The 121,896-nt window shown below is 33.2% G+C and overlaps 16 protein-coding genes across 22 annotated transcripts; 11 read left to right on the top strand and 5 right to left on the bottom strand.

Annotated features, from left to right (window-relative positions):
- Positions 1-4,858: 4,858 nt before the first annotated feature.
- LOC105770587 (ethylene-responsive transcription factor TINY) lies at positions 4,859-6,359 on the top strand. Its single transcript, XM_012591858.2, has one exon. It carries the CDS (start codon positions 5,300-5,302, stop codon positions 6,092-6,094), a length of 795 nt encoding a protein of 264 aa, XP_012447312.1. The 5' UTR covers positions 4,859-5,299; the 3' UTR covers positions 6,095-6,359.
- A 13,921-nt stretch (positions 6,360-20,280) lies between these two features.
- Positions 20,281-21,204, top strand: LOC128041330 (U-box domain-containing protein 12-like). Its single transcript, XM_052631421.1, has one exon. It carries the CDS (start codon positions 20,281-20,283, stop codon positions 21,202-21,204), a length of 924 nt encoding a protein of 307 aa, XP_052487381.1.
- Positions 21,205-25,288: 4,084 nt separating this feature from the next.
- Positions 25,289-26,943, top strand: LOC105770586 (GDSL lipase). The gene is made up of 5 exons (XM_012591857.2): positions 25,289-25,632; positions 25,712-25,833; positions 25,917-26,126; positions 26,228-26,474; positions 26,572-26,943. The coding sequence occupies exons 1-5, from the start codon at positions 25,377-25,379 to the stop codon at positions 26,820-26,822; spliced, it is 1,086 nt and encodes a 361-aa protein (XP_012447311.1). The 5' UTR covers positions 25,289-25,376; the 3' UTR covers positions 26,823-26,943.
- A 662-nt stretch (positions 26,944-27,605) lies between these two features.
- Positions 27,606-30,544, bottom strand: LOC105770259 (probable transcriptional regulatory protein At2g25830). Its single transcript, XM_012591377.2, has 6 exons — positions 29,970-30,544; positions 29,601-29,662; positions 29,257-29,413; positions 28,884-29,161; positions 28,222-28,342; positions 27,606-28,038 (listed from the first exon to the last, which is right to left on the bottom strand). The coding sequence occupies exons 1-6, from the start codon at positions 30,234-30,236 to the stop codon at positions 27,946-27,948; spliced, it is 978 nt and encodes a 325-aa protein (XP_012446831.1). The 5' UTR covers positions 30,237-30,544; the 3' UTR covers positions 27,606-27,945.
- Positions 30,545-30,721: 177 nt separating this feature from the next.
- Positions 30,722-32,412, bottom strand: LOC105770258 (uncharacterized). Its single transcript, XM_012591376.2, has 2 exons — positions 31,108-32,412; positions 30,722-30,997 (listed from the first exon to the last, which is right to left on the bottom strand). The coding sequence occupies exon 1, from the start codon at positions 32,255-32,257 to the stop codon at positions 31,169-31,171; it is 1,089 nt and encodes a 362-aa protein (XP_012446830.1). The 5' UTR covers positions 32,258-32,412; the 3' UTR covers positions 30,722-30,997; positions 31,108-31,168.
- Positions 32,413-38,201: 5,789 nt separating this feature from the next.
- LOC105769126 (protein unc-13 homolog) lies at positions 38,202-43,421 on the top strand. The gene is made up of 5 exons (XM_012589572.2): positions 38,202-38,850; positions 39,320-40,186; positions 40,436-40,891; positions 41,710-41,899; positions 41,991-43,421. Exons 1-5 carry the CDS (start codon positions 38,320-38,322, stop codon positions 42,923-42,925), a joined length of 2,979 nt encoding a protein of 992 aa, XP_012445026.1. The 5' UTR covers positions 38,202-38,319; the 3' UTR covers positions 42,926-43,421.
- A 2,298-nt stretch (positions 43,422-45,719) lies between these two features.
- LOC105769742 (uncharacterized) lies at positions 45,720-48,263 on the top strand. Its single transcript, XM_012590581.2, has 8 exons — positions 45,720-45,926; positions 46,021-46,227; positions 46,641-46,701; positions 46,791-46,827; positions 46,986-47,063; positions 47,160-47,232; positions 47,510-47,549; positions 47,818-48,263. Exons 1-8 carry the CDS (start codon positions 45,885-45,887, stop codon positions 47,865-47,867), a joined length of 588 nt encoding a protein of 195 aa, XP_012446035.1. The 5' UTR covers positions 45,720-45,884; the 3' UTR covers positions 47,868-48,263.
- Positions 48,264-48,517: 254 nt separating this feature from the next.
- LOC105769743 (hypothetical protein) lies at positions 48,518-50,927 on the top strand. 5 transcript variants are annotated; one of them, XR_001126081.2, is made up of 4 exons: positions 48,518-48,865; positions 49,021-49,202; positions 49,734-49,791; positions 50,633-50,927. XR_001126081.2 is itself a non-coding variant. In XM_012590583.2 (3 exons), exons 1-2 carry the CDS (start codon positions 48,735-48,737, stop codon positions 49,169-49,171), a joined length of 282 nt encoding a protein of 93 aa, XP_012446037.1. In that variant the 5' UTR covers positions 48,519-48,734; the 3' UTR covers positions 49,172-49,202; positions 50,633-50,927. The 5 variants fall into 5 exon arrangements, 3 of the variants coding, with proteins under 3 accessions (XP_012446037.1, XP_012446038.1, XP_012446036.1); XR_001126080.2 differs by having other exon boundaries at positions 48,519-48,865; positions 49,021-49,184; XM_012590583.2 differs by lacking the exon at positions 49,734-49,791 and having other exon boundaries at positions 48,519-48,865.
- Positions 50,928-53,694: 2,767 nt separating this feature from the next.
- LOC105771099 (GATA transcription factor 12) lies at positions 53,695-55,536 on the bottom strand. The gene is made up of 2 exons (XM_012592502.2): positions 55,064-55,536; positions 53,695-54,692 (listed from the first exon to the last, which is right to left on the bottom strand). Exons 1-2 carry the CDS (start codon positions 55,355-55,357, stop codon positions 53,904-53,906), a joined length of 1,083 nt encoding a protein of 360 aa, XP_012447956.1. The 5' UTR covers positions 55,358-55,536; the 3' UTR covers positions 53,695-53,903.
- A 5,340-nt stretch (positions 55,537-60,876) lies between these two features.
- LOC105770684 (uncharacterized) lies at positions 60,877-63,233 on the top strand. The gene is made up of 10 exons (XM_012591999.2): positions 60,877-61,197; positions 61,296-61,340; positions 61,417-61,473; positions 61,556-61,625; positions 61,745-61,786; positions 61,892-61,965; positions 62,259-62,329; positions 62,413-62,498; positions 62,597-62,703; positions 62,882-63,233. Exons 1-10 carry the CDS (start codon positions 61,039-61,041, stop codon positions 62,942-62,944), a joined length of 774 nt encoding a protein of 257 aa, XP_012447453.1. The 5' UTR covers positions 60,877-61,038; the 3' UTR covers positions 62,945-63,233.
- Positions 63,234-67,155: 3,922 nt separating this feature from the next.
- On the top strand, positions 67,156-72,990 carry LOC105769695 (homeobox-leucine zipper protein ATHB-8). The gene is made up of 19 exons (XM_012590491.2): positions 67,156-67,579; positions 67,689-67,911; positions 68,045-68,204; positions 68,389-68,489; positions 68,636-68,726; positions 69,354-69,449; positions 69,544-69,657; positions 69,766-69,849; positions 69,950-70,105; positions 70,204-70,278; positions 70,370-70,476; positions 70,570-70,762; positions 70,993-71,178; positions 71,263-71,343; positions 71,449-71,583; positions 71,682-72,007; positions 72,136-72,235; positions 72,416-72,565; positions 72,666-72,990. The coding sequence occupies exons 2-19, from the start codon at positions 67,694-67,696 to the stop codon at positions 72,810-72,812; spliced, it is 2,520 nt and encodes an 839-aa protein (XP_012445945.1). The 5' UTR covers positions 67,156-67,579; positions 67,689-67,693; the 3' UTR covers positions 72,813-72,990.
- A 3,719-nt stretch (positions 72,991-76,709) lies between these two features.
- On the bottom strand, positions 76,710-80,692 carry LOC105769877 (leucine-rich repeat receptor-like serine/threonine-protein kinase SKM1). The gene is made up of 3 exons (XM_012590820.2): positions 80,547-80,692; positions 77,735-80,338; positions 76,710-77,298 (listed from the first exon to the last, which is right to left on the bottom strand). Exons 2-3 carry the CDS (start codon positions 80,280-80,282, stop codon positions 76,928-76,930), a joined length of 2,919 nt encoding a protein of 972 aa, XP_012446274.1. The 5' UTR covers positions 80,283-80,338; positions 80,547-80,692; the 3' UTR covers positions 76,710-76,927.
- An 11,409-nt stretch (positions 80,693-92,101) lies between these two features.
- LOC105769771 (uncharacterized) lies at positions 92,102-95,425 on the top strand. Its single transcript, XM_012590630.2, has 7 exons — positions 92,102-92,870; positions 93,273-93,311; positions 93,416-93,486; positions 93,594-93,658; positions 93,914-94,003; positions 94,078-94,170; positions 94,800-95,425. The coding sequence occupies exons 1-7, from the start codon at positions 92,467-92,469 to the stop codon at positions 95,232-95,234; spliced, it is 1,197 nt and encodes a 398-aa protein (XP_012446084.1). The 5' UTR covers positions 92,102-92,466; the 3' UTR covers positions 95,235-95,425.
- Positions 95,426-97,402: 1,977 nt separating this feature from the next.
- Positions 97,403-104,102, top strand: LOC105769296 (casein kinase 1-like protein HD16). 2 transcript variants are annotated; one of them, XR_008195999.1, is made up of 18 exons: positions 97,403-98,140; positions 98,431-98,541; positions 98,620-98,693; positions 98,807-98,876; positions 98,963-99,018; positions 99,102-99,173; positions 99,375-99,469; positions 99,559-99,625; positions 99,790-99,919; positions 99,999-100,217; positions 101,013-101,155; positions 101,237-101,411; positions 101,590-101,680; positions 101,775-101,932; positions 102,029-102,217; positions 102,299-102,497; positions 103,387-103,481; positions 103,609-104,102. XR_008195999.1 is itself a non-coding variant. In XM_052630921.1 (16 exons), the coding sequence occupies exons 1-16, from the start codon at positions 98,054-98,056 to the stop codon at positions 102,356-102,358; spliced, it is 1,797 nt and encodes a 598-aa protein (XP_052486881.1). In that variant the 5' UTR covers positions 97,403-98,053; the 3' UTR covers positions 102,359-104,028. The 2 variants fall into 2 exon arrangements, 1 of the variants encoding a protein (XP_052486881.1); XM_052630921.1 differs by having other exon boundaries at positions 102,299-104,028.
- A 1,540-nt stretch (positions 104,103-105,642) lies between these two features.
- LOC105771162 (protein SAWADEE HOMEODOMAIN HOMOLOG 1) lies at positions 105,643-108,833 on the bottom strand. Its single transcript, XM_012592572.2, has 9 exons — positions 108,417-108,833; positions 107,807-107,892; positions 107,634-107,679; positions 107,390-107,528; positions 106,799-106,868; positions 106,590-106,641; positions 106,217-106,360; positions 106,006-106,125; positions 105,643-105,880 (listed from the first exon to the last, which is right to left on the bottom strand). The coding sequence occupies exons 1-9, from the start codon at positions 108,477-108,479 to the stop codon at positions 105,827-105,829; spliced, it is 774 nt and encodes a 257-aa protein (XP_012448026.1). The 5' UTR covers positions 108,480-108,833; the 3' UTR covers positions 105,643-105,826.
- Positions 108,834-113,837: 5,004 nt separating this feature from the next.
- LOC105770329 (NADP-dependent malic enzyme) lies at positions 113,838-118,031 on the top strand. 2 transcript variants are annotated; one of them, XM_052630891.1, is made up of 18 exons: positions 113,838-114,293; positions 114,542-114,725; positions 114,844-114,995; positions 115,083-115,188; positions 115,285-115,350; positions 115,532-115,627; positions 115,724-115,795; positions 115,883-115,966; positions 116,056-116,154; positions 116,262-116,309; positions 116,385-116,438; positions 116,556-116,654; positions 116,754-116,843; positions 116,925-117,002; positions 117,096-117,170; positions 117,277-117,367; positions 117,469-117,597; positions 117,710-118,031. In XM_052630891.1, the coding sequence occupies exons 1-18, from the start codon at positions 114,169-114,171 to the stop codon at positions 117,796-117,798; spliced, it is 1,737 nt and encodes a 578-aa protein (XP_052486851.1). In that variant the 5' UTR covers positions 113,838-114,168; the 3' UTR covers positions 117,799-118,031. The 2 variants fall into 2 exon arrangements, with proteins under 2 accessions (XP_052486851.1, XP_012446935.1); XM_012591481.2 differs by having other exon boundaries at positions 113,840-114,293; positions 114,542-114,737.
- The last annotated feature ends 3,865 nt before the right edge of the window (positions 118,032-121,896 follow it).

Here is a 121,896-nt window from a genome sequence, read left to right as displayed (position 1 = left end):
GGGTGAGTTTGGATGGGCAGTGCGTTTACCTGCGGTTAGTGTAAAAACAGCGGTGGCGGTGAGATTAGACACTGTAGTAATACTGTACCCAATCGCTAATCCAAACCCACCCTTAATCAATCAAATATTACATCACCGTAATTAAGAAGACTTTTATTGTGTGGGGTTAATTAGGCTATGTCTACATACGTTTCAAACTATGAGTATCATTTTAATTAAGCTTTCAATAGAATGTAATTTTTAGGAATATCATTGTCAGCAAAAATTATTTTATATATAAAAAAATATTTATTAAAATTTCAGAAAGGTAGATTCCACAATTTTTTTTAATATAATATTATTTTACAAAATTATACTTATTAAATAAAATTAATATTTATTATTTTAATGCTTTTATTATTAACAAATACTTAAATTATGCCTATAGAATCTTAACTCAATTCACAATATTGTTGTTATTATAACAACCAAGAGGACATGAGTTAAAGCACGTTTAGGATCATTTTTCTTTCGATTTAAAGGTTGAGAAGGGATTATTGATAGAAATATGCATTGCATAAAAATAAATAATTGAATTAAATATTTAATAATAATACTTTTAATCTGTTACATGAATACATTCAAAAACTAACTTACATTTTAACTCAAGACTGTGAAGTCGTACAATTTACAATTTTGTTTTTCATTAGATTGTAGGTATAAATTAAAGTGTATTAATATATTTGTACATATGACTTGAAATTATCTTAACACTAAAGTTTAATATGGATAATAAAATACATTTTTAAAATATATATTTACCTAGTGATACCTCGACCAGTTAAAAAGTGAAAAGAACTATGTACTGTAGAAGCATATTGATATTAAAGTTTATACTCTAAACACAAATAAAACAAATATATATATAATTTTAATTTCCAGATAAGAGTAAGGAAATGTTATATATATTTTTAAAATTACGTATCAAATTAATTTTCAACTAATTAATTTTTTTGAAACTGTATGCCCATAAACATTCTACAATCTAATTATAGATTCTGATGATATCTGCTCTTTTTGACACCATAGCTTAAAATTACCTATAGTCTCTCCTCAACCCATAAATAAAAAGATAATATATTTTAGCGCATTATAACCCACGTCTTCCTGCATTGACAACAATGCTCATGCCAGTCGAGCTAAGACTCAATCCACATTAAATAATCATTTATGTTATAATTAAAGTATTTTAGTTTGAAATGATTATATTGTTTATTTGGATTAATTTTACAAAAAAAAATATTCCTTCATTTATATAAATACATAAAATAAACAATAATTTTTAATTTTTAATAAATATTTTATTAAAGTATATAATAGTTTTTCTTTTTCTTTTTCTTTTCATTTTTTCTTTCTATAAAAACTACTTGTGTACAAAATAAATTATTTATAAAATGTAACATTATTACTTACATCACGTAATTAAGAATCTATTTTAATTTACTTATTTCTCATAATTATTTTAGTTCAAATAAAATTTATATTAACTAATATTACCTATTTTCTTTATTATTTATAAACAAATGAAAATAAATATAAGAAATATATATAACTTGAGAATTTTATAAGAAAAGATATCGGGAAAAAAGAAAGAAAGAAGAATGTGGAGAAAGAAAAATTAATATTAAAATATAAAGATGAATTATTTACTTTTTTTGTAAATGAATTTTATTAAAATATCAATTTAAAATAAGTTATTATTTTATGCATTTATTTGCAAAAAAATTAAATTAATTTTTTATAAAATGTTAAAATTAAATAAATTTATAATTCATTATAAATCTAAAATTGTTTTAATTATAAAATAAATTTATAACATTAATGTAAGTAGTTGCAACTTTTTGGGGTTCGTATCTAAGTGGTAAGTCAAATATAGCAGTCGATGGCATCAAATCATGCATCAATGGTTGAAAACTTTTATTTTTTTGGCTTAATTCTACTTAAGCTAACTTTTATATGATTTTCTAGTAAAAATATTAATATTTTTTTATCTTTATTTTTAATATAGTTTCGATAAAATTTAGTTTACTTTTGCATTCTTTGATGTAGGATTTGCCTATCACCAGTACCACCTTGAATTGGTAATAGTTAAAAGACCCAAATTGAAGCAATTTGTTGGGCCTTATAATCTAATGGACATCCGACGAAAACCGAAGAGAGTTGCCTTGAGAGTGGGAAAGCCGGAGATTTCAGGCAAAAACTGATTGAAACACATCTCATAAATACCTGTAATGATAATAAAATTTGTAATAAACTCAAACAAACCGTCTTTAATGGAATCTAGAAAGGTTGTTCATCAATCGAAGATCAACATTTCAGCTCTTAGAATCTAAAGAAGCACTGAGATTCTTAATGACAGCCCACACTGTCACAGCTTGTAGGACAGAAAATTAAGTGGAGCTTTCAAATAGATAAATCAAAGATTGTAATGAATACAACCACCACATGAACTGAAAAAGGAAATCTCAGAATTATAAATGAAGAAAGACCTAGATCAGGTCTCAGGCTTGCTGTATTTATGATGAATATATCGATTTCAAGCTTTGCGCATACCCTCCATGTATGGGGCTGTATGAATTCATAAACACCAGAAGCAGTGCAGCATGTGAAGCATAACAGGTTTGTTTGATTTGAAGATTACCAAGGAGAAATATGGCTGATCTAAATCAGGTCCCACTTATTACTATATATATGTGCATGAAATTAATGAATCCAAAACAATGATATATTGATATATAACTTTAATCAACTCTGCATGCATGGGCAATGCATGTGACAAACAATCGGTGAATTGTGGCATTATGATTCAGTTGTCTTCTCTTCTGACTCCCTACTGCAGTGCCCACCCGCCATTAAAAAGGATTAAGCTTTTTTTTTTCTTTCTTAATGTTGGATATATCGAAGCTTGGTGTATAAAACTCAAGTTACTGATTATGAAGGGAATGCGGCTTCCTTCGTAAAAGCCAGGATTCGACACTCGAGCGGCTGCTAGGCTAGCTGGTTGAGTGGTTATAAACCCCGAATGAATAATGTTTATTACAATATGTGTGATGCAGAAAGCATCAGAGTAATAAAATGCGTGATGGTGATAATAAGTGTTCAGTAAGTGGCTGTGGGAAAGCTGATTAAACAAATGGTCCTGATATGACGGTCCAAAACACCAACTCACGGGGCCGGACAGCAATGGCTGCAAAATACCTGAGTTATGGACAACAAAATCTTTTTGTCGTCATATTATCTGATTATGGCCCAAAATTTAATACAACTGCATAGGTAAATGCTGCTGTTATTTCTTGCATGCAATTTGGCACCCCCCCCCCCCCCCACTTCTTACCTCTTCACTTCATCTTAACCAATACTATCCATGATTGCTGTCTTCTTTTCTACATATGAACGCTCAGGATATATATATTATGTAATTAATCATTTACAAGCAGCTATGTAAAAAAAACTTAAACAGTAAAAATGGTAAACGTACATGAAATCATTTACACATCTAGTGTACAAATCATAATATGATTTTGTTGTGTAAAAACTGAAGTGAAATTTGACCCTATCTTACAAATACAACGAAAACAAGATAATTAAATATGAGATGGACATCGGACACAGTCCACATCGGTATTTATATATGCTGTCCTTTGTGGGTAATTAAGGTTTTACAAACTCTTGCTGTCTGAACAACCCATAATCTTTCGTATCATCTTTGATTTATCGATGTCTGTGGTACAACATACAAAGCCTGTCCATCATTAATTAATAAAATCTCAATGCATAAAGTAGTTTCAGCTGTGGCTGTTGACGATGGCAGCGGGTGAAAATAATTTCACCTTATGATCAAAACTTTCGAATCACATTTAAATTATACCAATTTCTTTTTTCTTAATATTATAATAGTAAAAAATTGTTAAATAAAATAACTTCACCCTCATGTCTCTTTTCAGTGTGGCAACTGATACTTGCATTGAAAGTTTGGTTAGCTGGGGTAGCAATCAATGAACATCACCAAGAAGCAAAATATGGAAATTTCAGCACCATGATCGTAACTTGGTAGATGCGAACAACATATATCTAGAAACCATAACATAAATTTAACAATTTTAGTGTTTTGATATCTTAACTAAAGATCATTCATCCAAACCCTAATTCTGTAATGGGTTAAATTAAACAAGGGGTTGTGAAAGTAAAGTCTTTAAAATATCAGGAGCAGCATTTATTCTTACAGTGGCAGATCAGACCCATTGAAAATATCAGTTTGGGGTTGCTTCCAACTTGTGACCCCAATTAAATGTAGGCCTCAAGTTGTATTTATTTATTTCCTTTTAAAAATACAAGTTGATTTTAAAAACATAGTTTAGTTACCATATCAAGAATCAATCATCAAAGGCAAAAAAAATCTACATGATATTATAATGTAATACAATCAATCTTTAAGAACTGACAGCACTTTACACCCTAGAAATGGCTACCTCGCAAAACAAATTTATAAGTTTATATTAAGACAATAGTTTCATATATATCATTATATGTTCGTAGCAAACTGAAAACAAAATCTAAAGAGAAATGGGTGAAAATGGTGACAAAAAAGGAACAATGAAATTGAGTTGGAGATGGAGAAGAAGATAAGGAAGAGGGATAAATGAACAGTGGCGAAAGTAGTAAAAGAAACAAAGAAGCAGAGAAAAAGGAAGAAATTAATGGAGGTTGCGTGGTACTAGAGAAAAGGACCCCATCGAACCATAGGGTGTAAGCAGGGTGACCCGTTTCTTTGGTGGGTCATATAGACCCTTTCAGCTTCCTCTCTCAATGCTTATAAGTGTTGTATGAGTCATTGGGAAATGATGGAGAAAAAAAGGCAAATTTAGCTTAAATAAAACTCTCTCATCGTGTCTGTTTGTGTATGACCCCTACCATCCCTTCGTCCCGTTTTCTTTGCTCGCCTAAGTGCTCTCTGCTCTGCTTTCCTTCTCTCACATGTCTGAAAGCTTCAAAAGCTAACACTTTCTCGGTTCAATAATATTAGTTCCTCAACATTTCTCTAAAACAACAACAACTTCCCCGCTCATCACTGTCACTTCAAGTTTACTCTGTTTTGGCAGCAAACAACTACAAGGACCTCCCTGTTTTTTGCCTGCCTCTGGGTTATACTGTACTTTTCCTTTGTACGTTAAAAGAAAAGAAAAAAAAAGAAAAGGAAAATCTGTTGTCAAGTTAGTTGCAGTTTTAGTGGATCCAAGTCACCACTTAGAGAGGGGGGAAAATGACTGAGCAGCAAAATTCAGAAACAGAGTGCAGTTCCAACTCATTGTCTTGGCCTCCACGATCACCTACATCGCCTGCGTCAACTCATTCACCTCATCCTAACTCGCTCCCTGGCTCAACCACGACTCTAAATGGTAAACCTGAAACCACCTGTGATACTAATAGAAAGATGAAGAGAATGAGGGATTCAAGCAAGCACCCAGTTTACCGTGGCGTCCGAATGAGGAGCTGGGGCAAATGGGTGTCAGAAATCCGCGAGCCACGCAAGAAATCCCGCATTTGGCTCGGTACTTTCCCTACTCCAGAAATGGCAGCTCGGGCACACGACGTGGCCGCTTTAAGTATCAAAGGCAACTCAGCCATTCTCAACTTCCCTGAACTCGCCAACTCTTTACCTCGACCCGTGTCATTAGCACCCCGCGACGTCCAAGCTGCGGCAGCCAAAGCTGCCCAAATGGGAAACTTGGACTCCCCATCACCATCCACTACATCATCATCTTCCACTTCAACATTGTCATCATCGTCATCCCTATCCTCTCTGGTTTCTCACTTGGACTTATCTTCAGCGTCAGACGAATTAACCGAGATAGTGGAGCTCCCAAGTCTAGGGACAAGTTACGAGTCGGTGGAGTTGGGGAGTGAGTTTATATTCGCAGACTCGATGGACGGATGGTTTTACCCTCCACCATGGCTTGAAAGCATGGAAGACTGTGAGTACGTTTGTAATCAGTTAGTAGTACCCGAGAGCGTTTTACAAAACGGCTTCAAACAAGGTTTGCTATGGGATTATTAGTACTTTTTTTCTTTTTTCCTTTGGTGGTTTGTGAATGTGATGTGTGTGTGTGTGTGTTTTAAGCCCTTTTGCTTTTTCTTTGAAGGGCCAAAACTCTAGTCATTTTCTTTCTCTCTGTTTATGTGATCTCTTTCAATGAATTCACAATGTACAGTGCTTATAATGGGGAAGTCATAAGATTTATTCCCTTTTTGAGGATCTGAAATAAAAAGCCTCTCTTCCCTCTTTCTCTCCTGAGAGAGATCATTAAGTTCAACAATGAAAACTCTCTGTTTCTGGTTTTTTTTTTTTTTTTTTGGTTCAAGGGAGAGACAAACAGACCATCTAATCTTGTTTCACATCAACAGCTGGAAAAAGGGAAATTATACATAAAACAATTTAATCAAATCAAATCAAGGAAAGAAAAAGGAATTATGCTAAAAAATGCTTTTCAAATTCAATCAAACATGTAGTAAAAACAGGGGCCTGCCACCAAATTCCCCTTGCCAGATGTCAGATGGTTGTAAAGGTATTTTAAAATTGAATTTATTTTACTATATTTGAATATTATTTTTAATGAATTCCCTCGTGCATATAAACGCTTCATTATTTTGTGAGAAAAAGAAATAAAATATCAAACCAAATTATGTGTTCATCCAATACTGATTGATGAATTAAAGCTAAAAAGAAAGTTCCTAATAATCAAAGGGCAGTCCCTTAAAAAGAAAAGATGCAATGGATACGTCAGAACCTGATTCAATAATGTTGATCTCCAAAACGACACTGTCTCTTCTTTAGCATTACCACAACTCCTTTTTTTCCTCTCTTTTGTTCATAATATTTCACAGATAAATTATTTTATATTTAACAAAAAAGGAGTATGGAATATTTTTTAAATACAATGATGGATCCCTCAATAGTTTATTTACGTGTTTCATGGTTGACCTCAATAGTTGAGATGGATAGCATTATTGCCGTATATATTCACCACTGCATTTAAGCCAGATCACGCCCACGTACGTTCCCCCACGATATTTTGCTTTTCTTGTATATAATCATGAGATTATGATATTAGATTTTCTTAGCCCTATGCTTGCCATTTGTTCCCACTAGAGGTGTGCATGGCTGGGCCCAGGCCAGGTTTAAAAAATAGGTCTAAAATTTTGCCTAAGTTCGACCTAGATAATAATGTTAAAATTTGAGTCCGACCCAGCCTATATTAATTTTTATATAATTTTAATATATATAATACATTAAAAATACTAAAAATATCAAAATAAATATTTCCTATCAGATTGAAAATAAATTTTAAAAAATATGTATACTTAAATAACACTAAGATAGATTCAACTTAACAAGTAAATGCCTCTAAAATAATAACAAAATTAACAATAAAATAATTTTTATACAATATCCAAACAATAGCAACAAAATAGTAGCAACATAATAGTAAAATGGTAGCAAAATATGGAGAAAACAATAAGAAAATAATATTTAAAAAATAGATTTTTTTTCATTTAGTGAATTCGGGCCGAGCCCGGGCCAAAAATACTTTACCCGATGCCCGGCCCATTTTTTAAACGGACCTTATTTTTTTGTCCAAGCCCATTTTCGGACATATATTTTTCTCCAAACTCTCATATTTCGGATGGGCCTTCGAGTCGGGTCAAGTGACCCGAGCCATGAACGGTTGTAGCTTCATTTTCTGTTATTTATTAAAAGAAAGTTTGGATCTCTTTTAATTTCCTTTTACCCACAAGATTATCTTCTTTTGGGGGCTATGAATATGATACAGTCATTTTCTGTTAATCTGATTAATGACAGCAACACATGTTATGCATGGTGTTTTTCTATGAAAAAAGAATAACAACAAACACAAAATCAAACAATGTGATATGTTCATCAAAGTTAGATAAAATAAATAAATTCCAAAGGTTGGGTTTTTATTTATTTTTAATTCTCGTAAGATTATATATCATCGTCAAAGTGGATGGCCAACTTTTGATTTACAAAACGATTTCTAAATTTATATGTAATGGAGTATATATTTTTTTGTTTAATCAAGATCTGCTTATTTATTTATACATGATAAATATATATATGTATTTACAATTTTATCCACGTACTTTTAAATATGTTTCATATCATTTCTAAACTATCATTTACGTTCAAGTTAATGGCTACGCCGATGAAAGGATCGACAATTTGAAGTTTGGAAATGTAATTCAAGTAAAAATTTTCATTATTTTTAGAATATATTTGGTGTGATGAAAAATTATTATTTTTTAAAAATTAATTAGTTATTATATGATTTTAACATTTAGTATGCAATATATAAATAGGAATGACTTTATTATATAATAATGTAATGAGAAAAATTGACAAATTATATACATCTTTGCAATTAAGTTACTTTTTTTAATGTCTTCATATGTATCTACAAAATGTAAAAATATATACGTTGTGAACTAATTTAAATATTTGTTAGTAATTAAATATTTAATTCAAATATTTATTAATATTAAATATTACTGAAAACTTAAAATATATTAATATTAATTTTTCATTTAATAAAGATAAATTTGTAAGGTAATACGTGTTATAAATGTTTAAAATTTTATTAGTATTTTTGCCAAACATTATAAAATAATTTTCTCACATCCGTTAAAATTATAACATGAAAAAACATGCGCCTCAACTTAGTATAAAAAATATTTGCATTAAAGAAGAAAGAAAAGATTCTGGCTTTCAAGACAAAACACACTTTATCTCTTTCTCTTTAAAATATGTAGCCAAAATCGCGAACCCACTAAAAGAAAAAAGGGGAAAAAGATCTCAATTGGGATATATTAACATTTCTTGCACCTCATGTAACAGTTTTGTACGTATTTCTACTTAGAGAAAAAAAAAACCTGAAAAGCAAGATGTATAAGATGGGAAATTTTTGTTCATTTTCGAAGTAGACAATTAACTTTTGAAAGACACTTGATAATTGGTAAAATCAGAAAATAAAAATAAAAAATTATTATTTTTGTTACTGTAAATACATGGATGATCTATGAATCTAAAACCAACTTTTAATTTGCTATCACTTTAAAGGCATATCAGACAACATAGTCTAGTATGCCACTTCCAACCTCAATTTTGCAGTAACTATTTATATCCTTTCTTCACCCAAAATTTGTCAACATTGGACATGCTTTCTAGTACAAAAATATAGTACAAATCAAGAACGGGATTAATCTGAAAAGAACTCGTATATCACAATTGCAGATAGTAAAAATGCTATTTAATTTATTTATCTAAAAGAATAAAATCTAAATCATGTTTCTTTTGGTGGGTGAAGCATAAGGAGTTATGGTGTATTTTGACCATATATACGAGTAGGTTTTTTTTGTGTATGCTTTCCTCTTAAGGAATTCATGATATTATACTAGTGTCTTGATTTAGAAGGGTCTTGTTTTGGGAAATAAACATAAGGATGAAAGAGAGTTTGATATAAGTCAAACCCATCACTTAATCATTCTCTTGGACAAGTTATCAGTATTATGGAAGCCATTACATCACAAATAGGTGGGCTCTATTGCTTTACTAAACAACAAACAAATCAAATCCAACCAACTTTTTCTTTTTCTTTTAATTTTAATTTTAATTTTAATTTTAATTAATGATACTAGCTAGATTCCTGCTGCCGGGCATTTCCAATTTTTTTATTACCATTATTTGGTGATTATAGAATAATAATTGGACAAATTAATAAAGCAATGATGTAATGGATTTTTAAACATGCATGTTTCTTCTTTTCTTAGAATCTGACCATAATCTGGAATTAGCAAGCATGGGGTATCCTCAACTGCAACTTGAAAATAAGATAATATATTTTTGTAGAAAGAAACAAGAATTATATTATGAATTTATAAAGGTTATGATTCCACGTACCCAAGAAGCACAACTTAATTTCTCTCCACTTTTTTCTAAGATTTACTTCTTCAACAAGGTTATGACTTACAACATGCAAATGAAACAGTCAATAAAGCAACAAATAGCCTTTTTCACCAGCTTTTAGCCCTGCTTCCAAAGCTACACATATTGCAAGACTGATTTCTATTAAACCACAATAATTAATCAAATTCAATTTTATGGATTCCTAAACTTGTTACGAAAATTGAAAACTTTAATCCTACTTTGATTAGATTTATTTTCATTTTTCGTGAATTTTTAATTTTTTTAGATAAAATTGGTAATTAAATCACTAATTGCCTGCCAATGCAATAAAAACTGAAACATGGACATTCTTTTGGATGCCTAGGTGGGTTGGCATCGAAAATAAGGCAAGGCAAATGCACGATCCGTAGTCTGGACCATAGATTACATACTCACAACTATTTGATAGCGATACCTCACACTTTGAAGGCTCTTTTGCCTTATTATACAAAACTTCCTCTTACAAATCCATTTGCCTCCCCGCATGATGTGTTGTCCATATTTCACTGCTTTGGCTGCATTACATCCTCCACGTGGGGATGCAAATTTGATAATGTAATAACATATCATATATGTATGTATGCATGCATATAATTATATTATCCAACTTATTTAAGTGCCCTAAAAGCCTGCAGATACATAGATAAAATGAGTCCCCACAAGGGCTTATCAATAAAAAGATCTATGACTACGTACAAGCTGTGGATATGGTCCCCCCCCCCTCTCTATGTATTCGATTTTGGGGAGGCTTAAATTTTTAGGTTTCCCTTTGATTTTTAATTTTAGTTGGAAGAAATATGTATATTGGCGCCACCTTTTTTATCATTTCAATGTAGGATTGAAGATAGAATGGGCAGGCAAGGCAACTTGTCGAAATTAAACTCACATAAAATAAAATGCTATTATTTATCCATTTACAATTTATAATGCATGCATCAAAGTCAAAAAGGGGAAAGACATGGAAGATCAGTTGGCAAACGTTAATTATTTCTCCACTCAAATTTATTGTTTACTTTTGATCATATGCAGCAAATATTGAACCGACTATTCTCAGTCATTAATCAAAAAAACATATCAAATTGGATCCTAAACTTTAGGGACATAGTCATTACATCCTTGGAAATATATTAGTTTACCTTCTCTCAATATTTCGCTATCGAGAAAAGTCACTTTCTTCCATATGTATATGTACAAGTGCAGCACGTTGAAATGATTGTCCAATTTCACTATCTTGGCAGGCAACTATATGTTGTCCGTTGTCAGTTTTTCCAACTCCATATAATTAATGCGTAACCGAACAATATTGTGTATTATTTCCAGCTGATTATCATCAAAGAGTTGACGATTGAGGAGCAAAAAAAAAGATGCATGCTTACATCGATCCATTCAGCCACTGCTGCCCGCATAACCACACAATCACATGACAATGAATTTTTACTGATGTTTTGAGAAATAAAGCCTCCTCTGAATTATTGAGATGACAGCAAAGATTACTGCATGAAGATTTCAATTTTTAATGTCGGGAACTGTGGAATTAATGTGGTGAGATAACAAGGTTGATGTAATAATGATGAAGGGTGTTGAAAAAGGTTTGAAATGGTGTAAACCCAGAGTCATTATCTAACATCGGATAACAAAAGTTTTTCTAAAAACGATTGATTTCTGACACTAATTTATCATCTTTTTTGTAAGACAATTTCAAGCTCTGAAACATAGCTTTATATCAACTGGATGATCAGGTGGCTGGCTACCTCTGCCAAGTCTCTTTCTATTACACAGTACACACCCATACCCACTTTTTTTTTTCCCCCAATTTCTTATTATTATTTGTTTCTGATGTACCTTAAAATTTGTCTTTGAAACAAAGGCCAAGGCAGAAAATTTTTGTTTGACTTGTGTGTCCTTTCTGCAAACAATAAACTTTGGTCCACTTAAAAGTGGAACAATAGCAAAGAACAATCTACTGTAGCACCAAAGGGTTTCTTTTCCTTTTTTGGCTTAGAAGCTTAAAATTTTGGCCAATGGCCATCGTCTCTTTTCTTTTCTTTTTTCCCTTAACGCAGAGTTATCAATATCATAAATTCATATTTATGCAAAGCTTTGTCCCAACTTTAGTAAGAATTTTGTTATTATGATTGACTGTCAACTTCACACTCAAAACAATAATTGTCATCCACTGCTGAAATTTGTAGCCATCATCTTTTTCTTCTTCTGAGTATATATTATTGTGGTCCTTCAAAGTACTGACTTACCCAAGGGAAATTTCGGAGTTAACCAAAAAGCAAATCATACACCCAAGCTTATATCTACAAAAATAAATTTGGATTTAAATTTTGGTAAAATACACTATTCTAATTTATAAAATACCCATTTTCTCTCAAATTCAAAGAAAATTATATAAAATTGCTTGAAATTTACTTACTAAAAAATTATAAATCGTCAAGAATGGAGTATATTTATTATAAATCTCACGTTACCAAGATAATACGAGATTACCCTTATGTTATTAATCCGCACAATGTAATCCAAACATATTAACATGTAATTGTTAGGTTTTTGTTGCATGACTAATAAGTGAGTATTTTTTTAATTTAAAATATCACATCAACAATTTTAATAAAAAAGTTTTAATCAGATTAACAATTGAACTTAAATTTTAAAATATAAAAAGTATAAAGACTAAATTCCAAATGTAGAAAAATACAAAGACTTAGAGCAGATTTTAACCATATATTTTTTATTTGAATACTTTTCCTTTAAATTTTAATTATGGAGAAATATTTTTATCTAATTATTTACAATTACAATTAGACAGTAACCTCACTGTGCAAAAACAGAATATATTAAATTTCAACAAATTCTAGCAAATATAAGTAATTAATTAATTGACGTTCTTATATATTTATGCTTCATGGGTTGTCAAGCTCAATAAAAACAGTATCAGAACCAAAAATAGGTAGCGTTTGAGAAATTTATATTTTAAAAATATTGTAAGTTGTGCAAAACATTTCAATATACAATTCATATTAATTATAAATTTAATACATCACAGTTTACATCTAAACTTATGATTAACATATTTTATTATGTGTTCCTAAAATCGAAACAACACAAACATTAATATTTTCTTATAAGATATTCAAAGAATGAAAGAGTTAAAATATTTACACTTTTTTTTTCTAATTTGGTACCTAAATTTATTAAATGTTGTACAAATTATGCAAAATACTAAACGTGTTAGTTTTTTTGTGCTACAAAAATATTGTCAAGATCAGATAAAATTCAAGTTAAAAAGAGTATTGAGCCACGCTTAACTAATTAGTGTTAAATAAGGAAAAAATTTAAACCCCAAATTAAAATAAATTCATTATTTTCAACAAATCAAATAACTAACTAAATAAATAAAACTAAAAGTAATTGAACATATAAAATACAAAAATATTATATCATCTGTCACATGTCGGTCATACATTGATTAATTTTGCTACCTCGTAAAAAATGATGAATTTACTAAATTAAGAATCAATGAAAATAGTTATTCAGAATATATAAAAAAGAAACCATTAAATGATCACTGAATATACAAATTCTTTATTTCTAATAACAAATATTCTAACAGTATCTAAATAAATTTAGTCGCAATTCCATAAAAGAAGAACACCAAATATATAGCAGTTCATGCTATATAAAATAGAAAACAAAATGGTTACATATTATCTTCATCTGGAAACAGGTAAATTCCTATTACAAAGGGAATATATGGCATCGCTGCATTAAATAGAAGGCCCTCACATTATCACCCAAAGCAAGAGAGTGCCCCAAAACCATCAACACTCAAGAATTTATTACATGTTTAAATATTTATTACTTCAAACCATTTCCAGCTTGCTCAATTTTCATTTTATATAATAAAATGTTAAATACTCCTATTAGTCTCTGTGTTATGTTTAACTTGTGAATTCAGTCCTTGTATGTTAAATTTTGATTTTTCTAGTCTTCACCAAATGGTAGTTGTTAAATTTATTAAATTTTAGTTTAATTCATTTTTCTTGTTGTTACCATGTATTACTTGTAAAACAATCCATTAATAAATTTAAAGGTTGTCGTCAATATTAAAATTTTAAAATTCAAAAAATATAGAAATTAATAATATTTAATTTAGGAAATGAATTAAATTTGTAATTTTATGCATTGTATAAGATCAACAAGAAAACTTAACCAAACATATTTAATCTGTTACCTTTTAGATCAAAATTTAAATTTTGAATTTTGAAAATGCAATGAATAAAATTGTTCGATTCAAAAGTATAGGGACCGTTATTGACCAAGTTAAAATACAATTATATGAAACCTAAATATACAACCTCATGTACAATATACGGACTAATAGCATAAATTAACCTTTTAAGTAATAGTAGATTAGGTTTAGTTATCCAATTTTATCAAAATTTCGATTTTTAAAATGTTAATCTTAACCCAAATAATATCAGTTAAATGTGTTTAGTTAATTTTTGTAGATTTGGTCTATATAAATCTTTATACTTTTCAAATTGTGAAATTTTAAATTTTCGTAAAACAATAGTAGTTAAAATAGTAACTCAATTTTAATGAGTAATTTATAGAAATAACACATGACATTACACATATGACCATATGTTTTAACACATCAGATTTTGAAAATAGAGTAACTTAATAAATTTATTGTTTATCGTTTGGTGAGGACTGAAATTTTAAAATTTAAAAAGCACAAGATCTAAAAACAATCAAATTAAAGTACAGGAATTAAACTCATAGCTTTCATAAAGTATGAGGACTAAAAACAGAATTTAACCATATATTTAAACATGGAAACCAGGGCAGCATAGAAAAGAGTGCACCATTGACAGTACCACCGGCGAGGAAACCGTCTTCTAGTCACATTCTGTCTCTCTCACTCCCAGTCACCCCATCCCCCAGCTTTACTTTACTTTTTTAAGTAGCACAATCAAACCCTCACCCTTAGATAACTGACTGTCGGCATCCGCTTTTTCTGCCACGTGTATTCATCCTTCATTATTTAATTGGATTAATTTGACTTTTAATCCTCAACTTGACAATTAAATTTGCTTTAGTAATGTAAAAGTTTAATAAGGTAAAACCTCATGTTCATTTACTTCCCCTTGGTATATAATTTTATATATTATCATCAATTACTAATAATTCATCATGAAATTTTTAATATGAAATTAATTTAATTTCATTATTCTTATTAATATTTTAACATTTAATTAAATGACAATGTATAAATTTATAATTTGTCAGAGTATATTAAATATTATTGTTACTCATTGATTCCATTGATCCATTGCAACAAAATAAAATGGACACTTTTAGTAGACTCTTCCTCCAACAAAGCTACCAACGTTATCCATTACGTCTAAGGTCTACTTGGAAAAAGTGAAAGGATACAATAGGATGAAAAGAATGGTAAATAAGTAAGTCAAAGAAATAAAAATATTTTATTTGTGATATTTTTTCAATTCTTTTCTCTGAATATTTTTCATTGGTTGATGAAAGATGATTTTCAACAATGGCGGCTGTCGGAAAAGAAATTACTGACAATAATATTAAGGGTGGATTTAGATTGACGACTGAATGCGGTGCGTTTATCTTATTTTTTTGTCTTACGTTACAGTATCTAATTTCACTACCACCGCTGTTTTTACACTAACCGTAGGTAAACACACCGCCAATCCAAACCCACCCTAATTGCCTAATTGATACACAAATCTTATTCAGTTGGTAAAAATTTGTGGTCTATCCAAAAAGAAAAACATTAATAATTTTTTTCTCTGTCCCTAATTTTTTCGCGAATGAATTTTCTTGTAGAACATTTATATTTTTACATTTTTATTATTTTACGATCCTTCTATCATCCGTTTATAACAGGTATTTTATTGAACTTTAAACTAATTAAGATGTATAAATTGAATAAAAAAATAAAATGGGAAGATTTAATAATATCATCTTAAAGTGGCATTTCTATATATAGTTATTGTAGAATGGGATAGAAGAATCTAAGGTTTCAATTTAGTTAATGGGACATAATAATTATTAATCATGACGATATAAAATAATGATAGCTGTTGATAATAATTAAAACAAATATGTGGAGGTGGAGATAATCCATACTCTATATTGCTTAAGTGGACAGCTGATAGATAGCGACCTTCATTTAATTTTATATATCTATGTGTATTTTCTAGTTTAAAAGACATTTTCATAATTGTATAAGAATCCAGAGACATATGCTTTAAAGTTTATGCAAGAAGAGGTCCAAACATGATAATAAAAATAACCTCCGCTAAATTAATAATTATTTCATTTACCAACTATTAATTAATAATAATACGAAACAAACACATCATAATAAATACATAGTTAAGTATTAATTATAAATATTAACTAATATTTATTTTAAATAATATCTTATTATTAGCCGATGCTACACTAACAATATATATCAAATATTCTCCTAATAATTAAAAACAATTTACGATGTGGTTAGATTAAATCAATATAAATCATCTTATAAAATATGTAAAAATTAGATCCTACTTGTTGTTATATATAGAATACGAAGGAAGTAATATATACACTGCATCTTATAAGGTTATTTCGTGCATTCACATAACAGAAATAACAAAATAAAATAAATACACTAGACAAGCATATTGATTTTGATTTTCTCTTTCTCTGCTTCTGTCTAATTTTTATTAATTAAAAGTGCCAACACATTTATATGGGTTCCACGGTTGAAGCCTTTGGAAGGTCAACAGAGGGCCCTGAACGGCGGTGGCTTGAATAGGGTTTGACGACGGTGATGATGAACGACGATGCTGGTGGTGAATGGAGGTGTTGGGAGGAGAAGCAACCACGCGAAAAGAAGAAATCTGATAGTGATGATAAAAAGATAATTAATTAATTGAATATGGAATACAACACTTAATCGACAAAAGAGTTTTTCAGATTTCAGTTCTTCTCATGTCGGCATTTTAGGGTAAGAAATGGTTAAAAAACCGCAGCTAGGATTTATCCTTTACATAACTAGCTAGTTTGCTCATAGTTTCGTCACTTGGAAAAGGAAAGAAAATAGTTCTAAGTATGCATATAGTTAATTAGCTTTTTTACCCTGTGACGGTTATATAATTAATATCTTTTAAGTATTTTTATAACATTTTACAAATGTTTAATTTTAAAGTCTTAATAATTAATAATTGATATTATAATGATTTTCATCATCTTAAATTTTATTTTTTTTACACGAGATTTATTTTTTATCTTTTGTTTTGCTAGTGCCAGCCTCCGGACTAGCTACTGCCTGCCTTTTTTCTCTCCCATCAACCCTTTATTTCTTTTTTCTTCTCATTCACTACACGTGTCTTCTCCCTTTTCAATTTATAAATCTATTTTGTGCGTATTTTTGTTATCTTCACAAGTTGTGATGGACAAAATACGGTGCTTGCCGTTCGCTGAAACTCCGCAGCAAATAGTAGTTTTTCTTGGAAAGTGGGTGGCTCTTCGTCAATTTCTTAATCTATTTCTGATTTGAGAGTATTTTAGAATAATAAACGATTTCACGTGTCGATTTGAACCTGTGTTGTCTTACGTTTTATACGTTTTTTGTTTGTTTTTCCACTGGTTAATAAGTTTTTAGTTTTAGAAGTTTTTGTCTGCTTTTGTAGCACGTTTTTTAATCTTGCTTATACATGTAATCTTAGTTTTACAAGTGATTTTAGGGATGATTTTGTTGTCGTCCTCTCTAGTTTGGTGAATACTTGACTATTTTGTCGATTTTTGCTCGCCGCTTTGGACTATCCAAGATTGATTTTTTTATTGTATTAAGTACTTGCAATCACTTCAGATATGTCGTGCTTGAATTGTGACAAAGTCAATTGTCAACGTGTCATAATGTTCTATTGATGTTGAGGCTAAAGCTTTTGTTGTGTTGGTGGGGCTTGTCCTTCATCATCTACGACAAGTGCTTGCTATTATTTTCTCCGAATTGTATGATTCCATTCATTGAATAAATTGTGAATTAAACTTTCAAAAAAAATATTTTACCAAAGCAAAAAAACTAGACGAAAAATAGAATAATGTATTAAATATTAAAAACCTACACACTACAAAAATAGAACATCCATTTATAATAGTTTAAAATATATGTACTTAATAGAATTAATTGCAATAAGGAATTGGTTTCAAAATTAAATAAATTTTAAAAATAAATGAAGATATTATTTATTGATACTAAAATGTTGATTGATGAAGTCCGACACTTCTCACACTATAACTTCTTTCGTCTAAAATTGTTAGTTTTTTATTTATTTAAATATTATTACTTAAATAATATGTATTTAAAATTATTTACTAAAATGGATAACATTTTAATAAGAATTTCGAGATAGCAATTTGAGATCACACGTCAAACATCAGTCTGAAGAGAATCGCTCTCATCTTGAATCCCAAATAGCAATGGCAATTTAGGTATAAAAATATAAAAATTCAAGTTAGTGTTCTAAACATATTATTGTGATAAATAATAATAATTTTTTATAATATTTGATAATAAAAGTCTAAAATTGTTGCTCCTTTGTCATGAAAAACTTCCTTTTAGATAATATATTATTTATACGAGAGCAGCTTGTAAATAAATTTAATAATAAAGTCCCAACTAATTAATTAATTATTATGTGTCATCATTTTCACTTGACTTTTGTTACATAGGGTATGCATTTCTTGTTGATTTTAAAATTTAAACTCGATTCAATTTAGTTTCAACAACTAAATACTAAATTATAGTTTTCATTCTTTTATCGAGTGGTGGAGTTAAAATTTTTTTGGTGGAATTAAATTGTAAATTTTTATGATAGTAAAAATATAATTTTACAATTTAATAGTCTATATCTTTATAAGTTTTAAAGAATTAAATCAACTTTTATTATTTTTGAGGTTAAAAGTGTAATTTTATCATTATTAATTTAAAATTCTATAAATTTTAAGATAATCAGTGTCGTGCCAACCCCTGGCCCCACCACTGCTTCTACTTTATTCAATCATTCAAAATTACTTTTCTATGATCTTATTAATAGCATTATTATCAAACACGCCTTAAATATTTTTGAAGGTAATTATCTGTATATATATATATGAAGTCTTACACTAGAAAAAATGAAGGTGCTTGGGGTTGGTCTCTACTTCAATTTTAAAAATTTATCATCAAATTATTGTTTAAAAAGGAAGAAGATGGAGATTTTATGGATGGGCCCTTGGGCTATCCATGTCCATTCTCCAATTTATTGGGCTTAAGACCCTACCCATGTTAAAAATAGAAAAAAAAGGTTTTTTTTGTATAAGTTTTAAATTTATAATTTACATTTAAACATATTCTTAAATTCCAATTTTTATTACAAATTTTTTTAAAAGTAAAAAAAATATTAAAACTGAAACAATTACCTAAATGTAAATGAAAATATAATTTTTCATAAAAAAACAAAGCAAGACAAAATCATTAAGGAGTGAGGAGTGGGCATCGTCGATTTCCAGAACGTAGCAAATTGGGGCCCTGATGATACATAGATAAAGACGTTTTGACTTCCAGCTAACCAAAACAAAAGGGCTTTTTGAATTTCACGTCCACCTGATTTAAATTTTCTCGGCCCCATGTCTATGTGGGCCCCTGTAGGCCCAACAATATCGTAAGATTGGATATTCTGTTTGTATTTTCCCACCAACTGCGTGCTGCCACGCGTAGGTATAGTGAATGATTAGCCGTCAGGTCGTAACAATCACATCTTCTTCAGCTTCTTGTTGATGTTGATGTGTCTCCTTCTCAATGGGTTGCCGTACCGGTGTGGGACCCCATATGCTTTAACTCCACATCTCATTTTTTATAAAAGGATAAATATGCCGTTAATCCCTATGGTTCAATGAAATTTTAGGTTTATTTAAAAGTCCTATTTCAGTCATTAACATCATCGTTTAATAGTTATAAAAGATGTTTACTTGCTGATTTGATTTGGGTGGAGACAAGATTATTAAAAAACTATCAAAACAATGCTTAAAAATTTCCCAATGATGTTTTGCATTGAATTCATCTACATCTCTGTTCTTTCTTCTACAAAATCATCTTAAAGCATGACCTTCGAAACATTTGTTACCATTTCCATAACTTAATTCAAACCATGTCAACAGCTAAACTTCGAGAAACCATTCATGAATATCTATCTGAAGCACAATCAGATTCTCATGAAGTTCAGCAAAAAGCACTACAAACCCTAGCTTCCATTACCAGAGTTAGTCCCCAAAACAGAAGTTTACTGGCTCAATCTTATGGAGCAATCCCTGCCCTCCTTGCCCTATCTAAATCCATCTCTCCCATTATCCAAACTCTCTCATTATCTGTACTCTTTAACCTCTCTTTAAACCCAAACCTTAAACAGTCTCTTGCGGATATGGAAACCATCAACCATCTCAACTCCATAATCCTCTCCCCAACCTCCCCACCTGAGTCCACCAAGTTGGCTTCTTCCCTCATTTGTAGCCTAGCCATGCTTGACAAAAACAAGGCCAAGTTCGGCGTGGCTGGAACCATCCCTTTGTTAATCCATGCAATTTCAGACCCGTGCAACGCAGCAGCTCATCACCTGCTTAGCACTTTAGCTGAGCTAGTGCAGTTCCATGGAAACTGCACCCTAGCTGTCCGAGCCGGAGCTATCCCCGTATTAATCCATGTGGTGGAAAGCAGCGATGGAGAAGACCTTTCCGGGACTTCCCTAGCTGTCCTGGGCCTCCTTTCTAAGTTCGATGAAGGGTTGAACGCTTTGAAAAAGACGGAGCAGATTGTTAGTTCGATGTTGGAGGTGCTAAAAGGGAGATGCATGTTGAGCAAGGAAGGCGCGGCCGAAATCCTTGTTCGACTGTTCGATGAAAACGAGGGCTGCCTTGCAGATGCTTTGAACCTCCCGGAGTTCTTAACTGTGCTGGCTGATATCTCGGTCAGAGGATCCGCGAAAGCTCGAGAGATGACTGCTCAGTTGCTAAAGAAGACGATGGATGCTAATTTGGTTTCCTACAGTGACGGAAGTCATATGTTGCTCCAGTGGTAGTAATAATAATATAGTATTAATTAAGATTTTATTCTATAATAATAGTATTTGTTTTATATAAATTTAGAATTCATGGAGTTTGATTTGTTATTTAATAAATATTTAAATTTAAATTGAGATGTTATATATTTTGATATGTGCTTACATGTTTATGGATTGTACTTTAACGTTACTAAATTTGGAGATCCGAGAGTTCATAAGAATTTCAGGTTGCATGGGTTAAATGGTTTAAATATGAATGTAGTTAAAAGAATAGGGTTTAACCCGAAAATTTTAATTTTTTTTATTCAAGTTGATATGGATAACTCAATTAACTTAGATTATTTAATTCAAAATTTAAATTTTTTATTAAATTTTTCGAATCAAATCAATTTTTGCTCAGAATATTTTTTTTTCTTTTCGTACCCATTTCGTTTTTGCATAATCAGTACACTTGCACATAAACACTTTTCTTGCCAAAATGTTTCAAGTGTTTTCCTACTACCCGCTATTATCTTCCATTTTCAGTAGTTCAAGTAATTTCTCTTATTTCTACTACTCACATTCTTACTTCTCGTTTTAACCATCTTTTAATAACTTTTTACCTAAGTCTTACAATTAAGGGTAAACTATTAAAATAGTCACTTTTGTTTGCCTTAGATTACATTTTAGTCACTTATGTTTGAAATGTTACGTTTTAGTCACTTACGTTATCGTGTTGTAACATTTTAGTCACTGAGTCGTTAATTGTTGACAATGGTGTAACGGTAAGTTGATGTGGCATGTTAAATCATCATTTCAAACGAAAATTTTAGGTTAAATTCTACAATTGGTCCCTATATTTTTTCATTTTCAATGATTTAAAAATCTTCTAACTTTTTTTTTCCATTCTCTTATGCTTCTCCCTCTATTTTCCTCCATTCTTCATTTCTTTTAACATAGTTTTTCTATGCTTTCCATTTTTAACTAGTTCACAAGCTCGCCTCACTCAAAAAAATTAAATTGTTCAAAAAAATAAAACATAGAAAAACTAAGTTGAAAGAAATGGAGAAGGGAGGAAAACAAAGGGAGAAGCATAAGAGAATGGAAAAGAAAGAAAGTTTAAAAAACATAAAAGAAAAAAATTAAATTGCTCCAAACGAAAAAATATGGGGACCGATTGTATAAATTAACCTAGAATTTTTGTTTGAAATGATTATTTAACGTGCCATATCAGTTTACTGTTACACCATTAACAGAAACTAACGGCTCAGTGACTAAAATGTTACAACGTGATAACATAAGTGACTAAAACGTAATATGAGCCAAACAAAAGTGACTATTTTGGTAGTTTACCCTACAATTAAATAGGAGGTTTGAATGTTTCATTCGGAGATTTTTTTTATTTTTTACCAAATTTAAGTATTCTAAAATTTTCTCCACAATTTTCTTTTTAAAATTACAATAACCGTCGTAGCTCATCTTTTTCAATTCCTTGTTTCCATCACCAACGCCTGCAAATGCACTTATTTTCTAAAATTTGCTCTGATTTTTCTCTCCATTATCTCTCAATCACATCTCATTTTGTTATTATTAAGAACCCCTTGCACCTTCGCTACTTCTTTAAAGAACGATGGCATGAAACTTACAAAAATATCCATATTTTAACTTCAATTTTCCCATCAAGTTTTATGAACACAAACTTGTCTTCCACTTAATTTTAATTAATCTCACAAAAAATTTTAAAATTCATTTAAACTTTTTTTCAATTTTCATTAAAATTTTAAAATCTTTAAGAGTTTTAATTAGCACCTAAACTTATATATAGAGATATATTATCCCTCAAAAAAGATATATTAATCTTTGCTTTCAAATATGAATTTATATATTAATCTTCATTAATCAGTGTTTTCCTACTTACACAGTAGTTTATGTATGTGTTGTTTTTTGTACCAGTCATCTAACTACGTGATGATAAAACTTGATCGTTTTTATGTCTAAGTTGAAACAAAAGAGACAGAATTCCAATAACTGCAAGCAATAAAATAGATAATAGAACATGAAAGTAGACAAAAACTGATGATGAGCAAAGGGTCCCATTTTCCATACGAAACAACTTGTCAATGTATTGCTGGTAACCAAAAAAAGAAAAAGAAAAAAAAAAGAAGCTTTAATCAAATGAGGAACACAACTTGTAACACCAAACTACTGGTTTAAGCTTTCACCATTAATGTCATTATTCAAAGCTTAAAATTGTTTCTGTTGAGAGCCAACAACAGTTCACTCTCAACAAAGAAATACAGTTACATGTTCCAATATAATTCTCAGACAAATTTTGAGGTTGTTGGTTGAATTTTTCATGGACTTAAGTCATCCATATGTAATCCATACTAAACAGTTCTTTTTATAGAAAAAAAACTATATGAAGTATGAAAGTGAGAAAAAACATATGCAAGAAAAACATTTCCCTGACCCCAGCAAACCGCCCAAAAATTTCAAAGATAGCTATTGAATATCGATGTATGCGGTCCTTTGTCGGATTGACCTTTCTATTATTTTCACCCCAGCAAACACCAGATGGAGATGAGAAGACCCAGAAAGTGAAAAACTCGAGGACGACAATGAAATTTCACCAAATTACTGTACAGTAATAAATTCCAAAATAACCCTCAATGATCCCCCTTGCAGCAAACAGGCAGCTGCTGCCTAGCTGCAGGCTGAGAGCTACCACCATATCTGTATCATACATATCTGGTGTTTGTTATCTTGTGGCATATATGAGCAAAAAATTATGAAGAACATGTACAAAATACAATGGGAAATGTTACTACTGCAAGAAGTGAAGTAATAATGGAATGAGCAGAGAGTTGTCAGCATCTACGCCCCTAGAAGATATAATGTAGCTCTCATTTCTCCTGCTGTCGGATTGGTGTTCCATAGGATAGGAGACAAGACAAAATTAGACCCATGTGAATGCCAGTTAAACGACCTTTGCTGCAATAAAAGACTCGATTTTTCAAAGAGCTGGTACTGGGATTGTCATGACTGCTACAGAGGGTTGGTTGTTTGTTTTTTTGGACCACTAGTGAACATGTTCTTAGACGTATCAAAATAATTTCATTATCAAAGTCCTATTTCTCTTATGTTCATTAAAACTTGTTTGGTCTGTTTTCATACAAGAAGAAAGAACATATGGATATAAATGTAGATAGGCTCCTTATGTTTGGTAATAAGTCTTGTACCTAATAAGAGAATTTAAAACAGTGTCTCTTTCTTTTTTGGAAGTGTTGGTTTGAGCCACATATTTTGTAATCTTTTGACAGCTCAAAGGAACTGAGATATGTGTAGAGATCTCAATAAAAAGAACATGTACGGAATCACAGATTTGAACTCCACGTCTACTGCTGTGATCATCAGTTTGTTGATCCAAAGGAAAAATAACAAGTGAAAACAGGGCATCAATATTCAATGGTAGTAAGTTAATAATGGCATAAACAAGAAAAGAAAAGCAGAAAAGCCTATTAAATCAACTGATGTTAAGTGAAGGCAGCTCAGAAGTCAGAACAAAGTGAAGGCCACACCCAGAAAAGATTTTATCAAGAAATGGAAGGTCAAGGGCCTGCTTATTATGTAAGTCGCTACGTCCATTTTGTCTTTTGAGGCTACTGACTGGAATAATAATCTAAGTCCAAAGCTGAGTTTCATACTTCGGGTGAGCCCAATTTCATGAATGTGGTCTAGCCCAATAACTAGAAAATATTCTTATAAATCCAACTTAAATAACTACAGCTGAAAATCCAGATATTGAATTCGGGCTTGATTTATGATTTGTGTACACTCTGATTCTGTAAAAAACAAGTTAAAAATGGTAAAAATACAAGGGAAGCCCCTGTACTTAGGGCAAATTATATTTCAACTCTTCTACTTAAAAAATAGACAAATTAACTCTTATTCATTTCCGAACCTATAAATTAATCCAGCTCTTACGTCCAGTTAACGTGACACCAATAGTATAATATAGATAATTTTATAGGTGCTAGCTAACACTTAAATTACGTACCTTTAATGACATTCCTTATTTGTCTTCACCCACTATTTGCTAATATTTAATTCAGCAGCGTTCACAAGGATTTGCTCAGATTTTCAGTATCTTATATATAAGACGATTACAGGAGCGTAATTAAAAGCATATATCAGTTTTATTTGTTCACATAATGGCGAACCTAAGGGCTTCCTGTATTAGTTTCTTGCTTTGTTTTACAACATGTATCAACCTGATTAGCTCCCATTATCTGCCTGAAAACCATGTTGCTTTGTTCATCTTTGGTGATTCACTTTTTGATCCTGGAAACAACAACTATATCAACACCACCGCCGATTTTCGGGCTAATTTCTATCCTTACGGCGAGACCTTCTTCAAATGCCCTACTGGCAGATTCTCAGATGGTCGACTCATCCCAGATTTTATTGGTAAATTCACTTCAAACACTTCAAATTCTCATTATAATCAAATTCATCGCCCTTTGATTCTTTACCCTTTTTTTAACAGCCCAGTTTGCTGGATTACCAATAATCCCAACATATTTACAGCCTGGAAAGCGTAAGTTTACAGATGGCGTGAACTTTGCTTCAGGTGGAGCCGGTGCTCTCGTTGAATCCCATCAAGGATTTGTATGTAATATCGGTTTATCATCTTCATCTTTTATTTTTTGGGGGGGTTCATATTTAGATGATTTGTTGTCTATGAAAACCAGGTTGTGGACTTAGAAACTCAAATAAAATACTTCAACAAAGTTGAGAAATCATTGAGACAAGAACTAGGAGATGCAGGTGCCAAGAAATTGATGTCCAAAGCTGTCTACTTGATTAGCATTGGAGGCAATGATTACTTCACCAAAAACTCAAGTGTTTCAGATGAAGAGTTTGTTTCCATGGTGCTTGGCAACCTCACTGTTGCTCTCAAAGTAATTTATAGTTTTCTTTAGAAAAAACCCAGAAAATTTATCATTTTCTACCCTTCATGTGCAAAGGTTGCTTAATTTTTTTTTACTTTAAATTGGTTCAGGAAATATACAAGAAAGGAGGGAGGAAATTTGGGTTCCCAAATCTGTTACCACTGGGTTGTTTACCCTACATGAAAGCACAATCAGGGGGTTCTTGCATTGATGAACTGACAGCAATAGCTAAACTTCACAGTGCTGAACTTCTCAAAACCCTGGTTAAGTTACAGAACCAGCTTGAAGGGTTCAAATATGCTTATTACAATTTGTATCAGTCTTTTACTGAAAGGTTGAACAACCCTTCAAAATATGGTAATTCTGAAAATGGCTTATTACTTTTGCATGAAAGGTTTAAATAAGAAGGGTGTTATTTTAGGTGACCGTTTTTTGTGTGGTATATGGTGTGAAGGTTTCAAAGATGCAACGACAGCATGTTGCGGCTCTGGTCCGTACGGAGGAGTTTATAGCTGTGGAGGGAAAAGAGGGATAGAGGTGTATGAACTATGTGATAAACCTGGTGATTATTTCTTCTTTGATTCATATCATCCCTCGGAAAAGGCCTACCGGCAATTGGCGGAGTTAATGTGGGCTGGCAATACTGATATCGTTTGGCCTTACAATCTTAAAATGCTATTTCAAGACAATGCATTTTACCCGTAGAATAACTTTTTTTTTATTTCGTATTAATTCCAAAAATAAGATATCGTGTATTCGTATAATTATATGATATAAAATTTCTTACTTCAATATTTTAATAATATCATCTTTTATTATGTTTAAATGTCGCATTCATAAGATCCTGTATCTAAAATCTCGACGTCAGGACGAAGAAACATTAGGAAAGTCCAAGGAGCACATCTTCAATAAAGGATGGTAAGGTAGGCCATTTTAGGTTATCCTTATCCAGGAAAGGCTTTTGATAAGAACAAGTTGTTAAGGCTTTTTTTTGTCAAACTTTCTTGTTTTAGCAACGAAAAGTGGCCGATATGAGCAATTATGTTTGTCGTTTTTATCCTTGTTGTAGAAGGTTGTTTTGTTGCTGTGAGGAAATAAAAAGAATAAAAGAAAAGGAAAAGAACTTGTAACTAATACGTTATATTTTTTGTAGTAGTCACACATATTACTTCTATATTTTTTATTAATCAAAAAAGTACTTGTATGTCACGGAAATGTTAAGAAATGTATTCCGTAATAAAGTCCGTATTTAAAATCTTTTAAGTCATGCTCTTCAACGCATCTTAATAGGGAAGCAACTCAATAAACTTACCAACCTTCCAAGGTTAGCTCCAAAACATTCCCAACATAATATCGTTCCCAAGGTCAAATGTTCTTTAAGATTACTTCCACGGCTTTTTTTAGTATGGAAAACTATTCCCAAGAGATGATTCTACAAAAAATGATATTTCCTGAAACAAGCATCTACACTTGTTAGTTAAAGCAGAGTGACATTGCCAATTAATCCTTTATTCAAGACCAAGACATGGTTTAGGATTGAAAAGAGTGGTTTCAGCCATGGCAGCTCTTCAGAATTTGTAAAAAAGAATTTTGAGAGATTATCTAAACTGTGATACAAGTTAATACCGCTCAACCCTTTCTTCTTCCTTCCATTCTCAGAGGGTTAAAACTTGAAAATCAAATGATGAATATAAAGGTCCTCTAGGAAATCCCTAGCTAAAATGAGCAACAATGCAGCCAAGATTGTGATTTTTAAGCACCAACAACAGGTTAACTGACTCGCGGCATCAGAATATCAGTACCATCACTGAAATGGTCTAGATATAAATCACTTTTGGTCCGTATAAACAGCATCGACATCATCAAGTTCAAGTAATTGAGACGTAAGTTCCTTGTTCAAGTCCATAGCCTCATCATCCACCTGAAACCAATCGAAAAGTAAATGATGTCACTGCCAAGAGAAGCAAGATGGTGAAACAATAAAACACTGGCTTAGGCAGTTCAATGTATGCCAAGCATTCTGCAAAACTTAAGGTCAGCATCAGCCATATAGAAGGCAAAAGAACCTGGTTTAGCAGAAATTATCAACATTACAGAAAAATACCTCAATGGTGGTTAGTGGAAGTAGCTCAGAACCATTATCTGTCTCGAAATTTATCCCTTCATCACGTAGCTTTGAAAGAATTGTTGCATAGTTTTCTGCCGAACTTACAATCTTATAATAGCTGCAAGGAGGGATCAGGTTAGACTTTCCCCAGTCCAAGTGGCAAAACAACTTGCATTATTTGAAAAAGGAAAAAAAAAAAAAAGATAGGTTTGTAACGTATTATTGACAACCATACATGTGGACTTACTAAAGCATACAGATATCATAACATATAACGAGATAAAATCATGCCTATCATATTTGTAGAACCATAATACTGTCATTATATGTCCAAATATTTTCTTGTCTGGAACAGTTGAACAATCTCCAGTCAGAAAAGAAAACAAGTCATTCAAGTCTTGTATGCAAACAGTAAAATTGCATAGTTTGGAACTTCATGTACACCACAAGAAGGTTTGACTAGACGTACTTGCAAATTTTAGGTTACATGTTTTACGGCATAGCCAGTGATAGCCTTAACCTACGTAAAAGAGAGATGCTCAGAAAAGATAACTACAATTAATTCCTCTATATTTCTGTAGAAATTAAACATATTCAAAATGAAAAGAAGTACGGAAATATAATAGAAAAGATTGAGTTTGAAACAGAAAGAGCATTACCTCTCTGACCTATCCTCATCAGTATCGTCTTCATATGTTGGAGGCTCAATAACATCCTCAGCACCAGCATCTAATGCAATGTTAAGGAGCTGGTCTTTGTCAGCATCAGTGACTTTTATATTAACAACTCGAACACGCCTGAACTTGAACATAACAGAACCAGGATCTGCCATCTTTCCTCCACAGTCCTTGACAACCTCCCTAACAGCTGCCACTGACCGAGTTATTTTATCTGTTAAGACCTCCACTACCATGCTAACTCCACCATAACCATATACCTGAAAGAAGAGGTATACTTGAAGAGCCAATCTTACTGACTATCACTATAGCAACAAGTCTATAAATAAAATTAAGACAGTATTGATACACTGACCTCGTAAACTTTCTCAATGTAAGCTTCTTGCCCTTTCTCCGAAGCTCTCTTTATATTACGCTCCAATATTTCCTTGGGTACATCAAGCTCCTTGGCCTTATCAAGTACGGCAGCAAGAACGGTATTTGATGACGGATTTGGACCGCTTTTCTTTACACTGCCGCGCATAAAGCATCAATTTAAGACATTTTCGTCTCCATACAAAAATGTAGGGAAGTTGTACAAACTAGTAGAAATAATACATGATAGAACTTCCTGCAGTTAACTAATAAAAAAGCAATATGCAAAACTCTTTTTCGCATTAATATAGCTAATCAAGGAGGGACTATGAGCTACCAACTTACGCAGATACAACTTCTTTTCCAATCCTTGAATAGAGTTTGGCCTTCTTTGCATCTTGAGCACCCTGGATTTAATTAGAACAGTAGTATAAAATTATTTCATTGATTTTGAGTTTTTTTACCGCATATATAAGAGATGAAAACATATTTCAGTTCCACGCTAAAAGAAGATTAAACATAAGATAAACCATTTCCATTCATAAATTACAATTGGGTTTATCTTCTGTTGGGATTTTCATCAAACAGGTGGCAGCTAAACCATAAAACAGCTATATTTATTCGGGGAGGGGGGTCATGTCTCTTTTCTTTGAAATAAGGATCTTTCTAAGTTCATCAAAATGCGGGCATCTAAGAAAATAAGACAAAAGAGACCTTTCTGCCGGCAATCTTGGAAGAGCGCCTGCCCATGCAGAGAGGAGGGAAAGTGGATATACTTCGGAATTGATGCTCATTGCTGTCAGTGTTAACTTGATATAATACTGAAGGAGACGATGATATTGAGGATGCTGATGATAATAATAATTGCCTACTGCTTTTCAACAGATCATTTCGAGAAACAATCAAGGAAGTCGTGGGAACCCCATGTGTAAATCTGTGTAGTATAGCACCAACAGCTCTCGTTAGTGAAGATGATCCCATCTTTTATTTGCTTTACTTGGGATGTGGGTTTTTCTCTAAAATGGGAGACAACGACGGTTTTGCTTTGCGCTTTCTCGGACAACGAAACGGATAGCTTGGACCCTGGTCTCATATATTAGGTCTTGAAGTCTTGGTTCCCATCAATTGCAGTATTACATATAAAATGGGCCAAAGATTCCAACTTTCTTTTTTCAGTAATCACATGGAAAATTAACGTAAGAAATTCAGTAAAACGTTATTAAACTGTTCTGTTTAAACGTTATTAGACGTAATAGCTTGCCAAATTGATCAATGAGATTGGTGCTTCAATACTTTGATTCATGCAATTATCTTTCAAATTTTAAAGAATGAATTTTTCCCTCAGCTCCAGAGGCTTTATAATGGAGAAACCATATGGCCTAGGGATGAAAGTGACTCATACCATTGTCAAGTACAAGTGTACAACCATTAACTCGTATTTGTTAATTGGTTCCATGAACAAGGAAGAAAAAAAGAAGAAGAGGAATATGCCTTAAGATTGATGAATGTGTCATAAACCTCAAATGAAAAGCAAGAAAAAGGCTTTACAACCACAACATTAAGAAACAACAACAAAAAAAAAAAAAGAAAAAAGATTGAAACTTCAATAAGAAATCTTGGCTGCTAATACTTTATTTCCAATCAGAAAATACCCTTACTTTTGCTTTCCCATCAAACAAACAATGTTTTCTGAGCTTCCTTCATCAATAATCTTGAACAAGCATCAATACCCTCGCTTTTAACTTCACAGTCCAAAGAGAGAATGCAATTATTAACATTCATGAACAAGAGATTTGATGTTTGTATAAATTCTTTTCCGAAAGGGTACTTGACAAAATCAAGAAGCACTAACCTTTTGATTTTATCCAAATTTCTATCCTAGAAATCGACTGTTTTGTGTGTGTGTTAATCCTTCAACGCCAATGCAATTGACAAAACTTGCTGATATGCACTTGCATTGGCATTGGAATCCACATCCTCAGTCCTTTATCAAGCACAATGTTCCTCAGTGACTGGCATCTAACCACGATGCTCAAATCATTCATGCAAATATTGTAACAAGAAGCCAACACAAGGCATTCTAGAGAACCATGGTTACCAAATGTTCTGACACCAACTCCAGTCACTAACTCACAGCCTGTTAAATCAATCGACACCAACTTCACACAATTGTTGGCGATGGCAATAACCGTGACATCCGATAAGTTGATCAGCCAACCCAAATTCAATTTCTTGAGACTTGAAAGTGAAGAAACGGCGAGGCCACCGGAGTCTGTTATCTTCGGCCCGCATTCAGCTAAATTTAACTCTTCCAAACAACAAATGTGCTTCAACATTGACACCCCAGAATCAGTGATTCGATCACATTCTGCGAGAACCAGTTTTTTCAGCGTTTTGGAGATATACCCAGTTGCTAAAACAGCCAAACCGTGGTCAGTAATCAACGAACAAGCTTCAAAATTCAAAACCCGTATCGAATTCGAACACCCAATTGCTTCGACAGCTCGGTCATCCACCAAATTGCACCTTCCTAAATCCAAAGTTGTTAAGTTCCTGCACAATTTAGCGAGGGAAATAACAGCAAAATTCGCTACGTTTTTCCTCTTTCTCAACAGGACTTTGGATAGATTTGGACACCCATTAGCCAAAGCGCTAATCCCATCATTCCCAACATCTTCAAAACCGGAATTCTCGTCAAGTTCTTCGAATTCTTCAAGTGTTTTCTTAAGATTAAGGTTGAGGACTTGGATTTTTGGGCATGTTTTAGCCACGAATTCAAGGTGGGGATTGGAGATAAAAACCTGGGCTTCAAAGAAAAGCAGATTTGGGAATCTGGGCAAGAAAACGGGGATGAGATCGGGCTCAAGAACCCGAATGGATAATCGGGTTAAACCTTCAACTCGCAGCCATTGTTTGCAGACTTGAGAGAAGGATTTCCTGTCATTTTGATCATAAACCCATTTGAGAACTAAGCTTAACTCGTCGTCACCCAGTGCCGACATGAAGATTAAAATCAAAACTCTTACCTTTTGCTATGAATTGAAAAGGGTATATAACCCATAAAATAAATAAATAAATAAAGCAAAACTACTCCAAGACAAAAGCTAAGTAGATTGCAAGACTGAGGATAGGGAATGGCACCATGTAATTTCAAATCTGATGGCTTATATGGGGACAACCATTTCCAAAATTCATAATTTCTTTAATCAGATACGAAATCTTTAAAATATTTTAAAAAGGAAAATCAAATTTGATGTGCATATCTGATAAAGCAATTTGAACTCGCTTTAACACTATTTTCTATTTTAATCTCTTTTTCACACCCTTTTTTTCGCTTTCATCTTTTAATTAGAAAAAGTCCAAGCACTCAAAACATGCTACAAGATTATTAAAATATAAGGTATTTCCACAAATATTTTAAAATCTTATTTTACATTTATTTTTTAAAATACATTAGTTTTAAATTTTAATAAATATTTGTTTAAGATTGTTGATTTTTCCGGGAGAAGTTTTTAAAATTTTGTTTGTTAAAAGCTAACCAATCCTTTAACAGGTCATTATTGTCTCCGAATCGAGTTGAGATTTTATCTTTCGATTTTGTAGAAGAATCGAGTGCTTTGAGAGGCCACTTGGTATGCAAGTATACAAAGTGAGAACTCCTCATACGGGTTAAGTCGTGCATGACACACAGTCACCTTCTAAAAAAGACTCGCTTGAGGGTGTGAACCCCCAACCACGCCCCAAGCTACTTCTTTAAGCATTTGAATTCTTCGCAAACTTAAAAAAAGAAAACTAAACATAATAACTTCATTTGCTTTGTAAAATTTTCAAAAAATTCGAGTTTCATTCAGCAATATTAATTTATTAAATATCAATACATATTAACTAATACATCCATGAAAATGATGCCTGGTTAGTTGGCAAAAGAAGAAGAAGCATGAGCAAATGCATGTGGCATGTTGTCCTTTGGTAACCATATTACTTCTTTTTTAATATTGGAGCTCTGACTCAGCTACATCAAATTATTGGCGAACTATGATGTGTAAATTAATACAAATCTACCTTTTCTTTTAAATAACGTGTGTGTGGTATTAATAAAATCCTTTTTATACTCATTTTGTGCTATGCTATGGATTATCTATTCTTCTTCATGCAATAATACACAACGCACTAAAAAATGCAGGAGGAGAGAGTTGGGCACTAAATTCAATTGTTTGATTTTTTATTAAATTTACATGTGTTTATTATTTAAGAATTTAATTGAGTTTATATTACTTATTAATTAGATTATAATTTAGTTGTAAAATTAATAAAATTTATTATTTTATAAGTTTAAATCACAAAATGCTACGAAAATTATACTCATATTATCTCTTAGTTAAAGTGATACCTTAATTATATTCTCGTACACAAATTACCTCAATTGATAAAAAAATTTAGTCAATTATTTTGTGACATGTGATCATTTTTAACTAAAAATTCAAATAACGTTAAATATGTATATATTTTAAATTTATAAACGTATTTATCTCTTTTGTCTTTTAAAACTCATCCGAAGCCAATTTTCGACAACAAAATTCATATTCCAATTCTAATGAATTTATACCCTACAAGATATATGTAGCACCTGTGACTCGTACGCAAAATTTCATAAGAGTGTGTGAGATAAATTTTCTTAAAAACTTTCAATTCTTTTACGCTATTTTCTTCCTCACAGTACTTTCCTCTCTTTTAATGTGCTTTACAATCTTCTTACCATATTATTTATTCAATTTTTTTATTTAGATTTCATGTTTTATCTGGATCTTTTATTAGAAAAATTTGAGATAAATATCATAATTATCCATTAACTTCTATCTAATGTGCAATGTTATACATCACATTTGTTTGTGTGATTTTATACATAAAAATTTTATTTAATTTAGTTTTTACAAATCATTAACAATATTATTGAATTAACACCATTTTATATTGATGATTACATACAAAAAATTTATATTAATCTAGTATGAAAATAATTGTATGTATTCATGTATCAAATTGCACATTGAACTAAAGTTTATGGATAAATTTGATATTCATCCCTAAAGGTTCACCCAACATCAACTAATATGTGCAAAGTATATAGAAAATAATAGAAAAGTTGTTTTAACAAAAATAATATATAGATTTTGAATTAGAGTGAAAAATGAATCAGAATCAAAGTTTAAAAAGGAAAAAACCTCGTCGGAATTTGGGTTTGTATGAGTTGTTCAATGGGTTCTTGTAACAGCCCAATTTTCAGTAGTGTTAAAACAGTGATTTGAGATCACTAAATTTGATGAAAAAGTTAGAAAAATTTATTAATTAATAATAATAAGTTAAGCATGATTTTAGAAATATTTTTGAATTAGTGAATTTTGTGATTTAAAAGAAATTATTAGGTAAATTGGGTCGAAAACGAGGTATCGAGACCTCGATATTATAAATTAAGCCGTAAATATTTTTATAAATATTTTCGGAGTGTCATTAAGGTAGTAGTAAAGTTTCGTTAAGAAATTTTAACGTTTCGTGGTTAATTGATTAAAAAGATTAAATTGCAATAGAGATAAAAGTTTAATTAAGGATTAAAGAAAAGTTAAAAGGACCAAATAAGCAATTATGCCTTTTTCTAAAGTTGAGGCCCCATAAGTAGATTTTTTTTTAAATCTAAAGTTAAAATATATTATTATTATAATATTACTTTAAAGTTAAGTTATATATTATATATATTATATTATATTATATTATAAAAGAGATAAAAGATAGAAAAAGTTTGAAACATAATTGAAAAACGAAAACAGGGAGAAAGAAATAAAGAAAAGGAAAATTTGGGGTTTCAAAGTTCAAAGTTAATTTGGCAAGTCAATTTAATCTCTTTTCTTGTAATTTTTGAGTTTTGGAGTTCTAGAACAAAATATTTCATGGTTTATGTTGAATTTTGAAAGATAGTTGATTTTAGACATGAGTTATGTTGAATTAATTGACTAATTAGGGTTAAATTGATTGAATTTCAAGTTAGAAGTTAGTAAAGGGTTGATTTGTAAAATAAATTATAGGTTTTGAATTAATAAGGACTAAATTGAGAGAATTTTGAAATTAAGGATTTATGGTGAAATTAGAGAGTTAAATTAGTTTAAAGTGGGAATGGAATGAAAATATGAAATTAGTTTTGAGAATAAAAGTTAGTCTCAATTCAGGACTAAATTAGAATTTAGGCAAATATTGAGTAAAAATTGAAATATTTAATGTGAGATTGAATGGTGTTGTATTGATGATTTTTAATTGTTTTAATTCCGTAGCAATCGTCGTACCGAAATTCTCGACTAAAAAGGGGAAAAATATAGTCGATGAGAAATAGCTCGGAATTCCTGGTTTGTATTTCTATAATCTGAATCTAATTTTTAATTATTGTATTTTTAATTAAATGTTATGGTAAGTGATTGAGGTGAGAATTATTGTTTTTTTTTTTTTTTTACAATTGAAATGGATTGTCTTGATATGTGATGAAATTATATTGGTTGAATTAAAGTGTAATACATATTATGAATATATATGTGTAAATGTGAAATTGTGCAAATATGATAATTGAATTGTTTTTTATATGTATAAAATTCAGCCTTAATGCCCAAGTAGATGAAATTTAGAACTACTGGGATATTATTATTTTTTGAATGAAAGAACTACTGGGATATTAGTGGCATGCCATTAAGGAACTTTAGCGCGCTCTCTGATTATTAGCACGTTGGTGCTCTCTGTTTAGCACATCTGTGCTCTCTGTATAGCACTTCAGTGCTCTCTGTTCATTAGTGCATAATAATGCACCTTTGTATTTGTTCCGTATATCCGATGTGTTCTATAAAATCTACTTTGGGTTAAGAATAAGAATATGAGATAGTAAACTGAAAATAGAATGTGAAATATGTTGTAAACACTTGGAATACACGAGTTATATACTCATAAATTGATTGTGGAATGGATAGTGTCATTGTTTAAATGATACGTGGATAAATTATGGAAATGTATTATATATAGCAAGTGATGAAAATTGAGTATTGTGTGATTTTAAATGTTCAATTGTGCTTAACATTTTATTATACATATTTTATTGTTTTATTTTTAAATATTCGGATTATAAAAATACCACTGAGTTTTTACTCAGTGTACGGTTTTGTTTTCCGTGCGCAGGTTAAGTACTTAAGTTTGATCGCTGATTCAGCATCCAACAACGATCTTGAACTCAAATATGGTGATGTTTATTTCTTTGTGTCGGCATGTACCTACAGTGTCTAAATATTAGTTATTTTATGGTTTGATTGTAAATGAAGTTATAAGATCTATTTTTGAGAGTTTATAATTTAGATTAAAACGATGCTTGATGACTTGTTTTGATGATATAAAATGTTTGAGATTTTTGCCTGTTTGATCTGTAATCTCCAGTAATGCTCCATAACCTGGTTCCGGCGAGGGATACGAGTTGGGGGTGTTACAGTTCTTGAATTTTTCATCGAAGTTCTTAGGTGAAGAATAAAAGAGATAAATATTTTTATAAGTTCTTAAAAAAAAAACTCAAGGACCTAAAACAATAACGAAATTTAATCGTAGAGTGATCACTTCGTAACAAAACGATAACGTAAGTGACTAAAATGTAACATTTCAAACATAAGTGACTAAAATGTAATATAAGACAAACAAAAGTAATTATTTTTATAGTTTACCCTTTTATTTTATAAATTTATTACATTTTAACATTTTTTGGATATCGATTAGTACTTTTCATAGAAACATCTTAATCTCACCTAATCATTGGAGGTTACCACTTGGTATTCGTTGCTGCCGACATTCAATATATTCCAAACTTCAACATTAATTTTCCTACTTTCGCCTTCATTCGCTCTTCTTTCAGCTAATTTTTGGATTTCTTTTCTTCATATATTTCTAACAACAAATGTTACTTAGGGATATAGATGCAATTTAACATTATTTAGTAAATTACGTCAAAAATATATTGAAAATGTTGTGGGGGTACATTTTGTAATGATAATTTAATGAATGCGTTAGAAAAATCACTGAGTGCTGCTCATCTCTTTTCTTGTTTCAAACATACTAAATTAATAAATAATGATATTGACATACTATTTTAATATTTAATTTTTTATTTAGGTAAAAAATAGCCCCTAAATTAAATTTTTTTTGTTGGTGGGTTAACGAGTCTGGAAGTGCGCGTGGTCCCTATCCAGCCCCACAGCTTCCTACCAATCAAGGATCCCGCCGTTTCTCACAAATTATCCAGCTTTCATTGGTTTTTTATTCGCTCTCCTTTTTCTTTTTTTTTTTCCTTTACACTTCCCAATTGCACGAAAACAGTTGGTAGTTCCTTACGCGTTTTACTCTCTCTTTATGCGCTCTCACGCCCTTATCACTGTTTGTCTTATTCACTCTCCGGTTTATGCCCAAAGATGAAAAGAAATCGTGAAATTATAATTAATTATTATGTTAATCATTTTTCTTTTTCTTTTTAATCCAATTTTTAAATTGTGCACCAAAGTCAAAATTATGACTAACATATGCTAATCACTACATAAATCGCTTTCGTTCAACTATTTTTTCTTGTTTAAAATTTATAGTTACTATATTTGATTAGGTATAATTTTATACCAAATTAATAGGTCAATGAATTAAATAAATAATTTTAATATATAATCGTAAAAAATAGTGTTGTATGACTTGTATAAACGTAAAATAAATTAAAATTTTATAAATGATTAATTATTGATATATTAAAACTATGTAAAAGCAAAAGTTTAATATGACATAATTATTAAATCTGCTTTTGAAGTTTGTTTAAATAATAATGCCAGAATTTTTCTTTTTGAAGTTAGAAAAGAATTTTAGAATATAAAATGAAATTGAAAAAACAAAAATGCCAAACAGCTCCTATCTATTTTCTCTTTCCCATTTGGTTTTACACATTTACTCCCTCAAATAGTCCAATGGTGTAACTCGTTCGGTCGTTTCTCTTTCATTCTCTCTCCGAGTTAACACAATGGCGCATCTCTTCAGAGACCTTTCGCTTGGCCACTCAAAGAGAGAGTCAACTCCACCGCCATTGCAAACGAAACCTCGAATGCCACCGAGCAAGCTTACCTCAACCGATCTCCAATCTCCACTCGGACAACTCGCTTCTCAACTCACCGACTCCGACCTCCGACTCACTGCTTATGACGTCTTCCTCGCCGTATGCCGTACTTCCTCTTCGAAACCTCTCTCCTCTTCCGCTTCCGCTTCCAATTCTGATTCGCTGGGTTATAACTCGCCTAGTCAAAACAACAACCACTCACCTAATTCGCCCGCGTTGCAACGCTCGCTTACGTCAGCCGCCGCTAGTAAGATGAAGAAGGCTTTAGGATTGAAGTCGCCAGGATCGAAAAAGAGTCCGGGTTCCGGGCCAGGCTCCGGCGAGGGCAAATCCAAGCGGCCTACGACTGTAGGGGAGCTTATGAGGATTCAAATGCGGATACCTGAGACCGTTGATTCACGAGTTAGAAGAGCGCTTTTGAGAATCGGCGGCGGCCTGGTTAGTTAAAATTTGAGTTTTCATTTTCTATCGAGTTTTGGTTGATCCGCAATTTTGCTTTTTTTCTTTTAATTGCAATTTACTTGATCCAGATAATGCGGCCTCTGATACGAGTAAATTGAGTTTTAATTATTTAGTATGAAAGTTGAAGCAACAAGATCCGATGATCACAATGTTGAAAAGTAGATTATGTTTTAATGTACAAACAAATTTGATTCTAGAATTTAATCATGAATAATGGAGTAATAATATAAATCCAACAAGATTATCAACTTAAAGACAAAAATGTATTAGAATTCTGATGAATTTCTATCGTGTTTATCTTTCTTTTTTTTTAAATATCTGCTGCATGTTTTCTTTCTTGTTGGGATGACTTTAGGGTGGGGTGGAGGCTTGCATGAGGACTTTACCATGTTTATACTGGGTTTATTAGCTTTGATAATATCTACCATAAATATATGAGTCACAGGTCGGAAGACGAATTGAGTCGGTTGTTCTGCCATTGGAGCTATTACAACAGCTCAAGCAATCAGATTTTACCGATCAACAAGAATATGATGCATGGCAGAAAAGAAACCTCAAGGTTCTTGAGGCTGGGTTACTTTTGCATCCTCGCGTTTCACTTGATAAATCAAATAATGCATCACAACGGCTGCGGCAGATCATTCATGCAGCCTTGGATAGACCAATAGAAACTGGAAAGAACAATGAGTCGATGCAAGTTCTTCGCAGTGCTGTTATGTCTCTTGCTTCCAGATCTGATGGGTCTTTCTCTGATTCATGCCACTGGGCTGATGGCATTCCACTGAATCTTAGACTCTATGAAATGCTTTTAGAGACGTGCTTTGATATTAATGATGAGACGTCTATTGTTGAGGAAGTTGATGAGCTTATGGAGCACATAAAGAAGACGTGGGTGGTTCTTGGTATTAACCAAATGCTCCATAATCTCTGCTTTACGTGGGTCCTGTTTCACCGTTTTGTTGCCACTGGGCAAGTTGAAATGGACTTACTATATGCTGCTGATGGTCAGCTAGCAGAAGTAGCAAAAGATGCCAAAGCGACCAAGGATCCTGACTACTCCAAGATCTTAAGTTCTACATTGACTTCAGTACTAGGCTGGGCAGAGAAAAGACTCCTTGCATACCATGACACTTTCGATAGTGGAAATATATATACCATGCAGGGCATTGTTTCTTTGGGTGTATCTGCAGCTAAGATTTTGGTTGAGGATGTATCTACAGAGTATCGGAGAAAGAGGAAAGGAGAGGTTGATGTAGCTCGAAATAGGATTGACACTTATATCAGGTCATCGTTGCGCACTGCTTTTGCTCAGGCAAGTCTTTAATATTTGCTATTGTCCATTTTACTGAGAATGAAGGAAAGCCAAGTTTCTGTGGCACTTGTTTTGTATCCGCGTCTTCATTCCACATGTACGAGATCCTTATATGCATGGGCTTGAATGCAACAAGTGTTTGCTGCCTTTGGATGCTCTCTGTCTTGTCCCTTTTCTCCTTTTTAGTTGGTTTAATGACTAGGCATATGCTCTCTTTTTTTTTTTTTTTTTTTCCATATTATTGTATAGAGAATGGAGAAAGCAGACTCGAGCAGGAGAGCTTCGAAAAACCAGCCAAATCCTCTTCCTGTACTTGCAATCCTTGCTAAGGATGTTGGTGAGCTAGCAGTCCATGAGACGAAGGTTTTCAGTCCAATACTGAAGGGTTGGCATCCTTTGGCAGCTGGTGTAGCCGTGGCCACCCTTCATTCTTGTTATGCAAATGAGATAAAACAGTTCATCTCAGGTATTATGGAGTTAACTCCTGATGCTGTTCAAGTCCTGAGAGCTGCAGATAAACTTGAGAAAGATCTTGTTCAGATTGCAGTTGAGGATGCAGTAGACAGTGAAGATGGTGGGAAGGCCATAATCCGTGAGATGCCTCCTTATGAGGCTGAAACTGCAATTGCCAATCTGGTTAAAGGTTGGATCAAGACAAGATTAGACAGACTTAAGGAATGGGTTGACAGGAATTTGCAACAAGAGGTACGGACTTGCTATTCTTTTCATCTGGATGACAATTTTATCTGAAATTTAAATCCATCAAAATCCTAGTTCTTCAACTCACAGTTTCATTAATGTAATTTTATTGTCTTTGTGAATAAGTGTTCTCTTCTTGCTGCTGGAATAATATTATCGACACGCATGCATATATTATATATATATGCATATGTATATACATATATAATATTTATGTATGTACACATGTACATATATGCATGGGTGCAAAGGCAATTATATTTTCCTAATGTATCACTCTCTTTAGGGATAAATCAGTTATACTCTGGTTGTTGCACTTCGACTACAGGTAAGTAACGCCTAAACCGAGAAGGCAAAGGAATTACGTTTAACTATTAAATCTAAACATTTGGATTACGTGCTAAGGCCTATAATTATAAGTAATTAGGAATTTTGAAGGAATGAAGAGTGTAGAAATCAGCTTCAAGATGTCGGATTAGTGGTTTGGTTTTCGTAAATATGATTACATCCCTTATCATTTATTAAAATTATAGTTGTTTGCTTTGCAACCCTAAAACTGCTTCGGTGCCTATGATCTTTTTCACCTATTGCATACGTTAGTGGGAGATGATTTCTTTATATGTACAGAATTTTATTTTGCACATTCTATGTTACCTATCAAGCAGTATCTTCTTAGGAAGTGGTTAATATTCCTGTCAAAATTTGCTTGTTTGTTCCTGCAACCGACTTGAATATGAAGTAGTGATTGCAATATGCTTATAATTGGACTTTGTTGTTACTATTTTATTTTTCATTTTGCTAACCAACACTTTCCATTATGTTAGGTCTGGAATCCACAGGCAAATCAAGAAGGATATGCTCCCTCTGCAGTTGAAATATTGAGAATCATTGATGAGACTTTAGATGCATTTTTCCAGTTGCCAATACCTACACATCCTGCATTGCTTCCTGATTTGATGGCTGGCCTTGATAAATGTCTTCAGTATTACGTAATGAAGGCAAAATCTGGATGTGGTAAATTCCTGCAAATCATATAAATTATCTAAATATGATGTCTAAGGTTTTTAGAATTGCCAACATTTTGTCCTTTTAACCTGACACATAGGTACACGAAATACATATATCCCCACAATGCCTGCATTGACCAGATGTGAGATAGGATCAAAGTTCCAAGGTGTGTGGAAGAAGAAAGAAAAGTCACAAAATTCTCAGAAGAGAAATTCTCAGGTTGCAACAATGAATGGAGATAATTCATTTGGGATACCACAGCTTTGTGTTCGTATTAATACTTTCCACCGCATCCGATCTGAGATGGATGTTTTAGAGAAGAGGATCATAACCCACTTGAGGAACTGTGAGTCTGCTCATGTGGAAGATTTTTCGAATGGTTTGAGCAAGAAATTTGAACTAACACCATCTGCTTGTGTGGAAGGGGTTCAGCTACTCTCTGAGGCTGTAGCTTACAAAATCGTATTCCATGACCTAAGTCATGTTTTATGGGATGGTTTGTATGTAGGAGAGCCATCATCTTCTAGGATTGACCCTCTATTACAGGAACTGGAGCGGAACTTGTTGATCATCTCAGAAACTGTACACGAAAGAGTTCGTACAAGGATTATAACTGATACCATGAAAGCTTCCTGTGATGGATTCTTGCTTGTTTTACTTGCTGGAGGTCCTTCTCGTGCTTTCTCTCGACAGGATTCTCAAATTATAGAGGATGATTTCAAATCCCTTAAAGATCTGTTCTGGGCCAACGGAGATGGTTTGCCTGCTGACCTCATAGATAAGTTTTCATATACTGTGAGAGGTGTCCTTCCCCTCTTCAGAACCGATTCTGAGAGCTTAATTGAGCGGTTCAGACGTGTGACCTTGGAGACATATGGCTCATCCGCAAGGTCCAGGCTTCCACTACCTCCAACATCAGGGCAGTGGAATCCTACTGAACCAAACACTCTTCTGCGAGTGTTATGTTACCGGAATGACGAGACAGCTTCAAAGTTCCTTAAGAAGACTTATAATTTACCTAAGAAACTTTAATAACCTGGAGTCGGGAGTAAAGCAAACCAAGGCAGGCTGCATCCTATATAACATTGTTTGCTAGCAATGTTATTATAATTTCTATATACTTCGTATTTGGCCTGCACAAGTTCCTAAAGATGTGGCACTAATTGTGTTACTCTTGTATAGCATATCGGCCATGTTCAGGTGAAATCCAGCTGATGATATTCACCAAGATATGGAGTGGTGAGAAGAGGGAACTAGAGAAAGGCAGAGGACCTTCAAGGGCTTACTTGTGAGGAAAGGTGGGTTGGATACACTCATTGTAAGATTCAATTATTATATGATTATGAGATTTCGTCATATCTAATTTGTGTATTCTCTACAGCATGTAGGAGAATTTTTTTGCTTTCTGAGGTTCTTTTGTTCATTATTTGTTTTTAACTATCATTGCTTGTTCATTTTGCCTTATGTATCATAAATCAGGCTTCATTCATTGAGGAAATTATTATTATTTTCTTTTACAGATTTCAAATATTCTGTTCTGTTTCGTTGTCTTTGTCTGTATTTGAACTAGATTGCTTTGAGTATTCCATCTGCGACGTATACATTTACAGTTTCTATGGTTGTATGTACACATTTGCACTTCCAACCCAAAGAAAGAACGTGACAATATATCCAGTACATTGGCCAGCACCACCAGTTCTGCTGCTTCGTGCTGGCTAAGACAAGCAGCCAACTTCAGATCCTTGTCTTGATCAGTGATCCTTCTGGCTCGACGAATTACACAATTAGCCAACCTACTTCCTTTGCTTCTCTTCCATCTCATCAAGCATTTTTCATGAATCAGGTTTCAACATGTTGAACACCTGATCCTGACCCACCTTCCTTCTTTGCCTGACATGAGAGCTCATGGGACCTCACGCATGGGCTAGCTCTTGCAAGTGCTTCAGGCAAAGTAGGCAATCCTAGAAGGCGGCTCAACTGGCACAGCCTAAGAGTCCTCTAGCAACACATATCATCCATGTTGTGACACCCAATACTCCGATTAGGACAAATAGTATATGTTTGCATATGGTTGTACGGTCAGAGCAGATGCATGAAGGGGCCGCACATAATGTAACAGTGTCAACATTTCCTGCACCAAGTATAAAGAAGTCTGAACCATATCCGTAAAGAGCCGTTGATGGAATGCTCGGACCATCAGGTTGGCTATGGATTGGGTTGTTTTGAACTAATAGTGTAGCATGTCGTGGTCATAATTTGGTGTGGTCGAACTTAACATGAATCCATAATGTCGGTAACACAAAATGCACGTACGTGGCTTGTGTTGTATACGAATATTTTACACAAAATATAAATTCAAAACTTAAATTAAATTCAGTAGAGGTCACCTCTTATTATATATGGTGGTATTGTATTGTATTATTACTTAAGGCTTTAGGGTAAAAAATGCCTTCAGTAATAAATAAATAAATAATCAGTTGACCCATTACAAAAAATATATATTTACTTGAGCTTTCAGTGATCCAAAAAAAACAATTGATCCTTTACGTTAACAGAAACCGTTAGTTTAACTATTAACTTCGTTGACATGACTTTTAAAAATTACCATGTGTTAGTATGCTGACATGGATGGCCACATCAGCAAAAAAATATTTTTTTTCAAAATTTTTTTTAAGAAAATAATTTTTTTTCAAAAATAATTAAAATGTCCATATGAAGTTATATGAAAAATGGATGTCCAGATACAAATAAATCTGGTCAATCATTTGTCTAGATTCATTTTGGAAGAGTGCAAAACTAAAAACTTCAAAAATTATAAAAAAAATCTAAAATGTATATAAAAATTAAAATGTGAAAAATTATAAAAATATTTTATATATACAAATTTTTTGTAAAGATTAATTTAGCAACCAATAGCTAAAAGATTAGAGCTTCCAGAAGAGGAAACTGGTGGTTGTTTAAGAAAGTCAAAATTCTTGGAATTATTTGATCTCAACAGCCAATGCTACACTGACATTGAATCGGGTCCAGAAGTAATAGATTTGAACTGCAGGGAATAGATGAGTTGAATGCCACGAGGACATCGAATCAAGTCCAAAAGCAATAGACTTGAACTGCAGGGAATGGATCAACTCAATGGGCATGGTTTGGAACTTTTTTAATAGTAATATGGTGTAAATAGCCAACTTGATTATATTTAGAGCCAATCTTCTGTTCATAAACCATGTACATTGTTATTTGTATTCGACTTCAACAACTTTTGAAATCAAAGGATGGCATGATGTTTTTTAGTAAGTAATTTTTTTTTTGAGTTTTTGTACACATTTCATATTTTTTTTAATTTTACATTCATTCAAAATAATTTTAGATAAATTGTTGTTTATATTCATTTCTATTTGCTCATATTTATTTATATACAAATTTTAATTAACTTTTTAAAAAAAATAGTTTTTGAAAGAATATTTTTGCTGATGTGATATATCATGGTAATTTTGATGGTTTCCATCAATCATATTAGTGAGGTTAATAGTCAAATTGATTAACTAACAATTTTATTAACAAAAGTTAAGGGTTTAATTGAGTGTATTTTTTCATAAGAGTTAAATTTATTTTTATTGAGGCCTTACAGTAATATATCAAATAAAAATATAGAAAAACTTTGTTTTACATTAAAATAAAAATTTTGGAATTGACATTTTAGGAGTGAAAATTAGAAACCCGAAATATAAATAGTAAATCAGACATAAAAAAATATATAAAAAAACCCATATCATACAAAAACAGGATAATTATATTTCAAAGTATATTATCCTGAACGACTACGTTTTACAGTAACCCTGTATTCATTCAGCGAATTCCAACACGACGACAAATCATTTTATCTCTAGCCCTTCTTCTACAACTAGCGTCTTCTTTCACCCAGTATTCCTGGCTGTTCCATTTCCCACATACAACCAGTTTACGCCCAATTCAATCTATTTTCTCAAAGATCATGTGGGCTCCCACTCGAAACTCTTCTCAACCTTCAAACAAGGTACTTCTCAGTCACTTCTTTCATTTTTGGCTGTTATTTTTCTCACTTTTTTATTTTTAATTTGTACTAATTGATAGTGGTTATACAATATCAGAAGCTGCAGAAACAGGGAAGTGCATTGTTAGGAGTAAGTTTCAAACCTGAAAACTTCATTCCAGGCCTTGTTATTGGTTTCATATTGGGGTTATTTCTGGATTTGTCGAAACCCACTAAAACCCTTTCCAAGAAGAAGAATTTCCTATCTGGAAAGCTTCGAGAACTAGACTTAGTTTCCTATAATGCTGACCAAGACCTTAAAATGGTATTTTTTTTTGGCTTCCTTTTTATTGATACTTCTTAAAGTTTGATTCTTTCCTACTACAATCGTTACTGATAACACATGTTATGTTATTTTAGCATATTTAGGTTGTTTCCCTGACTGAAGGTTTTTTTTTTTTAAATACAAAAGGGGATCGCATTGTGGGTCTACTTGTTTGATAATAAATCCAAGAAGCTAATTTTGTGTCTTTTCCATGCTTTAACTTGATTGTATATATTGTTTCTGATTATGGTTTCCATATATTTGCTGAACTAATTGACTTAAGTTTGTGTTTATGATTAATTAATTAGGAACACTTTGATATCTTGTTTATTTGTTTATTAACATCACCCGAATGTAACGACTGATGATATTCATAAACTCTGGAATATTGAGTCTTGAGCTGCTTATGGCAGGTTTTAGTGGTTAGACAAGACCTAAAGATGAAAGCAGGGAAGATCGCGTCCCAATGTGCACGTGAGATTCCTTGGCCGCTACTTTTGATTTAAAATTTATCTCGTCTGCTTTTCAATTGTTTCGCTGAATTTTCCTGTCCAAATATACAGATGCTGCCACTGGCATTTATGCTGAATTAATGCATAGGTATGTTTCTCTTGATTATAAGCCAATTTCTTAATTCAAGCTTCACTTGTAAGTTGGTCTGACCTTGCTCTAGTGAAAGATCCGTTGGAACCCTTTGTCTATGTTAGTAATTTGTTTAGGTGTTTAATTGAACATTAAATCATTTGAAAATATTGCAGTGATCGATCCCTTTTAAGAGAATGGGAGGATTGTGGGCAACCCAAAATAGTCGTTACATGCAGGAATCAACAAGAAATGTAAGCAGGTGATTTTGTTGGGAGTGAGTGGGTTCTCACCATGTATGTCAAGTTACACATATGGTTGTGTAAGTGCACTTCCATTTTCTTTGTCAGGAATAAGTTAAGGGATGCAGCTGAGGGTATTGGCCTTCCAACTTTTGTTGTTGCTGATGCTGGAAGAACGCAGGTATTTTTCTGCATCACTTCGAGTAATCTCACAGTTAGGTAACTTCAGTGTAATGGTAACTTACAGGCCTAAACGTACAAGCGAACCGATAGCCTTAGTTACTGTGTTAGTTCTTCGAGGTTCTTTATTACACAGTTTAAGGATTCCAAGTGGTTCCTTGGTTTCTCTACTACATCATGGTGTGGTCTTGAATTTGATCTTGAGTACCAAATTCATAGTGCTTATTATTTGAAAGAAAGATTTGTGGCCAAGATCTCATGACTGCTTTCTTGAACAGGTTTCAGCAGGATCAAAGACAGTTCTTGCCATTGGACCTGGTTTGGTTCTTTTTTATTCTTTTTCCTTCTAGAACTGTTGTAGTTGCTTATCTGTTATAGTATATGTTATATGCCATGATGAGTCCATTGCTTGGTAGCTGAAGATGGTATGAAATATAATTGCATACACTCCTAATTTATCGATGTTGCAATTCACTTTCACCGAACGAAGAAACAAGTGATAACAAATAGAATTTATGTAAACAACTAAAAGAAGAAAAGTTCTATTTTCTTTATTTATTATACATCTGTTTTTGTGATTGTACAGGACCAAACGTGGTAGTTGATTCAGTGACAGGGAAGTTGAACTTGCTCTAATGTTGTTGAAGCAAAAGAAAAAAACAAAAACCTTCTTATGGTGCCTCCACAGTCAACAGTAATGAGTCTAATCGCTTCACAACAATGATGTTTCGGAGGAGGAGCAACCTTTTGGTTGGCTTGTGGAACCAATTAGACTCAGAACAAGGAATAGAACAAATCAGAGCCGTTGGTAGATGAGGATTATCTCTAACCATTCATTAGTTGGACGGAGAAATGAAATACCAATTGGAATTTGTTGCTACAACAGATTGAGGAACCATAATGTTCATTTCGTATCTGACTATTATGTACTCTAACCATTGATGGGTTGCTTTTTTCCTTGATTAAGTTATGATCTAGTGCTATTCAACGGAAATTCAGAAGGAAATAATGCTATTTATCATTGTCTTAGCAGTCTTTTGCCTTTGTTACCATCTAAAAATAAAGGGGATTATGAATGCATCTATGGATTGTTCACTGTAGTCCTCCAAACACCTCTAAACTTGGCATCTATTCCCCAAAGAATATCATAAATTTGAATGAGTGTTGACTATACTGACAAAGAAAAGGAACATAAAGGGTTGTAAAAGAGGGAGAAATCAGTCAATATATTTCTCAAATTTTGGAAATGAAAAGAGAGAATAAATAGCATAATAACTACAGGTCTGGAATTTTCTCAGACCCAAAGGTTCCATTTGCTAAAAATGCTAAATTTTATTAAATTGTTTAGTTAATAGTTTAGAGAGAAAGTGACTTCTGGTAATTAATATCTTTTATTTCACCTTTTCGTAATTTTCCCCGCCCCAACGAAACCTAAAATGCTAAAACCCCACAAAAACCCTAAAGTTCCACCTAACCCTAACATTTCACTATTTTTCTCAGAAAATGGCGTCTCGATTTCGATCTCTCTCAAAACCAACATTCTCTACCCTCAAATCCGCCATTAACAAACCAACCCTTAAACCAAAACCCGCCTCTTCTCTCCTTCCTCCTCGCACTTCTCCCACATTTTCAAGGTAAGCCCTTTGAAAACCTTATCATTAATTATATGCCCCTCTTTTCCAATTCTCCAATTTTATTAACGACGCTTTAATTTATCCCTTTCTCTAATTTGGGTTTCCTTTAAATTACCAAAATTTTGCTTCTAAATTGTCAAGCTTTAATTTTTCAGGTCTGTTTCTCAATTGGGTTGTCTTCAATCTCTGCTGCCTCTCCACTCAGCCGTGTCTTCAGCTCGGTTAACGTCGTGTCTAGGCATCGATTCGAGGAGCTCTAGGTCGTTGTCTCAGGGTATGCTTTGCAGTGCAAATCCAGGAGTTTGATAATCTCCAAAATGTTTGTAATTTTGTTTCTGTAAGCAACTTTTTTTTTTACTTCAATAAATTAGTAAATCAATGTTATTTGTTTAGGTTGTGACATCTCGTGACCATGATGTTCATGTTCAATGAATCCTCATTGAAAGCTATCAATTTTAAGACCATTTATCTATTCTTTGTTGGTTGCTTTTTTTTTTAATAGTTCTTAATGTATAGTTTTCCCTTTCTTAATGTTTTGTTGATAATCTAAACCAAGAGAAAGTGAAGACAGAAAGGTGACTTGAGTTCAGTTAGATAAGAATTAAGCAAGTAGGAAAGGCAAAGCATGAGAAGTTTGTGCTTGGTTTTCAACTGCTTAAGTTCATTAAATGTGCATCTGGTCAGATGTCACCCAATTAGACTTGTTATTGAAAAATGAAAAATCAATTTAGATCTATAATGGTTAATCTAATAGAGATTAGCCAAAAAAAAGAGCTAGGCAACTTAGGGGAGATTAAATTGTAATAACAAGTGAGTGAGAATAAATGTACATGTATGATGATTTGATAAGTTGGGTGTATTGGAACAGGGGTAGATACAAAGAAAGACACAACCTGAGTTGGGAAGCTTTCACATGGTTTGATAAGGTTTTGTATAACTCTTTAAGCAGTGCACTGAAAATTATTGATAGTAATCTTGCTTTGTTGGTCAAAGTTGAAGATTTTGTTTATACTCTAATATGATTGGAAATGTAGACTCTACCTTATGTTGACAATTTACTTTATGCATATACGTACTCTAATAGGCTCTCTATAGAATACAGATGACCGATATGTTCAAGTCCATAGCTCTCTATTTTCTTTCATTCTTTATTACTTGGTTTTTCTTTTCTTTTCAATGTGATCTATAAGGTTGTTTGATTTGTCCCAGTCAATTAAGAATGTTTTACAACTGAAGGCCCTTTTCCGTCCTCATTGTCCATTGATATTGATGGAGCTTTGTTGCTTTTTTCCTGTTGAAATAAATGATTCAATATATGTTGTAGTTGTGGTATTAATGTAGGGCCATAAGAATTGTTCAAACTTGTTTTGTTTTCTGCACTTTGGTTGTCTGTATTTTGAAATGCAGAGATGGTGCTTTTTTCTTTTGTTCAAATATCAGATTGAAATTTGGGATAGCTTTGTCCATGCATGCTAAATGACCAATTCTTTAGAAATTTCCGAATAGATATAATCTAAGGTGCCACTTTTGACTGCCCTTGTTGCAAGTTATCTCGTATCTATCGTAGATGTTTCATTAACTTTTTCTCAAGTAACATATAAGTTCCATAGCCAACAAGGTTTTTTTACATGTATCTCAAGTAAATATGTTTCTGGACCCCATTGATTTATACATTTGAAGTACCTTTATTCACCATTTAAAACCTCTTCATTTAGTTTCTTTTCTATAGTGCTCGCTAATGCTTCTTATTTTTATAATTTTGTACAGAACTAGGTCTCAGTGTGCCTCGATAACATAGCAAAAGTGGAAGGAATTAGCGCATGATGGATCATAGTCATTGCTTTCCATCTTGTGTTGTCCATTTGAAGATTTATTCTATTTCATAAGTGTGTCCTTTTTATTATTAATTGAATTGAAATTTCAAGTCTTGGAAGATGGACATAACTTACACTGCAAGAATTGTGTTCACTTTACACAATTTCGGAAATTCTCTCTTTAGATTTCTGTTATGGAAAATGATTGAACTAGTTTACTTTAAATTATAGAACTGCTTTGCCATTTACTCCATTTCTGTCATAGCTCAAATGTCTTTTTGTTTAAAATAATTTCATATTGTAGTAATGAAAAGTGAAAACAATGAATTGATGCATGATCCCATTCTCCATTGTCATCCTATTCTACCAGTAAAAGCTTCCTGGTTGCCTTCAAATAGACCCGGAATTCATTTATTCATGTCATGTTTTTGTTATTTTCTCTAGTCCTAATTGTATGTTCCGTGTTATGTTCTCATGTCATGTTTTGATTATTTTTCCCCGTATTTTGTTTGTATCATGTTCAAAATTGTCAAGTATACCTTCAAATCCATTTTTAATCCTTGGCATCATTTGTCCGGTATACCTCTGATGTGTCCCCTTCTTTGCCCTTTTCGAAGACGGTTCTGTTTAGTTTAGGTGTGGTTTCAGCAGAGGTACCTTGTAAAGTGATGTTATGACTATTAGCTTCCTAAGCATCAATTAGTAGTAAGGAAGGTGAAAGAGATGAGGGTGTCCCCATGTGTCTTCCAAAGTTTGCCTTGGCTATGGTGCCCATGTCTAAACCCATTAGCGCGACATTTGCATTGCTTGTGGGACCTTTTTCCCATTCCATCACCCCCAAAAATATTGCTTGCCATTGTATGTCTTTTTCAATTTTTGCATGTTGACGTATTCGTAAAAACAATCATGTGCTTCCATGCATCATTAAACACAGCCATCGCAAGGAACAAATTGGATAATGTTTGCAATTTGCGTGGTCGAGCCGTCCCTGTCCGGTTATCCTTTTTTTCCTAGCTCCTGAAATCTAAACATATGTCTCCTCTACTTGCCCTTATTTTGTATTCACATAAATTTTGACATATTCATATCGATTTTGCACGCCATGTAATTCTATCCAAAACTGTGAAGTTTACCTTCTTTACTCTCTTGCTATGTGGCCCTGATCATATTCATTACCTTGTTGCTCAACCAAGGTCGAAACCCTAAACCTTAGGCTATAAACACCCGAAGAAACGTGATTTATGTTGTTCCATGTCATTTAGTAAAAAGTGGAAATGAAGAAGATGATTAAAAGGACAACGGATAAAAGTAGTGTATCTCTCTATCCATCAAAGAAAAGAGAGCAGAAACCTGCAAATTGTGCAGGTGCGGAGTCATTGAAGGGGACAGCGTCTTTTACAATAGAAGCATCATGCAAGCAAATATGTAACTCTTGCTGCATGGGTGCCCATATTTTCATTACTTTCTCCAATATATTTATAACATCATTATTTATTCCCATATCTGGATATTTCTATAATTATTTAATAAAAAGAACACTTGGTTTCCTTTTCTCAAATAGGAGCATTCAAAGATAACATGTAATCGCCTAATAAAGTTTTAAAAACATAAAAGAAATATATTAAAACTAAAATCGATATTATGGTTATTGGAATGGCAACAAAAAAGATGAGTAAGTGATGGGGTATTGAAGACTGACTCATATGCATGCGGGATGGAAGAGGGGAGGCATGCATGTGACCACCGCAAACTTCGCTTCGTTTCTGTTTCCATATTAAATTAATTAGTGTCGGTACATATATTAACAACTGACCTATATATATACTACAGCATTAACCTCTGTACTGTTATTTCAACAAGACAAAGGCAATGAAGAAGTGGTTAAAGTGTTAAGAATATTATTTTACTTAATTAAAAATGATTTTGCAGGCCTATGGGATTACCATTGCCTAGGATCGTGCATAGACAGAGGTATCGTCAACCAATAATGCCTACACATAAATAAATAAAGGGAAAAGAAAAAGCATTTGTAGTTGATAACTGATCGTATAGCATATTTTTCCCATTAAAACCTCTCCGGATTCCAATCCTTACACACATCACATGCTGCATGGTTTACTATATACACATAGAATAAATTCTTTTTTTGAAAAATCTTGAAAACCCAATTTTCCTGTATATTTTATTCATCTAGACCTGAATTTCCATGTTCATGTTTGAGTGAGAACCAACCTTTTTTCCCCAAGGGTAGGGAAACTTGTGCAAATGGTATTCGCAGAAAACGATGTTAACTGTTATGGGATAGGCATTGATTTCATAAACATTCTCTGTATACATGTAAAAACTTAAAAGCTACTTCGTCATCCCATTTCTTCTCACTGAAATTTATGTTGATCATTAAGCATCATATATAGTACTACGTTCTAGTCTTCAACAACAAAATAAGGATAGGAGAGACGACCGTTGGTGCATTAGGGTTGGTATTGCTTGTGCTTGCACAGTATTCCTCTTTAAAAAAATCAAGTTTGGCCAAAAAATTTTTGACCTTATATGCCATTAATTCTAGCTAACAGCCTTACCCTATGAAAGTAGAGACCTTGAAAACGGTTTTGCAATATTCACCTTCCGTCGGTGGGGATGGACCTTGAATTATGTTTCGTGTGTCTTCAGTCTATTGACAAAACCAAAACTCCATGTGACTTGTACATTTTCATGCAACCCTAAATAAATACAATGATTCTTGACTTTATATCTTCTGCTGGTTGCAAAGCAATTGTAGAAATGATATGGATGGGAACTTATGCTATAAATACTACAAAATTCTAACTAGCTTGGGGAAGCTTTAATGCATTAGGTTAGATATTTCGATATAAATAATCTAATGAGCCCGTAGTGTTGATTAATTATATTTTAACTACTAATCTAATCTAATATCAAGCAATTGATTATATTGTGAAATATATGTATATATAGACTGGAGCTTAGAAGTCAAAAGAAAGAATCAACACCGAAAAATTAAAATTAAAATTACTAAATTTGCCTCAGGTAAGAAAAGTGGGGTTTATGAGTTTGCCAAATTTGGCAGGAAAAAAGCCCAAACTCAAGGGAAAATTAGTCTACGAAAATTATCAAAAACAAAAAACTGGAATTCACTAATGAATTCAATAACTAAATTAATTCTGGGGGGAAAAAATTAAAGAACTCTCGACCTTAGTTAAGGTACTCTACTCTAGAATCAGCTGCCTGAAATCAGGGCCCACGTGTTGGTGGATCAAGTAATCATCACCGTTGGATACATCGAAAACCATGTTCTGATGATGGTGGTGCATGAATGGTTGCTGATGGTGCTGTTGAGCCCTTAACATTTCCTTCTGTCGCCTAAGCTCCAGCACCTTGCGGTGGGAATTTGAATGCTTTGTGAGCACGAATGTGGGGCTAGCAGCGGGTCGGTATTCGGGCACAAGCCGACCCGATTTATACCTCACGCCACATGCATTACATAATGTTTTGGGACCCATGGGACCAGTCCTCCACTGCGGCGTCTTATCCGTAGCACAATGAAGGCACTTCCGCCCATCCGAATTTGCTACGCCACCCTCTTTTTTCTTCGACGATATCGTTTTGACGGGCTTTTTACCAGGGTGGTTCGGTGGAGGTGGTTGCACCGGGACGACGATGTCAGGCTCGGAAGATGAAGTTGTCGGGCTGAGAACAAGGAGGCGGGAGGCCCAGTTGCATGGCGCAGCACGAGACCGTTTGCTCCTGGCCTTGGCGGGCACCGACATGTCTGGATGGAAAATTGGGTTGTTGGTATTGTTACTGTGGTTGTTGTCACCATTATCAATGGCGTCGTTAATTTGGTTGGGCAGAACGGATTGAAACCCTCCGGTCTCTGATGATTCATCGGGTCGGATTTTTATTCCGGATATCAGCTGGTGCTTTTGCAGATCATCACTTGAAAATGATTCGTCCACGAAATTTGACAGCCATTCTAGCTCAGCTAAATCATCACACTGTATAAAAAATATATATGATTATCAGCCAATTTTCATTTTAGCTTCTTTTTTTTTTACTTCAATAAAGCTATTCACACAGCTTTAACCAATTTGCACTTGCCATGCACATGGCTCTTAATCTTATCTTTGTTTGGTTGCCAGGAAAATAATCAAAAAGTAGAAAATACGTGAAATCTTTGCTTACGACGCACTATACTTTTTGAAATTCGAACCAAAATTCCGAAGAAACGTAGTTGTAAAATTTATTTAATTGGCTTGCGGAAGCAGTAAAAATAATGAGCTGAAATTCACATATATATTCCAGTTTATTTATAAAAAAAAAAACCAGCCATATTTTATATATATGATTGCATGTAGGGGGGAATTACCGGCACATAAAGGTCAGCGGAGGAGTGACCATCGTTAAAAGCACGGGAAGCAATACCGGCGACTAAATTGGGTTGGGAAGCAGAGAAGGAGGAGGAATTGCAGGTGTCGAAGGGAGTAACGGAGGAAGAATCGGTGGAGTGGGCAGCAGCGGAGAAGGAGTCGAAGGTTTGGTCGGTTAAAATGGTATCGTCGTTGGAAAAATCGAGCAAGTCCTCGACAATGAAATGGTCAGGTTTGTCAGGCGTGAATTGGGAACAACAGGTGGTTCCTGGAACGAATTCAGGCGCCTCCATGGCTTTGATTTGGGGGGGGGGGTAATACGTTTTCTTTATTTGGTAGAGGAGGTGGCGTTAAAGAGAGAGTATAGTGAGGAAAATGTGTGAGTGTAGAGAGAAAAGAGAGAGAGGTGTGGGGAGTTGTGGTTTTCAAGAGAGAGATTGAGGGTTTATTTGCGTTTGAAGGGGGCTGGCGGACAGCTAAACTAGTGCATTTTGACGACGTTTTTATTTTTTTTAATAATGGAAATTTTAAATAATTTAAATAAACTTTAATTGAGATAAAGGAAAATCTAGTGTGAACTTACTTTACTGCCCTTTTCTTTGGGATTTTGCCCTTTTGGGTAATGCTATTATATTAAATCGATCCACTTTCAAACTAACATGCATGTCTCAATTTATTCTTTTATTTTATTATTGTTCATTGCTTTTTTTTAAAAGAAAAACAAATATAAAAGAAATTTTTAAATTTGGTTCTTTTAAAGTTATATATGTAATCAAACCCCGATGTTTTAAATTAAATAAATTTTTTGTTAACATTAAATATAAAATAAAAATATTTTCAATAATTGTTGAGGGGAAATTGTTTTTTTTTTAATTTAAAGTATTAACCGTCTAAAGTAGGCTAACCCTTCAATAAATTAGTATTGTTTTTAATCGAAATTTTGTCTATCAATTTTTCAAGTACTTAAAATTATTTGAAGAAACATCGAGTCCAATAGAATATCAACGTTTCATTAAATCATAATAAGTAGGATTTGGATTTGTATCTTATTCATCAACCTCCATCTGGTATATGGAGAAGCTTGTTGTGGAAGATGCGTTGGATGCTTTGAGTATGAGACTCAGCACCATGTAATTTCCTTTTTTTAGGATCCCTATCACAACGGAAAAATAAAACATCCATGGCGTTGAAGACAATGTCAATTTTGCAAGGGACTTACCCCTTTTCGTTTGTGTGTGGGTTTAAAAGTACAAATTACAATTATATGTGTTACCAATTTACAAAGTCAAATCAAAATGAAATAAAAATAAATTATGAAGTAATCAAATTAAGATTTACATAACGACCAAAAATTTAGATACATGAAAATCAAGACTTCTTCTTTTATCTACAATACTACTGCCTCACTGCCTTGATTCTTAAAGATCATCATCATACGTGAACATGATAGTGGTAAAAAAGTATAGTAAATTTCAAACCTAATTATATAGTTATCTAATGTTAATTAATTTGACATTTAAATTTTAATATATGATATCTTCTATATATAAAATCAAATAACAATTAGAACCCATGAAAATTACTCAAAAATAGCTTAAAATGTTAAAAATCAAATCACCCGTACAAGATTAAAAACGACATAAACCTAATAATAAGTCATGATCCGAGGGTTAACAAAATCAGGGGGCCACCATCAAGGTGGGGCCCGCAAGTTTGGTTTCCATTGATGATAAAAATTTAACCGCACGTGTAGCTGATGATAGTAGATGATGGTGATGATCACCCAAGTGAACAACAACTATAAACACCACGTATTGCACACAATCATTATTTCATTGCTTACAACTCCGGTTTACTCACATGCCACATAGGGCGATAAGAGTAATTTAAATTAAAATTGTATTTTCCTGTCAGAATTAATTAAACATAATTTACTGAGCATCATTGGTTAAAGAAGTAATTAACAAATTAATTAATCAATGATTAGGGAGAGGATAAAATTTTATATCGTGTTAAAATCCAATCCTTAGGAACCGATCTTTTAAACTCGTCGCTAAGGCTTGTGCATTAGCGTCCAAGTTTACAGCCCGATTCCTCTGCTTTATTTTCCCTCGAGAGTTGCGCCTATGATTTTTAATTACGTTTCCTTCTTTTTTAAAAAAAATAATAATTTATTCTCTGATATTCGCTCCTTTCTTTAATTTTTTTTTAAATTTCACCTGCTAATTCGGGTATTATATTCAAACCCCACTAATAAGCACGATTATTACAGCTAAACTTGATTAGTTAAACGGTCAGGATTTATAGAAGAAGGAGATGCCAACAGGGTTTTTTCACTTTTTATACAAAACTGCCACGTAGGATTACGAGCGAGTCAATCTATTGCTAATTAATGTGAAAAATATGCTCTATTACGTCGTTGAACCTATTTTTCTGCAGTTTTATTAGGGAACTAATATCTCTATTACAGCACAAAGGAAAAGAAATAATTTTTTTGTTAATTATTGTCTTAAAATGTATATTTTAAGTTATTTATAATAAATAATATATTTTTAATACACTGGAAAATCTTATATTTAGTTAATATTACTTGTTACCAAAATCCTTTCAATAAATCCATGGATGTTTTATGGTTTTGGAAATGCGGCTGCATGGTGCAACTATCGATGTTAAATAAAGTGTTAGGACGTCCACGTGGCAAGTATCAAGAAGCGGAGAGACGGAGAAGGTGGGTCCCCTAGCTGACACCAATCCCGAAGCGAGTATACTCCGAAGAGAGGATAAGGTTTTTACTGTTCATAAATCTTATTTATTTCTGTAAAATAATTCTTTGATTTTAATGCTATTGAGAATTTTATAGTTGTAATTTTTTCTCCTTTTTTCTTTTAAGCTTGAATTAAAAGTAAAGCCTGAAAAAGTGAAGGTACCGAAGGCATTGCTTAGCGTGGAGGTCTCCATTTAACAGACCTTTTTATTTCTCACTCACTTTGATATTTTTCTTTTAATCGTAAAAGGAAATTGGGATTTGCATGAATGGGTCCAATTTGCACGTGATGGGGGGGGGGAGGGTGGGTGGTGTCAGCAGCCCATGTGAGTGTCAAAAGCCAGATCTGACGGTGATCAATGCCACGTGGCTAGATCAAATGTAGTTTCGGGTTTCCATGATGCTTCGAGTTGGACCAAATGAGATAAGACTTAAAAAGGCATAGGAGCGTATACATAAATAAAAATATATATTTGTTCCAAGACATTAGAGTGTGTATTATTGTGGTTCTTCTAGCATATAGTTTCAACGATAACGTTTGTATGATAAATAAATAAATAAAAACCCGATAACGTGAGGCCACGTGCCGAGCGGTCACGTGAGTGATGTTGAAGACAAACGTGGCTAACATCCACCGTCTCTCCGCACAGCTCACATGGACCGGGACGTTATCATTTTCTTTCCGGAATGGTTGCTTATCTTTAGGCCCATTTTATTAAATAAATCTTATATAAATAAATGGACTTAATTCATTGAAAGCTAAACCCACGTAAAACATATAATTGATTATGATAGTGGGTGAAAAAAAAATTAGATTAAAAAAGTAAAATTAATATTTAAAATTTATTGGGTTGCGAGATTTAATTTTATTATTATCGAATTTTTGTTGATTTTATATAAAAATATACTTATAATAATATAACCTACTTTATATATAAATTATAACACCCCTAACCCGAATCTGTTGCTGAAATAGGGTTACGGAGCATTACCAAAATTTACAGATTAATTTTCAGACATTTCATTTCATCTAGCATTCATATTTGAAACCAACCAAAATCAAAACATTAATGAGCCAACGTTAGCCAAATTAACTTATACATGCCATTATAACCAGAATCAAATCATCCAAAATTACCGATAGAACCAATCGAGCTTTCGATAATCTGTAGGGTAAATAAAAAAAATACGTAAGCAATGGATGCTTAGTAAGCTCGTGTAGTATTTAATCATATTAGTTCATTTAAAATATGAAATCTATACATATCAAGAATAATCCAATATTAATACCATAGTACTCATGAAGCTATATTCATCAACTCACAAGGTGAATAAATTCACAGTATCACTTACATATTATCCAAAGCTTAGTAGGACTTTATATAACTTTAACTCTTCATAATTTTTTATTTTCATTTGCATTTCTTTACTTTCCACACTTATTCCATATGCGTGACACACAAATCATAAACATATCATTCAATCATAGTCACAAGCTACTGCATTTAACTAAAGCCTTTACCGAATTGATCACATGATAAGTCATTTCATAAGAAATTGCATAATTTAAACCATGCGACTTTTTCATGTACACTAGCATATTTTCCTTCGAATACATATCATTCTATTATCATTTCTTCATAAGTATATATCATTCATTTTATTATTTTGATATTTCATGTACCATCATTTTCATGAATTTCGCGTACGTACCGGTAATAGTTCATTTCAAACTTATGTTATCTCACTTCAGAACTTTACCCATTATATCATTTAAATACCAATGGTTACATTATTTTAGATCAATACTAATAATAATCTATCAATCTTTCAATTCAACCACATAAGTCTTTTACCGTTTCTTTCTGTATCAAAGAACGACTTACGGATATGAGTACATCATTTTCAGAAGCCTGAAGGCTGAACTTAAGCTCATGAGAGCTAAACAGATAGTAAACACGAAAGTCCGCAACAAATACTGAACCTCGGTTTACTTGGGTAATTTGCCGTCAATTCATCCTTTACATTTGTAATGCCATAACCCAGTTATGGTCTTATCCGTCAATTCATCCTTTGGCACAGAACGATTGTACTCAATCTTGCGTTCAATCCAAACTGGGTATTAAATTCGATAATATATTTCCAATAATAATTCAATTCCATGTTTTCTATTACCCTTATTATTTTCCATATTTATCCCGTTGAATTTTCAGAAATTCGATGGATCTCTAAAAAGGAATTGGCGGTAAAAAGAATCTAGCCCGAACGGGTGATCTTGATATAGCCCTCCTGAAGAATATGTGGAAAATGGATTTAGCCCGGACAGGTAATCCGAATTAGGGTTTGAATTTAGCCTGGACTGGTAATTTAGATCCAAGCTCATTAGAGTAATTGTCATTACAGGGGATTTAGCCTGGACTGGTAATCTCGACAATACTCTATGAGTTTATATTACAGGGGATTTAGCATGGACTAGTAATCCCGCTGTAAGAAATGAGGTTCGCGGGAGTGTGCTCTTTGAATTGAAAAATGTGCGCACATGAATATAAATTTACGGACCCGAATTTGTACACTAAAATGTACCCCTGAAAATCCATCGAAATTCTGAGAAATTCAACGGAATAAAAATAGAAAATGATAAGTACTTAAAATCATGAAATTAAACTTGAAATACATAGAAATGATAATTATTTGATATACTAAAACTTGAATTACATAGCAACTTTGTTTGAACTAGAATTTGCTGAATTTATTTTTGTTTTTCTTTGATTCTTTGATTTGTGATGCACATAACACTATTGTTGTTCGTTCTTTGTAGCAAGTTTTTTACTTTTTAGATAAAATACAAATACTTATCCAAAAAAAAAACAACAACATAATTTTTGTTTGAATAGGTTTTGTCAAGCCCTCACAAAATCTCTCTTTTAAAAGCCCAAATCCGCTTAATAGTTTCAGGCCTCTCCCTTTGCAAAAGTTCAGACTATGGATTCAATCCATGTGCGAAATTCGGGCCATGAGGTCCAAGGTGTTTTTCGGGTTTGAAGATCCTTGGGAGAAATTGGCACATTCGTTGCGACAGAGAAAAGAACACGATTCTTCCATTCGACTTCGATGAGAACAAAAATGGAAGAACCTGTAACAGAAAACCGAAGCTCTTAACCCGACTCAGATCCAACCCCAGAAAAGCAAGACAAGTGTGAATACAAAATAATGGACAAGAAACGAAGTAATCCAATGGAGTGGTTGAATCAGATGGTAGGAGAGCCGTATTATTTCTTCCATTTCCTATCTTTCTTCTCTTATTTCATCGTTCGGAGCTCTGCTTCAAATGTCCTCTCCCCTCAAATCACTCAACTACTCTTTTATAGGGTAATTTCTCATTCTACCCCCTACTCTTCTTTTTCACCAGCCAAACCCCATTTTTTTCTAACCTTAACAGATCTCCAATTTTCTTATTTTGGGTATAGGAAATTCAAGCGGTTTTGGCCTTCTTTATGCTGATTGCATACAAGGTAATCGAGTAACTTTGAAAAAAAAAATTTCTTTAATGGTGTGATGTACTGGTTTTTTTCCCCGCTTTGCAAGCAGATGGCAAGAGAAGAAACATGGGAGGCTTTCATTGCAGATACATTGTTTTTTGGAAAGGTAAGGTCACCCATTTGTTTGGCTTTTTTTGTTTCATTTTTTTGGATATGATTTGCAACTAAAATTTCCCTTCTTTTCCCAGATCTTTCTTATTGCCCTTACTCTAATAATGGACTATCACTTGACTTTGTGGTATTTAGTGGTGTTTTCAGGTATTATTGTTGCTTATCTTGCTAAGATAATTTTGTAAATACTATGGTTTGTGCACAAATTGTTAGTACAACTTTAAAAATTGCAGGTTTATGATGACATTGCTTTTTATTTTTTACAGTGATATATGTTTTAACACAGCAACCTCCTTACGAAGAGCTTGGTACTAATGAATTTCCATTCAGTTTTTCGTTATAGTTAGAAGAACAACTAACATTCCATTTTGATAGAAATGCTGTTTCTTTTGCTTATGAATTGATTTTCCTAGGTTCTGCAAGTAAACTGACACCATTGCAATTGGAAGCCTTGCTAACTGAAGGGAACACATCAAGATTTTGGCTGGTTGGTTCCAATATTTTTTTCTTGAATATTTAATGTTTAATAGCGTATAGGATGTTCTCTTTGTAAAATTGCATGCTTTTGGGACTTGGTGATAATTCTTGAAAAATTTAAAAGGAATGTTGGAAGTATATACGAAGAAGGTACAAAAGTCCCAACTTAAAGAAGTAAATTTGTAGATCAAGTTCTTTTGATGGTACAAAATCTGATATTCGAGTACTAATTTCCGATATAATTATTATTTAATGAACTTGAGACCCCTTTTTTTTGGTGGGTGATGACCATGTTTTCGGCAGGTAGAATTTCGTGCCTCATTTTCATCCAGTTGCAGACGTGCCAGTCGCTGCTTTCCCGAGCTGTCAATCACGTAAGTTGATTTACAAAATTATCTGGTTTGCTTGTTTATTGTCATTAATAAGTTTTCATTAGCATTCAATGTTCTTTGATCAGATACTCAAACAAAAATCTGTCATTCGGAATAGTTGACCTTGGACTTTTCCCAAATGCTGCAGAAAAATTCGGAATATCTCCTGGAGGTGAGTAACATATATTAATTACAAAGGGAGCTCATTAAGTTTTAGAACTTATTTTTGAATGTTTGTAATGCATTTACATGGGTGTCTTGTACTCACAGGGAGCATGGGACAGCTTCCTACATATATACTATTTGAAAACGCTATCGAGGTTTCACGCTTTCCCGAGTTCAATTTTGAAGCAACACCTACACCTCCTATAACTAAGGTAATGTGTTTTTGTTGCCAGTGCATAGTACAAGATGCAAAGATACTTGCTAGATTTTCTAATGCTACTACTGGTAATATCTTGTGAAATATGCATATTCATCTTATGTTTTTTCAGTTGACACCCCATGTTCGACGTTATTATATATTGTTTTCTTTTTGGATATTGCTTGTTGCAGCGGCTTCTTGCTCGCCATTTTGAGCTCGACCGGCATCTCCTTGAATATGTAAATGGGAAATAGGTTATTCATCTAAGGCTATATACCTGGCAGTTATTTGGATTCTCGATTTCCACTTCCTGGATGTACACCAAAAGAGAAGTAGAGCATAAACAGAGCTTCCTGGATAACCCACAAAGCGTAGGCTAAGATTCTTGTTAGTTCACTTTTTTGGCTTATTGCAATCGATTGGTGGATTTTTGTTTATTTTGACAGTTAAGAGACTATTAAGTGTAGGCATCAAAGAAGGATATGAAATTACTCTTCCTGTTTTGTGGAACATAATACATATATATATATATAATTTTGCTTTGATCTGTCCTCATATAGAAAATAATAATGAATTAGCTAATGGGTATGAAACGTGCTTCATAATCACGGGGAATGAAGTACTGATATTAATAACGAGTGAAATAAAATAATTCTGTATTAAAGCAGTTTTGGTTTGGGCCATTGAAAGTGCCAAGTTCATGGGCTCATACATTAAGTAGGCTACTATATACTTTCATGGCGGGACTATTGGGTTTCTAAGTGGGCTTTAATACCCATATTACACTTTCTCTTTATAAAATTAACGTTTATTATTTGAGGAGCATTTGATTAGAGCATTAATCTACTTCACTAGCGACTCTCGCTCAACAGTAAGGCATTGTCCCACTTCCCTTTGATAAAGAAAAGTGAATAACGAGATTTGCATCTCATAAAGCAGCGCCGCCGAATATTCCTGTTTATTTAAATCCTAGTAAAAAAAGAAAAAGAAAGGGAGGGGTAATTGAAATGATGAAGAGGCAGATGGAGTGGGCCAAAATCCTCTATTTCCGCGCCGTTGAGTGGGCACTGCCACTGCCACTACCATTCGCTTGTCGGCCCTCCCACTGCTCTCCTTTTTCACTCCTCCCTATTCACTTTGTGCTTCGCGTGCCTCTTCTTGCCTTTGCATTTGCGTCGCTTCTTCACAAAGTTTATTATACCCTTTTTATATTTTACTTGCCACATACTCCCACTATACATATAATTTTCTCTCAATTTTTGTGCTCTCTCCTTAATTAATTTGTTATGCTCCCCGCATGATCTCATTTCTTAAACCCTCACATGTTTATTTCTATTTCTCTTATCATTATTCACCAATATGTACTAATTCATGTATAGGCAGGGCGGGGGACAGAATTAACAAACCAGGAAGCCATGACGGGAATTTGGAAGACCAAATCCTCTATCTTCTCACTTACCCTTTTTTTACGATGATTCATTGAAAACTTTATAAAAACATGTTCTTTTCCTAAATGGGGTTTAGTTGATACATGTAATTTTGATTTGGAAGACAGGGTTTTTAGGACCACTTTGCAATATTTGCAATAGTGAAAAAAAGGGCTTAATTTTATTTGTAACATTAAACGATTTCTATATATAATTGTCTTCTTAGTTTTGATGTTTATGAGTGGTATTACTATTTGTCTCAATTTGAATGTACCAAAAAGGGGATTGTTTTTTCACCTTTATTTGTTAGATTTAATGTTTGCTCTTTATTATACAAAAAATTGAAGTTTACAAAAGTTATAAAAGTTGGAGCCAAACTTCTGTATCACTCCTATTGTTTACTGCGCGTGCATTATGCTCTCCTTCAGAAGCGCGTCAGTAAAAGGCACATGATTTTAAGTAAGTCTTTTAACAGTAAAAAATAGTTAATTTTTTTAAAAAAAAAAAGAAAAAAGAAAACATGGGCGAAAAATTAATAAATAAGTGACACCTGGGCGGGTAGGCTGGTAAGTGGTAAGGACTAAGGAGCACGTTGTAAAGCGAAAGGGAGTCTTCACGCGTGCGGGGGCCACACCTCGGGTCCCCCCACGTGTGGACCACACCCCCTAACCCCGAGGATATGGTCTGCTGGCGTCGACCTCACGTTACAATCACATGTGCTACACCTGTCATTCTGTTATTCGTTGCTCTAATTTTTCAAAACATAAAATTCTAAAAAAATGGAATGTCGAAATTTAGCGCAATCTTCTTAGTGGCACCGCTTTCAATGGAACAAGCGCGAGTGGCGGGGTATGTTAACACTTTCACCAGCCCCCTTTGGCCTTTGTTTTTTTTTTTAAAACAACCTTTAACATATTATTGCACAATATGAAATAAAAAATTACCACTAAACAACATTATTTCACTTTTTTCCCTTTCTTTTTGATATTAAGCCATTAATGGCCCATGCCACCTTATCTTATGATTTTATAACCAACCTAAGAAACTCTGGAAATGACTAATAATTTCATTCAATATCATGTATACCCCAAGCTAAACACAAATTAGTATTTACACTATCATTTCCTTTAATGTTAGTACTCATCAGTCTCAAGCTTATCACCTCTTTAATTTTGTTTTCAACTGTTGTAAAATGTCTATTATTTCATTCCTTTCTAATCCAGCATTCCATCCAACCTCGTAAAGAACAGTTATCAATGCCTTCCCTTTTAATCTCCTCATTGCCCACATCAATTCATGCTGCCAATTGACAATGCTCCCAAATTCCTTTACAGAACCTGCAACCAAAGAACAAATTATGATCCCTAGTTTCCTGCTCCTCAAACCACAATATTCATCCCTCTCTGAATAAGCCTTGGTTTTGTAGGAAGTCGATCCACAGAAGGCTTTGGTATACAAAATGAGCTACACCAAATCCTACTAACCAGGGAGATTTCAGCCTCCTAATTGATCAAAAATTCAAAAACTTTCCTCCAATTTGATTTCATTGGGATTTGCATCGATCACTCCCCTTTTAGCAATAATTGTAAAAGAAAAAGTGCTTAAAAACCTATCAAAGATGAAGCTCTTCTATCTTTAGATTCAAACTTGGTCTATTGTAATTTAATTGAAACTTAAATTCATTTTAGTTTTAAAATTAACTTAAGTGTATGAAATTCATAAAAAAAAAATAATGTAAAGACGCGTATTTTAGGCTAAAATTGATAGTGGATTAAAGTCTAATTAAGGATGCGAGTAGTCGAAGAATCAAACACCACTTAAGTTGGTCTGCCATTGCTTAATGAATTGGAAGCCTCAGTCTTTTTATTATTATTTTATTCATATTTTGAATAATTTGATGTGCATTGGTCGTTCATCATTAATTGACTTAGCCTATTTTTCATTCAGTGGCATTGACTCGTTTACTCTTTCAAACAATAGCTATAGAACCATTGCCAATTCTTCGAAAAAATTAAGTCTAAAATTCAACCTTTCTTCTTTTGCTGATAACGTATAAGTTTTCCTTTTGCCGACTAATTAAGACTGCTTCTCTATTATCATCATCGTGTTCATACTTGGAACTATTTTTTTTAAATAAAATAAAATAAAATTTATATTTGAAAAACACTGTTGGGTAAATTTTTAAATAGCATCCTAGGAATATATATATATATATATAATACTAAGGCACAATATATCATGAATTATATGAGAATATTAAAAGGGAGTTAAGAGAGATGATGATGATGAAGAGAGAGGAAAGGTGGTGTGATTTGAGAAACCGAGGCCGCATGCAAACTCTTCCATAATTTTTTCTTCTCTTTATTCTCAACATATGCATTCATGCCTTCATTATTATTATTATTTCTTTAAATATTTGAATTTTGTTATAATCTACATAAATGGTATACTCTTGGAAATTTAATGTAAATAGAATCGTGAGAAAATATTAGAGGGTGAATAAAAGTTCTCATCCAATGGATAAAATATGAGTTAGGCAAAAATCAATAAAAATTAGTCTATTCAGTCTTAACTCCATTGACATGGTATTATTGTCAATACAAGAGGACGTGAATTTGAGTACGTTAGAGCGTATTATCCTCATATTTATCCTATAATAAAATTTTGTTAAAAAATCAATAAAATTAACGTCAATATATTCCATCATAGAATAAATATTATAAAAACAAGCAACTAATATGTTAATATATATTTTCCCCTCAAATCTTCATATATTTATATAGAACCAAACGAGCATATGTGTTTCGATTAGAAGAAGAAGAAGAAGAGAAGGAAAAACACGCGCTGGAACTGTGAGTATGGATCTTATTAAGTTCAACCTTGGATATTCTTACACTTAATTACATATATTTTACACACACCGAAGTGACGGTCTTTTTAAGTTTTGTTTGAAAAAGAAAAAAAAAAAGCAGCCAAGGCAAACAGGGAAGCAGCAGAAGCAATAGTATTAGTATGATTGAGATTTGAGAATGTGAATACAAAAAACAAAGTCTGATATTCTGTCAGGTATTAAGGGGGGCTCTCTCTCTCTCTCTCTCTCTCTTGCCTTTTAACACCATTCCATGCCCATCATCTACTACTCACTCCCTCTCTCTCTTCCTCTTTTCTCTTTATTTTCCCTAAACAAGCCTCCCCATCTATTCTCTTCCTTCATATAGAGAAACCCCCTCTTTCTTTGTTTCCTTCATCATCAACAACAGTGATAGCAACAGCTGTTTTGTTTAATTCTCTTTATTCCATAGACGAACACCTTCCTTCGTTTCTATATAGTGTTACTGCTACCCAAAGCTCAGAATTTGTTAGTTTCTTTTTTGTTTGTTTGTTTGAGAATTTGATAAATGGATCTTTGAGACCTCGCCGGTGATCCCGTTTGTGTTTTCGTAGTTCCCGGAAAAGAGAACGGTGTGATATATTCATTACTTCATATGTTTTTTCACGTATACTTTTTTGAAAATGAATGCTATTATTATTATTTTTACTGAAAATTGTTGTTGGTTTTGATGGATTGTAGACGTGATGATGGCGGTGACCTCATCCTGCAAAGAAGGGACCAAGATAGCTATGGATAATGGCAAGTATGTGAGGTATACGCCCGAGCAAGTCGAAGCTTTAGAACGTCTCTACCATGAGTGTCCTAAGCCTAGCTCCATGCGTCGTCAACAACTCATTCGTGAGTGCCCCATCCTCTCCAACATCGAGCCCAAACAGATTAAAGTTTGGTTCCAAAATCGCAGGTACAAACAAACATATATGTTCCAAATCTTCCATACGTTGTTTCACCTTTCAAACATATAGTAATTCGGTAACTTAATTCATTTTTTGATGATTTTATGTGGTTGTTGAATTTTTGTTTGTTTTTAATCACAGATGTAGAGAAAAACAACGAAAAGAAGCATCACGCCTCCAAGCTGTGAATAGGAAGTTGACAGCTATGAATAAACTGTTGATGGAGGAGAATGATAGGTTACAAAAGCAAGTTTCACAGCTTGTTTATGAAAACAGCTATTTCCGCCAACAGACTCAAAATGTAAGAACTTCATCTTCCTTTTCACGTTTCATATTTTTAAAGAAAAAAAAAAAAGAGGACTTTACAATACAATCATATTATAATTTTTTTTGAACCCTTTACCTGAAAGTGTTTGGTTTGCTTTCAAATATGGGAATTTTTGTTAATTGCAGTGGTTTCTTTTTGGTTGTTGTTGTGGTTGCAGACGACTTTAGCCACCACGGATACAAGTTGTGAATCAGTAGTGACGAGCGGTCAACACCATTTGACTCCTCAACATCCGCCAAGGGATGCCAGCCCTGCAGGGTTAGTAGTAGTGGGAAATTTTGTCGCTGTTATACACTCCCATTGTTATGTCCCTTTCATTCCTCGTTTCTCTATGAAATTGAATCTTTGTTTTGTTGCTGTATAATTGCTAGTGCGCCTTATGTGCTTTTGTTTTTGCATTCCAGACTTTTGTCCATTGCAGAGGAAACTTTAACAGAGTTTCTTTCAAAGGCCACTGGAACTGCTGTCGAGTGGGTCCAAATGCCTGGGATGAAGGTAACTCTCTCTCTATTGTCATCATTCTTTTATTCTTTGTAAAATACTATTAAACTATATTAATGTAGTCCATTATTCATTGTCATTATCGATAAATTCTTATTTATATAACAAAGCATAAAATCTTGCTAATCTTCTAAGCAACATCCTAACCCATATTTGTTATGTCAATATCGAGGACAACCCCACTTTCCCATTTTTCTATTGGTTACTAATATTTCCCTGTTTCCAATATGAGTTGGATTTTCTTTTTCTTTTTACCTTTAGAATTTTTTAATCTATGGATTTTTTTAAATAATGAATTAATACTGATAAAGATAAAACTGGAGAACCAATTGTTAGGTAATAGCATGCTGTTATTTTTCTTTTAAATCATTACATACAGACTCCAGGTAGATTGTACCTCGGGACTCAAACATGCATATGATATTCTCAAATGGATCTCTTGTTTTTTACTCCCTTTGTAGAACATAACTTGAATTAAATAGTAATCCGATATCATTATGCTAGTTAAGAAAAAGAGCTAGCCTTGTTAAAACTTCTTGTTTGATGAATAGTAATCTTAACTCCAAATGCCCGCGCCAATTTACCTACTGGCTACTGCTAATATCTTTATTACCTGTGCAGCCTGGTCCGGATTCTATTGGAATCGTTGCTATTTCTCATGGTCGCAGTGGTGTGGCAGCACGTGCATGCGGACTTGTGGGACTAGATCCTACAAGAGTAAGTTCATTTTTGCTTTCTACTGAAAAGACGTTTCTTGGCTCAAATTTGGAGAAGAATTGACTGATCAATATATGTTTCCTTTTTCATGTAGGTCGCTGAAATCCTTAAAGATCGGCCTTCATGGTATCGTGATTGCCGAGCTGTGGATGTTATAAACGTGTTGTCCACTGGAAATGGTGGAACCATTGAACTGCTTTATATGCAGGTAAGCTAATTAAGATCCCATTTCTCTTCCTTTTGATCTGCAATATTTGGAATTAATGGTGCAATTGCTTCTGGTAAAAAGTTCTAAATTCCTGTTGCTTTCTTTCAGCTCTATGCCCCAACAACACTGGCACCAGCTCGTGACTTTTGGTTGCTGCGTTATACATCTGTTATGGAGGACGGTAGTCTTGTGGTATACATGTTAACCATGGAGCTTTTGCTATTCCTTTTGACTAAATCTTTTCAGAAAATTTTTTTATATTCTGATTGTTATAATTATGATATGCTGCTAGGTATGTGAAAGATCACTTAACAACACTCAGAATGGTCCAAGTATGCCGCCAGCTGCAAATTTCGTGAGAGCAGAATTATTGCCTAGTGGTTATCTGATTAGACCTTGTGAAGGGGGAGGATCCATCATTCACATAGTTGATCACATGGATTTGGAGGTATGTATATCACCTTGCTTCTATTGTTAAACATGCACACTTTACTTTTTTCCCCTGCAAGAGGCAATAGTTTCAATGTTCAACTTGCTTATTTGTAGCCTTGGAGTGTTCCCGAAGTGTTGCGCCCACTTTACGAGTCCTCAACATTGCTTGCTCAACAGACGACAATGGCGGTAAGATATATTCCTTGCATCTATGCTCGGTGGTATTATATCTAATTTGCTTCTACAAAACTGTCTAGACATCAACTTGTATATTGTGCAGGCCTTGCGTCATTTGAGGCAGATTTCACAAGAAATATCTCAGCCAAATGTTACTGGTTGGGGGAGAAGACCTGCAGCCCTGCGTGCACTTAGTCAGAAATTGAACAAGTATGTTCATCCAACTATTCAGAATTCACATATTTTTGTGCAGTAGTAGATTGATTCTTGATAGATGGGAAACTAACATATTGCATTGTCCAGGGGATTTAATGAGGCTGTTAATGGGTTTGCTGATGAAGGATGGTCCATGTTGGAAAGTGACGGTGTTGATGATGTTACCCTCCTTGTGAACTCATCTCCTAGCAAGATGATGGGCATAAATCTTTCTTACGGTAATGGATTTCCTTCAATGGGCAATGCAATTCTATGTGCCAAAGCATCCATGTTACTCCAGGTAAGCTTCTAAATGTGTTGAAAGCATGTCAATAACAGCTTAAGATCTATAGACATGAAACAAAACAAAACTGTTTTCCCTTCCCAATTTTGTTATCACATGACCACAAGATAAACATTCATTGATATAACAAGTCATTGGTATAATAAGATTCATTGAAGATCTAGAGGACTCAATGAACAGAATACTTGTTTCGTTTTTATGAACCTGCGCTTTTGTTTTATTTGTAGAATGTGCCTCCAGCCATACTACTCAGATTCCTGCGAGAACATCGATCAGAGTGGGCGGACAGTGGTATTGATGCTTACTCTGCTGCTGCTGTCAAAGCTGGTCCCTGTGGTTTGCCAGTAGCTCGAGGTGGAAGTTTTGGGGGTCAGGTCATTCTTCCACTAGCTCATACTATTGAGCATGAAGAGGTAAGTAATTTGGCAATTAGTGTATAATCCTTGGGGATCAATAGGCACAAGGTATCCTAAAAGATTGTTCACTTTCTGTTGTAGTTCATGGAGGTCATTAAGCTTGAAAATATGGGTCATTATCGAGAAGACATGATCATGCCTGGTGATATCTTCCTCTTGCAGGTACTTGAGTTTTCACCAACACAATTCCTTTATTTTATGGCATGGGAAAATGTTTTGTTCTCATTTCTTGCAATATATAATCTCTTTCCTCTGTGATTCTGTCAGCTTTGTAGTGGAGTTGATGAGAATGCAGTTGGGACTTGTGCTGAACTCACCTTTGCCCCCATTGATGCTTCATTCTCTGATGATGCGCCTATTATTCCTTCTGGTTTCCGCATTATCCCTCTTGATTCTGGAATGGTAAGTGTTTATCATGCATGATATTATCAAAAATTCTGTCTTTATTGTCGTCTTTTCTCGCTTTAGTTTCTTACTAAACGAATTTAAATGTAATGTAGGATGCATCCAGTCCAAATCGTACACTTGACCTTGCCTCTACTCTTGAAGTTGGAGCTGCTGGAAACAGATCAACCGGTGATAACTCTGGTCGTAATGGAAGCACAAAGTCTGTGATGACAATAGCATTCCAGTTTGTATATGAGATCCACCTTCAAGAAAATGTGGCAACCATGGCTCGACAGTATGTCCGTAGTATCATTGCCTCGGTTCAAAGGGTGGCATTGGCACTCTCTCCCTCCAACTTCGGCTCTCATGCTGGTTTTCGAACACCTCCTGGTACTCCTGAAGCACAGACACTTGGTCGTTGGATTTGTCAGAGCTATAGGTGTGTCAATCAATTCATTTTCATCCCCATTTCTCATTATTGTGAACCGAATTCTTGGTTGTTAATATCTATCATGTCATTCTAGACTCAGGCTAATCAATATTTTCGGATTGTTCATCTCTTTGCAGGTGTTATCTAGGAGTGGAGCTGCTTGAATACGAAGGAAGTGAATCCATTCTAAAAACGCTTTGGCATCACACTGATGCAGTTCTATGCTGCTCTTTGAAGGTAGTCTGGCAATTGTCTTGTTGATAACAGAACGATACTTTTCACAATCTTCCTAACTGCTCATGTGCTTTAGTGAGCTACAATTACAGAAAATTAACTAAAATAATTGTTTCCTCATCATTCCGTTATTACCCCCACCTTGCTTTATATTAAACATAACCTGCTTGGTAATATATGCAGGCACTACCAGTTTTCACATTTGCTAATCAAGCAGGACTGGACATGCTTGAAACAACCTTGGTAGCACTTCAGGACATAAGTTTGGAGAAGATTTTCGATGACAATGGACGAAAAGCCCTATTTGCAGAGTTCCCACAAGTAATGCAGCAGGTATATATATTAGTATGATATAGATAAGTGAAAACAATATATATAAGGTTGATCATAATAGTTGATAATGATTCTATTCATCATTGTTATGGTTGAGCAGGGTTTTATGTGCCTTCAAGGTGGTATCTGCTTGTCAAGCATGGGGAGACCAATCTCCTATGAGAGAGCAGTGGCTTGGAAAGTGGTAAATGATGAAGAAAATGCTCACTGTATCTGCTTCATGTTCGTCAACTGGTCTTTTGTATGAAAAATTAGCAGAGAAGATAGGATGTAGGTATCAACTAGATTAGAAGAACTTCCCTTTTTCAATTTATTTTAGTCTTTTTTAGTTTGTAGAAACCTTTTAACTTATGATGGAATGATACTATTACAAGAATGTTGAACCTAATGGTATTTCTCCAGGGAGGGGGCATTGATTTTGGTTATACCCCTTTTTTTTTCTTTTTCTTTTTTTTTTTTGTATTTTGCTTCTTCATGCTTTAATTCATTGATCACTATCGATGCCCATTTTTATGTTTTTTTCCAGTACTTTTCAGCTTTTCCTCCTTTCTTTGTATTTAAAACTCAATCATGGAGTTCTCTTTTGAGAATATTTGCTCCACCCCTTGTTTCATTGGATGTCTTTTCGTTGAATGCCGGTTTACTAGCAATTGCCTGTGACCCACTCTTCAATGATGCCTCACTTCTTTTTCTTCAAGCTGTTGAACTGTTGCAGACAATGTCTAAGAGCCTATGAAAGTGAAACTACCACAATTGCAATACAAAAAGACCTCAAATCCAATGCCTATGGTTCATCTTCCTTGGGCATAATTTTCTTGATCCATGACAAGTATTGATATGCATGTCATTTCACCGTGACAATTAATGTTTTTTTTCCAAAGAAGAAGCTGAGAGCATCTAACATGGAATCTAGCCATAGATGCCTATGATGTTACTCATCCATATTTGATTTTATATCCCTTAAATGGCCAAACATATCAGTCAAATCTGCTATTGCTGGATGAACAAAAAAAGTTCTTGAAATGTGTAAAATCAGATAAGGAATTCTCAACCCCACCATGATTAAGTTATCTCTATTCATACTTTTGCTTCAGATTCAATACTGAGTTTCACCCTTTATTCTTTTCTTTTCCCCCTTTATTGTACACTTGGAAAACAGAATTTGTCATCCTCCTAACTTACAATGCGCTTCGCTAAAGACTTCCACTAAAAAATAATAATATGATTATCAAATCTTCCATATCCTTCCACCATATTTGACCATTAACATCATTTTTCCATGTTTATAGACTGATATGCAGTATCATGATTAGTCTAAATTTCTTTCACATCTTGAGTCAATGTCAATCCTTGTAATCTTTCATCACCTTCATCCACTAATGATCATTTCAAGATTATTTTTATTCATGGATAAAACTTGAACCTTATATCTATGAAGTACATCTACAGTACCTACTCTATTGAATCATTCAAAACCCATTTCTTGATGTTATTGGTTGCAGTGTTACACCATGTTCCATTTGTTTTATAGTAAAACTTCAATAATTAGTTAACAAATTAACATGACTAGTGATAAATAGTACTTCAAGCCCCTGATAAACTATCTATAGATATATAGCAGTCCTAGAAATGTTACATATGAATGAAAATGATGTTTTAAGAACTTGCAGGGACTAGGGTTTTTTAATATAACAAAAAGAAACTGTGCAAGTTTGAATTCGAAATATCAACACAAATCATTTATCAGTTAGTTGACTGATTTGATGTGGTTGATCCTACACCGGAATCTATGAGGAACAAAAGGCTTGTGGGATAATAAAGTTATGAGACAGTCTTAAAAACAGATTAATAACCTTTTTGATGAATAATTTTGACATTATCTTAGACAAATTTGAAATGATTCATACCTGTTAGAAACAGTAGTTTCTCCAATTACAAAAAGGTGGTCTTCCATTTATATAACTCAATGGCTGTGATTTAAGCCCTTGATAAAAAAGGCTAATGGAAGCTGGCCTTGGCTAAGCATGATATAACAAAAATGTCAGCAAAACAGGGTTTTAAATAAAAAAGAAAAAACCCTTTATTGCTAATAATTGGTCAAATTGAAACTGCAAAAATCATCCCACTTTTTCATTTCTCCTATATCAAGAACTCCATAGATGTTGCTAAGTGGGTTGTTGTTAAGATATGTAAAAACTTTCCCTTCTTGTGATGTGCAAAAAAGAAAAACTTTTGGAATTTTGAAATCTAAACGGAAAATAATTTGAAAGAGAAGATCACCAGCTATGCCCCATTGAATCAAAGAAAGGAAAATAAGTTTTTGGAGAAGAGAAAAGGAGCTTTTTCTTAATAGAAGAAAGCAGCCGATCGAAGAGACTTTTTTGCATGGTCTCCAAGAAAGAAAAAACCATAATTGATATCTTGAAGCTTTTGAGATAAACAACGTTACGAAAAAACAAACTCTGCCAGCAAAATTGAGCTGGTTTGCTCCATGAAACATCACACAAAGTTTTTTTTATTTTTAATGCTTAAAGCCTAAAGTTTGATCTTTTAGCGATGGAATCTTCCAACAATGTGAGCTCCGATCTCCCCCATGATAGTTCTGATTGGCTAAAAGATAAAAAGAAAAAAAAAAGGGTTTTGTCAATGCTATCATTACTTACAGAGAATGGAAGTGAAAAACAACAAAGATAAAAAACAAAATAAATAAAAATAAAAAACTTCAACATCATCATTGCCACTTTGAAGGCAAAAGTTTGTCACAAGAAAGGTCAGAAAAAAGAAATGAGCCCCATCTCATTAAAAAGATCAAACAATCAATTGCTGTAAAATTTTAAAAAATCCTTATAACCAAGGATTCCAATCCCCTGTAAGATTTTTTTTTTCTTACTTCATCGTAAACCAGATATTGAAATATTAAAACCCTTTTGATCATTGTCTGTCATGTGTGAAGAGAAAAAAAGGCAGTCATTTTATACCAGTTTGCCTTTATACCTCAATGGCTCAAGCTACCTTTTTTTACATATGAATATATGGGATTGTTAAAAGAGTACCATTTTGGCCTTTTTTTTTCAATTCCAAAAGAGTGTTCCGACAATAAGCCAAACAATATCATCATCAAGACATCAGGAATTTAGTACAGACAGTGGTCCACCATTGAAGCATGAGCAATGTCCCTGTTTTCTAGCTGTTTGACCTAATCGATAGCTTCTGGGCGCGCGTGGTGAAACCAAGCTTTTCACTGCCGTTGAAAGCAAAATTTTTCACATGCAAACCAAACTCTAAGGGTCAAACATTTATAGATTGTGGAAACTCCATTTTCTCAATCAATCGATCTGTAAGGCTATAGGGAAGAAGGCCCCAATTCCCTTTGTGATCTAACTTTAGACTTTTGGTGTAAACAAGCAGCCAAGCATGTCTTATATTAAACAATTTTTTTATATAATGGGACCAGAAAAAGAACAAACAAGGCGTGCGTTGCCCTTCTCTGGATAAGAGCAGAAGATCTTTTGCAAGTCATTGTAGGATACCAATAAACCCACTTCAACGTTATATATCGTCAACAACTTGGTTATTGCAAACGAGAAAGTGAACAAGTTTTGAACTCTCTAGTTTCTTTTTCCATGGGCATGAAAGGAAATTAGCGAGCAGTGTTTTGTTTTGAGCTGGCTAATATTTACAAAACAAAAGTGTGAAAAGGGTCGAAATTACTACAAGAATAAGGGAAGATAAAAGGAAATGGAAATGGAGGAAGTAGGCCATGGTGTTGAGTCCCAAATCCATGTGAATTCTGTCTGATCCTTATATGCCATTTTCAATGTCTAAAAAACAAGCTGTAAAAGAAGATAAAAAAGAAAACAATGGTCTCTGCATATCAGGTTTTCTCTTCCATTCCAAAAAATGGGATTTCAATATCTTTTTTTCACCCCAAAGAGTGGGTTTGCCAGTAGGATATCCACTTACTAGCTAGTAACCCTTCGTATAATTAGATTTTTAAAATCTAACACTAGATTTAACATTTATAATTACTTCATTTATTACAGGCTATGGGTTTTTCTTTTTAAATCTTTGAGCCATGGAAGCATATAGAAGACCTCCAAAGATATATATATATTTATACTCTACAATCTGTGAAGAAACAAAATTGTAATTCATATATAATTGCGTTTGATTTATCTACATTTTACACTCAATAGTATGTATTTAGCATACCATCAAACAGAACATTTGAGTGACGACGACAATCATTTTAATAACTTACAACTAGAAACCATAAAACCAAAAAGGAAATTAACCCAAAAAACAAAAATTCTGAACAAAATCATGCTATATATAATATATAATATATAATTATAAAGAAGCCTAAACAGATGAAGAGAGCTTTAGGGTTGAAACACAGGAAGTTATTCTGAAAGCAGACTGTAGAGTTTTGGATACATCGGTTGCGGAGGGGCGAGCGGTGGGGTCACCCGCGGTGCAATGGAGAGCTAGGTTCAAGGTTTCGACGATCTGATTGTGGTTGACGTCGGATGCATGGCCTGGCCTGATCATGGGATCAACCCACATATCAAGATGACAATCTGAGTAGCAATAACGGGCCCACTCTACCATGCTTTGGTGCTGATCTCCAAATTCAGCATCCGCAGGGCTTTTCCCCGTTAATAATTCTATCAGAATCAAGCCGAATCCATATATATCACTCTTTTCACTCATATCTTTGCTTTCTCTGGTTTCTGCCAAATATATTATAGGAGAAAAGAAAATAAAAATAAATATACATACATTAGCAACCTGCACGTGCATGGATTTGTAGAAAAATATTATTAACTCAATATCTACTATATGAATAAATTGTTTTCCTTTAATATGTAAAACCTTGTTGAAGTTCAAGTGTCTAAGCACCTAACCATTAAGATTCATATATATTCTTTTATAAAATAAATTATGATAAAATGCTTTAAAGTTATTGTTTGAAGTATCTAAGAGCCAGACATAATAATATCTCATAATTTCTGCTTTGACTAATTATAAATTGCCAAGAAAAAATTTTCATATGCGACAGGATTACATAATTAAGTTGACATTGCACTATTATTCTCACAGTTAAACAGGGAAATTTTCAATTAAAAAAAAAGTCTATACTATTATGTATTATTATTGTTCACGTACCTGGGGCAACGTACGCCGAAGAAATGAAGGCTTTGTTTTCCGTTGAAAGTAGCCCGGGAAGGCTTAATCGTAGGCGAGGTTCATCTTTTCCGTCGACGATAACTCTCTCCGGCGACATGTCTCCCACAATTATACTTGGTGAACAGTAAGAATGCAAAAACTTAAGAGCTTTGGCAATCCCCATGGCGATTTTACGCCGTCTTTCCCAGGTTAATTCGTGAAGGATTTCACTTAAAAGTTTCCCTTTTATGTACTCGTAAACCAAATATGCATTCTTGTCCGACCGGCATGTTCCGATCAGATTAACAAGATTTGGATGCTGAAGCTTGCCGAGTTGTTTGATTTCAGACCAAAAACTCGATGGAATTGAGTTGACATCGTTCATTTCTTTCACCACGAATTGGAAATCATTTGCAGACGATTTATTGCCTCTGCAAATACCATTTACTTGTTTTGCAGAGAGTGTAATATCATCGACTGTTACTGACTTTGAAACGTTGGAATCAAAGAACTGTAATTCCCAGATTCCATCTTCGTTTTCCACTCTCTTCAGCTCCAAATTGTTTCTTTTTCGAATGAATATGAAGCCAAAAGCAGCAAACGCAAGCAAAACTAAAGCAACGAGTGAGCAAGCAACATAGAACCACCAATTCAGATTCTTAACCTTCTTGCATGGTGGTAAACCGCTCGTTTCAGCTCCACCACAAAGATCATTACCGGAAACTGCACTTGAATTTATAGCGAGAAAGGCCCCGGTAGATGGTAAACTACCATGTAAATGGTTGTGAGAAACATTCACCTGAATCAGTGATTCCATCTTCCCCAACTGCGGTGGAACTTCACCAGATAATTGATTGCCCGACAAGTCAAGCTGACTAAGAACTGGCATTTCAGCGAAACCTGATGGAATTTGGCCACTGAGTTGGTTATGGCTCAAGTCTAGACTCACGAGCTTCTTGCATGAAGATAATTCCTCGGGGATTTCACCGATTAGCTTGTTTCCAGATAGGCTGAATTGCATGAGCTCCGTTAAACTTCCGAAACTACGTGGAATTGTACCTGAAAATCCGTTCCCTGACAAGTCCAGGTCCTCAATCTTTTGGCTCCCGAATGAGTTAGGCAACCTTCCGGAAAACCTGTTTCCTGCCAAACTCAACATTTCAAGCGCCGGCATGTCCCATTCTTGGTCTCCAATGTTGCCGGAGAGATCGTTGTTCGAGACATCCAAGAAGTAGACGAGAGGCAGCTTCGTGAACTCCGAGGATAACTCGCCTGACAGACGATTGTTTTGAAGCCTTACTCGCTGCAAACTCGTGCAAGTGCTCAAATTCTTTGGAATGGCACCTTCAAGCGAATTTGAGAAAAGAATGAGCTTAAAAAGCCGACTCGAACTGCAAAGTCCATCTGGTATCCGACCCGTGAGATTATTTGTTGAGAGGTCGAGAATCGTGAGATTATTATTCCTTCCAAGACTTTCTGGAATCTCACCTGACAATCTGTTGGACCAAAGCTGAAGGACTTGAAGACGAGGCAAAGAGGTTAAAGCCTTGGGGATTTTACCCGCAAAGATGTTGCCGAAAAGATGAAGAATCTCCAAGTTTTGTAAGTGAATTACGAGTTCAGAGATCTCACCAGATAATGAATTATCACTAAGATCGAGAGAAACCAGCTTTTTGAGTCCAAAAATGGAGTCTGGAATCGAACCTGTAAGCTTGTTTTGGTAAAGGAAAAGATACTGAAGGTCGCTGAGATTCCCCAGGGATGATGGGATTTCACCGGTGAGATTGTTGTAGACAAGATCAAGATGATTCAAGGAAGTCAACATACCAATTTCTTCAGGAATTTGACCCGACAGATTGTTGTAGCCAACGTATATCCACTCCAAGCTCTTCATTTTGCTTAATCCATGTGGAATGGGGCCGACTAATTGATTTGAAGCCAAAGTCAAGAACTGCAAACCGGTGATGTTTGTTATCGAGACTGGAATTTCCCCAACCAAAACATTCCCACCCAGATCAAGAAATTTTAGACTATAAAACGATCCGATTTCTGGTGGGATTTTTCCGGAAAGCATATTGTTTGAAAGATCCAATACCTCGAGACCAGGAATGGAACCGCTTGGTATTTGACCGGTGAAATTATTGTTACTAAGGTTGAGAAACCGAAGTGAAGAAGATGAAGAAGAAAATATATCCTCGGGAATTTCATCGTAAAACTGATTGTTGGAGATGTTCAAAGTTTGAATAAAAGGCAAATGGAAAATCGAGGAGGAAACTAATTTACCAGTTAAGTTTTTAGCAGAAAGATCCAGTTTGTCGACATGAGAGAGATTATTATTGCAAGTGACGCCGTGCCACTGGCAAAAAGTGGCTGAGGAATCCCAGTTTGAGAGGAAACCAGAAGGGTCATAGATCGAAGACTTGAAAGACAAAAGAATCTCAACTTCTTTACCATTATCAGACACGACAAAACTGAAAAACAAGACTATGAACAACATGAACATGGAGAACACTACAACTGGACTTGCTTGAGCTCCTGTCTTTGCCATATCTTTACTTTGATGATACCTTAGATGATCTTTGATATAACTCCAGGGATCCCAAGCTGTTTGGGAAGGCAAAAAAATAAATGATCAATACATACATACATATATCAATTAAACAAAAGGTTATACTTTATCACATATATTATATATATGTGCATGAACCTATATATTCAATCAAAAGGAGAGACTAATTAACAAAACAACATGCATAGAAAGATTTAAATCTTAAACGACAATAAAATATGAGTGAAATGTATAGTAAGATACCTAAATGTAATCATTAGATAACAGAAAATTTCAAATATTAGTGGGATTTTCCCACAGAGAAGAAGAAAAATGTATGTATTTTTTTCCCCCTTTTTTGCAACTATTGAAGTGAAGATGGTAGGGTGAGAGAGTTGATCAGAGACTGTATAAATAGATGGTAATGGGGAAATGGGCATTGAATTAACAAATAATTACAAGATTGCAACTTGACTTTGCCTTGAAACATCGAACGGTTGAAAGTGAAAACAGGGACATATGGTGGAAAGAAGAAAAAGAAAAAGCTCTGATTTTGTCGGATATTACCAACAATATGCTCTTTTGACTGAAACTGGGATTTCATTTCTGTAACCGTTGAAAAAGCTTTGTTTTGATTAACCTTTTTCTATATTTGATTTTATGACCTCATGTTTTTATGTTTCAACTTAATTATTTACTAGAATGTGACCTGGCTCACTTATATGCATGCTTATGTTCCCTTTTATTTTATATTTTTCTAGTGAAACTTCATTATTGTATACCCAGATTACAGATTGAGTTTTCAACATTATAATCAAGTGTAATCTTGATGTTTGATGAAAGTAAAACCACGTTTTTAGCCCTTGCAAATATGTTATTATTGCCAATAATCCACCCATCCTTTCTTGGTCAAAATAATAATTTTGGGTCCAAAGAAGATGCAATGAAGTGAGATTAAACCAGTGTCATAATAATAATAATAATCAGAAATACCATGGATTAGGCTTTGACTAGCAAAGTAAACCTGGAGTGAATAAAAATTATTATTAATGCACTCAAAGCTAGTAATTAACTAGACTGTGTGTCCGCATTTAATTTGTTATGTAAGAGTTCGTGAGAAGAAATTATGAATTGAGATGCATTTATATCTAATAAAAAATTATTGAATTCACATCAGGAATTATTAAATTAAATTTTTTTATTAGTATTATTTTTATATTATATTTATTAAATACTTTGATTTTTATTCATATCAAGTGTGAACTGTGAACGAAGAGAAAAGAAGGAAAGGAAAATAATGTGTCCAATTCCAATGGTAACTGTAGAGTGTATAGTAAAAGTAGAGAGGGATACTGGGCAGAGAAAAGGGAATAAAAATTATCATCAAATGGCTTACGTTAAAGCACATTTCTTCAACCCCCCTTTTTGTTTGGACTCACTGTTTATATCATTATTATCTTGGATTCTCCCCCCTCTCTCTCTCTCTCTCTCTCTCTCTCTCTCTCTCTCTCTTAGCCCCCCCCCCCCAAAGAGAGAAAAGGACATCCCCTTTTACACATTAAAAAGCAAATAGAAAGGAGTTACAAATAAAGGGGGTGGGGGAAACCATAAATATGTATAAATTAATATATAATATACTTAAATACGATTATAAGGTAGAGGTAAGTCATTGATGAAAGAGAGATTGGGTTAAACAAAACTGAAGAGAGATGTAGATAAGAATAGAGAGCATAGTGGGGAAAGGGAGTAGCTAAGGGTACACAAATGTTGTGCTCGTGCGACACTCTCTGGAAATGGGAGGTATGGTATTGAGGGAGACCCCACCATTTCTTTCTCGAAGGAATATACAGTGTGTTGTCTTTGTCATACCTCCCTGCATGCTTTGCTCCCTTTTTTTCTCCATTTTCTATGCTCATTATAATTTTAGACTTTGACTTCAATAAGATTGGATTTACCTATATATTATTATTAGTTAAGTGTTGATTGAATTTTAGTAATTATGAGTTAATTGACATTAATTCAAAAAATCTTGATACTTCATCAATTTAATTATTTGTTATATACATAAAGGTGATTATTTCATATGATTTTTATTTATTTTTAATAAAAATGTTTATATTCTATAAAAAAAATTATCACTGCTTCAAAAGTTTTTTTTCTCACATAATGGGTATACAATATGATTAATCTAAGGGTGTATTATATCTCACATCCTCGCTGACCTCTCAACATACCTTGTAGACCTTACAGTGTACTCATAGAAAATTAGACGTGTATCTTTCAATTGAACCAACGATGTTACGAACTCAAGGTTAATTTGTAAACCTTAACTCGACGAACTTTGGAAAGAGACATCTTTATTAAGACTATATAAGGACCACGCAGAGGCTCAAGATAGTTGATTGCTAGTCACCCTAAAACGCCTCATCCTAAAATGTGTCACTATCGTCACTGCTAAGAGTATCAAATCAGACTTCTATGTCAGTGACCGTAAGACACGTATCCAAGTTTGCATCCCACTATAAAAAGACCATACAAACAACTCACAAGTAATTACATAGACATTTATTCTTTCTAAATTCTCTTTCTTTTCTATAAACAATAACATCTCTCCCAACTTTCACCTCTCCTCCCCTTTTTCTCTACCATCATCTTTTTTCTTTATTTACCTCACTAATTAACAAGATGTATGTGAATATTTAAAATTATTAGTGGCTAAAAAGCAAATATCTTATTTTTTATAAAAAGGAAGACCAAATTATCCAAATTCAAACTGTAATCCTATTATTAATTAAGAGTTCAAATTAATGGAAATATTTTGCTATTCAACCAATTAAGTTATCATTTACCTTAATTCTTTGTTGACATGACGTCACAGACTCACAAGTTCAACATTGGACAACCCCTTTACCTTGGGTTTTTTTTTTTTTTTTTTGTTTAACAACTTCTTTACTTTAGATAAAAAGAAAAAAAGAACGTCTTCCCCATCATATAATTGCTATTTTATAGTAATTAAAAATGTTGTATGTACTCATCCAGATAATACATATAATTCACAATGTATTAGTAATGTATAAATTATCAACTGATAACACAATATGATACTTCTCTAATGTGAAATTTTTCTTTAAATTTTGCTCTTTAATCTTAGATAGATATTATATTTATTTCCCAAACCAGTAAACAATTTGATTTATCCCTTAAAAAACCTTTTTATTTTTGGGGGTAAATGTTTAAAAAAAAACATAGTATCATACATTAGCATCAGGTGTATGTAGTAGTAATAATAGAGGAGTGCCAATCCCTATGGGTCTAAGTAGACGCCGCATGATGAGCCAATCTGTAGAGTGATGGGTGGATAGGATGATGAGACAGTGAGCTGGTTATAAAAACTCCACGCTGTAAGGAGTATATATCCTGTTGAATGGGCCCGATTTTTGAATGGACATTTTTACTTTCTTGAAATATCTTCGTCCACTTCCGGTGCAAACAAAAGAGTGAATATGCACAAGCTAAGACTGTCGGATTTATAGTAGTATAGATTTGGTTAAGAGCATCTGGCAATGGAGTTTGGTGTATCCCGTGTAAAATGAATCCATTAAAAGAGTTGAAGGAATTGGACCCAAGATTGCAGCGGCAGCACCAAACGTCGATGTGGTTCTGTTATATGTGAATGCAGTGATGACCGAAAGTGACTGTGTATACTGGATACTCTGAGAGAGCCGAGGGGTCCGAGCAATACATTGATCATGGTTGTGGTAGGTTTAATTAATATTTGATATTGGTGATGGCAGCTTTGGGAACTCTGTAGAGCTGATGTCGAATCTGGAGGCTGCTTGGCAAAGTAGAAATCACAGGATGATGATCCAAACTTGGTACATGACTTGTTGATTGATGTTACAGTTTGTGTGACTCGAATCCTTGTTGAAAAAATAAATTCAGTGGTAAAATAAAGGGATCTATCGGGACAAGAGGTCGAGGGCTGCATAAGTAAAATCCATATAAAACTACATTTTTAAATAAATGTAGTCAATACTTCTCTTATATCATTCGTTTTTTAATATTAGTGAATTTCTTCTCCTCTACCAGTAGTTTTTTCCTGAAAGTCTTTTATATAAAATCTATATGTGTTCTTTTTTTTTATTGTTTTCCGATCGTTTTACTATCATTATCAATATATATTACAAAAATTGGTGTTAGAGGTTGATGTAGCCGAATAAACCAAATAAATCCAAACAAAACTGCCCTATCAAAGGAACAAATTGGATCCAAATCATTGTTGATTATGCATAAAAATTATATACGATTAACTGTATTAATATTAACCTTAATATTAAATTTATAAGAAAAAACTTTCCTTTAAACCTTCACTATGTTTTTTTTATCCCAAACGATGCATTATTTGAGTGCTTCTAGCACTGTCCTTTATTATATAGTCCAAAATAGTTGTTGACAACCATAGGGATCGCATATATACTTGGATTTTGGTTAACAAATATGAATGTTGTACAAATATGGTACTATAAATTTGTGTCGTTATGTGTAAAAAAAATGGTTCCACTATATTATTTTCTTAAAATGAGATATGATTGAAGAATCTAGAACTCTTCTTAACCCCCACCTTTATATATTTTTATATTTAATAATATGTTGTGTACAAGATATCAAAGAGAAGAGATCATTTACATATTTTGCTTTAGTTTATTGGTGCGTGTAAGTGTGATGAATCCCACTACTTGAATGGACACGAGCTGCACGAGTAATCCATGACCACTAATTGCCTGAATTAATAATGATATTCATTCTAATTCCTTCAATATTTATTATCTTTTATAAACATGGATTTAAGTTAAATCTAATATATTTTTATGGTACTTAATTTTTTTATTATCCGAATCATATTTTATTATCTAACTGATATCTTAATAATATCATTTTGTGATACATGACACTTTATAATAAATCAAATATATATCTTTTAAATTTGATTATAAAACATATTTATGTGAAAATATATATATACTAATTTTATGGTACACCCGATATAGGTGAAAGAAATAAAATAATATAATTTTTTAAAAAATTATTTACAAAATAATAAAATTATAAATATTTTTTAATTAAATTTTGACTGTGTTGACAAGGTTCACCTATTATATCAAATTCAAATCTTTTAAAGGATCATTTTATAGTATTTTTAGTGTTTTTAATATAGGAATAAATCTCAAATTTATATATGAATTTTGATTTAATATGTAATTATATACATTAACTTTAATTTGGTGCAAATATACACATGAAACTCTAGTTGTGGTTCAAATATATACTTACAACTTTAATTTTGATTTAATCATACACATTTAAAGAAATAAATACACATTGAATAAATATAATTATGTATTATTACAATATATAAATATAAAATGATGTTATATCAATAATTGGGTTAATAATTTATAAGAATTTGATCAAATAAAAATTCATGTATAAAATTGTACTAAATTAAAGTTCACGTATACAATTACACATTAAACCGTAACTCATATATAATTTTAAGATTTTCTCTTCAAATATAACTTTTGTTTTAAAATTAATAAGTTATTATTAAATCATAACACAAATTTTAAATAAATAGCATAGATACAAAACCACATTATGTTCCTAATCAAATTTATTATACTAAAATAATTGATCTGTTTTGGGGTTTAGAAGGTGGGATGATCAAATCAAATGCCTAATTCAGTTCAATATTCTCTTTGTAAGATAACATTAAAAGTTGATTTATACTAACATGCTGTAAAAGAGCACTAGTTTTAGTGCTTTTCAATTTGTACTTACATCATATAGTTCTTTCTTTCTTTCTTTATCTATTTCTTAAATATATTTCCCCACAATTCATCGAATGAGGCATGCATGACGTGGAGCCGACCCGTATCCCTTGAATAAGGGTCTGAATCTCCTCTTTTGCAAATTTTTATTTTAGGGTTTCGTGTTCTTGTTAGTGGTCCAGAGTGTGATCAATAAGTTCGAAACTTTAGTATATATGTATTGCTTTGGGGCTAACTTGAATATCCCACTTTCTTTTATAAAGAATAGATTTAATATAGAGGGTGATCACAAATGTCGGGCGCAAAGGGTCCACTGAGATTATAACGTGGGATTATTAGGGTCAGTGATCAGCCAATTTGAGGCTCACATGGCAGCTGAAAACCACTGCCCATAACACTTTATCTTCTAAATCTTCTTCAATTTTGTTCTTCATTCAAAAAAATTTGAAAAAAGAAATACTGAGTTAGCTTTGCACATGAATCCCATTAACGAAACCTTTCCAAGTTCCTGATTTAAGTTGAAAATGGAACATGAACGAATTCTTTTTTCACCAGAAAAAAATAATAATGAAAATTGATATTAGATTGTAAATGTTAATTTTTAATATAATTTTAAATAATTTTTTAAAGTGTTATACAATATCGTGAATTGGATCAGTTGAATTAATGCTTACACATTACAATATACACAGTGAGTTTCAATTTAAATATTTAAAATCAATATCTCCACCATTGCCAACTTAGTCAAGAGTCAATACTTCATTAATTAAATAATATAAATTTTTGTTATAATTATTTATACTTATACTTAGTCAACCAAGCACAAAATAATTTAGTTATTATGAATGTGTTTTTTTTAATCTTTTACGCTTTATAAAAAAATCACTAAAATTCAATCATAATAAGAATTCAACCCATAAGGTAATTTATCACTTCAATCAAAATTTTATTTAATTTTTATATAAACTTTTAATAAATATATTTATTGCTTATTTTTTATATCGAAACTAAACCTAATAAATTGAACGCCCTTAATTACAGCAATTGACATACATATATTAGTACTTGTGTCTTTTGCGATCCTTTGATATCCTAGTAGCCAATCACGTCACGTCACGTTCCCCAACATGACATTAATAAAGCTTTAACCGACCAACCTTTTAACTTGTCTCCTAAAATCAACCTTTAGCAACAGTAATTGCAACAAAAAGAACCTCCCTCGTATCGATACTTTCTTTTTTATCATTTAAATTTGGATTTATTTTCATTAATTGATAAGGTATGTGCATGAAAGAGATAGGTTGTAATGGACCTTTTCGTTCTTTCCTTCAATTAAAGGTGTACTTTAAGGGCAAAAAGCCCAATTAGTAAGCTTAATTAATGTCGTTTTCATGGTGAACAAACACTTCAAAGATTTTGAAGATTTAGGAGAATGGTCCAATGAAATGACTAAAAAATTCAAAGTATTTTTGGAAAGGTCGGTCCATCATTCACGCTTTTAAACCCTAAAGTTGAGTCTATCGCACGTGTGGTGTTTACGTTCAATGTGAGATTTTGCATCACCTAAGCCTTACTTTGCTTAATTTTACACAACAAATTTTAGGGGTTTGAGAATCGGGGACCAGGCATCAAGCAATTATAGAGCCCAAACATGAATACCATCTCCCCAATAAAAAAACTTTGGTCCCTATTTTAGACCAAGACTAAGGTCCACTTAAATGTTATTTATAAATTTAAATTTTAAAATTAATTACTTTATGCTTAAAAATAAAAATAAAAATACTAACATTTACGTCTCTTCTTTTTTATATGATGGAATGCAGTGGGGGACAAGGCTTTAATATTTGTGAAAGCCCATTATCTTCCGTTCAAAGCATAAGGTATTGGGTTGGGTTTTTATCCAAAATCTTAAAATAATGAAAACCATACAGGCATATCGTTTTAACGCCCAAATATAAAATCGTTAAGCCCATAAGTTTCTAGATGATGGTCCAGATGGACCATTAATTTGCTTAAAACCCTACTTGATGGTCCATGTTTATTCAATATTATGAGCCGACAAACTATTGCCCTTCATACCGTTGCAAGCCCATCTTTCAATTTTAATAGATAGAAAACAAATTATCTTTTTTTTTTTCCAAAATTAACATAATAACATTTTCTTGAAAAGGTAATGATTTTTTAAATTAAATTAGGTATTTATATAGTTGAAATGAATACTGAATTTTAAATTTAAGTTTTATAATTATTATATAAATAAATAAAACACAAAAAGTTTTATAATATTATAAAAATTTGTATTTTAATTTCTTTTATTGAGTTTATATCGCTTAATTCAAGACAATAAATTAATTATATATTTTATTATAGTAGGTATATTGTGTAAATAATATATAGATTAACAAATAAGTGTTGGGTACAATGATAATACATATTGCATTTTCAATGAGAGCATATATGTTCAAAGTTCAAACCTTGGATACGGCATTGTTTGAAGAAAACGTTTATAAACCTTGAATATAAATCATAAAATAGACATGAAAAATAAAAATATATAAATTAAATCCATATTTAATGTATAGTTGAGCTTATTATACTCCTACCCGGCTTGCCACATAGTGACATGAAAATTTGTTTAGCAAGCACCCACAGATGGCCCTCCACGTTATATTCTCGGTAGAGATCGTCCCCAATTCGTCATTCATGACCACTAAAATATAACAATCTCGTATTACCTTAATAAAAAAAAAACGTGAGAGCTCGATATATATATTAGGAATGACCATATAATTAGTTTTTAGTTGTTACTTTTAAATATTATTTTAAACATAATAAAAGATAAAAAGCATCATCATATTAATATTTGTTACTTTATTAAAAATAAAATTTAAGTAATTTTATTGATAAAGTGGATGTCAAATTATCTCGTAACACCAACTTAATCAATAATGTAATAATTGTTTTAGATATTTCTTTTGTTAGTTAAAACCCTTAATATTTCTTTTACATTAAATTAAGTGTAAGTTATATTATTACTCATTAAATTATGTATAAACTTTTATTTTGGTTATTTAACTAAAACAAACACAATTTAATAATTAACTTATTTAAAAGTTTTCAATTATTAAAAAAATTATTTAAGCTATTAAACTATTAATTTTTTAAAGTTTATACTGTTAATTTGTTTAATATTATTTGTTACCAAAATTCAAGAAAATAATATTTGTTACCAAAAGCCATTAAAAAGAAAGAAAGAAAAATACGACGAAAAGCGAAAAGAAAAAGAAGAAGTAAAGGACATGACAAATGATAAAACTAAATATCAAATTGTTGATGTTTGAATTTGATTTTTTCCTTAAGATATTTATAGGAGTAAACATAGTAATTAATCTTCCACATTCTATAAGCTTATTAAGATGTTGATCACAAGTTTTAAAGTTACTCCATATCTAGGCGATAATTAAACCCTCAACCATTAATTAAGATAGGAGAAACCCTTGTCATCTCGTTTAAATTTTATATTAATAAAATATTTTAAAATTAAGTCATTTATCATTACAAGTATTAGGCATGAAAATCATTACAAGTAAAGAATAATATTACTAGTTTAAATGTATTTGGATTTATGTCTTTGTTATAATAAACGATGCTAATAATTTGTTTATTATTAATTATTTAATGATTAAATGTTAATTTAGTTCACATTACTACTATTTCAACAACTAAATAATTAAATGAGTGTGAAGTTCAATGAACTCATCTTTTATTTTGATTTAGAAATCCGAGGAGTCATGATAAAAAAACAGATACAAATAAAATAAAATAATTTAGCTAATAGATGAAATAAACTTAAGAGTAAATTATTAGTAGTCACACAAATATTAATATTTTATTTTTATCACTTAACTATGAAAAGTTAATAAACAATCGCTCAATTATTAGTATTCTTTTGATCACCCAACTATGAAAATTTACAAAATGATCAACAAACTATTTAATTTTTTTTTTCTTTTTTGTCATCTGTTAGCCAACAATGATAGTCGTTAAATTTGACACAATAGCAACTTTAACCCTCAACATTTGTAATCATTATTAATTTAGTCTTGATTCTAAAAAGAGTTAACACTCCATATTTACACATTTTGTACTTTTTTCAGTTTTATTTTTCTTTGTGACATCGAGGGATAAATTTAAAAGAATTAGAAAAGCCGAAAGTTATTATTTCGGAATTTTGGGTCTTTTGTTTTTCTTTTTGTATATTTTCAATTAAATTTAGTTGATAAATTTGTTTTTTGGCTTTTAAGTGGAATGGGTCACATGGAAAAGTAAATTTACAAAATGACCAAATTACACAATGTATATTAAGGGTTAAATATTTTAGAATCAAGATTAAATTGACACAATATACAAATGTTGAGGGTTAAAATTGTTACTATGCCAATTTTAAAAGCTACCACTGTTTGCTAATTGATGATAAAAAACGAAATTGAATAGTTGATTGACTATTTTTAAACTTTCATAATTGGGTGACAAAAAATTTACTAATAATTAAATGATATTTTATAACTTTTTATAGTTATCTGAAAAAAAATATTAATAATTGAGTGACTACTAACATAATTTACCCATAAACTTAAAAAGATAACAACTATGAAAATGTGACACGTGTAAGTATCTCAGTGACGGTAATGACGAGGAATTCGAGGCTAGGAAAATAGGTCGTGGGGGGTTACGGTCTCATCGATGCTTCCTCGATTCTCAGCTCGTCGAGACTTTTATCCGCTTGGCGCTATTGGCTGGCTTCCCTTTCGCTGCTCAAAATTAATGGTTTTAATTAGTTTGGCGGGGCTATTTAAAGGGCGGTGACCTTTTTGGTTCACCGACCCGACAAATAGTACGACCCGGCAAATGCGGATTATAATATACACTTGAAGGCTGAAGTACGCCCGCCATGCGAGTCAAAACTTTTTAATATTTTGATGGAAAATATATATTTAGTTTTGATTAATTCTATTGAATTAAGTAAATAGTTTTAGAAAAAATGTAAACTTCATTTACCAAAAGAAATACTTTCTCCTTTCTCTCAAAAACTTTTAGGTTAAATTTTGATTTAATGAAATTTGTAGATTTTAATCTGATGAATTTTAATTTTACTTTTTAAATTTATTAATATTATATTAATTTGTTTAATTAAATTAAATTATTAATATTATATTATGCCTATAATTGTATATTTAGTATATATTCTACAATTGAATTCAGTCTAATTCTCTATTTTTTCGAAGTTTGAAATTTTAATATTGATACAAATGATAGTCGTTAATCTATTAATTATATTTTTAACGAGTAAAATGTGAAATAATAAGTTAACAACGCATTAGACATACAATAATATATTTACCTCATCATATTAATAATAAAATTTAATGAACTTACTGTTATTACTTGACGAGAATTGATATATTAAAATTTGAAAAGTATAGGACTAACTTTAGTTGTTACGGTATCTTATACGAAAGTAAAAAAAGAAAAATAATGGTGAAAAAATAGAGAAGAAGAAGACAATCCATTAGCTTATCTGTAGTCTCGTCGCCCTCTACAGATGAATTTTAAGAAATATTTAAATAAAAAAATTTATCGAGTTGAATTCCAAATCAATTATTTTTACTATAATTATATAAAAACTTCATAATGTTCATATTAATGACAGAATTTAAAAACTCTTTTATTTTACCTAATATTCGATAAAATTTGTGATAAATTATTGAGCTTTATCTTTTTCCTCCACATTTTTATTTTACATTTTTGTTCCTTTGTTTTTTTCTATGAACAAAAATAAAGTGGGGAGTCGTCGAGTTGATAACCCGTCTCTCGTCTAATTATTCGCACAAACGAGAAACAGTTAAAAACATGACTCTGGCGCTTGGAAGCCGAGCTGCGAGGCTGGCTACGCGTACAGTTTCTTTCAATTTCTGTTGCTTAGCGTAAGCTTCACTGTTCCTTCTCCTAATTTCAACTATGAAGAATCAAACTCTCCTACACCCAAATGTCGAAGCACGCTATACATCTCACTCCATCATCGCCGTCCATCCTTCTTCCAAGATTGAAAATCATTTCCCCCACTCCATCAAACATTTCCACGTCACCTCAGCCGTTACTTGATCTTTCTTTTCCCCCCTGGTTTCCTTGTCCGAAACCTGCCCGCGCTTTATAAATATTCCAGCCAAATTGCCCCTGGCCTGTAAAATTTTACCTCTTTTTTTCCTTTGTTTCCTCTTCTTATTTCCATATCCATATATTTTTAGTTTTGGTTTTATTTTTTCATTTTTTTAATTTGATTTTTTGCCATCTCTGTCATGTCAACGGCTGGGGAGATGGAGCCATTGACATCGGGAGCAAGCAATCGGATAATCCCGATCTTAAAAACTCTAAGAACTCCTCTGATTTTCATTCAATCAGTAATCTTGTACATCCTCATCCTACTCTTCCCTCGGCGCCGGCAATTTCGGACGGATGTTGCGGCGGTTGACGGTGCTGCTTCCGAGCCGCAATCTCCGGCTAAAACGGCGAGGCGGAAATCGTTATGGAGGCTAGAAGAGGAGGACACCTTAAGAAGGAGATCGTTGGCGGAGGGTTTGAACATGGGGCTCGAAACCGAGGACGGAGAGATTCAGTACCGCTGGAACACATCTCTGTTCTTTGGCGTTCGAAGAAATGCCTTGTTTAGCCGGTCTTGGCTTCCGGCTACCGGTGAACTAAAGTAAGCGGTAGTCTTCTTTTTTATCGACGTTCTTTATTTTTCTTCTTAATTTGTGTGCTTAATTATGAACTTAAGTTACTAACTTTTGAATTGCTTATGACCCGAGAATAGTAGAGTCTTTACACAAATCAACTTATTTTCAATTTCCTATATTTAGAACGCTAATTCGAGTGGACCAAGATTTTGAATTTTAGTATAAGTTCGGTGGAATGATGCTTTGCTTTCTTCAGCAATTACATTCTTTTTGGGTTGATGTACAAATAACGCTTTGCTGTTAGTTTGTCTGTAGCATCATGCTAGGCAGTAGCCTCTACTTTTGTTCTTTACTTTTATTATATAGCTGTCTTCATTCCATTGCTTTACTCTCTCGTCTCCTAACTGCTTGCTTGTCTGTGATTTTAGGGGAATTTTGATCATTATACATGGGCTGAACGAGCACAGGTAACACTAGTTTCTAAATCAAGCCTACGAAGATCTCAGTTTTTTATCCCATTGGAAAAGAATTTCCTCATTTTTCACTCTGTTTTTGTGGTGTTCATTTCCAGTGGAAGATATGCTCAATTTGCAAAGCAACTAATCTCTTGCAACTTTGGTGTATATGCAATGGACTGGATAGGTACATAATCTGACACAAGTATTTCTGCATTTGTTTTTGTTTTGCAAAAATCTATTCAAGAGTATTGATTTTAAGTTGTGGTAATGAGAAAAACTTCATTGCTATAGGTCATGGTGGCAGTGATGGATTGCATGGATATGTTCCTTCACTTGATCATGTTGTTGCAGACACTGTAAGTAGTTTAATTATCTGTATTTCTTTTAATGTGCAATTGAAATTAACTCTTTCTGATTACTTTGTCATTTAACATTTAATTGGATAACCCTATTGCTCTTGTGATGATAAAACATTTTAACCATTAACAATTTGAAGTTTACTATCTTGACTACTGGTCAGTGACAAATAACTAAAACCATAACTTGGAAGTCTTTGGCTTTATTCAAAATATGCCTGCAAGTAGGTGCTAAGTTTTTCTCTCTACTTCCAGGGGGCTTTCTTGGAAAAGATCAAATCAGAGAACCCAGGTGTACCTTGCTTCCTTTTTGGTCACTCTACCGGTGGAGCTGTGGTTTTGAAGGTATCACATCTGCCGATTGCTTTAACTGAATTATCTGCCGAACCTTTTTAATTAAATAAGGTGTGATTTACCAGGCAGCTTCCCATCCTCGTATTGAAGGAATGCTGGAGGGAGTTGTGCTGACCTCTCCAGCTTTGCGTGTTAAACCAGCACATCCAATTGTTGGGGTAAGTTGCTGCTTCTTATTCTATATTTGTACCGTGCTAAATCATGCTGTAGTTGCCTCCGAATTTTATTTCTTTAACTTTAGTGTTAAAAGTTAAATGTGCTTCGACCAACCAATCACCCATGATTGGTTTAATAATTTAACTAAGGAATATTTTTAATATCACTTTCATTTATGTTTTAATATCACTTTCATTTATGCGGGCTTTCTTCTTGTGATCGATTTCTTAGTTCTTTTCAAACGTCTATATTCTGTCAAGCGAAAGATCTGTGCAGATAAAGGTATTTAGGAGGTGTTAATTCCTTTTAGAGACAGCTCGTCTGGTTTTAGTTTGAATATTGTTTTCATGGTTTTGCCCTATCATGTCATCTAACTATTATGGTTGAGATTTGTGAGTTGCTTTGGTTTTGTATAACCATTTTGCTACTGTGTAATATCAATTACATATTATAAAGAATAAAATTGGTTGTGGTTTAACTCAATATTCGTATGTATCCTCCTTGTATCCCGTCAAATTGGTATTTTAGTACTGATTGAAACAGATATGATGAATTGCCACTTTTTTCCTCCATGATTTTTTATTTTAATTTTTATATATAAAATATAAATATATATGGTGTTTTTATGCAGGCTATTGCTCCTCTTTTTTCTCTGGTTGCTCCTAAGCTCCAGTTTAAAGGTGCGAACAAGAAGGGCATCCCAGTTTCAAGGGACCCTGCCGCACTCTTGGCCAAGTACTCTGATCCCTTGGTCTACACTGGTCCAATAAGGGCCCGAACTGGGCATGAGATATTGCGCATTTCCTCTTATTTGATGCGGAACTTTAAGTCCGTGACAGTCCCATTCTTTGTTCTGCATGGGACTGCAGACAAAGTCACTGATCCACTCGCCTCCCAGGATTTCTACAACGAGGCATCCTCCACCTTCAAAGACATAAAGCTCTATGAAGGCTTCTTGCATGATCTTCTCTTTGAACCCGAGCGTGAAGAGATAGGGCAGGATATAATCAACTGGATGGAGAAGCGATTAGGCACCATAGCCGAAAATATTGATCATATCTGGTGAATGATCTTGCAGGACGCCATCTCAAGTGTTTTTTTTTTTTCCTTTCTCAAAACTAATGTTAGAACATCGCACTTGAAAGAACAAGTAGATGTTTTAGTAAAATTTAAAAGCTCACGTTTGTTGATCTGGTTTTATAGTGAAATTTGTAACCGTGTATAATCAATATTAATCTAGTGGTTTGTTTCATTTTATATGGTTGTATTTCTGATTTATCCATAAACTATAATTCTTTGCTTGTCTATCCTGATAGAATAAATTCTGTGCAAGACATGTGCTACTTCTGGCTTATGTAGGCAAAAAGAATATTTCATGTAGCGGATGTATATGACACATGTGAAAACGATACTAAAATTGCTATGGCAGCAAAATGGGCTGTATGATGTGCACTAGGCTTGTTAGGGTAGAAATATTAGTGGCTTAATCCCTGATCGGATAGAAGAGAGAATTTGGTGAGGGCCAATGTTTTGGCTGAAATATGGGGTTGAAGAACTTGGGGATAAGCATATATAGTATGCTGTGCTGGACTGCAGATGCAATATGCTCCTTGATTTGATGTTATCTTCTCTGCTTGTACGAGTTTTCTCTATTGATGGATAAAATGTATATTACTTTTTAAACATTTGAGTTTGTTTGCGTATTTTGGCAACAGCACATTCGTACATTTGGTAGTAAGTTCATAATTTCTAAAAACTATCTACGAAGTATACATAGATTACTATGTAAACTATGATATAAAATTTTACTAATTCTGTTCAATTTTCGTTTCTAAAAAAAGAAATTGACTGAGATTGATATCCAAGGACTAATGTGATTAAAAATAAATTAAAATCAAAATGATAAAAAATAAATAAATGTCAAGGTGTCTTAATAATTTATACTTTCACGATTAAATTCTATAAGACTAAAACAGTGATTTTTATCACGATTAAATAATGAAAATGAAAGAGATTTGAATTGGAAAAAGAAACATGTTAAATGGTTGGATGTGTCTGTGAATTTTTTATTTTAAATAAATATGATAACTGTCACTATAATAACTTCTATCGTGGTGAGCTGTTTTAATTTGTTGCTCATGTTGATTTATCGTATTTGATTGTGAAATACAATGAAAAACAAAATCTTTTACCCTTTATAATTGTGGAGTTTAAAACAAATACACAATTAATGTATTAAATATCATTCTTTTATAATAACAAATTATTTTTAGAATATTTAAAATAATTTTGATATATATATATATGGTAAAATTTCAAGCCTACAACTTGGACTAGGTCTAGAGGATGTAAAGCCAATAGCGGACCTTGAGTCAGGACAGTAGGGAAGGCGAAATTTTCCAACTATCTTACATAACCTTTAGACTTTTCTCAAACTTTCATTTACGAATACACCAAATCTTTAATATATATATATATATATATATATATATTTAATTTTAATATTTCCTTCTATCGAAGATACACCATTTTTAGGATTGAATTGATATTTAAATAGTTTAGAGTTTTGATTCTCAATTTAATCGGTTTCATAGAAAATCAATTCAACTAATTTGACCATCAATTCAATTAGTTCTATTGACTGATTTGACTAATTTAATCCGTTGATTCAATTAATTTACAAATAAATTAATCTAATCCTTTATTCTAAACTAACATCTCAATCGATTATCGATTTGGCTAATATAATTCGATTTTAAAATAACCCACAAATTATATATAAATTAAGAAAATAAAAAAACCAGCCTGCCAAAAAAATCAAAATATTAAACTTTATATTAATTCATTAAAATCAAATTTAAATAAATAAAACCAAACTTAACTTCCATAAATTTTTTTGTCTACACAGATAAATTTATTCTAAATAATTTATAATATTTTATTGAGATAGTATTACGTGTCACTTAACTATAATTTAATTATTAAATTAATAAAATATTATTTTATATATAAATTAAATTATATTTATGCGATAATATATGAGATTTGAAGCTAAAAACATGGTGCATGGTAAATATATAAATTTTATCATTATAATTAAAATATCAATTAATTTTATATAAAATTTTAATAAATATTTTCATTACATAAATTTTTTTCCATGCCAATTCAAAATTAATTTCATTAGACCACGCTAGTAATACATAATATTGAAAATTTAAGATGAATTTAAAATCAACAGTAGGGAAAAAAAAAATCAGGAGGAAGCATTGTCTCTCTAATTTCTCACCTCCATTTCTCTCTGTGTCTCACTCTCACCTGGTTGTATCCCATTCCTTTCATTTCCCTCCACAGATCTCCAAAATTTCCATTACCAAACCCCAATTTCACCATCTTTATCTGTTCTAATCAAATAAAATCTTCCTACTCTCTCTAACTTTTTTTTTTGTTATTGGGTTAATATCCTATCTCTCAAAGCCTGTAATCAAAATTAATCGGCCGATGATTCTAGAACCTTCATGGATCTTCACCAAGCTACTACCCTTTATGGACGAATGTAGTCCCTACGATGCCTGAGCTGCGTAGCCGAGCTCGCAGAGATCGGGCCTCCGTCAACCCTAACCCGAAACCGAATCCGATTGATATTCTCCCGAAACCCGACACCAACACCGGCAAGAACAAAAGTTCACTGTTCGCACTCGCCAGAGGAGAACCGGACTGGTTAGTAAACAGAAAGACGCGATCGTTGCTGCCACTTGTGATAACAAGCTTAAAAGCAACGACAACGAACACAATAATATCGTGAACGGTGTTACGCCTTTTGGAAGAAAAAAAACGAGGATATTAAAGCCCTTAGGGTTTTGAGAAAAAGGTTGCCGAAAAGATATGGACGAGTACGATAGCGGCGGCCTTAACGGCAATAAAGGCCCTGGAGCCGAAGATGAAGGAAGTGCAGCCCCACTTCCCGAGAAGGTGCTTTTATTTAAAGTTTTCTGGACTTTTTTTTGCTTCATTTTACCTTGAGATTTCTATTTATGGAGTTCAGTTTTTTTGTTTTTAAAGAAAAAAAATTCTGTGCAAACACTCCGTAGAAGAGAAAGAAAAAAGAGTCGCGGACCTGATATTTATTGCTTTTGACTTTGTAAGATTGGTTATAGTATCGAGCTTCATTTTACACAATCAATTAATTGAAGGAAGAAGCAGATAATGTTGTTTTATCAGTTTGAAGAAATTATACTTATTCTTTGTTTTTGCTGCAACAGGTTCAGGTAGGTGGTTCTCCTATGTATAGAGTAGAAAGGAAACTTGGGAAAGGAGGCTTTGGACAAGTGTATGTTGGTAGACGAATTGGTGCTGGTCCAGGAGCTTTAGAGGTATCAAATTATTTCATTGCATACTCTGAAAATTGTTCATATCTGCAATGTGCTAATTTTGTTATGTTTGAACTTTAGGTTGCTTTAAAATTTGAGCATAGAAGCAGCAAAGGATGTAACTATGGGCCACCATATGAGTGGCAAGTTTACGGGTGAGATCCCTTCCATCTCATTGTTTAACCGTTTTATATTTGTATCATAGCCTCATTAATTAGGGTTGCCCGTCATTTGTAATTTTAACTAGGGCTTTAATTTTTTTCTGCAGTGCACTTGGTGGTAGCCATGGTGTGCCTCGAGTTCATTACAAGGGCCGGCAAGGTGACTACTATGTCATGGTATGTCTTTTGCAGTCTCTAAGTTCAATGATATATATATGTATCAGGTTTTAAAGATGACTGAGATTTTGCAATGTTTTGAACAGGTTATGGATATTCTTGGACCTAGCTTATGGGATGTTTGGAATAACAACTCGCACACGTATGTTCCTTCTCAATTAAATTATTTTCCTTACTTTATTAAGAGATTGACTATTTAATGGTAGCTTTTTCTTCAACTTCCAGGATGTCCATTGAAATGGTTGCATGTATTGCCATTGAGGCCATCTCAATTTTAGAGAAGATGCACTCCAGAGGGTGGTTCTTTTTTCTATTTTGCTTGTTCTTTGTTTTTCACTTGGTTTTAAATATGGCAAGAAGATTTATCTTGTTAAGAAAGTTAAAGTACTTTGATTGATAATGCTGAAGAGGTCTACTAAATCAATGTATCATTGGCTTTGACTTTTGATCATTGGAAGACATTTGTTGCTATAATGCTGTTGCTTTTGTGTTTTGCAGATATGTGCACGGGGATGTAAAACCGGAGAATTTCTTGCTTGGTCCTCCAGGAACTCTAGATGAGAAAAAACTTTTCCTTGTTGACCTAGGATTAGGTAAGCCGTTGATTTTTTCCTTTTAAGATGTGTTTTATTTCAGATCCAGATCATATCTGACAGTTCTTTTGTCTGTTTGAACTCAACAGCAACCAAGTGGCGGGATAGTTCAAGTGGTCAACATGTTGAGTATGATCAACATCCAGATGTTTTCAGGTAAAATTAAATGTTGTTATGAAAAATTATGTTTGCATGCTTTCGTTTCCTTCTTTGATTGTGCTTTTATTAAATTTCTATATCTATAAGCTTGGGAGTCCTTTCTTTCCTTTTCCTCTCTTGGTGTTATGATTAGTTGTTAATTGATTATTCATGTACTGCAGGGGAACAGTACGGTATGCTAGTGTGCATGCTCATCTTGGTAGAACTGGTAGCAGGAGAGACGATCTAGAGTCTCTCGCTTACACCCTCATTTTTCTCCTACGTGGTCGGTTACCCTGGCAAGGGTATCAGGTCTGCATTTACTTAATATAAATTTCAGTATTTTGATATTTATTATCTGTCACCTTCTTGATGTGGGTGGTTATTTTAGGGTGAAAACAAAGGATTTCTTGTTTGTAAGAAGAAGATGGCTACATCCCCAGAAACTTTGTGTTGCTTTTGCCCTGCACCTTTCAGACAGTTTGTTGAGCATGTGGTGAATTTGAAGTTTGATGAGGAACCGAATTATGCAAAATACATCTCCCTTTTTGATGGGATTGTTGGTCCAAATCCAGATATTAGGCCAATCAATACTGATGGTGCTCAGAAGGTACTTTTGCTTCTTTCGTCTGCATTATTTGGTAATTACGGATTCAAATAGCGCCGAAATAGCGGTATAGTGGCCACTATTTAGTGCTAGTGCTGCTGGCCGCCACAGCTATCGGAAGAAAAACGGTTGAGTTTAAATCACAACAATTGCAGTGAATAGTGGCGGCAATAATCAGTGTAGTGGTAATAACGACCCGCTATTCCTGTTTTCAGGCTAATTCATAAGTTAAAGAGCGATAAAATTAAGAAGAGAGAGAGAGAGAGATCACTTAACCAGAGGATGGAGAGTAGATGAAGAAGATAGTCAAAGTAAAAAATAGATGACTTCAAAAAATAAAGAAATTAATGTTACATGGTTTCACACATTTTAACCTTTAGTCTTTTTAGGCATTTTAAGCTTAGCTTCTCAGGGACTAATGCTGAAAAAACTAAAATGAAAATGAAATTAATGTGTATTTATTTATTATATAAAAAATATTAAATCAATTAAAATATCATAGAATATATTAAAACATTTTAAAAATGGTTAGAAAATAGCTTTCATGATTGTAATTATAATTTTTAAACTTCACAATAAACTAAGCAAAAAAAAAAAAAAATCACAACCACAATGAGCGCAATGGCCGTGATAACCTCCGTTTGACCCACAATTGTGATAAGCACGATGCGACCGAAAAAGCAACTGCAGCTGCGACCACAATTTAAATCCCTATTTTGGTTGGCTTCTCACTGAGAGAAACTTGTCTCAATTGTTGTCTTGTTGGAATTCATTTAACATGTAATTTTTGTCTTGTAGCTTATGTATCAAGTAGGACAAAAGAGAGGCCGGTTAACGATGGAGGAGGACGAGGATGAGCAACCAAAGAAGAAGGTTCGAATGGGAATGCCTGCAACACAATGGATTAGTGTGTATAATGCTCGTAGGCCTATGAAGCAAAGGTATATATCTTAAAATCACCATCAAGCTTCTGAAGTTTATGAGTAGGAATAGATGTTGCTAATTTTTCTCCCTGGTTGTAGATACCATTATAATGTAGCAGATGTGAGGCTTCCCCAGCATATCGAGAAAGGAAATGAAGATGGGTTATTTATCAGCTGTGTGGCTTCTTGTTCAAACCTATGGGCTCTTATTATGGATGCTGGCACTGGCTTCACTGCTCAAGTTTATGAACTCTCTGCATACTTTCTTCATAAGGTTGCTTGTGTTCTTATTCCCAGAATTGTGTTTATTGCATCTCCCAATTACATTTCTTGTTAGCTGTATGCTAATTGATATTTGTACTTAGTTATGCATGTCAAACATTGTTGTAAATGGGTCTTAATTTCTTGTCTTAGCTCAAACATTAACATACCAATTTTGTAACTTTCTGAAGGAATGGATTATGGAGCAGTGGGAAAAAAATTACTACATCAGTGCAATTGCAGGAGCTAATAATGGGAGTTCATTAGTTGTAATGTCCAAGGGTTAGTTTAGCAATCCCTAAAGTATCTAAAATGAAATTACAGTATTTTCTATGTTACACAATTTAGCTCATTTCTGTAACTTCATTGAATGTAGGGACCCAGTATTTGCAGCAATCCTACAAAGTTAGCGATTCATTTCCCTTTAAGTGGATCAACAAAAAATGGAGGGAGGGTTTCTATGTGACTGCCATGGCCACTGCTGGAAGCAGATGGGCAATTGTTATGTCACGCGGTGCTCCATTTTCTGACCAGGTTTTATTGGATTTCCTTCAATGTCTATTCCCTGGCACTTGTGGTAAATGGAAAAACTTGCTGCCTGATAATATGTTTTTGTTGGTGCGCTTGCAGGTTGTAGAATTAGATTTTCTCTACCCCAGTGAAGGTATTCACCGGAGATGGGATAATGGCTACCGTATCACTTCAACTGCTGCAACCTGGGATCAAGCTGCTTTTGTTCTTAGTGTTCCAAGAAGAAAACCCACAGATGAAACTCAGGAGACTCTTCGAACTTCAGCTTTTCCTAGCACTCACGTGAAGGTATTTCATCCAACTTTATTCATTAACTGCTTTCATCCTTGTTTTCTAAGTGAAAATGTTTACACACTGTTTTTTCACCAGGAGAAATGGGCAAAGAATCTGTATATTGCATCAGTTTGTTATGGCCGAACTGTTTCATGATCTGCCAAATGATTTGTTCACATGCCGGTCTTTTTATTTTAACCGTGCATGTGTACGACAAGGGATGGCTCAACTGCTTCAATTTTAGGGGGCAGAACTCTTTAGCTGGAATGATTGATCACAGCATTTTGGAGTTGATGTATGCAAAATTCTACTTTATTGTCATCATCATCTAGCATCTACTAAAACCTGTGCACTGTCATTCATCCAAGTCAAAACTCAAAAGCTTCTGTCGAATTAGATGCAAATGTTCTTACCTTACTTGTATAGTTTTGAAATCATAACTTCTTGGTTGAAGGCAAGTGCCAAGGATAAGTTTTAATTGTTGGTGGTGTTTGAGGCCTTGTTTTCTGGACTAGAGGATCATTATGATCCTTCAGGCTTTCACTTCTAGGATGTCTGATTTGAGCCTAAAGAAAGAATGTTACTTGTTTTGTATATTTTGAAGCAGAAGATGTAATAGGATATTGTTATTATTTATTTCTTGCGCTGTAGTTGGTGCGTGTATTGTCATTTCCCTAAAAGCTAAATCCAGTGCAAGCAGTGCATGATCAATCTTAGTATCTCGTAGCTAATGCCTTGCCTTTTTTGCCAAACACCCCGAGTTTTTATCCCATTATTTTTTTCCCTTTTTGAAGTAGCAAACGCCTTAACTTTTTTTGCCGAACACCCCAAGTTTGCAAATTATTTTGGTGGATGTTTTCTTCCCATTATCTATTTCTCTCTTTTCTAAGTCGGGATTTCATGCTTTTGTTCCAAGGAGTGATATACCCCTTTCAAAGAAGTCCTACCGTGTCATTACAGATAAAGCATTTGAATATTGAACTTATTACATTTAATGAATGCCTTAGTGGTAAAAATAGTGGCTGATGTAGTCTGATAGTTCCATTTGTATTTTAGCTTACAATATGATCCTTTGCTATCTTGATGCTGTACTGTGGATTTTAGACCTTAGATGGTGGTCTGAGGTGATTCTTTGTCTAAGGCCCCAAATGTGAGCCTGTTAGATTCTTTTGTATTATTAACAGAGTCAAAATCTCAGAAGCAGAAATGCAGCAGAGGCCCTTTTTACATGCCTAGAAGTTTTTGCCAGGTGCCACGAGAACAACCAACATATGATTTGGTAAGGAGTTTCATTGGTTAATTTGATGCGTTATAAAACCGGAGATTGATTGCACTATTTTCTGCTTCTGTTTTTGTGCACATTGCCCATTCTGTTTATTCGCAATATTTTTCCATGTATTTTGCAGGTTTAACTTCAGGTTGATTCATCTTTGATTTCGACAGTCATTTTTTTCTGCCCCTAATGTGGTAAACATATCATGTCTTTTTCAGCAATTCATATAAATTATCTATAGTGTGGCAATGACATTTTTTTTTAGTTTAACAGAAAATACATGTGTCCACCCCGCTCCTGGTGATAGTTGGGGCACCAACACTTTTTTATTTGACCTCTGTTCGTTTTGTTAGTTGTGGCATCAAAAGCAGTAAGCAATTTTCTCGAACATGCTGAAAGTTGTTGATATTGTGGTTAAAGAATCTCTCTGGGACTGGAGAGTTTTGTTTTCTTGCTTACGAACAGTTGTCATACAATAAGACAATTTGTACTTGTGTTCAGTTGCATTTCCATGCATGTAAACCCCCGCTAATATAATGGGTTGTTTCAGCAATGGCTATGCGTTACTATTGACTTTTCCCTAGTTTGGGGCAAAAAAAGTATCGAGACTTGCTGTTTGATCCAAAATGCTTTTGTTAGATGTCTAACCTGATGGTAATTGTAATCGAGTATTTCACCATAATAGTCTTTAACAGGTAGGTAGTATTTGGTCATTCCGAGGTTTTGGATTGATTTTGATGAGATTAAAAGCAGTGGTGGTGGTGAGATTAAACCAACTGAAATTAATATTTGGATTTAAATACAGCTATAGCAGGGTATTGACAATAAAATTGATTATTATAAATATTACTTTAAAATGTTCTTATAATATAATAAATAAATAAAATTCATGTTTATATTAAATAATAAAATACAAATTACAATTATATTTTTCAAAATAATAATTAAAAGTATTAATATCATATTTATATTAAAAATGTACAAGCATTATATAATTAATACACATTTTTAAAAGAACATATGTACCTTTTATAATTTTTAAATTTACATTTATACTTAATATAATATGTTTAATTCGCATAAAATGCATGTTTTATAACTATCAGTTACATATATAGTTTTATTTTAGATTTATATTAAAGTATAATAAAAAAGTTAAAGTGGGAAAAATATTTTCACCGTAGGAGGGTTTAAACACCTATACATTTTGAGGAATCTCACCTCGCTCGTGATATCTAAACACCACCAAATCTTTGTTCGAGAGTGGTTTTGGGGTTGAAAAAGGATTTTTTTTTTCACCAAAAACAATGCCAAACACTTTGGCTTTTAAAGTTGAAAATACATTGGAAAAACGTTTTCCATTTTAACGCAAAAATTGGAGTTTAGATATTTTTGACTTTTGCATTTCGAGTGTAAGTTATCAAAATATCTTTATTTGTTTTAACTATTTAAAATTTTAAATTAATTTATATTTTATATATCATTACATTAACTTATTTAAAATTGTTTATTATTATATTCAAAATTTTAAAATATTTCATGTATAATTAAAATTATAAATAATCTATTAATTATTAAAAGTATTTAAAATATATACTTTAAGTATAATTATATTAAATGATTTAAATATTATTTAAATTAATTTATTTTTCAATTTACAATATCATGTCTATAATGAATATTTTATCTTCTCACTCACAATTTTTAACAGTAATGTCAAATAGATTAAATTAACCCACTTTTTTTACAACACTTTCCAAAAATATTTTTTCTAAACCAAAATTTTTAAAAATACTTTTCAATCACAGCAATGTCAAATTGGTCTTTAGCGAGGTGAGTTTTTACCTTACAAGATGTGAAACAGGCTTCAGTGAAATCCAAAGGGAAAACCTGGTTTTGTGGGGTTTCAGTATGAGAAATGATTTTAAAGATTTTTGCTCAAGTGTGTTGGATGTACTAATGGCGTAACTGGTCAAGGCATCTAACGTTATGATTTAAGAAGTTTCCCTTAATGAAATGAAAATGTTGTTGCCAACAGCTGGTTACTTCGCACTTTTGAGGCATCGAAATCCTTTTAAATCTACTTGGTTATGGTGATTAATACACGGGAACCAATTTTAAGAAGAAAACTGTGATTTTTTACCTGTTTTATATGCATATTCCAACATGAAAACACTGTTTAAACTGTATTACTGTTCCGAAGACAACCATACATAATGGAGATAATTTCCCGTCGGTTCAATTATGCTGACGGTAACCAATTTACATCCTCATAATTCTATTGTTCAGAAAATCACAATTAAAACTGCAAAATGGTGATTGGAAGAGAAGATCAAGAAGCATTCTGCAAATTATCTACTTTGTTGGCCTGGAATATAACATAGTCTCCTCAATCGAACTCTTTCCTGGCAAAAATAGAGAACGAACGAACCTAGAAAGATCAGTATCTGCAGCTTTAAAGGAAATACTTGATACTCTTTAGATGTAGCTGGTATCTAAAGAAGAGTTGACAAAAAGATAAGATGCTTACCTCGGAGTTGTCATGATTATATCGGATCAAAAAGAGACACCTACAACCTCGTATGTCATGCGTTTTCCGTTCAATCTTCACGACATGAGCATCATAGTAAATTGATTGGTCTCTTCTCTCCTAAATTCACGCCAAAAATGCAAATTAAGTAACAATGGGTTGGAAGATTATTGACAAATTTAAGAACAATGAGTACATATCTATAAGTCACCTGCAAGCACAATACGAGATCTCCAATGGTCACCTTATTACATTCAGAATGCTCAAATGGGATGGATCGCTCTCGTACTGCCCTTTTTACATTAACCCATTCATCATCTTCAGCCCCAAATCCCACAAATCTAACACGAACTTCCTTTAACAAACAATATATTTTATCAAATGACTAGAAATACGAATATAACAAACTCTTTTAAGAACTTTTTGCTCTTTTAAACTAAAATCACCCTGTTAATACTTACTGCCTACACATGAATTTGACTCCATGGATCAGTATGTTTGAAAACAACTGTGACTATGTAATTATTAGCTCAGGTTGAGCATCAGCTATACAGTGAGTGCAATAGTATGATTTAGATACTTACAGCTTCACCAGAACTTAAAAACCGGTGAGTGAGAAACATATCAACATCATACCTGTGCATCAAAATAAACTCAGTCCAATATGAGCAAGTTCAAATACAAGACTTCCATGACATAACAGAATAAATGCAAGTATATTCCAACTGTTGTTTTTTTCTACGTAGAAAAGCCTAACGATTACTAATGGATTAATATATATTCATTTACTTACCATGCTCCATCTTTAGATGACTTTGCCTCGAATTTTAGTTCTGACAGATCAGGGATCTTTCCTCCCATTCCTGAAACCATTCCCAGAAAGAGGCAGGTAAGTTAGCAAAGGCAGAACATACTTTTCTCTAGAACATAGAAGGTGGTTCGGTTCTATAGTTATTTGCTAAGTCATTGTTGCTAGATCACAAAGCAGAGGCAGCTATGACCAAGAAAACCGTATGAGATTTCTGCACCAGTCAATATGATCAGTAGTGAATTCATGCCTGTACTGGTAAAAGTCTTACCTTGCAAGTAAAAGTAATTGTCAGGCCTGTTGCTCAAAGAGAGACAAAGGTGCAAATTTGTGATTATAATAGTGACATAGGCCAAACTGACTAAGAATAAATCTTAAGATTGTGTGGACTATTAGTTTATATAACATTTTGTGCTAAAACAAAGGCCTGGAGCCATATCCTCAATGTTTAAATAGCTTTCATGTTCCCGAAATGAGGTAGCAAATTGAACTAAAACCCGTATTACAACAACCAGATTTCTGAATCTCTCCGAACTTTGCCCATTTCCTTTTTTAAATTCCAAATAGGACACACACCTTTAAGATTTTGAGAACCTTGATGTCCATTGTGTAGAGGGCAAGTTTCAGGTATTGGGGACTGATCTTTGGGTGTATCGGTGAAGGAAGGAGCTTTGGATGTGCTTTCTTTCTGCCTAGCTGCAAACCAGCTTTGTACCTGAGAAACAATAAGGAAATAAGTGATCACATTCATAGGAGATATCCTAAAGTATGATATTGAAGGAAAAGAGGAGAAATACTAAGTAATGGAGTAAAGAAAGACCTCAGTCCATTTAACAATAGGTTTGCCAGCACGAGCTGAGGATGCACTGCAAAGACAGCATTCATCTAAGTCCAGGCTAATTCATTTGGTTAATATCAAAGGGTGCAAAGGATAGAGAGAAGAAGGGGAGGGGGAGAAGAACTATAAAGAAAAATACATGAAATGCAACTAACCTAAAACTTCTTGCAAATTTTTGACAAAATTCCTTACTCTGAAGCGGCTCTGTTGATTCGACTAACAATTTCTCCATCTTCTCAATCTGTACATAAAGAGGTAACAGAATAGGCATATATATATGTTTTATAATCCCATAGCAGAATAGCTTTGTAGAAGGCACAAACATGAGGAACCCCAACAGAGATTTAGTATAATGAATGCATTGTTTTGCTTATAGCAAAATGTTAGACTTAGGATCAACAACGTTGAAACATACACTTACGCTGATCAGAAGCAGAAACACAGCACGGTACATCAAAGACAATACATTAAGAAATACAGAAAGCTTTCAATAATATATTTAAAATTTCATGACACCGTATTTGTTCTATTCCCATAACCTGAGCTAAAATTCTCAACTGTTCATACATAAGGAAACTACTACTCATATTACCACAAGAAAACAACAACCCGATGATAATTCTTTAAAAGCAAAAAACAATGAATATGTAAGCAAAAAATTAACAGCTAAAACAACACCATTTAATAAGAATCGGAGAAAACTGATAAGGATTCAGATAATGAAATGCCACTTAAAACTTAAAATAAAGAGCCTTTTATTCTGACCTCAGCTTTTGTAAATCCAGAGAAGACCAGTCTCTCCCTCTGTCTTGGGCGTAGACGATCCATCAAACCACTCGTAAACTAGATTTTTTTTAATGAAAAAAGAATGAAACTTTGAAGGCCTCTTCCCTCTATAAAATGGCGGCCACTCAGGAAAGTTTGGGGGGATTAAGGAAGCCCTGAATTTATATAAACCGGAAAAACCCTAATGCCGGAAGTGTTTGAAGTTTTCACAGACTGTGAGTTGATGAAAGAAGAGAGAATGCCAGTTTAAGCGCCATTCGAGTTTTTGATTCAATTTTATTTATTTATTTATAAATATTTTGTTTACTCCTTTTTTGCTTTGGAGAGGAAAGGCTCAACACTTTTGGTTTTGGCCTTTGCTGCGTAGTAGTAGATCAGAAGCTCTGTTTTGCCATACACCTGGTTACCAAGATAATGTTTTTATCTAAATTTAATCATTATATGATGTATTATTTTATTGATTCTTTTTAGAAAATGTGATTGGTTTATTTTTTAAGGCTTGGTATCCATCGGTTTTTGACCGTATTACTAGCTGTAAGAAGCGGGTCATTGTAAGATAAATCGGCTTCTTGAATTGGAAGCTAATTTTCAAGCTGAATTTGAGAAGGTCCTTGGCCACCAGGAAATCTTGTGGAGACAGATTCGCTTTTGGAAGGAGAATGGTATCAATTTATTTAATATAAAATAGTGTTATGATGAGTAATCCATTATGAATAATGCTATTATTTTCTTCAAGAATCTGTATCCGCTTCATTATAAATTTCCTCTCCTAAGTGAGTTAGAGGTTAAACAATTAACTTGTCATATGGAGTATGAAGAAGTGAAATAGACCTTGTTCGGAATGACTCCATGAAAGGCTCTCGGAGTAGATGGATTTTAAGCACGTTTTTCTCAACGTAGGACTTTCTATTTTTAGGATGACTGATTAACTCTTTAAGAAAATATTTTAGGGTAGTCTTAATTGGGAAGTCTCAACAAAGAGATTACTTCTTTCAAACTTGTCCTATCAATCTCTTTACTAAATTGTGCAAAATTGTGACTAAATTAATTATGAATTAGTTTAGACCAATTATATTCAGAGTCAAGCTAACTTTGTGGTAAGAACAATATTATTATTGCACAGAAAATTATGGACAGAAAGAAAGACAAGATTAATTGGATGGTTATCAAAATTAATTTAGAAAAGGCGTGCAATAGGGTTGGATGAGAATTTATTGAAGATACTTTGATTGAAGCGAAAATGTGGCCTTAGCTTATTCAATTAATTATGCGTTGTATAACTTATTTGGTTGAAATATTGAGGAATAGGGGTTTGACGGACGAATTCCAGCCTACTCGTGGGATCCGCCAAGGGGATCCTTTTATCCCCTTATCTATTCATCGTAAGTACGGAGAAACTTGGGCATAGTATCACTTCGACTATAGAGGCAAGGGAATGGGATCCGATTCGGCTTGATCGTAGGGGGCTATCATTTCGCAGCTATTTTTTTTGACGATCTCATACTTTTCTCAAGAGCGAATTTGAATGAAGCTACTTTGAGTAAGAACATTTTGAAATTTTTTTGTAAGTTTTCCGAGCATAAGGTGAATGGTCTAAAGTCGAGTATCTTCTTTTCAGCTAATGGGGAGAACAACTTGTCCGATCAAATTACAAGCTGCGAAGGTTTTAGGAAATTTGACAACTTGGATTTTTATCTGGGTGTTTCCTTTGCTTCATAAAAGGGTTACTTGCTCCACTTACCAGTTTATAGTTGATAAGGTTAAGAGCCGTTTGAATGGGTGGGATGCTAACCTTTTCTCTACGGCAGGGCGAATCAGTCTCGCTAATTCGGTTTTGCTTGCTATCTCAAATTACTTTATGCAGGCAACCTTAGTTTCGATTGGATTTGTAAAGAAATTGAGAAGTTAGTGAGATGTTTTATTTGGGGGCCTAAAAAGATAGCTCTTGTTGATTGAAAATCCTGTTGTCAGACCGCTCAATAGTGATGGCCTCGGACTACGGAGATTAGTTGAACATAATAAGGCAATGCTTCTGAAAATGGGTACGAAAGCATTTTGGGTGCAAGTGGTTCGGAGCAAATATATGATCAAGGACAGTTGCCCCATAAGAATTGACAAGGCTAACCGTTCTTCCTTCTGGCGTTCCTTGTCTAAGATTTGGCCAATAGTTCTTGAGAACCTCTTATGGTCCATTGGCGATGGTGAGTAGGTTCGACTTTGGCTTGACAGATGAATTCTTTGACTTGGGTCCGTTGAGGGACTATTGTACGAATTTTATCAGTACCGATGAGGGGGTGATAGCTAATCAGATGGTGACTGATAATGGGGACTGGGATTGGGACTTTCTGAGACAGGTTTTTGATCAATCAACTCTATTGCGTATTACGGCTTCGAGTTATAAAATGACGACGAATGCAACATGGGACCCTTCTGATGTGTCTTGGCAGAATAGTTGGGATACTATAGCTTCTCAAGCTTGAAGCTGGGCGGTTAGTATTAAATCTAATAAACAGTTGACTACCCGGCAGATGGTGGTAAAGGATGTGCCAATTATTTGGAAGGCTCCTCCGATTGGTTGGTATAAGATTAATGTTGATGGAGCGGTCATAACCACCATAGGGGTAGCCTCGGCTGGAGGCCTTGTTCGAGATAGCAATGGGAATTGGATATGTGGTTTTAATCGCTTGATTGGAATATGCTCTCCACTGCAAGCTGAGTTGTGGGAAGTTCTTGACGGGTTACGAGTGGCGTGGCAAAAGGGCTGCGTCGAGTGATTATTGAGTGCGACAATGCATCAGTGGTTAAGCTGTTGAAGGACTCGAATTTACAGCTTCATGGTATTCCACTGATTCGGCAAATTAAACTTTGCTCCTCCTGGCCGTGGGAACTGAACATAGTGCATATTAAACGCGAGGCAAACTGTGCAGATTTTATGGCTAAGTCGGGTTTTAAACAACCTCTTGGCTTTGTTTGGTTCGAATGATGCCGCCTGCAATTCAAGTTCTGCTAGAATTAATTTGTCTTCTTTTCTATTAAAAACAAATAATCAAGGGAAGTAAAATAAAAAATAAAAAATTAAAGTTATATATATTTGAAATAAAATGTAATTTCATTATTATATTACTATATATTTTTATAGTTTTAAAAAGATTAAATGAAAATTTTATTATTTTTAGGTCAAATTATAATTTTCATGTATTATCATCAAATTTTATAGATTTTAAGAGAGTTAAAATATAATTTTTAATAAGAGATCGAAGTTATCTACAATACATGTATTTGTGGGAGCCATAAAACGAAGTTGCCAATGAATTGGTGGCAATAGGATTTTCACAGTATTTGATTTGATGTTTATAAGTTTGCATAATCTCTTAATGAACTTTATCGATTAGTTGAAGATAATTTTAATAGTGTTGATATATATAAAATTATTGTAATTTAATTTCTGTTGAGTTTTTTTCTATAAAAATTAAAATATATAAATATCAATAAAATATAATTAAAAAAACTAAAATTCTGTTTTTATTTTAATGATAAATCAAGTTACTTATGGAGAATAATAAATCAAGACTTCGGATCCGCCTCAGTTTTCCAACTCAAAATTTCAATTGGCTTGAGTTCTTTTTATTTGGGCCTTGGTCCATAATTATATATCATTGAATTTTTTTTTATATAATTTGTTTCTATTAAAAAAATAAACATTTTCAGTTTCATAATTTTTAACAAAAATAGATGATACTGATAAAAAAAACGAAATTAAATAATGTTAATCGTGTGACTGTTGCTATATAAGCAAAAGTTTTAAACTTCACTGCATGCAACAAATTTAAGGATTAGATTTTTGCATGGCATCTCTCACAGATTTCACATTAGGTTCTTAGGGTATTTTTAAAATTTAATTAAAATATTTATTGTTATTAATTTGTTAAACACGATAATTATTAAATGTTGTCACATTTCATATGTTAAACAAATATATTATTACAATTATTAAAATTAAGAATACTCTTAAACACTTGTTTTTTCATAGTGCTTGAAATAAAACACTACTTGCATGAGGTTACGTGTTGCATGAGATTTGTTTTGGACGTGAGAATGAGAGGAAAGTAAGTTATGTGGTGTCGAAGTCCGCATATTAGATAGAAAAGAGTAGAGTAACAGCTAAACGTAGACGATCATGAGAATAGTAAAAAATACTTAAGATTATACCTGATTTTGGAATGTTAATCTAATGCTTAAGGAAGTATGTGGATTGACTAATTCCTTTTGTTCTTAGTTGATAATTTAGACAAGACAATGTGCATCCTTAATGGTGCGACAATTTTTGGTGTGCATCTTTAGCAGTGTGTTTGTTTTTATCTGCTGCAATGGTTGGAGGTTGAAAGCTATGACTTAATACCTATTTTTTTGGTTTTCATATACATGATTTATAATAGGATTAGTATTTGATACAAATTAATTTCACAAATAAGATTCAAATATGGTCACATATATATATATTTTTGTTACACTGGTAAAAGATTAATTTCGCACCATTGGGTTTATGTTGGAACTCTTGTGGTGCTAACGACCTGTCTCTTAGGATGCTTGATGGTTTTTGCGGATGTTTTCAGTCTTTGGGTGTTTTGGTGCGTGTGAGTGCAATGGTATTGTTTCAAATTGGTGTCTTTTGCGGCTTTTCCGGTTACTTGCAAGTGTGGTTTCAAGTCTTTTATTGGTGATATGGTTGTCTTCTTACCATTCCTTCTAATGAAGTCATTCATACTTTCGAGAACGAATTCAATTTTTATGTCTTGGAAAGGCAGCGCTATCCTTGGAGTCCTTCACTTTCATCAGGATGCTTGGTTTCAACGAGAGGACTGAACCCGGAGTGGGAGTCTCATCGGGAGTGACAGGAAATTCATGGATTCTTATTTTCTCCAAGCAAAGACAATGTGTTTCATAGTCTCATTCAAGCTGGCTAATAGGAGTAAACTTCTTTTAGCAATGGTCGTCTACAGGCTTGAGGGTTTTTTGGAGTTTGTAACTTGTTCTTGTGCATTTGATCTCATTTTGCTGCTCAATGGTGGAAGGTGCGGGGTTCGTTTTTGTTTCAAGAAATTTGTTTTTCGTGATAGTTTGTTTTAAGAATCCCGGGTATTTTATTGGTGATATGGTGTAGGTGACTGTCTAGGGTGTGGAGTTTTAGGTAATTGTGAATAAGAACTGTTTTATCGCTGACTGTTAGATCTGTTTACTCTTTTTGGGTTTAATAAAATTTTAGAAAAAAAAAACTAACTTGCGAGAAAACAGCCATATTAGTCTTAGAAGCCGAACGAGAGAATAGCGTAGCGTCCTCTCTCTACAATCGCGGAAAACAACAGGAAAAAGTAATTAGCAAAAAAAGAAAGAGAAATATTTAAAGCTTTTACTTTTTCTCTCGTACACTGGGAAAACGTCAGAAATATACTGCGTTTCATTTTCATAGCAGTCAGTCGTTTCCCATGTTCCCCTCCTTGCTAACAGGTTGCTTTCAAGGAACCCATCATTGCTAACAATTAACAGCTTTTATTTATTTAATCATTAATTTTTTCCCACATTGCAAGTTAGTTCTTTTATGGCTTTGTCCTTTTCCTTTAAACAAAATTAATTTAAAAAAAAGAAAAGAAATTTGTTTTACTCTGCCAATAAAAAAAGGGTTGGCTTTTGTTTTATTTGACCATCAAGGCAAAAGGTTGTTTTTCTTACAACAATGAAGAACTGTGGTGATTTAGTGGATAACAAGTCGGCTATAGTCGGTGGTGTTGGGGATATGTACAGTGAGGATAGTGCCACATTGGATCAACCTATCACCCCATGGACTATCTCTGTTGCTAGGTGATTGATTTACGCTTATTTCTGCACCAATACCAACATTATCATGCCTCTAGTATCGAATAGTATATGTTTAGATTTTGGGGTGTTAAAAAGTGATATATTGGTACTGAATGTAAAAAGATCATAGCTTTCTTGATCTTTGCACTAAAATTTATATTTGGTAATATATAATGACAAAAGTTAAATAAAAATGATATGATTTGAACATCTTTGGCTGTCAATTGAGTCAAGTTAGATCTTTGTTGTAGTGGGTATTCATTGATGCGTGATCCACGGTATAACAAAGGGCTTGCCTTCACTGAGAAAGAGAGAGATGCACATTACCTGCGTGGCCTTCTTCCCCCTGTAGTTCTCAGTCAGGAACTCCAGGAGAAGAAGATGATGAATCTGATTCGCCAATACGAAGTTCCTTTGCATCGATACATTGCAATGGTAGGTCTTCAGGTAATTTGTTCATGCCTTGCAGTCCCCACGTTGGTAACTGATCTAAGTGACTTTTAATAGCACTTATATATTGGCATCTTTATCAGTGATCTATTGCATTTGGCAGGAGACGAATGAACGACTCTTTTACAGGCTTCTCATTGATAACGTGGAAGAACTGCTTCCAGTTGTGTACACTCCAACAGTGGGTGAGGCTTGCCAAAAATATGGCAGCATTTTCAAGCACTCTCAGGGTCTTTACATCAGTTTGAAAGAGAAGTATGTTTTTTCATCATGTCCTTCGTATGTATTCATTTTTATGTATTTGATGTTGCGTAACAATAACTAAGCATCACGATCTATCAGGGGGAAGATTCTTGAAACACTGAAAAACTGGCCCGAGAGAACTGTTCAAGTCATTGTTGTGACTGATGGTGAGAGAATTTTGGGACTTGGGGATCTTGGTTGCCAGGTAATCTGATATCTGTATCGAAGCTGTAGATGAAACAGTGATCAGTTCTCTCTCGTAGATCAATTTAATGATCTTTAATGCTATGATTGTTTTCAGGGAATGGGCATACCAGTAGGAAAACTTGCTCTATACACAGCTCTCGGTGGAGTCCGTCCTTCACTAGTAAGCATAGCTAAAACCAGTCGGATTCATGTCACCCTTTAAAATTTTGGTTATAGTAATGCCGTGGTAGTCTCCTAATTGCATAGAGGATGTTGATTTAAAGCTTTCTTCAGCTTAACCAAATGCATAAATCCTTTACTAAATCAGCTAATTGTCTACAACTTTCATTAAATATTTGCAGTGCTTGCCTATTACTATTGATGTTGGGACAAACAACGAGAAGTTGTTAAATGACGAGTTTTATATCGGACTTAGGCAAAAGAGGGCTACCGGAAAGGTTTGGTGATATTCCTTTGCATCCATATGTTTCCATCAAGCCATAAATGTACTTCCTTACCTGAAATACTGAATTACATTGGTTTCCATGGAGCAGGAATATGATGAACTTCTACAAGAGTTCATGTATGCAGTGAAACAGAATTATGGAGAGAAAGTTCTAATACAGGTAATCATCAGCTCATCTTCATTTTATGCCTTTGCTGTTTTATCTTTACATGCTGCGTCCTCTGAACAAGGTAAGCCTGATTTTCAGTTTGAAGATTTTGCAAACCACAATGCATTTGAACTATTGGCAAGATACAGTTCTTCTCATCTCGTTTTCAATGACGATATACAGGTAATATGCTTAAATAGATTCCCTTCTTACCTTTTCCTTTAATGATGGTAACATTATTTAGTTATACGGACACTCTTTCATAATGGCAGGGAACAGCGGCAGTGGTTCTGGCTGGGCTTCTTTCAGCCCTGAGACTACTAGGTGGAACTCTCGCCGACCATACGTTTTTGTTCCTGGGTGCTGGTGAGGTAAGGCTTGATCAACAAAATGCCAACAAGGGAACTGAACTTTTCATACAAAACTTCTTATCACACGTGTAAATGTCTTAATTGTGTTTCTTTTTGGTTGTCGATAGGCCGGAACTGGTATAGCTGACCTCATTGCTCTTGAGATTTCAGAGCAGGTAACAATCTTCTAATGCTAAATATTTGTTTCCTCGGGAAAGGTTTATGGCTAAACATATACAGTCTCTTGACAGAACGGAAAACCGATCGAGGAGAACCGCAAGAACATTTGGCTCGTAGACTCAAAGGTAATGTGAATTTCATTGGAACATCTTGTATAAAAGATGCTAGCTCTTCTTTTCTTAAAATGACATGTCTATAACCATCTTTTTCTCACCGTGATGAGATTGAAATTCATGTGGCAGGGATTAATCGTTAGCTCTCGCAAGGAATCACTTCAAGACTTCAAGAAACCTTGGGCTCATGAGCATGAACCTATCACAGGACTCATAAATGCTGTCAAGGTGTCAACTTGTTTTGAATCATACATCAAGTTTCAAAAGTGAAATGTTTCATTTTTTTTTTATTACTTTTCTTCCCTCCTTTAACTATGATTAAATCAGGCAATCAAGCCAACTGTCTTGATTGGAACATCTGGAGTAGGAAAACAATTCACAAAGGAGATTGTTGAGGATATGGCATCATTCAATAAGGTTCTTTAAATATATATATATATTTCTTTTAGGTCATCTCAAGTGAAGAGTTTTATAGTAATCCTGATGGCTGACTTGCAGACACCTCTTATCATGGCTCTATCAAACCCTACATCACAAGCTGAGTGTACAGCAGAAGAAGCATATACATGGAGTGAGGTACATGCCTTGTAGCATAGAATTTTTTACACTTTCAAGTAAATTAGCCTTAAAAAATACTTCCTATAATCTTTAACCTTTTCTTCCCTGCAGGGTCGTGCAATCTTTGCCAGTGGAAGCCCGTTTGATCCCTTTGAATATGAAGGCAAAACCTTTGTGCCTGGCCAGGTTTAGCTTTCTGCCTGTACTTGAAGCATTTTCAAGTTTGGGAAATTTAATTGCACCCAGAATTTTCATAACACTAGCTGTTAAAACCTTTCTTAATCTGATTCAGGCAAATAATGCTTACATTTTCCCTGGATTTGGTTTGGGTGTCATAATGGCTGGTTCAATTCGGGTTCATAATGGCATGCTTTTGGCAGCCTGTAAGTGCATCAACCCACCAAACTAAGCATTTGGTTTGTTACTAATACATGCAAATGGTGAAGAATTGGAACCTAAAAGCCTTTTTCTTTTGTCGTGGCAGCCAAAGCTTTGGCTTCACAAGTGGCAGAGGAACACTACGAGAAGGGAATGATTTACCCACCACTCACCAATATCAGAAAGATATCAGCCAATATTGCTGCTAAAGTTGCTGCCAAGGCATATGAACTCGGTGAGTTGCAGGCAGCCTTTAAACTTACGCTTGAACAATGTGTTAAGGCTCTTAAAATCATTGTCCCTCCCATATTCATTCATTTACATGGTTTGACTGTTGCTAATGGTAGGTCTGGCTTCTCATCTTCCTCAGCCTGAGGATCTTGTTGAATCTGCTGAGAAATGCATGTACAGCCCTGTCTACAGAAGTTACCTTTGAAATTTTGTAGCAGTGTTTTATATTATTTTAGCATTTAACCCAGTTTTGTGTTATCTCCAATTTTCCTTTATTCCCCCCCCCCCCAAGTTTTATATTCTCTCTAGTTCTCGAGATTCCTGTAGGAATTATTGATTTATCTTTTATTTGGTTTATAATTTTCATTTTGTTCAAAAGAGAATAATAACATTTAGTCTTCTATATTTGGAAGCATTCAGTCCATTATCTATTATCTATTACAGTACATATATTAAACATTATATATATTTTTGATATATTACAAAATTGAGACAATGATTATGGCATGACAGCCTAAGTGAAACAAAAAAAAGTAAAAATTATATTTATAAAACATTAATTGAGGCTTAGATTGAATAATTGTTTGATAAACTCAAAAATTGAAGACTGAAAAAATGTTGAAAAAATTAAGCTTTATTTTCCTTCTATAAAGGCTGTAGTGTAACACCCGGCCCAACCTGTATTTTTCGCCGGAACTGGGTTACAGAGCATTACCGGAGTATATAGATCAAACAGACAGAAATTTCAAACATTTTATATCATCAAAACAAGTCATTAAAGCATCATTTTAATCTGAATTATAAACATACCAAAACACATCAGTTTGGCACCCAATGCCTCATCGGATAATTCAAAGTAGTAATTTGACACCTAGTGTATTATCGGTTAAACTTAAGTAAATTGGCACCCAGTGCCTCATTGAATTAATCTGAAGCAGTAAATTGACACCCAGTGTCTCATCGACTTGAAGTTGAAGAAATCCCTTAACTCTTCCAATCCTATGGCATGCCATCTATATATCTGACTTAGCCCGATGCAGTTACTAGTGTTTCAATTCACTTTTCAAATACAACCAATATTCATTTCAATTCAAATAATCAATATATTCAATATATATACCAATTCAATCAATATAAATTCAATAAATTCATTAGATACTAAATCAATTCGTTTCAATTGCAAAACACAATAATTCTCACCTCAACACTTACCATATACATTAAATTGAATTATAACAATTAACAACTAAATTCAGATTATAGAAATACAAACCAGAAATTCCGAGCTATTCCTCGTCGACTTTATCTTTCCCCTTTTTAGTCGAGGATTCCGGTACGACATTAGCTACGGAATTAAAATAATTAAAATTCATCAATACAATTCAATTCAATTTCATATTGCATATTTCAATTTTTACTCAACATTTGTCTAAATTCCAATTTAGTCTCTAAACCGAGTCTAATTTTATTTCTTCACAATCAATTCTATATTTTCATTCAATTTCACTTTAAACTAGATTTAACTCTCTAATTGCACTTAAATCCCTAAAATTAAAAATTTTCACAATTTAGTCCCTATTACTCAAAATTTACAATTTATTCTATAATTCAATCTTTTTCACTTCTAACTTAAAAATCCATCAATTTAATCCCTAATACTAAAGTTATTCAACATTAACAACATTTAAAAACTCAATAATTTCTAAAATTTTGACATGGGTCGAGATAGTATTTAATACCGAGATTCTAAAAATATAAAAATTAAAAAAAACTGAATTGACTAACCAATTAAACTTTGAACAGTTGAAGCTCCTAAGGCAATGGCTTTCTCCTTCCTTTCTTTCCTTTTCCTTTTCTTTCTTTCTTTCTTTTTCTTTCTGTTTTATCTATTTATCTATCTATTTATTTATTCTTTATTTCTTTTGTTTTATTATAATATAATATAATATATATTAAATTTATAAATATCTTATCTTATGCCGCATCATTAAAAACAATAGCATAATTGTTCCTTTAGTCCCTTTAATTTTTCTTTAATCTATAATTCATCTTTCACCTTATATGCAATTTAGTCCTTATACCTAATTACTTTTAATTCAAGCAAATTCACTTAATCGAAACCTAATTAACTACACAACTAGCTTCGTAAATATTTATTAAAAATATTTACGAGTCCGGTTTACGGGAATGGAGTCCCGGGAATGCACTTTTTTAATTTGATCCTTTTTAATTAATTAACCATCGAAACGTTAAAAGTTCTTAACGAAACTTTAATACCACCTTAATGGCACTCCATAAATATTTATAAAAATATTTACGGCTCAGTTTATAAAAACAAGGTCACGATACTTTATTTTCTAAAACCACTTGAACTTAATAAATCACTTATATAACATAAATTATCAAATCAAAAACCTTTTTAAAAATCACATTTGACTCGTAAATATTAAATAGTGGCCTCGAAATCACTGTTTTCGACACTACTAAAAAAACGGGATGTTACACCTTTTTGGTTTACTTGTTGTTCTATGTACTTGGATTATTGTCTCTTTTTCTATTATTAATGATACTAAAAACAATAAGTACTGAATTTTTAAAATTTTAAAAAATAAAAATTTAACTTGAAGTGATAAATACCTTCTAATTTACTTATTAATTTGCATATTTTTTTCATTGACAAATTTTTTTAATTAATTTATTTTATTATGGATAGTCCAACATCACAAAAAATTAAATGTTAAGTTTTTTTTTTGGGGGGGGGGGGGGATATGGCAAGCTACCGATATTTCAAGTTGGCTTATTTACAGTGAATGGGTTTACTTAGAACGTGAGAAACAACAACATCAAATTTTAACTTACCATTTTATCAACGGCTGGATGCCAAAAAAGATATTGCTCCCAAGTTATATAACCATTCTCTGATTTTGCATGTGAAAAATTTAGGACAGAATTGAGTTGAGAACACAACTTGAAAACTCATCCTTATACCCCAAAACGAGTTAGGCTTCAGCTTCGTATCTGTGGCAGTAAAAAGGCATCCCATTAGGGCTTCAGAGGATGCACAGTTTGTGGATTGTTCATGGTTATACGGCGCAAGAATGATTTACGAGAAGAAATGCAAGATAATGAATATAAACTATATGCGCTCCTTTGTCAATTATTTCTCAGGTACGATCACGGAAGTAAATAATATGATGAAAATATACTACTCATGATTACCGCCGAGATATGAATGTAAGGAAGTCAAATATCAGTTGAAGCAACGCCACTACAATATGGACAATAAAGTTACAAACCAATAGAACACCTGAAACAAATCTCAAAGTGCTTTAATTTAGAATAAATAGCTTCCAACAATTATTACTAAAAGACTGGATGTTTTAAGAATGAAATAAAAATTAGCAAAGACATAGTGATGCTGACAAATCGAAATTTCAAGAACACTAGTCTGAAAAAGTATATATATGAACACTGTGATAGAACGGCGATAAATTCTAAAAGCAACGATTAACGACGAATCGAGTGCCGCGATTAATTATGGTTACGGTCGTTACGTAGCCTCACGATCATCATTGGACGATTCAAGAAGACTTTCGACTTCTTCAATCTGTAACTCCTCGTCGTCTTTCGTCTTTCGAGTATTCTAGATTAATGGATTTAGGAACATTTATTTTCTCATCGCACCATTAATCGTCCCCCACATCGCGGCAATTTTCGTGCGGGAAACACTCTCCCTCCCTCTTCTACAAAAATTCTGGAATCTGGACATCTTGAATTGTATAAACAAACCGTTCTAGTCCGGCCCAAACCGATAAAGTTTCTTAAGTGCATTTGATTCTTGCAATTTCTCCATGTTGAAACTATAAAATTGTGCTTAGCGAAAATTAAAGGTTTAATGACAATAAGAGTCCTTAAACTATAGTAATATCTCATTTAGGCCCCTAATTTTTTATTTACATCCATTAAACTTTTAATTTACTATGTTTTTTTATCATTCATGGTTGTTGTACGGATGCTCGGGGGTTCGTCCAATTAATATACTACTTCCAATAAACCCACTTCATACCAAAAAACATAATTAACTCGTATAAATTAAGGGTAAATTACCTACTGCCTAGTTGGTCACTCAATTTTTAGGGTGGATTTATTTTGGTCACTCAAAATAAAATCCTTGCAATTTGGTCACTTAATTTTTAGAGTGCTTTCATTTTAGTACTCAAGTATTAAATCTCTAACTACGGTTAATCATACACGCCACATCATATTTACACTTTCATTTTGGTCACCCAACTTTTAGGCCGCT

This window comes from Gossypium raimondii, chromosome 5 (genome assembly GCF_025698545.1).
Source record: "Gossypium raimondii isolate GPD5lz chromosome 5, ASM2569854v1, whole genome shotgun sequence".
NCBI lineage: Eukaryota > Viridiplantae > Streptophyta > Magnoliopsida > Malvales > Malvaceae > Gossypium > Gossypium raimondii.
This window is presented reverse-complemented; position numbering and strand designations above follow the sequence as displayed.

Bases quoted from the DNA above. Each gene is read 5' to 3' on its own strand.
- LOC105770587 (XM_012591858.2), top strand. From the start codon at position 5,300: ATGACTGAGCAGCAAAATTCAGAAACAGAGTGCAGTTCCAACTCATTG.
- LOC128041330 (XM_052631421.1), top strand. From the start codon at position 20,281: ATGTCAACAGCTAAACTTCGAGAAACCATTCATGAATATCTATCTGAA.
- LOC105770586 (XM_012591857.2), top strand. From the start codon at position 25,377: ATGGCGAACCTAAGGGCTTCCTGTATTAGTTTCTTGCTTTGTTTTACA. The intron at 25,633-25,711 runs GTAAATTCACTT...TTTTTTTAACAG, and splicing joins ACTCATCCCAGATTTTATTG to CCCAGTTTGCTGGATTACCA. The intron at 26,475-26,571 runs GTAATTCTGAAA...TATGGTGTGAAG, and splicing joins GAACAACCCTTCAAAATATG to GTTTCAAAGATGCAACGACA.
- LOC105770259 (XM_012591377.2), bottom strand. From the start codon at position 30,236: ATGGGATCATCTTCACTAACGAGAGCTGTTGGTGCTATACTACACAGA. The intron at 29,162-29,256 runs GTCAGTGTATCA...CTCTTCTTTCAG, and splicing joins ACATTGAGAAAGTTTACGAG to GTATATGGTTATGGTGGAGT. The intron at 28,343-28,883 runs GTAATGCTCTTT...CCCTCCTTGCAG, and splicing joins GATGAGGATAGGTCAGAGAG to CTATTATAAGATTGTAAGTT.
- LOC105770258 (XM_012591376.2), bottom strand. From the start codon at position 32,257: ATGTCGGCACTGGGTGACGACGAGTTAAGCTTAGTTCTCAAATGGGTT.
- LOC105769126 (XM_012589572.2), top strand. From the start codon at position 38,320: ATGGCGCATCTCTTCAGAGACCTTTCGCTTGGCCACTCAAAGAGAGAG. The intron at 40,892-41,709 runs GTACGGACTTGC...CCATTATGTTAG, and splicing joins ACAGGAATTTGCAACAAGAG to GTCTGGAATCCACAGGCAAA. The intron at 41,900-41,990 runs GTAAATTCCTGC...CCTGACACATAG, and splicing joins GAAGGCAAAATCTGGATGTG to GTACACGAAATACATATATC.
- LOC105769742 (XM_012590581.2), top strand. From the start codon at position 45,885: ATGTGGGCTCCCACTCGAAACTCTTCTCAACCTTCAAACAAG. The intron at 46,228-46,640 runs GTATTTTTTTTT...TGCTTATGGCAG, and splicing joins CTGACCAAGACCTTAAAATG to GTTTTAGTGGTTAGACAAGA. The intron at 47,233-47,509 runs GTATTTTTCTGC...TTTCTTGAACAG, and splicing joins CTGATGCTGGAAGAACGCAG to GTTTCAGCAGGATCAAAGAC.
- LOC105769743 (XM_012590583.2), top strand. From the start codon at position 48,735: ATGGCGTCTCGATTTCGATCTCTCTCAAAACCAACATTCTCTACCCTC. The intron at 48,866-49,020 runs GTAAGCCCTTTG...TTAATTTTTCAG, and splicing joins ACTTCTCCCACATTTTCAAG to GTCTGTTTCTCAATTGGGTT.
- LOC105771099 (XM_012592502.2), bottom strand. From the start codon at position 55,357: ATGGAGGCGCCTGAATTCGTTCCAGGAACCACCTGTTGTTCCCAATTC. The intron at 54,693-55,063 runs GTAATTCCCCCC...TTTTTTATACAG, and splicing joins CCGCTGACCTTTATGTGCCG to TGTGATGATTTAGCTGAGCT.
- LOC105770684 (XM_012591999.2), top strand. From the start codon at position 61,039: ATGGACAAGAAACGAAGTAATCCAATGGAGTGGTTGAATCAGATGGTA. The intron at 61,474-61,555 runs GTAAGGTCACCC...TTCTTTTCCCAG, and splicing joins ATACATTGTTTTTTGGAAAG to ATCTTTCTTATTGCCCTTAC. The intron at 62,704-62,881 runs GTAATGTGTTTT...TGCTTGTTGCAG, and splicing joins CTACACCTCCTATAACTAAG to CGGCTTCTTGCTCGCCATTT.
- LOC105769695 (XM_012590491.2), top strand. From the start codon at position 67,694: ATGATGGCGGTGACCTCATCCTGCAAAGAAGGGACCAAGATAGCTATG. The intron at 67,912-68,044 runs GTACAAACAAAC...TTTTAATCACAG, and splicing joins GTTTGGTTCCAAAATCGCAG to ATGTAGAGAAAAACAACGAA. The intron at 70,279-70,369 runs GTAAGATATATT...TATATTGTGCAG, and splicing joins CTCAACAGACGACAATGGCG to GCCTTGCGTCATTTGAGGCA.
- LOC105769877 (XM_012590820.2), bottom strand. From the start codon at position 80,282: ATGGCAAAGACAGGAGCTCAAGCAAGTCCAGTTGTAGTGTTCTCCATG. The intron at 77,299-77,734 runs GTACGTGAACAA...TATATTTGGCAG, and splicing joins TTCGGCGTACGTTGCCCCAG to AAACCAGAGAAAGCAAAGAT.
- LOC105769771 (XM_012590630.2), top strand. From the start codon at position 92,467: ATGTCAACGGCTGGGGAGATGGAGCCATTGACATCGGGAGCAAGCAAT. The intron at 94,004-94,077 runs GTATCACATCTG...GTGATTTACCAG, and splicing joins GTGGAGCTGTGGTTTTGAAG to GCAGCTTCCCATCCTCGTAT. The intron at 94,171-94,799 runs GTAAGTTGCTGC...GTTTTTATGCAG, and splicing joins CAGCACATCCAATTGTTGGG to GCTATTGCTCCTCTTTTTTC.
- LOC105769296 (XM_052630921.1), top strand. From the start codon at position 98,054: ATGGACGAGTACGATAGCGGCGGCCTTAACGGCAATAAAGGCCCTGGA. The intron at 98,877-98,962 runs GTATGTCTTTTG...TGTTTTGAACAG, and splicing joins AAGGTGACTACTATGTCATG to GTTATGGATATTCTTGGACC. The intron at 101,156-101,236 runs GTATATATCTTA...CCCTGGTTGTAG, and splicing joins CGTAGGCCTATGAAGCAAAG to ATACCATTATAATGTAGCAG.
- LOC105771162 (XM_012592572.2), bottom strand. From the start codon at position 108,479: ATGGATCGTCTACGCCCAAGACAGAGGGAGAGACTGGTCTTCTCTGGA. The intron at 107,529-107,633 runs GTCTTTCTTTAC...ATTGTTTCTCAG, and splicing joins CTATTGTTAAATGGACTGAG to GTACAAAGCTGGTTTGCAGC. The intron at 106,869-107,389 runs GTGTGTGTCCTA...GAATGGTTTCAG, and splicing joins AGGTTCTCAAAATCTTAAAG to GAATGGGAGGAAAGATCCCT.
- LOC105770329 (XM_012591481.2), top strand. From the start codon at position 114,169: ATGAAGAACTGTGGTGATTTAGTGGATAACAAGTCGGCTATAGTCGGT. The intron at 116,155-116,261 runs GTAAGGCTTGAT...GGTTGTCGATAG, and splicing joins TGTTCCTGGGTGCTGGTGAG to GCCGGAACTGGTATAGCTGA. The intron at 117,598-117,709 runs GTGAGTTGCAGG...TGCTAATGGTAG, and splicing joins TGCCAAGGCATATGAACTCG to GTCTGGCTTCTCATCTTCCT.